The sequence below is a fragment of the Rana temporaria genome, chromosome 7 (assembly GCF_905171775.1).
Source record: "Rana temporaria chromosome 7, aRanTem1.1, whole genome shotgun sequence".
In the NCBI taxonomy this organism is placed as follows: Eukaryota; Metazoa; Chordata; class Amphibia; order Anura; family Ranidae; genus Rana; species Rana temporaria.
In genome coordinates this window covers 60,031,991-60,176,169 of record NC_053495.1, presented here as the reverse complement: position 1 = coordinate 60,176,169, position 144,179 = coordinate 60,031,991, and the positions used below count along the sequence as shown (strand labels likewise).

The 144,179-nt window shown below is 44.4% G+C and overlaps 2 protein-coding genes across 2 annotated transcripts; both read left to right on the top strand.

Annotated features, from left to right (window-relative positions):
- The first annotated feature begins 34,379 nt into the window (after nt 1-34,379).
- On the top strand, nt 34,380-99,841 carry RFT1 (RFT1 homolog). Its single transcript, XM_040359452.1, has 13 exons — nt 34,380-34,749; nt 36,734-36,819; nt 47,075-47,191; nt 53,701-53,890; nt 58,338-58,439; nt 66,227-66,361; nt 68,691-68,769; nt 77,771-77,821; nt 90,321-90,451; nt 92,564-92,708; nt 93,809-93,914; nt 95,049-95,298; nt 99,457-99,841. The coding sequence occupies exons 1-13, from the start codon at nt 34,684-34,686 to the stop codon at nt 99,619-99,621; spliced, it is 1,623 nt and encodes a 540-aa protein (XP_040215386.1). The 5' UTR covers nt 34,380-34,683; the 3' UTR covers nt 99,622-99,841.
- A 9,662-nt stretch (nt 99,842-109,503) lies between these two features.
- LOC120946187 lies at nt 109,504-112,626 on the top strand (the record flags this gene model as incomplete). Its single annotated transcript, XM_040361007.1, is given in 2 exon segments — nt 109,504-110,140; nt 110,142-112,626. Coding segments are annotated over 2 exon segments (3,084 nt in total), but the record flags the coding sequence as incomplete, so codon positions are not given.
- Nucleotides 112,627-144,179: the final 31,553 nt, after the last annotated feature.

Genomic DNA, 144,179 nt, shown 5'->3' with positions numbered 1-144,179 from the left:
CCGATTTAAAAAAAAGTACAGTAGTCAGAATCACAGTTTTTTGGTGAACTGAATACTTTGAAGTGCAAAGGAGGGATTTGGAGTCTTTTAGACCCCCCTATCCCACCTTAAAGAGTATCTATTACCACCTAATACTGTCATAGGGGATGTTTACATGCCTTGCGACAGCAATAAAAGTGATCATATTTTATTTTTATTTTCCTAAAGTAACAATGTAAAGGATAAAATAAATAAATAAAAGAAATAAGAAAAAAAATATTTAAAGCGCCCCCGTCCCTGGGAGCTCACGCAAAAAAGAAAACGCATACGCACATCGCGCCTGCATATGCAAACAGTGTTCAAATCACACATGTGAGGTATCGCCACGATCGTTAGAGGGAGAGCAATAATTCGAGCAAAAAACCTCCTCTGTAACTCTAACCTGGTAACCATTAAATTGTTTTAAAACGTCGCCTATGGAGATTTTTAGGTACCGTAGTTTGTCGCCATTCAAACGCCAAATAGTGCGTTTGAATGACCACTCCATTTTATTACCGTGTGACATTAAATATTGCAATGAGCAGCATTTTATTTTCTAGGGTCTCTGCTAAAAAAATATATATCATGTCTGGGGGGGTCTAAGTAATTTTGTAGCAAAAAATACAGATTTGAACTTGCAACAAATGTCAGAAATAGGCTTAGGCGTGAAAGGGATAAATAACAAACATGTTATACTTACTTCCACTGTGCAGTTGGTTTAGCACAGAGCAGCCCAGATCCTCCTCTTCTTGGGTCCCTCTTTGCTGCTCCTAGCCCCTCCCTCCTTTGAGTGTCCCTCAGCCAGCAGCTTGCTACAGGGGGCACCCAAGCCGAGTCAGAGCTACGTGTATCCTTTCAGATACGGAGCCCAAACCTGGCCCCACCCCTCTCTCCCCTGATTGGCTGACTGACTTTGACAGCTGCGGGAGCCAATGATGCCACTGCTCTGTCTCAGCCAATCAGGAGGAGTGTACTGGATGGCTATGGGAATCGTGAGCATCGCTGGAGAGAGCAGGGGTTCAGGTAGGTAATTAGGGGTGCTGGGAAGGCTGCCTTCTGTCATTTGTTGCTTACAAGTTAAAATCTGTATTTTTTGCTACAAAATTACATAGAATGCATTAAGATAAAAAAAAACTTCTGCCTTTACGACCCTTTTAAACCAGGTGGAAAACACGGATACAATCACGATACAAATCTCAGTGCACCAGTATGAACATGGCCATATATTTACTGTGGCAGGTCTGCTCATAAAGGCACAATCACATACCTGTACATAATCGCTGCAGCACAAGCCGATCAGTAGGTCCTGTCTAATGATTTGGGACCCGCTGATCAGTTCAGTGAATGACAGACAAGAGTCCTGTGTTGGCAAACAACACAGGGCTCTCTTCATATCGTACGCTATGTGTTTTTTTTTCCCTCCTTGCAAAGCAGGGAGTAAAAACCGACACATTATTTAGCAAAACACACTAAGCATTGCTAGGCACAAATTTAATCTCTTGATTGCCCTAGATTTTACCAGTGTCAGCCAGTGTCATTAGTACAGTGACAGTGTATAGTTTTATTACTAATCACTGTATTAGCGCTGTCAGCGGCAGTTAGTCAGTCCCCTCCCCCCCAGTGTCAGATTACCCATGTGCACTATTGCAGTCCTACTATAAGTCGCTGAACACCGCCATTACTAGTATAAGAAAATAAAAATTCCAGTATCTATACTATAGTTTGTAGATGCTATAACTCTTAAGCCCTGTACACACGATCGGTTTGTCTGATGAAAATGGACCAATGGACAAACCAATCGTGTGTGCGCCCCATCGGTTTGTATTCCATCGGTGAAAAAAAATAGAACATGTTTTAAATTTTTTCCTATGGATAAAAAAACGATCCTATATTTTCCTATAGAAAAAAACGATCGTCTGTGTGGAAGTCTATCGGTCAAAAATCCACGCATGCTCAGAATCAATTCGACACATGCTCGGAAGCATTGAACTTAATTTTTCTCAGCACATCGTTGTGTTTTACGTCACCGCGTTTGGACACGGTCGGATTTTTGACCGATGGTGTGTGGGCAAGACTGATGAAAGTTAGCTTTATCGGATATTCCGACAAAAAAATCCATCGGATTAGATTCCATCCGTGTGTACAGGGATTCACAGAAACAAATCAATATACACTTACTGTGATTTTTTTTTTTTTAACCAAAGACATGTAGCAAAGCATAGCAATGACCACGCAATCGGCAGTTAAAGTAGCACAGTGCTGAACTGCAAAAAATGGCCTGGTCATGAAGGGGGTAAAATCTTTCAGAGCTCAAATGGTTAATGCTCACAAAACACTTGCATTGACACGTATTGGTTTGCATTCTTACAGCAGCAAATTGTAATTTTTTTTTACACATTGCAGCCATGTGTCCAGCTGGAGAAATATCCTACTCTTATTCTTATTTTGTATGACACCTGTCTAATTTACAGGAAGTTAAAGGAAATCTTCCAAACAGCGCCCGCGGACCCGATCGCCGCCGAAGTCCCACGATCGGTCACAGGAGCTGAAGAACGGGGAGAGGTGTATGTAAACATACCTTCCCTGTTCTTCACAGTGGCAGTGTCACTGATCGTCTGTTCCCTGATTTAGGGAAAGACGATCATTGACGTCACAAGTCCAGCCCCGCCCCCCTACAGTTAGAAACACACATGAGGTCACACTTAACCCCTACAGCGCCCCCTAGTGGTTAACTCCTAAAATGCAATTGTCATTTTCACAGTAATCAATGCATTTTTATAGCACTTTTTGCTGTGAAAATTACAATGGTCCCAAAAATGTGTCAAAATTGTCCGATGTGTCCGCCATAATGTCGCAGTCATGAAAAAAAATGCTGATCGCCGCCATTAGTAGTAAAAAAAAAATTATTAATAAAAATGCCATAAAACTATCCCCTATTTTGTAAACGCTATAACTTTTGCGCAAACCAATCATTAAACGCTTATTGCGATTTTTTTTACTAAAAATAGGTAGAAGAATACAAATCGACCTAAACTGAGGAAAAATATTGTTTTTTATCTTTTTTGGGGGATATTTATTTTAGCAAAAAGTTAAAAATATTGCATTTTTTTCAAAAATGTCGCTCTATTTTTGTTTATAGTGCAAAAAAATCAAACCGCAGAGGTGATCAAATACCACCGAAAGAAAGCTCTATTTGTGGGGAAAAAAAGGACGCAAATTTTATTTGGGAGCCACGTCGCACGATCGCGGAATTGTCAGTTAAAGCGACGCAGTGCCTAATCGCAAAAAGGGGCCTGGTCCTTTACCTGCATATTGGTCCGGGTCTTAAGTGGTTAAACGCAGTCAGATTAGCTGCATTTGGAGAAAATAGAATCCAGTGTGTTTTGTTTCCGATTAGAAACTACAAACGTGGCTAAAGTAAGAACATCTAATGCCTCGTACACACGATCGTAATTTCCGATGGAAAAGTCCGATTGGCTTTTTCCATTGGAAATTCGGACCGTATGTATGCCCATCAGAGTTTTTCCATCGGATATTTTGAGGAATTCCGTCGGAGTTTACATAGAGAACATGTTTTTTTCCTCCGATGGAATTCCTTCGGACTTACGATGTGAGTTTGGTCAGGCTAAAGCCTGATCGTGTGTACAGGGCATAATTGTATACTTTCCAGATAACATAGAAAAGCTAAACACATGAGTGCCAGTGAGAATGAGGCCTCAACTAAAATAGAAGCAACCTCATAAAACCCTGCATGAGTGTTCAGGTTCCATTTTGTGTTCACACGATGCAGCTATTAAAAGTATCCAATAATAATTTTTCTCTTTTGGTACTATAGTTCTCGTTTCCTCTGATACTGTGTCCTCAGTGTGCTCTCTCAGGCCCCGTACACACGGCCGAGGAACTCGACGTGCCAAACACATCGAGTTCCTCGGCCAGTTCAGTCCTGGAGCCGCCGAGGACCTCGGCGGGCCGAGTTCTCCCATAGAACAACGAGGAAATAGAGAACATGTTCTCTATTTCCTCGCCGAGGTCCTCGTCGGCTTCCTCGGCCGAAAGTGTACACACGGCCGGGTTTCTCGGCAGAATTCAGCCAGAAACTCGGTCGGAAGCTGAATTCTGCCGAGGAAACTGGTCGTGTGTACGGGGCCTTACACTTCCACCCACAATAATTCAGATATTGATTCAGCCTTTCTCAGTCCATGATTATCTGAATCATCTGAAGGATAAATAGACTGGCCCGGATTCAGATAGATTCATCTATCTATCTGCGGGCGTAACGTATCTCAGATACGTTACGCCGCTGTAACTTTGGGCGCAAGTTCCGTATGCAGAAAGAACTTGCGCCCTTAGTTACGGCGGCGTAACGTATATGTGGCGGCGTAAGCCCGCCCAATTCAAATGGGGATGTTGTGGGCGTGTTTTACCAAAATTTTAGATGACCCCGCGTATTTTACGGTTTTTGTAAACGGCGCATTCGCCATTCGTGAAATATCCCAGTGTGCATTGCTCCAAAGTATGCCGCAAAGACGTATTGGATTCGACGTGAATGTAAATGACGTCCAGGCCTATTCGCTAACGACTTACGCAAACGACGTAAAATTTTCAAAACTCGGCGCGGGAACGACGTCCATACTTAACATTAGCTACGCCTCATATAGCAGGGGTAACTATACGCCGAAAAAAGCCTAACGTAAATGACGTAAAAAAATGCGCCGGCGGGAGGTACGTTTCTGAATCTGCGTAAATACCTAATCAGCATATTCCTTGCGTAACTATACGGAAGCGCCACCTAGCGGCCAGCGTAAATATGCAGCCTAAAATACGACGGTGTAAGAGACTTATGCCGGTCAGATCTTAGGAAAATCTATGCGTAACTGATTCTCTGAATCAGGCGCATAGATACGACGGCCCGCACTCAGAGATACGACGGCGTATCTGGAGATACGCCGTCGTATCTCGTATCTGAATCCGGCCCACTGTGTTTAAGTAAATTTGTGTAAAATTTTTCTTCCTTTGTAATATTTTTGTACAAACTTGATTTGCATATGTTAGAAGAGTCAATTCAGAAGAATTTGTGAAATAATAAATATTAATCACATTGTTCACTGCTTAGTGTTAATGCAGGAAGTACAAGCTCTCCTCTGCAGTAAAGGAACTGGCAAGTGTGAAAATTCTTATCAGTACTGATCCTTGTGTGGAGGTGGAGGCTCTGTGGGAGGAGAGTTAGACTCTCGCCCTATAAAACCAAACGCTTGCTATTATAGTTGCATGACTTAACCAGGACAGGAATTTCCAGTAAGTCTCAGAAGGTATTTGGAAGGTGACAGGAGATGAAGCACACTACAGTGAGAAATTATTATAAACCTTGTACTGGGCTGCTGGGCATTCCCTTCTTTGCTCATGCTGGATATCTGAAACGAAAGAAAACATGTTCATTGCTAATCAGTTAAGAAAACTGTGAGCAAAAAAATAATGTACATTCTCTGTATTTACAATGGTTTCTTGTAGCTGACCCGGTATGGAGGCACTATCCCAGAATGACCTTTTCAGACATGGATGATCTTATAGGGGCAGATCCACATAGATCTGCACCCGCGCAGCGTATCTGAGATACGCTACGCCGCCGTAACTTTCCCGGCTTTGGTTCGAATCCTGAAAGAATTTGCGCTGTAAGTTACGGAGGCGTAGTCTATCTCTCGCGGCGTAACGGCGCGTAATTCAAATTGGCGATTAGGGGGCGTGTTTCATTTAACCACTTGGGATCCGCCTGCCGTCAATTGACGGCTACAGTGCGGATCCCAATTTCCAAACTGCCGTCAATTGACGCCAGAGCGCGCTGCGGGGAAAATCTGTGTTGGCCGTGTCCCTCGGACACAGCCAATTACAGATCGCCGCGAACGGCCAACGGCGAGGCGATCTGTGCGGCCAATGAGAGAGGATCTCATATGTAAACATATGAGATCATCTCTCATTGCCGTTTTACACAGAGACAGCGGTGCTGTCTCTGGAGAGGAGACCGATCTGTGTCTCTTGTACATAGAGACACAGATCGGTCACCCCCCCCCTCCACCTACAGTTAGAACACTAAGCAGGGATACATTTAACCCCTTCCTCACCCCCTAGTGTTAACCCCTTCAATGCCAGTCACATTTATACTGTAATTAGTGCATATTTATAGCACTGATCGCAGTATAAATGTGAATGGCGCCAAAAATGTGTCCGATGTGTCCGCCATAACGTCGCAGTCCCATTAAAAATCGCAGATCGCCGCCATTTCTAGTAAAAAAAAATAATTAAAAAAAAATAATTCTGTCCCCTATTTTGTAAGCGCTATAACTTTTGCGCAAACCAGTCGCTTATTGCGATTTTTTTTTTTTTTTTACTAAAAATATGTAGAAGAATACGTATCGGCCTAAACTGAGAAAAAAAAATGTTTTTTTTTTTTTAAATTGGGATATTTATTATAGCAAGAAGTAAAAAATATTGTATTTTTTTCAAAATTGTCTCACTTCTTTGTTTATAGCGCAAAAAATAAAAACCGCACAGGCGATCAAATACCACCAAAAGAAAGCTCTACTTGTGGGGAAAAAAGGACGTCAATTTTGTTTGGGAGCCACGTCGCACGACCGCGCAATTGTTAGTTAAAGCGATGCAGTGCCGAAAGCTGAAATTTCACCTGGGCAGGAGGGGGGTATATGTGCCCAGTAAGCAAGTGGTTAAATAAAGCGCGTCCCCGCGCCGAACGAACTGCACATGCGCCGTCCCTAAATTTCCTGCCGTGCATTGCGCTAAATGACGTCGCAAGGACGTCATTTTTTTTAACATAGACGTGAATTACGTCCATCCCGATTCACGGACATCTTACGTAAACCAAAAAAAATAATTCAAATTAAACGCGGGAACGACGGCCATACTTAACATAGCAGGTTTAACTATACGCCACGAAATACCAGCTTTAACTATACGCCGAAAAAAGCCGACTAGAGACGACGTTAAAAAATGCGACGGCCGCTCGTACGTTCGTGGATCGTCGGAAATAGCAAATTTGCATACTCGACGCGGAAAACGACGGGAACGCCACCCAGCGGACGCCGAAGAATTGCATCTTAGATCCGAAGGCGTACGAAGACGTACGCCTTTCGGATCTAACCCAGATGCCGTCGTATCTTGTTTTGAGGATTCAAAACAGAGATACGACGCGGGTAATTTGAAAGTACGCCGGCATATCAGTAGATACGCCGGCGTACTCGCTCTGTGGATCTACCCCAAAGTTTGAAATATCCAATAAATTTCGTTCCACTTCATGATTGTGTCCCACTTGTTGTTGATTCTTCAAAAAAAATTACAGTTTTATATCTTTATGTTTGAAGCCTGAAATGTGGCAAAAGGTCGCAAAGTTCAAGGGGGCCGAATACTTTTGCAAGGCACTGTATTAAATTTTTTTTTTTTTTTTATAAAAAATAAATAAAAAAAAGGGGGGTTGCCACCTGGGGCCCTGGAGGCCTCTGTGCCCCTGGGGACCACCGGACCCCTAAAAAAAACTGCCTGTACCCCCCTGATGGCAGCCCTGCTTATAGGCCAGACTGGGTGTCTTTGGAGGCCCAAGCTTGCTTCTTCCTGCCTATAGAACTGGTGCTTTGGCTCCCTTCCAGACATCGCAAAGCTCTTTTGAGCCCAACCATTTCCCCTTGAATTGGCTTATGGGTCTCTTTCTGTAGCAAGTGGCCCCTTCACTCCCCTCATATGCTGGTCCGGTCCCTCTTTAATAACCCCTTGTTTCCACCAGACCTGCAATCCCAACAGTTTTGATGGTGGATGGACAAGGGATTTTTTTAATAAAACTTAAAATAAAGAACTTTTTGAGGATCTGAAAAAAAGAATTGTTGCTCTACATAAAGATGGTCTAGGCGAGGTGTGCCCAACCAGTGGCCTGCGGAGCCCTCTGATGTGGCCCGCGACTTCCTGCTGTGGGATGATAGGTTGGCAAGCCCAGATTGTGGCTTGCCGACCCACCATCCCAGAGCTTCAGTGTTGTGAATAGAGCCGGCAGTAGAGGAAGCAAGTGACTGTAGAGCAGAGCCACATAAGCTGATGCTTTCTGTATAGCACCGGCTCCTTTCATAGGCAGAGTGATACCACATTCACTCTGCCTGGGGCAGCAACAGTAGCGATACTTGAATGGAAGACTGTGATTAAAGGTAAGTTTATTACTAAAATCACAGTGTATATATAGGCATATCTGTTCTGCAGTTGTTACTGGGCTGCTTTCAAACTGATCCGCAGGGTTAGCTGCATTGTGCTATTGACTTCTGTTATTACCTCTGGGTTTAGTGCATTTTCAGAAAGTGCGCCATACCTGCAGCATATAATAGAAGTCTATGGCAAAGTGCAGCTAACCCGCAGAAAAGCCACAGAAGCGATGCACCCACGGTGTGGGTAACCTGCAGTGCATCAGTGTGAAAACAACCTTAGGCCCCATTCACACGATCGGTCTGACTCAATTGGACCCTCCATTAACCTCTATGGAATGGAAATGTAAACAGACTTGTCTCCATTTACACCTGCCTTCCTCCAATCCGATCTGCTAAAAAGAAAGCAGGTCTGTCCTCTTTTGTCTGGGCAGATCAGATTAGAGGGCCCATAGAGTAGAGTGGGTTGTGTTTGTGTCTGTTCTGCATATGCAGGGTGGACACAGACCAGTCATCCGCCCGCTCCGCTCATTGTGGCCCACAGCCACTTGCCAAGTCGCTTAAGTGGCTCTTGCTCTTCAAAAGGTTGAGCCCCCCTGCTTTATGGGATGCATGAACTTTCCAGCCATGGAAATCTTTGCTTGTGGCACTATTTGATTCTTCCAATATCTTGGACTCTTCATTTACAACCAGCCCAGGGTTCAGGCTGGATTATGCATTATAAGCTGGTGGCAATTTAGGCATATAATGTAAGGAGTGGTACTGGATAGGGGAAGGTGTATATGGACCATTCAAGAACTGTAGACTACTGACAGAACTATACATGCTATGGAACACTTTGCCAACCTCCATTCGTTTGGAGGAGAACCACTTGGCCTTTAGGAGAAAGATCAAAACCCACCTCTTCTGAGCTCAAGGGAGAAGTGCTCAAACAAGCGCCCAGAGGCGATTCAGTTCGCATGTGTAGCGCTATATACATTTTTCACTCACTCACTCACATGCTACAGTCAATAGCATTTTATGGGGCTTGAGAATGTTCATCCAATTCCTCCATTCCCTTTCTCAGAATCCATACTTTCTGGAGAATGTACAGCATATGCATACAAGATATTTTTTTATATATATATATATATATATATAAAACTTTGGAAACCTTGTGGAGGAAGTTAATTTGTGAAAAATACATTTCATGACTAATTCTTTATAGTCATGGCTCTATTGATACATCCCATAATTCTGGAGTACCAAGATACTTTGATGTTCCCAAGGTGTTAATGGGATTAATGTATATATAAAAGGCACTTTCTTTACTCAAGTTGAAGGAGGACTATACACACATATCACGTGCCTCTATAGTGCAATTGCATATCATGGTTTAGTGCCTTAATTTTCCATCTTTGCATACACCCATATGAGAAGTGAGATTCAACCTGAATTTGTATTCAGTATATTGGCCAATTGTGTTTGTTATGTTTGTGTTTTTGTGTCATGTGTTCTTCTTTTTTGTAATAGAGGTGGTAATGTTTTATACAGTACAGTACTGGATTGTTTCCAGAGCTCAATATATGCAGAATTGTTCTGTAAGATACATTGAGCAGTACAGTTTCAGCCAGGTTTTTATCTTTTGTCCTAATTGAATTGCATCAGTGACTCTTTCTCATTTGAAGTCTACATATAAAAAATACAAATTAGATAATACATTGCATTCACATAGGTGGACCTGGGGGACTTTTTATTTATTTTGGACTATAAATGGAATTACCATTAAAAAGAACATATAACCTAGTACACAAAACCCACAGATGCTTAAAGCCCAAATCCAGGGCATTTTCCTGATAAAATGGGCCACCTGCCAGTGTACGTAATAAAAAATAAGCTTGGGCTGGTTAAAAGATTCTTTGCATGAGGATCAGGGAGGGTTAGTATGGGGGGGGGGGGGGGGGTGACTTAATTGAGGGCAACATTTTCTGTACTGCAAACTCTGCAGCAAAAATTACAAACATCCCTTTCTTGAATTATACATTACAGTACTTTCCTGACTCTTTGAACATCATACAATAAGGGTGCTTGGCTCTAATAAATCACTAGCTGTCATTACATATTCTCCCGAACATATGCTTGCTGAAGCTCAGACAGAATTTCTGCGTGTTTCATCACAAATAATCCCTATATAGACTGGAAGCTTTTTATTGTCTTCATTTTATTCTATAAATGTACTATAAAATGTAGTTATATTTTATAAGCTAGAGCTTTGTTAGTTACTATTTATCAGAGCTATATTTATGTCACCAGACAAGCCCAGAAATCTGATGTTTGTAAGCATGCTTTTTTTCTGACTATATATAGGTTGCAATTACCAGAAATTCTTTCTTCCAGATATATTAATTCCCACTTTAAATTTTCTATTGTTATTTATGCATGGCTGCAATCTGCCCATGTAATATGACCGAAACCCCAAACATACATTCTGTACTATATTTTGGAACATGGCTAAATAACTTGTAACTGCTGACTTCTACTATGACTCATACTATGATAAAGCACTGTACTGTAACTGAATCAATTAATTACATTAACCACCTTGTGCATATAGGAAAACAGCTTATCTTAAAAGCTCACATGTTATTAAGCACAATCATACTAATACACACTACTAATATGCAGCATAATCATTACCAGACAATCTTCTGTCGGCTTAGTGTTTGCAGCCTAAAGTAAAACTAAAGGCAAAACTTTTATAATTTTGGATTGAGCAAAGGAAGGTTCAACTTCTAACCCCTGTTAGTTTTTTGTCATGGGTGGATTTCCATTTACCCTCATAACCGTAGAATGACTGTTTTAAACATAATAAAAGTATAACCACACCTACTGAAGTCCAACCCTGGGATAAGCTCCTGCTTCCCAATATGACCTGGCTATGAGGCCAGCCTAATGTCATATGACCCCCTCAAAGAACATAATAATGACTACAAAAAAAGCAATCTGCTTTATATTAGTGGATCACTGTTGAAGTTGGCAATCTTTTAATAAATAAATATGTTATGTAACAGCATCAGCCAAATGATCAGACAAACAGTGATATCCAACTTTGTGTTTACTGAATGAATGCAGGGTAACTTGACCATGCAAATAGAATAGTAAAATAGTATGTAATCAGTACTAAACAGAGAATAACAGTCAATAAAACCATTACAGGAACTGTGATGCTAGGCGTAGTTCAGGTAGTTGGCTGCAAAGATCCCTAGGCAGGCTCTACAAGGATGCGCCTGGAGGAGCCTTTGATCTGGAGGGTCATGTGACTGAAGGCAAAGCCATCCCACTGGAAGGGCAGTACTCAAAAGTCTGCCGAAACATTGTCCACTACAATTACTGTATACATGGAAGGAGCGGCAGACCAAAAGATAAAAGATACATATTAATTTATTGGTATTGTGTTAAAAAACAGCCAACACATTCCCCCTTCATCAGCAGGGCTCAAGTCCTGCGGGAACGTTTGGGAACGGAGTTCCTGCACTTTTTTCACAGCAGGTCTTTAGACATTCTCCTCTCAATATACTTGGTTGTACTTTTCTGACTTTGAGTCCATTCAAGTTTTTTTTTAATTGAAGGTATACATAAGCCACTTTCATGTTTTACCTATGCATACCTCCCAACTTTTGAACTTTGAAATAACAACTTTGACACTTGAGGAAGGAAGTAATTTGCGGTGTGTGGCAAAATGTGTGTGTGGCCAAACTCGTAATAGTGGGAGGGGCTTACGTAGTCTAGTGGACAGGAATGGTACAAGGGTCTGCAGGGCAGTGTACAGAGGTCAGCAGGACAGAGAAAAGGCATTACAAGGGCAGAGGATACTGGATAGATGTTCAGTAGGGCAGTGTAAAGGAGTCAGCAGGATGGAAGACAGAGGGGCAGTAAGGCAGGGTACTGGGGTCAGCAGGACGACAGACAGTGAGTGAGTAGGATGGAAGACAGGGGAAGTCAGTTGGGCAAGGTACAAAAGTCAGCAGGACAGAAGACAGGGGGACAGTAGAGCAAGGTACAGGGTCAGTAGGACAAAAGAAAGAGGGTCAGTAGGGCAGGGTACAGGGGTCAGCAGGACAGAAAAAAGGGAGTTAGTAGGGCAGGTTACAGGGGTCAGCAGGACAGAGGAAAGGGGGGTCAGGAGGACAGGGTAAAGGGGTCAGCAGGACAGAGGACAGTGATTCAGTAGGGAAAAAGATGGGGCAGAGTACAGGGGTCAGCAGGACAGAAGACAGGGAGTCAGTAGAGAAGGGTACAGGGAATCAGTAGGGCGAAAGGCAGGGGGTCAGTAGGGCAGGGTAAAGGGGTCAGCAGGACAGAAGGCAGGGAGTCAGTATGGTGAAAGACAAAGGTCAGTAGGGCAGGGTACAGGGGTCAGCAGGACAGAAGACAGGGGGTTAGTAGCGCATGGTACAGAAGTCAGCAGGACGCTGACCGGGGGTCGATAGAACAGGGTACGGGGTGAGCAGGACAGAGGACCAGGGGTCAGTAGAGCAGGGTACAGGGGTCAGGACAAAGGACCAGGGGTCAGTAGAGCAAGGTACATAGTTCAGCAGGACGGAGGACCGGGGTCAATAGGGCAGGGTATAGGGGGTCCGCCAATTTTTTTTAAGTCAGAAGCTACAAATACTGCAGCCGCTGACTTTTAAAATATGGACACTTACCTATCCAGGGCGCCCGCAATGTCAGCATCTGAAGCCAATCTGTCCCTTGGGTCTCGGGTGGAGGCGCGCCATCTTCGGTAAGGGAATCAGGAAGTGAAGCCTCCCAGAAGACAACGTGGGGTACGGAGGAGGCGCCGGACCTGGCGTAGATATCTGCGGATACTGTGGCTATCTAAAAGTGGGAGCAAAATATCTGTAGTAGACAGGTATCTGTTCCCCCCTCCCCCTAAAAGGTGCCAAATGTGACAGGGAGGATTCCGAAAAGTGGAAGTTTCATTTTTGGGTGGAACTCCCCATTAACCATAATCCCCCCACCGCCTCCTAGCACATATCCCCGCCCCAGTCTATCCCCCTTTACTCTTACCCCCCCCCCCCCCAATCTTTCCTACCTTTACTCTCTACACTCCCCAGTGACTGCCCCCATCTCCCCGCTCACATGGGACCCCTATAAAAGTACCTTTAGACTGACAGCAGGCTGACTGTCCTCTTGAGCCCAGCGATCGGTGTACTGTAAGCTTTCCCTCCTCCTTTGCAGACTTGCACAGATCTTAGATCACCGTTCTGGCAGAGTGGAGTGCATGCTCCTCCTCCTCTGTAAGGGAAAACAAAACATCACAGCAGGAGGAAAAGGGGGAGGGTTCAGTGTGCTCCACTCTGCACTGTGTGTGTGTGTCAGATGTAGCCAGACCGGTACAGAGAGATACCAGCTGGCGGCTGCCATACACAGTGTTGGAACCAAGGCATGCATCTCAACCCTGATTCCGGGACAGGACCAATTGGGAGGTATGCTTATGTTCCAAATCACTGTTTTTGATATGTCTCTGAGAGTCTTCAAAAATAAGTAACAGCTTTCTTCTCCCTGAGCTTGTAGCATGGTCTTGTCCATGTATAGTTTCTATGGGCATTACCTGGGCATAACCTTCAGAAGCATTTTTTGGTAGGGCTTCCATATGCAGCATTATTATTATATAAATGTACCGTATTTATCGGCGTATACCGCGCACTTTTTTGCCCTGAAAATCAGGGCAAAATCGTGGGTGCGCGGTATACGCCGATACCCGCTTTCCCGCGCCGAGTTTGAATACTGCGCCGACATATACCGAGTGCAGTACACTTGTGTATTGTCGGCCAGTCTCGGCTCCTCTCGCGCTGACGTCCTGGACGTACAGGACGTCAGCGCGAGAGTAGCTGAGCCTGCCCGACAATACACAAGTGTACTGCGCTCTGTATATGTCGGTGCAGTATTCAAACTCGGCGGCAGGAAACGAGCGGGGAGGACGTGAGGACGCCGCAGAAGGACGCCGGACCCGACGAAGAGGACACCCGAAGCCGCAGACGGACGCCGGACCCGACGAGGCCGCCGATGGACGCCGCGCAAGACACCAAAACTGTAAGTACAAAAAACTTTTTTCCACAGAAATTCGGGGGAACTTTAGGGGTGCGTGCTATACGCGGGAGTGCGCTATACCCCAATAAATACAGTAATTTTTTAAGCGTCTATTTTTTTCACTTTAGACACTATATATATATATATATATATATATATATATATATATATATATATATATTTATTTATTTATTTATATTTATCTTAGACATCTGTTCACTAATGATGAATTTAATTTATAAGAAATAGTTTGTTTTCATGTGAATTATTTCAGTTATAAGTATAATGGTTGTTGGAAGGCAACATGAGTTAATATAATATTTCTGGAGTTTCTACATATCTGTTTCCTATTCCCAATATCAGCCAGGCTGATGCAGTTCCATGGTTTTAAAGGAAGACGGGCCAGGGCTCCTGGAGATGATATGGGCAATACTGCCCCCAGAGACCAATTATGGCAGGACGTTCAGTAATATAATCTGTTGAGGAAGACTGCCCTGTGAACACTCTGATTCATCCAAAATGAAGTGGGGCTGGCAATGGGGGGGGGACATTGGATGAGGTGTGACTGAAGTTTGTGAAAAGGGCTGTTGCAACAAAAGTGCTCTCTCTCTCTCTCTTCAGTTGGTGGCCTTTGCCTGAGCCTGTTGGCTCTGCCATCTTGAGACATTGCTTTGTTGGCTGGCTTGGGCATAAGCCATGCAGCACAGAGAGCTCTCTCTTTTAACATCTGGAGACCAGCCAACAAGTCTATTCTAAAGGATGTGATAAGTATCTTTGATGATTGTTGTTGTATGTTGTAGATATCTGCTGTTTAGTATATTCCTATTTTCTTGGGAAATAAATATAACATTGTTTACTAAGCAGATGTGTTTGTTATATCATTGTGCTTATCCGACTCTTATAGACTAACTAATTATAGGGATATACAAATGAATACATGTATGCAATAGTTATATAGGTTATATTAGATTGTATATTATTGCATAGTTTTACTTCAATGGTGTAATGGCATCTACTAACAATGTAGAATCTGATATTATTTCCAAAAATTAACCCATTACACATTATCACTTACTATCTGATATGTCTTTGCATATATACATGTAGGTGTAGATGGGGTATACACATATGTATATGTATGATATTCATGCTTGTAATTGTTAGCAGGGCAGCACACACTTTTATTCTAACACCCTTACAACATCATATATGAAAATGAACAGTGTATTATAAGTCATCAGTGCTTTCAAGGTTTAACAGTAGGAAATTATAGTTTGCCCAAAAAGACATCCCAATCCAGCAGCTGTACGCTCACAGCCCCCTTACACTTTTACGCTTGCAGCCCCCTCACACCTGTACACTCGCACCCTCCCCTCACACTTGTACACTCACAGCCTCCCTCACACCTGTATGCTCAGTTCCCCTCACACCTGTACACTCTCAGCCCCCCTCAAACCTGTACGCTCACAGCCCCCTCACACTTGTATGCTCGCAGCCCCCCTCACACTTGTATGCTCGCAGCCCCCTCACACTTGTATGCTCGCAGACCCCTCACACTTGTACGCTCACAGCCCCCTCACACTTGTACGCTCACAGCCCCCTCACACTTGTACGCTCGCAGCCCCCCTCACACATGTATGCTCGCAACCCCCTTCACACTTGTACAATCGCAGCTCCCTCACACCTGTACGCTCGCAGCTCCCCCTCACACTTGTATGCTCGTAGCTCCCAGAACACTTGCACGCTCGCGGCCCCCCTCACACTTGTACAATCGCAGCCCCCTCACATCTGTACGCTCTGAGCCCCCTCAAACCTGTACGCTTGCAGTCTTACACTTCTACGTTTGCAGCCCACACACACACACATACACAGACACACAGATGTACACAGGCACACACACACAGGCACACACATGTACACAGGCACACACACGTACACAAGCACACGTACACAGACACACACACATACACATGTAAACAGGCACACACATGTACACCAACACACACACACATGTACACAGACACACACATGTACACAGACACACACACATGTACACAGACACACACACACACGTTCACAGGCACACACACATGTACACAGACACTCACACACACGTGCATAGGCACACACATGTACACAAACACATACGTGTACACCGACACACACATGTACACAGGCACACACACGTACACAGGCACGCAAACACACACATGTATACAGACATACACACATACACAGGCACACACATGTACATAGGCGCACACACGTACATAGGCACACACACATGTACACAGACACGTACACAGACACAAACACAGACACATACATGTACACAGGCACACACTCATGTACACAGACATACACACATGTACACACACACACACACGTACCCAGGCACACATATGTACACAGGCTAACACACATGTACACCGACACACACATGTACACAGGCACACACAAGTACACAGCCACACACACATATATGTACACAGACACACAGGTACACACCCCCCACCCCTTCACTTGTACAACTGCCCTTACTTGTAAGGTGATGTTCCTGGTCCTGCAGCACATACGAGGAGTGCACATGCAGGAATTTGTCACAGGTGGCAACAAAGAGCCCAATGTTAGCTCAATGACACAGAGCAACAGCTGCCGACTCACACTCATTCTGAAAGCCAACACAGCCACAGAGCTTACCTGCACACACCCCTGCCTTCTCCCATCCCCGCCAGGCTCATGGAAATGCTTGCGCCCCTTACAAGTGTATGGGCTGTATCTCGATGGCGGCCCTGATGGTTAGGTTCATGATTTTATCAGTCATAATTGTATTTACATTATATTATGTTTTGTTGTAGCCCTGATGAAGGGGGAGTCCCTTTGACCCCCGAAAACACATTGGCACTGTACTAACAAATTAAATTGAAATATTTTATCTTTTTTTTTTTTCTGGCAATACTTCCATGTATGCATGTTTTTTTCTTGTTTGCTGCTGGGGTAACCAATGGTGGGTATCCTTGTCTGTTGTGAACAGCCTACCCTGTGTCAGTGGGCTTTAAGGGTTCACATATGCTGCGGCCGTGGCTCACAGCAGGGGGTCCGATATGTCCTTGTTCACCAATTCAGGTGCGAATCGGGTCCACATTTTTCCCTGAATTTGCACCTGAATCGGAAACAAAGACGCACGGGACCCTTTCCAGATTCGGATCGTGGCCGCCCCAGAGGTGTAAAGCGGCTCCATTGCGAGCTGGGCACACTATCCTGTCATGTTAATTGAGTGCAGGGAAACCCATCTTATCACTCCCCAATTGAGACAAAGACACAAAAAAATTTGACCAAGGCTCTAACCCTTCCTCAATTCAAAATAATATAAGACATGATGGGCCAGATTCACATAGGTTAGCGGATCTTTAGATCCGCGTAACCTATGTGATTTAAGATCCGCCGTCGCAAGTTTTTGAGGCAAGTGGGTAATTCACAAAACACTTACCTCAAAACTTGCGGCGGCGTATCGTAAATCCCCCGGCGGAATTCAAATTCCGTGGCTAGGGGGAGTGTACTATTCAAATCAGGCGACGTTTACGTAAATTCCGTCCATCTATATTCGCGATCGACTTACGCAAACGACGTAAAGAATTCAAATTTCGTCACGGGGACCACGGCCATACTTAACATTGGCTGCGCCTCATAGAAGCAGGGGTAACTACGCGCCGGGAAAACCCTTACGTAAACTGCGTAAAGTGACTGTGTCGGGCCCGCGTACGTTCGTGAATTGGCGTATCTCGCTGATTTACATATTCTCTGCGTAAATCAGCGAGAACGCCCCCAGCGGCCATTTTAAAATTGCAGTTAAGATCCGACGGTGTAACACAGTTACACCTGTCGGATCTTAGGCATATCTATGTGTAACTGATTCTATGAATCAGTCGCATAGATACGACCGACGCAACTCTGAGATACGACTGTGTATCAGGAGATACACCGTCGTATCTCTATGTGAATCTAGCCCGATGGCTTTAACTTTCGCCTGAACAATAATGTGTACCTATAGCAATTGTAGACACAACAGAAAGTGAGATGAATCTTTCTAAAGTGAGGGAAATTCCCTCTTAGACAGTTTTCTCTGGAACAAGTGTTCCCAATGGATGATTTCCCTTTTTCCTGTCCTGCTTAGAGTTGAGCGGACACCTGGATGTTCGGGTTCGGGTCCGAACCCGAACTTAAAAAAAAAAGTTCGGGTTCGGGCACCCGAACCCGAACTCCGAACCCCATTGTAGTCAATGGGACACGGACTTTTAGAAAAAAAAATGCGCGGAGGTCCCCGCAAACTCAATAACCAGACCCTTTAGGTCTGGTATGGATATTAAGGGGAACGTCAATTTAAAAAAAAAAAATGACGTGCGGTTCCTCCTAAATATCCATAACCAGACCCGTTATCCGAGCGCGTTGACCTGGCCGGCCGCAGAAAAGAGGGGGGACAGAGTGCGGCCCCACCCTCTCCTGAACCACACCAGGCCACATGCCCTCAACATGGGGAGGATGTCCCCATGTTGATGGGGACAAGGGTCTCATCCCCACAACCCTTGCCCGGTGGTTGTGGGGGTATGCGGGCGGGAGGCTTATCAGAATCTGGAAGACCCCTTTAACAAAGGGGACCCCCAGATCCTGACCCCCCCCTGTGTGAAATGGTAATGGGGTACACTGTACCCCTACCATTTCACAAAGGAAGTGTAAAGTCTTGTAAAAAAAACACACACACACACACACACACCGTAGAATAAAGTCCTTTATTAATAAAAAAAAAAAAAACTCCAGCGGTGATAATCCACCCGTTCCCGTCTTCCTGCTCCCACGTTGTCCTGATCCTGCGACGGCTGCGGGTGATCTCCAGCGATGAGAAGATCCTGCGACGGGTGATCTCCGCTCCAGCGATGAGAAGATCCATTCATCCGGAGCGCAGCATCCCCGACCTCCTCTCACCGCTGGACACAGCCCAGCGAATGACGCGCTGAAGCTGTGACATTACTTATATAGAGGAGGCAGGGCCACCTGTCACGTGAGCCCGCACCCTCTGACGTACCCTCTGCTACGTCACTGGGTAAGCCCCGGCTTCCCTCTTCCTGGGCTTCCCCAGTGACGTAGCAGAGGGTACGTCAGAGGGTGCGGGGTCACGTGACGGGTGGCCCTGCCTCCTCTATATAAGTAATGTCACATCTTTAGCGCGTCATTCGCTGGGCTGTGTCCAGCGGTGAGAGGAGGTCGGGGATGCTGCGCTCCGGATGAATGGATCTTCTCATCGCTGGAGCGGAGATCACCTGTCGCAGGATCTTCTCATCGCTGGAGATCACCCGCAGCCGTCGCAGGATCAGGACAACGTTGAAGCAGGAAGCCGGGAACGAGTGGATTATCACCGCTGGAGTTTTTTTTATTTTTTTATTTTTATTAATAAAGGACTTTATTCTACGGTGTGTGTGTGTGTTTTTTTTTTACAAGACTTTACACTTCCTTTGTGAAATGGTAGGGGTACAGTGTACCACATTACCATTTCACACAGGGGGGGGTCAGGATCTGGGGGTCCCCTTTGTTAAAGGGGTCTTCCAGATTCTGATAAGCCTCCCGCCCGCATACCCCCACAACCACCGGGCAAGGGTTTTGGGGATGAGACCCTTGTCCCCATCAACATGGGGACATCCTCCCCATGTTAAGGGCATGTGGCCTGGTGCGGTTCAGGAGAGGGGGGGGGGCGAACTCTGTCCCCCCCTCTTTTCTGCGGCCGGCCAGGTCAACGTGCTCGGATAACGGGTCTGGTTATGGATATTTAGGGGGAACCGCACGTCATTTTTGTTTTAAATTGACGGCGGGGTTCCCCTTAATATCCATACCAGACCTGAAGGGTCTGGTTATGGATATTTAGGGGGAACTGCACGTCATTTTTTTTTTTAATTGACGGCGGGGTTCCCGTTAATATCCATACCAGACCTAAAGGGTCTGGTTATTGAATTTGCGGGGACCTCCGCGCATTTTTTTTCCCGAACTCCGATCCCGGACCCAAACTTTTTCCAATTATTCAGGTTCGGGTCCGGGTTCGGGAAAAACCCAAAGTCCGTACCGAACCCGAACTTTACAGTTCGGGTTCGCTCAACCCTAGTCCTGATGACAACCTAAAATTTTCAACCCAGATGACAATGGGCATCAGGACAAATGGAGTGAAAAAAGGCAGGAATAAAACCTTTAAGAAGGAAACATATAAAAAAATAAAACGATTTCACTTTAGATACAATTTTAATCCTCAGCCTAATACTAAGGGACCAATAAATACCAGTGTATGTGGTAACCATAAAATATTTTACTTGTTCCAGCGTTAGAAAAAGGATTATACTATAAGATGAGCAGTGTGGTAGTTTCATAGGTAGTTCTCTTACCCAGTAGTAGTAGGGTGTTCTCAGGCCACTATCTGCATGAATAGTGTATGTTCCTACAGCGTTTGCAGAGATTTCGTCCAAATGCTCTGGTTTTCTCCCATAATCAAAAAATTGTAGCCCTAACCTGAATTTCCTTTTCCACTACAGCTGGTCCCTAGACCTGTTGGGAAAAATGGGTTGCCAAATTAGCAAAATCTTTTCTGTTGAAATTGATAACCACAACAAAAATAGAAATAAAATTGCCTTGTGGAGTAGAAAGGGCATAAGTCCTTGTGGGCAATTTAGATATAAATAGTGTTTGGTTTGGTTTTCTTTTAACGTAGAACGCTAGTACAAACTTTCTTTCAGTTTTATACTGGGAAAACTTAAAACCTTATAGGTTGAACTAGATGGACTTGTGTCTTTTTTTCAACCTAACTACTGTATGTAGCTATGTAACTATGTAACCTCTGGCATATTTTTTACTGGTAAATGTATGTATTTCTATAAGGATATTTACCCTTTTAAACAACAGAAAGTGAATTAAAATATTTCTATAGTGAGAAGAAATCGACAGTTGACACTAAAACAAGTATCCCTATTTAGTCTGGCGTCCACTTTTCAACTTTGGATCTACCCATCTTTATAGAGGATCCAACCCATTAATTCCAAATATAGATAACAGGGTTTTGGCTGGATTTTTATAGGTTAATCAAAATGGGTCAGTTACAAATTTTCTTACCAAAATGAACTTTGTTCTTGCAGAAACTTGAGATAGAATTAGATGGAATACACCTTAAGGGTTACTTAGAAACTGTTTTTACTCATATACACCCTGCGGCAACACGCCTGAACCAGAAAGCCCACATTCCACAACACCATGTGGCCTCAGCTACTGTGCTATTTCATTCTCTGTCATCCGGAGACTCACAGCATAAACTAAATGGTTCTTTAATGTGCACTTTATTTTTTAAATTTAGCAATCCAGGAGCTAATTCTGCCCAGTAATTAACTTTGCTATCAAGGAATCAGGACAAATCAATTAAGACTCAAACAATTGAGCAGCTCCTCCGGTTGTAGTGCTACATTCCATTAAAGTTCCTACTTTAAAGTACTTTAAAATACCTGTTGATCTGCAAAAATGCACACAGTCATTAAGGTGTATGTAAACACTATCAATGAATTTATCTTCTTTGCTTCCTTTTGGTTTGATTAATATGCTATTGAAAACGTTGTGCTACATCTGTTTGAAATGTTAAAAAAAAAACCTTCTGATCTTATCTGCTTTTTAGAGCTGTTCTGTGTTCTCTAAGGCCCCGTACACACGGTCGGTTTGGTCCGATGAGAATGAACCGAAGTTCATTTTCATCGGACCAAACCGACCGTGTGTATAGGCTATCGGTCTGTTTTCCTTCAGTCCAAAATTTTAAAACATGCTTCAAAACTGAACCGATGGACCGCTGCCTGATCAGACCAAACCGATGGTTAGTACAGAAAAGCATTGGTTCAAAACCCGCGCATGCTCAGAATCAAGTCGACGCATGCTTGGAAGCATTGAACTTCGTTTTATTCAGCAAGTCGTGTGTTTGACGTCACTGCGTTCTGACCCGATCGGATTTTGGACTGACGGTGTGTACACATATCAGGCCGTACGGCCACTTCAGAGGTGAACCGATGAAAACGGTCCGTCGGACCATTCTCAACGGTTTTGTCCGACCGTGTGTACGGGGCCTTACATTTAGGGCCAGTTCCTACTGCTGCAATGTCAGAGATCACATGTGATTCGCACTGCACTGCTGTGCAAATCACATGCGATGTCTGTGCGATGCAAATTCAGCCATACACATTGTATGACTGAATTTGCATCGCATTCAGACCAAACTCATGCAGGACCCTTTTTTTGTCCGCACCAGAATAAGATCGCATGGGTGTGAACACCCAAGCAATTTGATTCCTGTTCGAATTGACAGTCCGCACTGCCATATGCGAACTGATCTTGGGGTGTCATTAACTTTGTATTGACACTCCCAGTGGTTCGCATAGGGAAGTGTGATGGGAGACATGCGATGTGGGATCTCGTACTGGATACGCAGGGTTCCTGCATTGCTGCAGTGTGAACCAAGCCTTACTGTGTTATTTCAAAGAGCCCTCCTGGTTATTATATTGGAATACAAAATTATTAGGCTTTATTTTATGGACACCTGAGAGGGGGAATGATTGAGTAGTGTAGCAAATTACTTGGGGTAGGGCTGACAACACTCAGTCCACAAAAAAGCTGTGTGTTGTCAGCTCACAACAGGACTTATGCCGCGTACACACGATAATTTTTCAGCATGAAAAAAAAACAACGTTTTTCGGCATGTAGAAAAACCAAAGTTTTTCCAACTTCATCATTAAAACAACGTTGCCCACACACCATCGTTTTAAAAAAATGCTGTAGCAAAGCGCGGTGACGTACAACGTGTACGTCGGCACTATAAAGGGGAAGTTCCATGCGGATGACGCCACCCTTGGGGCTGCTTTAGCTGATTCGGTGTTAGAAAAAGACGTTTTGCGCTTTTCTCTCTGTTACAGCATGATGAATGTGCTTACTCCATTATGAATGGTAGTTTTACCAGAACGAGCGCTCCCGTCTCATAACTTGCTTCTGAGCATGCACGGGTTTTTAACATCGTTTTAGCCCACACACGATCATTTTTTACAACCCGAAAAACGACATAATTTAAAACGTCGTTAAAAAATGCAGCATGTTCGAATTTTTTTTTGTCGTTTTTCAGAACCCCGAAAAATGATGTGAAGCCCACACATGATCATTTTAAATTACATTTTTTAAAAACAATGTTTTTTTCATGCCGAAAAATGATCGTGTGTACGCGGCATTAGTCCCGGTTTACACTGATGCAGTGCAAATTCACTCTTCTGTGCGGATTCCTCAGCACATCCAAATCGCACACCAAACCGTTCATGCGAATCACTGCAAGTGTGTATGTTAACCACTTGACCTCTGGAAGGTTTCACCCCCTTCCTGACCAGAGCATTTTTTTGCAATTTGGCATTGCGCTTTTTTAACTGGTAATTGCATGTTGTATCCAAACAAATGTCATGCAATGCTGTACCACAATTTATGTCCTTTTTTCCCCACAAATAAAGCTTTCTTTTGGTGGTATTTGATCACCACTGGGATTTTTTTTTTTAAATATAAAATATATATATATATATATTTTCTACTTTTTGTAATAAAAAATATCCAATAAACTCAATTGGATTGTATTCAACGGTCCATTACCAGGACCTTTGGGTCTGGTATGAATATTAAGGGGAACCCCCAAACCAAAATAAAAAAGAAATGCGTGGGGGTCCCCCCAAATTCCAAACCAGGCCCTTCAGGTCTGGTATGGATATTAAGGGGAACCCTGCGCCAACTTTTTTTTTTAAATGTCGTAGGGGTCCCCCTTTAAAATCCATACCAGACACTTCAGGTCTGGTATGGAACTTAAGGGGAACCCTGCGCTAATTTATTTAAAAAAAATGGCATGGGGTTTTCCCCAAAAAATCCATACCAGACCCTTATTCGAGCACGCAACCTGGCAGGCCGCAGGAAAAGAGTGTGGACAAGAGAGTGCCCCTACTCCTAAACCATACCAGGCAGGCCACATGCCCTTAACATGGGGAGGATATTCTCATGTTGATGGGGACAAGGGCCTCATCCCCACAACACTTGCCCGGTGGTTGTGGGAGTCTATGGGCGGTGGGCTTATCGGACTCTGGAAGCCTCCTTTAACAAAGGGGACCCCCAGATCCCGGCCCCCCTATGTGAATTGGTAACAGGGTACATTGTACCCCTACCATTTCACAAAAAAAGAGTCAAAATTGTAACAAACACACAAACGCAGCTTGGGACAAGTCCATTTTTTAAAATTGTCGCAGGGTTCTCCTTAACTGCTTATCGGCCAGCCGCCGCAGTTATACGGCGGCAGGTCGGCTCTTCTGGGCGAGATCACGTAGCTATACATCATCTCGTTGAGCAGCCCCTGACGCCAACGCGCATGCCCGGCGGGCACGATCACCGCCTGGGCACCCGCGATTGCTCCTTACAGAGTGAGAACCCGGGAGCTGTGAGTGTAAGAAAAAGTATGTGAACCTTTTTGGAATGATATGGATTTCTGCACAAATTGGTCATAAAATGTGATCTGATCTTCATCTAAGTCACAACAATAGACAATCACAGTCTGCTTAAACTAATAATACACACAAAATTAAATGTCACCATGTTTTTATTGAACAGGCCATGTAAACATTCACAGTGCATGTGGAAAAAGTATGTGAACCCCTAGACTAATGACATCTCCAAGAGCTAATTGGAGAGAGGTGTCAGCCAACTGGAGTCCAATCAATGAGATGAGATTGGAGGTGTTGGTTACAGCTGCCCTGCCCTATAAAAAACTCACACCTGCGTTTGCTTTTCACAAGAAGCATTGCCTGATGTGAATGATGCCTCGCACAAAAGAGCTCTCAGAAGACCTACAATTAAGAATTTTGACTTGCATAAAGCTGGAAAGGGTTATAAAAGTATCTCAAAAAGCATTGCTGTTCATCAGTCCACGGTAAGACAAATTGTCTATAAATGGAGAAAGTTCAGCACTGCTGCTACTCTTCCTAGGAGTGGCCGTCCTGTAAAGATGACTGCAAGAGCACAGCGCAGACTGCTCAATGAGGTGAAGAAGAATACTAGAGTGTCAGCTAAAGACTTACAAAAGTCTCTGGCATATGCTAAAATCCCTGTTAACGAATCTACGATACGTAAAACACTAAAGAAGAATGGATTTCATGGGAGGATACCAAAGAGGAAGCCACTGCTGTCCAAAAAGAATTGCTGCACGTTTACAGTTTGCACAAGAGAACCTGGATGTTCTGGCTGCTTTGCTGCGTCAGGGCCTGGACGGATTGCTATCATCGAAGGAAAAATGAATTCCTAAGTTTATCAAGACATTTTGCAGAAGAACTTAAGGCCATCTGTCCACCAGCTGAAGCTCAACAGAAGATGGGTGTTGCAACAGGACAATGACCCAAAGCATAGAAGTAAATCAACAACAGAATGGCTTAAACAGAAGAAAAGTCCTGACCTCAACCCGATTGAGATGCTGTGGCATGACCTCAAGAAAGCGATTCACACCAGACATCCCAAGAATATTGCTGAACTGAAACAGTTCTGGAAAGATGAATGGTCAAGAATTACTCCTGACCGTTGTGCAAGTCTGATCTGCAACTACAGGAAACGTTTGGTTGAAGTTATTGCTGCCAAAGGAGGTTCAACCAGTTATTAAATCCAAGGGTTCACATACTTTTTCTACCTGCACTGTGAATGTTTACATGGTGTGTTCAATAAAAACATGGTAACATTTAATTCTTTGTGTATTATTAGTTTAAGCAGACTGTGATTTTCTATTGTTGTGACTTAGATGAAGATCAGATCACATTTTATGACCAATTTGTGCAGAAATCCATATCATTCCAAAAGGGTTCACATACTTTTTCTTGCAAATGTAGATGAGCTCTTGCTGGAAAAAATATTTTAAGCACCAGACAGCATGGATTCATGAAAGACAGACATCAAACAAACCTGATTTCTTTTTATGATGAGGTAAGTAAAACCTTGGATAGAGGGGTGGCTGGGGACATGGTATCCCTGGATTTTGCAAAAGCGTTTAACACAGTTTCCCACACATGTGAAAGGTAAAGTCTACTGGTTTGGAAAGATCAATTTGTAAATGGATAGAAAACGGACTAAAAGACAGAATTCAGAGAGTAGCGGCTAATCACTCTTACTCTGAATGGTCTAAGGTTATCAGTGGTGTACCCCAAGGTTCAGTGCTGGGACCCTTACTTTTTAATATCTTTATGATATAGGGTCTGGGATTAAAAGTAAAATTTCTGTCTTTGCAGATGGCACCAAGCTATGCAGTGGATAAACGTCCTTACAGGATGTCTCCAATTTACTAGCCAACCTCAATGCACTGACTAATTGGGCAACTAAGTGGCAAATGAGGTTTAATGTTGATAAATGTAAAGCTATGCCCTTGGGGGCTCAGAATATGCATGCATCATACATACTAGGGGGGAGTATAACTGGGGGGAATATATGGTAGAGATGGATTTGGGGGTTTTGGTACAGTGGGTGACCGCGATATTGTGTCAATCTCGCTCCCTTTCTCGGCGAGATTGACCACCTACGAGCCCCATCGCGGGAGCCAGCGCCGAGCTGGCCAGCCGCGATGGAGACAAAGCCATCATAGAAGCGACGGGAGATCCGACTTGGATTCCCGCCAATTCTAGCGTTGGCATTTGGTATGCATTCCTGAGAGGGAGAACTCCACGCCAGTTTTTAAATAAAAAACCGGCATGGGTCTCCCCCCCCCCCCAGGAGCATACCAGGCCCTTAGGTCTGGTATGGGTTGTAGGGAGACCCCCCTACGCCGAAAAACCGACGTAGGGGGTCCCCCTACAATCCATACCAGACCCGTATCCAAAGCACGCTACCCGGTCGGCCAGGAAGGGAGTGGGGACGAGCAAGCGCCCCCCCCTCCTGAGCCGTACCAGGCTGCATGCCCTCAACATGGGGGGGTCTGGGGGTTTTGGGGCAGGGGGCTTGGCTTGCATCCGACTTATATAGGCCTCAAAGTCCCATCATCGGTACCTACCCACGTGGTACCTACCCACGTGGGTAGGTACCGGAGCATGATGGGACTGTGAGGCCTATATAAGTCGGATGCAAGCCGCGCACCCGTCATTGCAGCGAGAAGAGGCGTCGGGTCAACATCTGGAGAAGGCAGAAGAAGAGAAGTGAAGAAGATGACGTCACAGAAGAGCGGACTGGCCGCCGCTAGTATAGCGGCGGCCAGCCCTGAAGGAGAAGGCACCGGACAGCGGGAGGAAGAACCGGGGTGTGCAGAGCCAACAGCGGAGAGCGGTGAAAATAGAAGAAGACTCCTGGAGAGCGGAGAAGACCCCCGGAGAGCAGAAGGAGAGCGGAGGAGACCCCCCGGACAGCGGAAGAAGAAGCCCCCCCGGAGAGCGGAAAAGAACCAGACGGCGGTGAAGAAGAAGCCCCCCTGCTAAAAGAGCTAAAGAAGACAGGGGGGGCCTCCGGAGCAGACTAATAAATTATTTTAAAAACCCTGTGTCGTGTTTTTATTTTTATTAACTTTAACACTTTGCCTCCAGGTGAATGGGTAGGGGTACGATGTACCCCATATCCATTCACTTAGGGGAGGGGGCTCCCAGATTCCGATAAGCCCCCCGCCCGCAGACCCCGACAACCAACGGCCAGGGTTGTCGGGAAGAGGCCCTGTCCTTATCAACATGGGGACAGGGTGCTCTGGGGTGGGGGGCCCCGCAGTGCGCCCCCTGCCCCAGAGCACCTGACCCCCCCATGTTGAGGGCATGCAGCCTGGTACGGCTCAGGGGGGGGGCGCTCGCTCGTCCCCACTCCCTTCCTGGCCGACCGGGTAGCGTGCTTTGGATACGGGTCTGGTATGGATTGTAGGGGGACCTGGGGGGGGGGGGGACCCATGACGTTTTTTTATTTAAAAATTGGCGTGTAGTTCTCCCTCTCAGGAATGCATACCAAATGCCGACGCTAGAATTGAATCCAAGTCGGATCTCCCGTCGCTTCTATGACGCGCTCGCTGGAATGTGCTTTGTCTATTCCAGCGAGTGCGAGATGTCGGCACCATGTCGCCGAGAATCAGCGCGATGCTGTTGTGCTAAAAACACAATATCGCAGTCACCCACTGTAGATCATAAGCTCAATAATAGCATGCAATGACAAGCTGCAATTTCCAAAGCGAGCAAAGTCCTTTCTTGTATTAAGAGAGGTGTGGACTCCAGAGAGAGAGATATAATTTTGCCCCTTTACAAATCATTAGTAAGACCTCATGTGGAATATGCAGTTCAGTTTTGGGCACCAGTTCTCAAAAAAGGATATCGGGGAACTGGAGAAAGTGCAGAGAAGGGCAACCAAACTGATAAGAGGCATGGAGGAGCTCAGCTATGAGGAAATATTAGAGGAACTGAATCTATTCCTTCTTGAGAAGAGGAGATGCAGGGGGGATATGATCAACACAAATACATAAGTGGTCCATATAGTGAATTTGGTGTTGAGTTATTTACTTTAAGGTCATCACAGAGGACAAGGGGGCACTCTTTACATCTAGAGGAAAAAAGATTTAATCTCCAAATACGGAGAGGTTTCTTCACAGTAAGAGCTGTGAAAATGTGGAATAGACTCCCTCCAGTGGTGGTTCTAGCAAGCTCAGTCAATTGCTTTAAAAAAGGTCAGAATTCTTTCCTAAATGTACATAATATAACTGAGTACTAACATTTATAGGTAAAGTTGATCCAAGGAAAATCCGATTGCCTCTCGGAGGATCAAGAAGGATTTTTCCCCTGCTGTAGCAAATTGGATCATGCTTTGCTGTTTGTTTGTTTTTTGCTTTCCTCTGGATCAACTGTGGGTGAAGGATTGTGTATAGGGGATTGTATTTTAATTTATTTTGGTTGAACTAGATGGACTTGTGTCTTTTTTCAACCTAATGCCCCGTACACACCATCACTTTATGTGATGAAAAAAAAACGACACTTTCTGTGAAGTAAAAAACGACGTTTTTGAAACTTCAATTTTCAAAGACGAAGTTGCCTACACACCATCGTTTTCTCACAATGATCTTGCAAAGTGAGGTTACGTTCCACCACGTTTTACCATTGAAGCTTGCTTCTGGGCATGCGTGGATGAAAAAACGTCTTAGAAAACGACGTTTTTTGCTACACACGGTCAATTTCTGTGAAGTAAAAAGTGCACTTTTGAAAAACGACACATTAAATTGAAGCATGCTTCAATTTTTTTTGGTCGTTTTTTACAAGACATAAAACAACGTTTTCCCCCACACACGGTCAATTAAAGTGACGTTTTTAAAAACGTCATTTTTTTTCATCACATAAAGTGATGGTGTGTACGCGGCATTACTGTCTAACTTTTTCAAACTAGAAAATATTTTAGAGGAATATCAATAAAATCAATCTTTTTGCAGAAAAAAACGATGCATGAAAGTATAACTGTGAACCAATGCAAATGTGTGTGTGTAAAAAAAACAAAACATATACTGTAAATAGCTTTATAAAACATTATTATAAAAGCCAACATGCCACTATAAAATCATTTTATGATGTATTACTATTATTAAAAAAATATGATTAATGTTTTCTGACTTGGGGAAGGGATTTCTTTCCTTTGTTTTGTTGTTTAGTGATTTTTACAATCACTAAAACGTTTACACGTAGGTAATGGTGTTGTTAATTGGATATGTGAAAAGATACTGTTATTACTCTGTGCTACAAAATAGTACTGATTTCAGTTTCTTAATTTAATTTCTATTTGGAACAGTCTGAAAAAGCATTATTTTTCTGTTAGGTTCATAGGGAGGGCCTCAATGCTAAATAAAGTAAACCCTTTCATATCTTTGTGATGGGTTAAGTGTTTAGGTACACTGTGATCCAGGCTACCCTGTTCTAAAAACTGTCGGTGTTCTTTAAATCTGGTGCACATTGCCCTAATTGTGCACCCTACCTACAATAAATCCCATGGGCATATCAGGCCATATCTAACAATATGTGCAGAGATTAATAAACTTCTGGACTTGATAACATTTACCTTCTTGGTCATTAAAACTCTTTTTCCCTATAAAGAAATAAAATAGCATACTAGGCAGTGGGCACCTATTATTCTTACAGCAGTTAGGTACCTTGAATGTTCAAAAAGTTGGTATGCCTTTAATTGATGTTTTAGGCTCAGGTAATTTAGTGGTGTTAATAACGTTTTTAATACTTCTTGCGTGCCTAAAAACTGTTTAGGTTTTTGAGAAAGACTTTCTCTAGGCTGGGATCCTGTAGTAGGATGAGACAGTGTTCATTATTTTATTAAAGTGGAGTAAAATGACACTTTCAGGGAAGGGGTTAACACTAGGGGGTGATCAAGGGGTTAAGTGTGTTCCCTGAGTGTGTTCTAACTGTAGGGGGGGGCTGGCAGGGACATGACAGAGATCACTGTTCCCGTTCACTGGGAACAAAAGAGCTCTGACATGTCATTAGGCAGAACGGAGAATCGCCTTGTTTACATAGGCAGTTCCCCATTTTGCCTCTGTACACAGTGATTGAGGGTCGACGGTGGACATGGAGTCTGCGGGACCTGTGGGTATGCCCCTGCGGTGTGCCACGGGTGCGTGTGCCCACTATCCTCCTTGCACAGGTACATCGGTTCATGCAGGAAAGCCAACCTACCGCAGTATGTATATCTGCGTGAGCTGGTCAGCAAGTGGTTAAACATGTATTATGTTACATAAAAAATTCTGGAGGATTTTTTTTTTTATTATTATCATTACATTGATTTGGGATGGCAGCAGGTTGGCGGTGAAATTGGTGTAAAAGGTATTCTTTGACTTAGAGATAGACCATAAATATGTAGCTTTTGGTGTGCATAACCCTAATGCTTCGTACAGACGAGCAAACATGTACGATGAAAACGGTCCGCCGGACCGTTTTCAGCGTACATGTCTGCCCGGAGATTTTTGTATGATGGCTGTACTCACCATCATACAGAAATCCGCGCGTACTGGATACGCGGCGACGAGGCCGTGCCATCGCCGCGACGATGACGCGGCGACGTGCGCGGCCCTGGCAGTTCAATGCTTCCACGCATGCGTCAAAGTCATTCGACGCATGCGAGGGATGGAGGCCGCTTGGACATGTACGGTAGTTCTGTACAGACGACCGAACATGTCCGACGGACAGGATTCCAGCGGGCATGTTTCTAAACATGTTTAGAAATATTTGCCCGCTCGAAAAAGGCCCGGCGGGCAAATGTACGGTGGAATCCTGTCCGCTCGGCTGTACAGACGACCGAACATGTCTGCTGAAACTGGTCCGCGGACCAGTTTCAGCAGACATGTTCGGTCGTCTGTATGGGGCCTTATAGTGTTCCTTCCACGCTAAAGAAGATACAAAGGTTGCAAACGTAGCTGCTTGTGAGATTGTCAACTCTTCTCTGCATAGGAATGAGGTTCCAGAGAAAGATATTTATTTTATCAAAAATAACTTTTGTATCTGATGTTTCAAACCAGGCGAGTGTTGTGCATAAGGCTCCTTAAAGGAGAAGTCATCTTCTTGTTGGTGATTCAATTGTAAAAATGTAATTGTACCTTTTTTTTTTTTTAGGAAGCAAGCATTTCCGTGTTCTGCCGAGTACAGGACACTGATCACAGCTCCCTGTGATCGGGAGCGGTGATCAGTGTCGTGTCACACATAGCCCTGCCCAGACACAGTTAGAACACATCTCTAGGTCACACTTAACCCCTTGATCACCCCCATAGGGGATCTGCTTTATCTGACCTGCTGGTAAAACAGGGATCATATCTAAAGGGAAGTGTCTAGAGCACAATGGTGGAGGAAAGCACCTGCACCTTTTGATTCTTCATTCACAGTTTCGGGTGAAGATTTCACTTTGGAAGAAATTTAAGACACTTTTTTTCATTACTGGATATTATCACTATTTTTAGGATCACAAACTAAGATTTTTTGATGTTGAACATTATTATTATTATTGTACTATTGGTAGCGCAGCACTGTGTTGGAAATTATTTTGGATCCATGTGAAGTGAACACGTTTTTCAGTGTCAGCAGCAACCAGGTGGAGGTGCACTTCTTTGCATTTTTGCACATACTTTGTACTTTTGCACGTTTTGTATTTTTATAGGTTGAACTTTATTTGTTCATTAGTGAATTGTACTGATAGATTTATTGGAACAATTCATAGTAGGTTTACAAACTTGGAACAGGGAAACGTAGGATCGGCAACACACCCACACAGGAAGTATAGTAGAAAGTCTTTATTGAAGCATAAATATAGTAAAAGCAATGGATGGGTACAGGCAGGGGATATGCAGGTAGGTCGACGCATTTCACACTATACAAGTGCTTTGTCAAAACCACAAAATTGCAAAAGCCACAGTCTCTCTTATAACGCATAAGTCACATGACAACACAGGTGCAAATCATCAGATTGAACTCAGCTATTGCAAATGAAAACCATTGCATGAATATACGTCATTGTTGCCGGCCGCTGGTCTATTTAGATAACCGGACTGTGAGCGCCGGCCACCTGAATAACGGCAGCTGGTTGGCTGTGCGGAAGTGCCTATCAGAGCCAAGGGACTACGGGGGGTGCGTTCCTTGGATAAGACTGACAGGCATCTCAGCCAATCAGGTTTACCGGTTCTGGTTACCGGTAATCTGATTGGCTGAAGCGTCATCGAGGGTGGGAGAAGACATCGAGGGACGTGGAAGGAGGATGGTCGACGCCAGAAAGGTAAGTGCCGGGCGGGGGGGGGCATTTTATAGGGCACAGCGGCATCAATTGGCACAGTGGCGACAATGGGGACAGTGGCATCAATTGACACAGTGGCGACAATGGGGACAGTGGCATAAATTGGCACAGTGGCGACAATGGGCACAGTGGCATCAATGGGCACAGTGGCATCAATTGGCACAGTGGTGACAATAAAAGGGCACAGTGGTGACAATTAAAGGGCACAGTGGCGACAATTGGCACAGTGGTAACAATTGATGGGTACAGTAGCTGCGTTTGATGGCATAGTACAGTGGCTGCGTTTGATGGCATGGCACAGTGGTGACAATTAATGGCACAGTGGCTGTGTTTAATGGCATGGCACAGTGACTGCGTTTGATGGCATGGCACAGTGGTGACAATTGATGGCACAGTGGCTGTGTTTGATGGCATGGCACAGTGGCTGCGTTTGATGGCATGACACAGTGGTGACAATTGATGGCACAGTGGCTGCGTTTGATGGCATGCCACAGTGGTGACAATTAATGGCACAGTGGCTGCGTTTAATGGCATGGCACAGTGACTGCGTTTGATGGCATGGCACAGTGGTGACAATTGATGGCACAGTGGCTGTGTTTGATGGCATGGCACAGTGGCTGCTTTTGATGGCATGGCACACTGGTGACAATTGATGGCACAGTGGCTGTGTTTGATGGCATGGCACAGTGGCTGCTTTTGATGGCATGGCACACTGGTGACAATTGATGGCACAGTGGCTGTGTTTGATGGCATGGCACAGTGACTGCGTTTGATGGCATGGCACAGTGGTGACAATTGATGGCACAGTGGCTGCATTTGATGGGCACAGTGAGGCTGCAATTGTTTTTTTTTTTTTTTTTTTCGTTTACGCCCCCCCAAAAATTTTGAGCACCAGCCGCCACTGTTCATTAGTGAATTGAGCTGATAGATTTATTGGAACAATTCATACAGTGTAGTTTACAAACTTGTTTAGATATAGGAATGGGACAGAAGTTAATTGAAATACAATGTGGAAATGAAAATAGGATTTAACATTTTCACCATACATATACTTAAGCTAATACACAGCTGGAAGTTTCTGAGTACACAAAAGAGTCTAAAAGAAGGTTATACGAGAAACACTGCTGTAATAAATTGCAAAGATTTTATTTATTTTTTTCAGCAAAAACAGTTCAAACAAATCAGCTGCCATAAAGCAATATTCTCTCCCGCCAGTAGGTGGCAGCAGCAATGCTGAAGAAGTGTGTTACAGGGAGATCACATGACCAGCCCCTTGATCAGTGACAGCTAAGACTTCCGCCAGTATTTCCTGAGGGCTTTCGGTTTGCTTCGCTGCAGAGTTGTCGTTGAGTGACGATTGTATATACCTAAGAAAAAGAAAAAAAAGTGCTGGTAGTATTTATCGATAAAATTGGTCGGTCGATATGCGACGTATGTATATGAATGAAGCTCTACCCATAACAAAGATGGTGGCGCCAGCCTCATCCAGGAGACTGTAATGTTTCGTAGAACTATTAGAACATAGAAGTACTACCTGCTGAATACCTGTTCGCTGCAACTCACCTGAACAATGGGGTCTCCGGAAGATGTGCTCACAGACACCACAAAGCTGGCATCTTACACTATGCTTCTGCAGGTACTGTGCCAATACAGAGACTGAATATATATATGACCCATTACATGGAATCTGCTGGAAATCAGTGCTATTCTATTTATCTTCCCATATTTCATTGTGTATGCTTACAAAGTCCAGAAGCCTTTTGGTTTAAAATAGTTCCTTGATAAGGAGGTTGAATTTCTCTTTGAGGGCTCATTCAGACGCTGGGCACTGAGTCCTGTCCTACATACAGAGCTGCCTATTGCTGTATCTCCACCTTAGCATTGTGTGCTGACAGCCTGTAGATGTGGATGCAGACGCAGTGGTGTGCACGGTGTCTGCGTTTGGATCCAAACACCCGCTCCCAGCCACATGTGGAAATCTAGACATGCGACAGTGTCTGTGCAGCTGCTGCATGTACATCAACTTCTATAGGCTGCCTGCATTAAACGCCTAGATGGAGGAAAACGCAGCAGACGGCCTCTCTGCATGGGGGATAGGACTCCGCGCCTGTCAGAATGAGCCCCAAAGCTCATTTCATATAGCAGCAGTGTTTATGCCCCCCCCAAACCATCTGCAGTGGATTGCTTTTCAAAGGAGGGGAGGTTTGCAGCTGCTTCGGGAGGTGATACTGCCTTCTACTGATGCCAGTTTTTTTTTTCTTTTGAACAGCAATTTTGCCAATCACATTCGGCTTACAGTTCTGGCGCAGTCCCATATACTTACATGGGAGAGTTTGACAGGTGGTGTCATCTCTCAAACTGGGCATGCTGCATTAAAATCACTGCATCATGCAGATGCAAAATATTTCAACCACAGCAATGTGTAATAATCTGAGTGGCACCATGTCTTGTAGGTGGTCAGGGTTTGGTAAAAACGCAATTCAACTGTTTGTTTTTTTATTCCCGCCCATGTGAAAGGAGTTTTAGTTAAAGTGGAGCTCCACCCAAAAGGGCAAGTTCCACTTTAAGCATTCCCCCTACCCTGCCACATTTGGCATGTTTTTTTTTTTGAGGGGGAGATCGGATACCTAGTTTTAAGGTTCTCCTCTCCCACTCCCTTCCTGCAGTCTCCTGGGACACGTCACAGGTCCCAGAAGACTGGCGGACCATTCAGCAGGTGCAGCTCGACTCGCACCTGGCTGTGAAGCCGCAAGCTGTCACAGGTGGGTGCCCACAGATGACATGCCGGGGAGAGAAGCGAAGTTTCGGGCGACCTCATCGCTGGATCCTGGGATAGGTGAGCGTGTTTATCAAAAGTCAGCAGCTACAATTTTTGTAGCTGCTGACTTTTAATTAACACAAAAATGACTGGAGCTCGTTTTTTAAAAGGTGAAACTGTTATTCCATTTTTAAACAGGGAGCCCATCATTTAGACCCAACTTGGCTTCTTCCTAAACAAAAAATACATGTTGTGCATTAGAGATGAGCTTTGGCGTGTGCGCCGCGCCACAGCCACATGTTTACAAGGGATGTGTATACGTGCAGCTGCGGGGAATGCCTCTGCCACTTATGATTGGCACAGCACAATGACCGCTTTCTGCCAGGGTCACTCGGGTAAGTTCAGACTAGGATCCGACCACATCTGAGCTCATTGCTATTCCTGACCTTTCATCTACGAGGCTGGAGGAAGTATCGATGGACTACAAGTGAGATGACTTCACAGCCCATGTGCTCCATTGAGAATACAGTCCCTCTGATGTGGTGACAGGTAGGACCTGTAGTGGTGTTTTTTTTTTCTTCTTACTCACAGCTGTCAATTTAAATTTGACAGGAGCTGACGGGACTGTGACCATCTTTCGTGTTACACTCGATATGGTCAGAAAGGTGGAGTTGGCTTTTAAGGGTTAGGATGACAGTCGGACATCTAGCATTATTTTTAATCGAAGTTGAGCAGAGGCAGTTTTTATATTTCTCCCACAGTCTTCCACCTAACTTGGGTTATGATGTAATAGACTGAGAAAAGTTGTGGTTGTAAATGAGCATAGTATATGAGTATTAAGATGATCTCCTTCTCTCCACAGGTTCTCTTTCGTCTCCTTACTTTTGCTTTAAATGCATTTACTCTGCGGTATGTTTCAAAGGAAATCATTGGCATTGTAAACGTGCGGTAAGTACTATAAGTTTATTTGTAGATTTTGTGAACTTGTAGTTTGATTTGCTAAGAAACAATGATAAGGCCTAATGCACACTGGACAGCTGCTCTTTTTGGCTTCAGGCCTTTATTTCTGCGGCCAATAAACTCCCCAGCATGTTATCCTATGTGTCCATGCACACATAGGCTGTTATCATCATTTTTGCCAGGGCATTTTCTATCTGGAAAACCCCCACAGAACAGTGGGGTTGTTTAGCTCTAAAAACGCTCTAACTTTGATAAAAGCTTAAAAATGCAGCATTTATTATTATTATTATTATTATTATTATTAAGGTACTTATATAGCGCCGTCAATTTTCGCAGCGCTTTACATATACATTGTACATTCACATCGGTCCCTACCCTCAAGGAGCTTACAATCCAAGGTCCCTAACTCGCATTCATATACTAGGGACAATTTTAGACGGAAGCCAATTAACCTATCAGAATGTCTTTGGAGTGTGGAAGGAAACCGGAGTACCTGGAGGAAACCCACGCAGGCACGGGGAGAACATGCAAACTCCAGGCAGGTAGTGTCATGGTCGGCATTCAAACCAGTGACCCTTTTTACTGCTAGGCAAGAGTACTACACTCTACACCACTGTGCCGCCCTATCAGCGTTTTAAAAAAAATATATTTCTCCTACGCCTTCCAGGACGGCACACCAGAGAGATAAGGGCTCCTCCCACAGGAAACACAATCAATTGACAAGTTTGTTATAAGTTCCCACCCCTCCCCTTGCTCCTCAGTATTTTGATTGTGTTTCTCCCGAACACAGCGGCACGTTTGTTGTTTTATATTACCTGGAGACGGTGAAGTCGAAGGGTACCCCTGTTGAGGCAGGTTCAGGGAGGCCGGGGAGAGCTGAACTGACCTGTTGGCTTCGGTCGCTCACAGGTCGCCACAAAGACAGGCATGGATGCTCTGAGCTGTGGTGAAAAAGCCATCGTCCCTCTGCACAAAAATCCGCCACGCTGCTAACTCTTCTTCCTGGGGGGGTTTGCAGAGGAGCATTGCGCTCCAGACCTCGTTCGGAGGTACAGGAAGCGCGTCACCGGAGAGTGGGCGTTCCCTACACGGCAACCCGGAAGTGACGCCTCGGCGTGGAGAGCAGCGTGGAGCGGTGGGGTCGGCGGCGGATAAACCCTGCGAACAGGTACCGGCAAGCCAAGGACCCAGTCAACCTCCTCATGATGGAAGAGGAAGGGAAGACTAGCGCTGCGGCTACCAAATCCAGATCGGGGGTCGGTGAGTACTGTCCCTCCTGGAAAGGGAGAAAAGGGGAGAGTGAGAGTTCCTGAGTCGCAGGATGCAGCTGGTAACGGCTGCCTTCCTCGTTCTCTCTCTCTTTTCTCCCTAGTACAGCCTGCAGCTCTGAAGTGGGAAGAAATAACATGGTTGTTTTTATTATGTCCCCTCTCTAACAGAATCTCCCGGTGAAACCCAGGGGGCCTCTGCTCAATCCTCAGCATCTGCTAGTGGTAGTTCCTCTAAAAAATGTGGAAACTGTAAAGATAAACTCCCAAAATCCTATACCAAACCCTTCTGCCACAAATGTATTAACCAGTTGGCTGGGAAGGAAGCAGCTGCCATGATGAAAGATTTTCTCTTGTCAATGCAGTCTGAAATGTTGGCCACGGTTAGAGCTCTCAGGGAGACAGCCACACAAGCAGCCACAGGCCCTAGCACAGAGGAACCGGCCCCTAGAGAGACTTCAAGTTCTCAGGGAAGGCTAGTTGCAGGACCCAGTACCCCTTTCTTATCCTCCCAGGTCTTTTCTCATGATCTGGAGGAAGAGGAAAGTGAGGTCATGAGCCAGGTCACTAGACATAGCTCAGAGGGTGAGGAGGATAGAGACTCAGTCATGTCTCAGGAAGAAGGAAAATTGAAAAGATTCCTCTTCTCAGCAGAGGACGTGGACAGTCTCCTTCAGGCAATCTATGCCACTGAAGAAATTCCAGAGGTTCCTAAAACGACCTCTGCACAGGATAAGGTGTATAGGGGACTCAGTGAAACACAGGATAGAGTCTTCCCTCTCCACCAATCTCTAAAAGAAATAATCCTACAAGAATGGAAATATCCAGAAAGGAGACTAACCACTCAGAAAACCTGGAAACGGAAATACCCGTTCACCCAATCAGTTGGGGAAGCTTTCTTTAAACTTCCAAAACTGGATGCGGCCCTGTCTCAGGTCACTAAACAGTCAGACCTCTCATTTGAAGATGCTGGCAGTATTAAAGATCTAATGGATCGTAGGACCGAATCACTCCTAAGAAAAGCATGGGAGGCTAACACAGCTTCTATGGCCCCAGCATTAGCTGCGACCTGTGTAGCCAGGAATGCAGACCTATGGGTAGAGAAACTGGCAGAACACCTCGGCCAGTTTACAGAGTCAGAGGAAATCTTGGGGTCTCTATCTTTGATAGGAAAAGCTGTCGCATACTTGGCAGATGCCGCTTTGGAAACTACCAAAGCTTCAGCCAAAACAGCGGCCTTGATTAACTCGTCCAGGCGAGCTATCTGGGTTAAAGCCTGGGATGGGGATGTCACATCAAAGGGAAAACTATGTGGACTCCCTTTCCAGGGTTCACTTCTGTTTGGCCAAGGATTGGATGATGTCCTAGCTAGGTCTTCAGAAAAGGGAAAGAAATTCCCTGTGAAACCTAAGAAAGATGGGTTTAAGAAGACTTTTCGAGGCCCCCAGGGGCAGAACAAGCAGAAATATAAAAGAGAACCCAATAGGCGCTGGTTTTATGGCAAAGGGAACAAAAAGAATAACTTACTCTTTCCCTCCGCCAAGGCTGAGGCTAAACAGGCCAAGTGACGCCAAGGTCAAGGTAGGGGGGAGGCTGTCCCAGTTTATACAACAGTGGGAAAATATTTCAGACAGTCCCTACATACACAAGCTTATAAGGGATGGGTTCCGCCTGGAATTTGTCACCTTTCCCCCCCCTATGATCACCCTCACGCAGCTCCCCAAGGATACCCTAAAAAGAAGGGCCCTCTTGGAGGGGGTTCAGGAATTGGCAGAGCAACTAGTAATAACACCAGTGCCAGTAGAACAGCAATACCGGGGGTTCTATTCCCACGTGTTTTTGGTTCAGAAACCATCAGGAAAATTCCGCCTGATAGTAAACCTAAAAAAACTAAACGGATTTTTAGAACAAAAGAAATTCTCCATGGAGAGTATTTACTCAGTAAGAAAGAACCTCATGAAGGAAACCTACATGACGACCATAGACCTGAAGGACGCCTATTTGCACGTGCCAATTCACGTGGACCATCAGGCCTTTTTGAGGTTTGCGGTGGTGGTAGGGGAGGAAATCTTTCATTGGCAGTTCAGGGCACTACCCTTCGGCCTAACCTCCAGCCCCAGAATCTTTACAAAGATACTGGCAGAGGCAGTAGCATTCCTACATCTTCAAGGAATATGCCTTATACCATACCTGGACGATCTACTGATCTCCGGTCAGACAGAGTCACAGGTTCAGAGGGATACCAACAGGGTGATGGAGTTTTTAGAAAGCCTAGGCTGGATTATCAATTTAGAGAAATCCTCCCTCATACCAGAACAGGTAAAAAATTTCCTGGGCTACACTATAGACTCCAGGCTTCAGACGCTCTTCCTGCCAGAGGAAAAAATAAGAAAATTAGTGTCAGGAGCAGAGAATCTGGTGAGATTCCCCAGACTTCCCAGGAGGTCAGTTATGAGAGTGCTAGGCTTAATGTCGGCATCCATACCAGCAGTAGTCTGGTCCCAATTACATGCAAGGATGCTCCATTTTTTCTTTCTGTCTTCTTGGGACAAGAAGAAGGAATCCCTGGATCAGGAGATTGTACTCACCCCTCAGGTCCTGTCATCCCTAGAGTGGTGGACCAGTCACCAAAACCTAAGGGAAGGTCGACCTTGGGCACAATGGGATCCGGTAAAATTGACTACGGATGCCAGCACATGGGGGTGGGGTGCCCACTTGGGAAAGAAAAAGGCCCAAGGAAGATGGTGCCACCTCCTGGCTCATCAATCTTCCAATACCAGGGAGCTCAGAGCAGTGGGAGAAGCTCTGAAGGCCTTCCAGCAAGATGTCACAGACAGGGAGGTCCAGGTGAGCTCAGACAACGCTACAGTAGTAGCCTACCTGAATCACCAAGGCGGTACCAGATCCGGTCCCCTATTGGAACTAACCATGAAAATCCTGGGTTGGGCAGAGAAGAATGTCACCTCCATCTCAGCCATACATATAAAGGGGACAGACAACATAGAAGCGGACTTCCTCAGTCGCCAACAATTAAGACAGGGGGAATGGGAATTGAGTCCCGAGGTCTTTCAGGCCTTAGTTCTTCAGTTTGGCGAACCAGACATAGATCTGTTCGCGAACCGGAAGAACAGGAAAGTGAACAGGTACTTCTCAGCCTCGGTAGAACGGGATTCCGAGGGCCTGGATGCGCTGTCCCAGAACTGGCACTTCAGAATGGCCTACGCTTTCCCACCCCTGGCGCTAATTCCGCGGGTACTTCAGAAAGTCAGCAAGTCCCCAGGTCAGGTCCTCCTTATTGCCCCATGGTGGCCAAGGAGGACATGGTTTGCGAACCTGAGGTTCATGTCAGTAGCAGAGCCTCTGAGACTCCCAGCCAGGACAGATCTTCTCAGACAAGGTCCAGTGTTTCACTCGAGACCAGAGTTCTTTCAGCTAACAGCCTGGTTAGTGAGCGCCAGATTCTGAAACAAAAAGGTTGTTCAGAAAGGGTGATTGATACTCTCCTTACAAGTAGAAAACCGGTCACCAGACAGATCTACTCAAAGATATGGAGAACTTTCCAGACCTGGAGTAGAAAAAGACAAAAGTCTTCCCAGTCGGTTCCGGTTATCCTGGATTTTCTCCAGGATGGAGCAGACGCCGGGCTTAAGGTTAGCACCCTGCGAGTACAGGTAGCGGCCCTCTCGGTGTACCTGGATAAAAGATTAGCGAAGGACGACCTAGTTAAGAGGTTCTTACTAGCTAGGGAAAGAATGTCCCCCGTCCTTAAAAGCTTCTGTCCACCATGGGACCTTACTAGGGTATTAGAGTCATTATCTATGCCCCCTTTTGAACCTTTAGAGAAAGTTTCCCTTAGGTTCCTTACGTTAAAATTAACTTTTTTGTTGGCTATTACTACAGCCAGGAGGGTAGGAGATCTGCAAGCTCTGTCTATGAAAGAGCCTTTTCTTAGGGTGCAACCAGACAGGGTCACTCTTAGGGCAGATCCCTTATACCTACCTAAAGTAGCATCCTTACTCAACAGGACGCAAGAAATGATATTGCCGTCCTTTTGTTCAGAACCAAAGAACGAGAAGGAGTTTAAGTTCCACTGTTTGGACGTAAGAAGATGTCTTCTTATATATTTAGATAGAACCAAAAGTTTCCTGAAAACTGACCATCTCCTAATCCTCTATGGTGGGGTCAGGAAGGGGTTACAGGCCTCAAGGCCATCAGTCTCCAAATGGATTAGAGAAGCTATTACAGAGGCTTATCAGTGTGCAGGAGAACCAGCTCCACTTAATATCAAAGCTCATTCAACCAGATCTCTGGCGACATCTTGGGCGGAGAGAGCAGGTGCCTCCTGGGACCAGATCCGTACTGCGGCTACCTGGTCAAGTCATCACACCTTCCTGAAACACTACCGTGTAGAATTGTTGTCACAGCAAGACCTGGCTTTCGGTCGGAAGGTCCTCCAAGCTGTGGTCCCACCCTGAGGTAGGCCTGAGGTCCTTTTATATCCTCTCTGGTGTGCCGTCCTGGAAGGCGTAGGAGAAAACCTACGTTAGATCTACCGGTAACGGTATTTCTACGAGCCTTCCAGGACGGCAGGCCTACTACCCACCCTATGTGAAGAAAGGTAAGCTATATGCTAAAGGGTAAGTACCGATGGGGTGCCCCTTGTGAACCAGTTCAAGATTACTTTTTTTAAATACTGAGGAGCAAGGGGAGGGGTGGGAACTTATAACAAACTTGTCAATTGATTGTGTTTCCTGTGGGAGGAGCCCTTATCTCTCTGGTGTGCCGTCCTGGAAGGCTCGTAGAAATACCGTTACCGGTAGATCTAACGTAGGTTTTTTGTGGGAGTATAGTTTTGCTAAAAACCACTATAGCTAATAAAAAAACGCTACTGCAAAAAATGTCCAGTTTGCATGAGGCCTAAAGTTTGTCTTTTAAAGAGAAGTAAAGTTATTTTTTTTTGGGGGGGGGGGGTTACATAGGTGGATGCAGCATCGGTCCAGTGCTGCATCTGTCCCCCGGCGTCTCTGCACTGAGAACCGAGCGATCGAACATCGCCGATGGGTGTCAATCTCCACAGCTCCTCCTCGCTCACTGGAGCGCTGAACCATGGAGGGGCAGGAAGTGGCCGTCTCAGGCTCTCAGCGGCTCGCTGAGAAGCTGAGACGTGTGTCAGTCCAGGCACCTGGTGGATCCAGACTTCCATTGTTGTGATGAGGCGGTGCCTTTGACTGATTTCTGTGACGTCAGCAGAAAGCGGACTTCAGTCAAAACAAATTGCACTCCATTGGAGAAGTCCAGCCAACAAGCTTTGGCTGGACTTCTCCTTTAAGTGCTGCTGAATAATGAGGTGACTCTTATGGTCTAAGACCTTTCTCTACACCACATCCCTTATATATTCTTCTGAATGGGTGTTTCCCAAATCTTTTTATATATAAGCTAGGTCCTTATCTATCAGTAGGAATCCTTACTTCTAACTAGCGTTTTGGCTATTGACATTTTTGTCTTTAGATTCCAAGGTGGCACTTAATCAGCCATAGAAGGGGCAATATGGCCCTGGCCCTGTTAATGCTGTATAACAATGTAAATTGCCCAAGAAGGGGAGAGGGGGGAGGCACCAGACTTGCCCAATACACGACAAACATGGCGACACCATTAGGATAACCTTCACACAATGTATGCTGCTTTATTGCAAGATAGACCACCTGTAGTTTTTCGTGTGTTGGGCAAGTCTGGCGCCTCCCTCTTCTCCCCTCCTTGGGCAATTGACATTGTTGTACAGCATTACCAGGACACTAGTATGGGCCCAAATCCTTCATGGCTGATGTGACACCTGACGACTTGTACTTGGCTCTTTATCCAGGTGAACTGTGCTGCTGGTGGTTGTCTTCTGCTGTTCGAGTTCCACCCCACTGCTCTCTTCTGTCATACTCAGAATCTGAAAGGCCTCCTTGCTTTTGTAATTTTTTTTGGACATGGCATATAGGTGACACTGTACTTGGTGTGACAGTGATCAGGTACACAGTTGCTGGTGTGAACTAGTCTGATGCTGGTACAAATACTACTGGCTACATTCGTAACACATACTTGTGTGATGGTAACACTGGTTTAGATGTTTTATGGCTTCACTGATGACGCTGGTACAGGTGTTGCTGAGAGCACTGGAAACACTGGAACAGGTTTTGCCGGCAGCATTAAAAATGTATTTAAAAAGAGGGGTGTTAGTAGCATATATTTGCATTCATATGGAAGCCAACCTGCCCTGTTAACATTAAACATGTTAGGGACTAGGGGTCAGCCGATTATCAGGGGCCGATTTTCAAATTTTTCTAATTATCGGTATTGGTCAAACGTACCAATATTGCCTATATTGGTCAGACCTCTTCCCCCTATCCCTGTGCGGCGCTCTCTGACAATCTCTGTTAGCGGTGCGGCGGTCAGTAGAGAGATGACATCATCTCTCACTGCCTGCCTGGCATCGCCGCTGTTCTGCCCCTACACGAAGGCTACTCTTGTCAGAGCTGCAGCCAAGGGCGAGCAGAGAGATAGTTACGTCATCTCTCACCGCCTGCCCACCCACATGTGGAAGTTTACCCGCTCGGACGCTGCTGGACAGAGGCTGCCAGAAGCAGTGTAAATAGTGACAGGCTGCATATGGGTGACAGGTGACATTCTGCATCTAGGTGGCAGGTTATGGTGACGAGCTGCATATGGGTGTCAGATGACAGTGGAAGGGATAATGCTGCATCTGGGTGGCAGGTGACAGTGGCAAGTATCATGATGCATCTGTGTGACAGTGGCAAGTGACATGCTGCATCTGGCTGGCAGGTGACGGTGACAAGTGACAAGCTGCATATAGGTGGCAGATGACAGGGGCAAGTATCATGCTGCATCTGGGTGGCAGGTGAAAGTGGCAAGTGACATGCTGCATCTGGTGGCAGATGACAGGGGCAAGTATCATGCTGCATCTGGGTGGCAGGTGACAGTGGCATGTGACATACTGCATCTGGTGGCAGGTGACGGTGATGTACAGAATATCGGCACTTGATATCCGCCCTGAAAAACTATATTAATTGACCCCTATTAGGGACCAGAGGGACTCGTCTGGTCCCTTAGATATATCTTAATGTTTCAAGTCAATTTTGTATTTTTTTTATTTATTTTTATTATTGGTGTAGTACATGCATTGAACTGGGAGCACAGTACAGTCTAAAGAAATGTTAAATATATGCAACTGTTCAGGGATGATATAGTATTGACATATGTGTCAACACCTTAGCATATTTGGGGTCTCTGTATTCAGGCTAAGGCCCCATTCACACTGGTGAAGTCCACCAACAGATTGGACTGCTCAGCAGGGGATCTCTCTGCTGATCCCCCTGCTGAGCAGGTGGATGACAGGTCAGTGTCTGCTGTCCTCTATGGGTGTTGGATGAAAAAGGGACTGCCTGTCTGTTTCCCTCTAAATGTCATCCAATTGAATCGGATGTTGGTGGGTGACAGCTGACATCTGCCGCTTCATAGAGTGACATAGATGGTCCGATCGGGTTCACCTGTCAATCTAACAGGTAGGCCCAATCAGTCCATCATTGTGAAAGGGACCTAAATAGAAAAAAAAAAAAGATTCTTACTGTAAATATTTAGAATAGTAAAAAGAATACAAAACACATTATACGTTGGGTGTTGGTTCACACTGGAATTGCACAGGAAAACGGAGCGTATCGGTGCAGTCACTGTGTTTTTCAGCCCATTTATTCAAACTGGATTGCACCTATACTATTACTAGCACTACTTTTTAAAAATGTACTGCAACCGGATTGCGGTACCAGGCAATCTGGTGCAGGCAAACGTAGTGGGTTTGCGATCTATGTTTGGGGTCACACCCAGTGTTTTTGGAACACTGTGCAAGCCCTAAATGAGAATTGCAGTTTTGTCAATTTTTCTGCTTAATGTAGCAAAAAAATTATTTGGGTTATTTTTAAAAACAAATGAGCAAATTTAAACCCCATGGGAGAGATTTACTAAGACTAGAGCACTCGAAATCTGCTTTAGCTGTGCATGGTAGCTAATCGGCTTGTTCAGTTAAGGAGAAGGGCCCTCTGATTCCTACTGTATTGTATTTGTACTGTCTACACTCAAGTTGTAAAGCGATGCGTAAACTGTTGGTGCTACATAAATCCTGTATTATAATAATAATAATAATAATTAAGCTTTGACAAAAAAACCTGGAAGCTGATTGGTTTCTATGCAGAGCTGCACCAGATTTTGCACTTGCCAGTTTTAGTAAATATCCCCCATGTGTTCTAAAACAAATGCATATTAAAAGAGAAAGTTTTAGATTAAATTATAATAAACATTTATACTCCCCTAGGTGGATGCAGCAAAGATTTTGATGCTGCATTTGTCCCCTGCCACCTCTACACCAAGAACTGAGCAATCAAACACCCCTGATCGCTCAGTTCTCACATTTCAGTAAATGGAGAGCTGGTGACGGTCAGTCACTGCTTTCTGTTTGTTCTGTCCCTCCAGCTCTCACTGGAATGCTGGGCTGTAGAGGGGGAAGGAGCAGCTGGCTCAGTCAGTCCAGGCATGTGGGTAAATCCTGACATTAAAGTCGGGATCTCTCCAGAGTCTGAACCGGCTGAGTGATATCAGCCAACAGTGAGCTTTTAGGAGTGCAGAAAAGAGTATCCCCAGGAGAAGTAGGGCCAAAAGAGTTTAAAAGAGTTTTGGCCCTACTTCTCCCTTCAAAATTTGGTCTGGTCACAAAAGTTTTTTGATAACCTCCAGACATGGAAGGGTTAAAGTGGAACTCCAGCCAACCTTCTTTTTTTCAAAACAAGAAAAAAAAGTGGGGAAGAATGTGAACCTCTTTCAGGTTATTATTGCTGTTCCACATTAGGTATTGAAATAAAATACAGTAGTTGTTACAGTATTTGTTTTTTATTGATCATTCTCATTTTTTTTAATTTTTTTAGGCTGACCCTATTATATACCACAGTAGTGTTCCTTGCCCGAGAAGCCTTTCGAAGAGCTTGCCTGAGCCACTCCACCAGGCAGAGCTGGACACAGACTATACACCTGACCTGGCTTGCGTGAGTATCACCACTGAAATGTCTCCAGGCTGTGCTATCAGATTCCATTACTGAAAATGCAAGCATATCCTTGTCATTCAAGTCAAGTTATTGTATTCTGTTGACTTTTGTTAACTGACCTAGCTATCTACTGTATTTAGATCAAGGTCATGTTGACTGACAGAATATATTACTCTGGGGCTTTTCATGAACTACGTCCTTATTTTCCAAGTATATTCTATTGCCACAGCCTTTTCTGTCAGTGCTTGTTCTTGACAGTTGCCTCCTTGGTGCGCTCTATAGAACCATTGCTCTTTTCCATTGACCCTATTTTGAGAGACAATTTAATTTCATAATGGGACACAAAATTACCTAGTACACTATAATGCATAAATACAAAGGATTTTATTAGGCAAATAATTAAAATCTTCACAACAAAAGTGAGGTACACTTTCCCTCTGGGGTATACACTCACCAGATGACTGAATAAACTGAGCCTTGTATACAAATTCCTCATGTTTAGACCTCCAACATCACTCCAGAAGCAGCAAGGGTTAATTTCCACTCACGGTCCATATAAAACACAAAGGCACTGACATAGTGTAATTCTGCTTTAATAAAAATAAAACCTGTGTCCCAACAACCCGCTTCCTATCTAACGTACAATGTATCAACTTGCAAAGAACATAAGAGTAGTCACCGCTCTCCTCCGAACACAAGTGCCGCACTTGTGCTGAGTGCACAGTGCTGGAGATACCTTTCCTGGTTACGATGAGCCAGCGGTGGAACGCACTCCTCTCACTTCCTGGTTACGCCGTCATGAATTAATTTCTCGAGACGTTTACTCATCCCTTTTTGAGTTCCGTTTGCTCCCCCTTCTTTTTCCTCTTCCATTTATTCACTTATATTTATATACTTATTTATACATTTAGATACAAAGGTTTATGTACCTTTTTTATATGTATTCCAAACATGTGTTTGCCTTAAGGTTTAATATGCACACAGTCATTCCATTCAGTATACGAATAATAGGGGTACTCAGTAATGATAAGCGGTTTATTCTGCTAATCTTAGATTTATACCCTAATTGCTGATGTTTTTTTTAAATGTGTGTATATATATTGTGAACTTTGGGGGTTCTTTAGCTCAGCGAGATAAGTGCTTAATCCGTAGTAGTGAACAAAAAGGGGTTTTTATTTGCAAACCAAACAAAACAAAACAACGCTTTCTTCAGCATAGGGAAAATCGTCAAAACAAAAGTCCTGCTTGTCTTCAGCACAAATGAAAAAAATCGTATTTTCCGGCGTATAAGACGACTGGGCGTATAAGACGACCCCCTAATTTTCCAGGAAAAATGTTGATTTTGGGATATACTCACTGTATAAGACTACCCCCTTCTTACTAGTCTTTCTGGAAGCTGAGGGGTAGCCAGAACCGCTGACAGAAACAGGCTTTTTCAAATCTCACTGTGCCATTACATTACATGCCCCGACTGTGCCATCACTTGCCCCTCACTGTACCATCACTTGCCCCTCACTGTGTCATCACTTGCCCCTCTCTGTGCCATCACTTGCCCATGTTTAGGAGAAGGAATGCCCCCGCTGACAAGGGTACTTTGTAGAATAACCTAGTTAGTTACGTTGGTGGATAATGGGATAACCATATTACATTGGTGGATAGTGGGATAACCATATTACATTGGTGGTAAGTGCTGGGAAGGTGCTTTACATGAGCGATCTGTATGATAATCAAGTTACATTGGTGGTAAGAAGAAGTAATACCCCATCACTTGCCCCCACTGTGCCTGACCGCAAACACTCACTTTTTTTTCCAGCGGTGACAGTCTCCCGTGCTGCGAGCGCGAGCATCAATGATTTGAAAGCCGCGCCTTCTCTTCAGAGTGTTCTGTGATAGGAGGAACACAAATTTTCCCAGCAGCGCCTCTGTTCTGTTTTCCGCCTATCACGGACGTCTTCTCATCTCGTCCGAGGATGAGAAGGGATCTGTGATAGGAGGAACACAGAACAGAGGCGCTGCTGGGAAGATTTGTGTTCCTCCTATCACAGAACACTCTGAAGAGAAGGAGCGGCTTTGAAATCATTCACGCTCGCGCTCGCAGCACGGGAGACTGTCACCGCTGGAAAAAAAAAGTGAGTACTGAGACCGTACCCGGCGTATAAGACGACCCCCGACTTTGGATGCATGTTTTTGCATCCAGAAAGTCGTCTTATACGCCGGAAAATACGGTATGTTTTTCCTTCAGCACAGCAAACAAAACAAAACATAGGCACATACGGTTTGGTAAGTATTCCAGTCCTTCTCAGCAGCATACAACTTCTGCAGACACCTTCACTTTCACACTCCTCCACCCTCTGTCAGCACTTCCTCTCCTTTTAGCTGACTTCCTGGAAGTTGTTAACTCCCTCAGAGGTCAACTCGGTTTTGAGACCTGACACAGGACCATTATTATTAGAACTAAGATTCTCTGCAACGTCATTATCACCAGCAGGTATCTCCACATTAGAGGGGTGTGTTGTGTAGCTAGGTCAAGATGCGTGGCACACGATCTTTGCACATAAAAAGAGCTTCTTCGGGCAATCTCGCACTCCATAGGCCCCTTTCTGAAGCGGACACTGTGCCCGGGTATGCCCCCAGGACCGACATCGCCAACACTGTATGTCCCCCATCTTTGGCACAGGAACCGACCTCCGTGGTTCTATGGCAGACTGTGTAAACCTGCGGACGCCAACGTCTGGCAAGGCTTCTCTCCTCGGGGTGGTGGCTGGTCTGGGTGTCCTTAGCGTGGGTTCCCGACGCTTGGCAGGCCCAAGCAGGTCCTCCACCACGGTGTACCGTTTGACCAGCTCGACCAGCTGGTCAGCGTTAGTAGGGTTTCCGTGGCTTACCCAGCGCTGTAGGTCATCTGGTAGGGACCGTAGGTACCAGTCCATCACCCCTCGTTCCACCATTTGTGGACCTGACAACTTTTCTGGCTGCAGCCATTTTTTAACTAACTGAATTAGTTCATGCATTTGGGACCTGGGTGGTTGGTCAGGTTTGTACCGCCAGCAATGCACCCTTTGAGCCCAGACGGCTGTGGTCACTCCCAGGCGGGCCAGGATCTCGGCTTTTAGACGCTCATAGTCCCTGATGTGCTCGGCTGGGAGGTCAAAATAGGCCTTTTGCGGGTCACCGGTGAGAAAAGGGGAGATAATGCCGGCCCATTGGTGCCGGGGCCACCCCTCTCTCTCTGCTATCCTTTCAAAGGTGGTGAGAAAGGCTTCCACGTCATCGCTGGGCGTTAGTTTTTGTAAGAAATGGCTGGCCCTCACAGACACTGGGTTGCTAGCGGCAACGACCGCTTGCTCTTGTCCCTGAGCCAGCTGCTGTACTGCTTTCTGCAAGGCAGCCACCTGTGCTTGAGTGGACTCCTACTGGGCTGTAAACTGAGCGGCTAGCAGCTGTGTGTTTTCTTGCTGCTGAGCCATCGCTTCCTCATGGCGACGGTTTGCCTCTGCTAACGCTTGCTGCTGGGTCACGGTGGCTTGCTGCTGGGTCACGGTGGCTTGTGCCAAAGCCTTAATGACCTCCTCCATGCCTTTGCCTGCTGTTTGTAATGCCTGGGCTGACTTCACCCAAGACATGCCATAAGTACACTGTCTCTTTAAATGTCAGTTTTTAGTTTTAAACGTTTTTTTGCGCCTGCAAATGCACTTTGCCCACATTCTCCGCCAGTTGTGAACTTTGGGGGTTCTTTAGCTCAGCGAGATAAGTGCTTAAACCGTAGTAGTGAACAAAAAGGGGTTTTTATTTGAAAACCAAACCAAACAAAACAACGCTTTCTTCAGCATAGGGAAAATCGTCAAAACAAAAGTCCTGCTTGTCTTCAGCACAAATGAAAAAAAGTCTGTTTTTCCTTCAGCACAGCAAACAAAACATAACACAGGCACATATGGTTTGGTAAGTATTCCAGTCCTTCTCAGCAGCATACAACTTCTGCAGACACCTTCACTTCCACACTCCTTCACCCTCTGTCAGTTCCTCTCCTTTTAGCGGACTTCCTGGAAGTTGGTAACCCCCTGTGTGCCTGAAAACCAGGGGTCAGAAGGGGAGGCTCTTTTCCCTCCCGAATGTCGCTTTAGAGCCTCCGAAATTTCAGGCCCCCAAATAACATTAAGAAAGACAGAGGACTGTAAGCCCATCCTCTCTGGATCCACTTTTAACTTCCCGGAATCTCTCACCCCCTCTGGGTGACCTCCTGAACCAGTGTTTTAAATGGACTAGACTCTGAAAATTGGAGCTATGTAGCATCCATCCAGGACCCAACCCTGGCATCCTGTTCTCTATATATATATATATATATATATATATATATTTTTTTTTTTTTCCTAACTCCGGCAGATACTGAATACAATGTTTTTACAGCTAGACAGTTCCTTGTAAAGAAGGTTCTTTTCCATATAATGTTATCGGTTAGCATGACTTAATTATGCAAACGTGACGAATTATGATATGTAATTGCTGTTTAAATATATTATGTGCAGTTTCTAAAATGACTATTTTGAATCATCACGGTGACTTGACACGACTGACGTCCTGCCTGTCTTCCGCTCTCTAATGCACCAATGGGAGCGGGCGGGCGGGCAGTGTCGTCTGATCCAATGGCCGTGGAGGAGGGATGATAGTTTCCAATGATGCAGAGTAGCCACGCCCTCTGTTGAAGTCGGAAGTGACGAAACGCTTCAGGGCGTGGCTACGACGGCGTAACCAGGAAGTGAGAGGAGTGCGTTCCACCGCTGGCTCATCGTAACCAGGAAAGGTATCTGCAACACTGTGCATTCAGGACAAGCGCGGCCCCTGTGTTCGGAGGAGAGCGGTGACTACTCTTATGTTCTTTGCAAGTTGATACATTGTACGTTAGATAGGAAGCGGGTTGTTGGGACACGGGTTTTATTTTATTAAAGCAGAATTACACTATGTCAGTGCCTTTGTGTTTTATATGGACCGTGAGTGGAAATTAACCCTTGCTGCTTCTGGAGTGATGTTGGAGGTCTAAACATGAGGAATTTGTATACAAGGCTCAGTTTATTCAGTCATCTGGTGAGTGTGAACCCCAGAGGGGAAGTGTACCTCACTTTTGTGGTGAAGATTGGGAGCTGGTGTAGGGTGCACTACTATTCCAACCCTAGAAGCACTTGCCACTTTCTGAACTGTGTTCTGCCAAACCACTTTGGGACTTTCATCATTCATTTATTTATTATCTACTTATGTGATTTTGGACTTCATCCATCCTTATCGCTGTTTTATCATTTTATGATCCAGTTTTGGGTCTATGTGTTTGATACAATTTTATATTTTTTGATAGATGAGTTTTCATTAACTTTAAACAGCTGCTGCAACGTTTATCATATCATACTGATTGGTATTTGATATTGATTTATTTATTTATTATATGATTATTTTTATATTCCTCTAGTGGAACCTCATTAACAGATAAATTATTTTCTTTGGCGCCGGGAAGTGCACTTTGGGCCCCCTTGTTTTAGTGTGCACCTTCTTTATAAATAATTAAAATCGCTGCATCTAAAAAAATAAGATTATACAGCTCAAAGCAGGATTTATCATTAGGCATACAGTGTTTCCCCAAAAATAAGACCTACTTTTATTTTCCAGGAGGGCTGCTATATAAGCCCTACCCCGAAAAATAAGCCCTAGTTTAAAATGCTTGTAAAATCCTATACTCCACTCTATTACAGTAGTATATAATGTACAATGTGTGGGTTTCTGTAATATAATTGTGACCTCCCGCTGATCTCCTCCTCTTCTCCCATATCTTGCAGAGATGGGAGCAGAGATGGGAGCAGGGAAAAGCGATCCGGCGTGGGAAGCGCTGTAACAAAGGTATTTCACACAATTTATATTACAGAAACACACACACACATTGTACATTATATACTACTGTAATAGAGTGGATTGTAGGATTTTACAAGCATTTTAACTTGGCTCACACTGGGGATTCCTGACAGGGAGGGAGAGGGGGAGAGAAGACATGACATTACATGGTAAGACCTACCCTGAAAATAAGCCCTACTGTGTCTTTTGTTGCCAAAATTTATTATTTTTGGGGAAACATGGTAGTTAACCTCTGCTGATATGCAGAAGAGACAAAGGCATCCCCCATTATTGTTACAAATAATCATCTTGTTTAAGGTTATTTAAATGTTGTATTTATGTAGTGAGCTACATTAGGAGAAATAAAATAAGAAAATGTACTTATAAAATAGTTATAGTAGATCTGCATTTCACATTGTTGCGTCCAAATATTTAATGTTTATGAGATTTCTGCTACAATGGTCAAAGTATGTATCCTAATTCTTCTGTGAATTGTTAGCAATTGGTTATTATATGCACTATAATGCCAACTTTCTTGCAATGATTTAAGAAAAGAGCATGCGTTTCCCATCTGACCATTTAAAAAATAATCATAGATCATCTATAGTCTGACATACTGTGTTGTGCAATGGTTTTAGTGTTCCATTAGGAATCGGCTGGTCGTTCATTCTAGGGTGGATATGGCTTAGAGTCTTGGAAGTCCCGGACCCTGAAATCATCCCACATTATGGCATCAGCGTTTTGGCTTTTGGAGTGTCTGCTGTGGTGGAACTTATAGCAGAACCATTTTGGGTACTTGCACAAGCTCATCTTTTCGTAAGGCTAAAGGTATGTAAGTATATAAACAGATATTTTATATAGATAAATTCAGTGCCTTGCAAAAGTATTCATACAGTCATGTTACAACCAAAAACGTAAGTGTAGTTTATGTGATAGACCAACACAAAGTGGCACAGAATTGTGAAGTGGAAGGAAAATGATAAATGGGTTTAAATTTTTTTTTTTTTTTTTTTTTTTTTTTTACAAATATCTAAAAAATGTGTGGCGTGCATTTGTATTCAGCCCCCTTTACTCTGATACTGCTAACTAAAATCTAGTGCAACCAATTGCCTTCTGAAGGCACCTAACTAGTAAATATAGTCTACCTGTGTGTAATTTAATCTCAGTATAAATACAGATGTTCATTAAAGCCCTGAGAGGTTTGTTGTGAGAACCTTAGTGAACAAACGGCATCATGAAGGCCAAGGAACACACCAGACAGGACAGGGATAAAGTTGTGGAGAAGTTTAAAGCATGGCTAGGTTATATAAAAAAAAAATATTCCAAGCTTTGAACATCTCTCGGAGCACTGTTCAATCCATCATCCGAAAATGGAAAGAGTATGGCACAACTGCAAACTTACCAAGACATGGCCGTCCACCTAAAATGACAGGCCGGACAAGGAGAGCATTAATCAGAGAGGCAGCCAGAAGATCCATGGTATCTATGGAGGAGCTGCAGAGATCCACAGCTCAGGTAGGAGAATCTGTCCACAGGACAACTATTAGTCGTGCACTCCACAAATCTGGCCTTTATGGAAGAGTGGCAGAAGAAAGACATTGTTGAATGAAAGCCATAAGTCCTGTTTGTAGTTTGCGAGAAGCCATGTAGGGGACACAGGAAACATGTGGAAGAAGGTGCTCTGGTTAGATGAGACCAAAATTGAACTCTTTGGCCTAAAAGCAAAATGCTATGTGTGGCGGAAAACCAACACTGCACATCACCCTGAACACACCACCCCCCCCGTAAAACATGGCAGTGGCAGCATCATGTTGTGGGGATGCTTTTCCTTAGCAGGGACAGGGAAGTTGGTCATAGTTGATTGGAAGATGGATGGAGCCCAATACAGGGCAATCTTGGAAGAAAACATGTTAGAGTCTGCAAAAGACTTGAGACTGGGGCAGAGGTTCACCTTCCAGCAGGAATACGACCCTAAACATACAGCCAAAGCTACAACAGAATGGTTTAGATCAGAGCATGTGTTAGAATGGCCCAGTCAAAGTCCAGACATAAATTCAATTGAGAATCTGGGGCAAGACTTGAAAATTGCTGTTCACCGACGCTCTCCATCCAATCTGAGCTATTTTGAAGAAGAATGGGCAAAAATGTCACTCTCTAGATGTGCAAAGCTGGTAGAGACATCCCCAAAAAGATTTGCAGCTGTAATTGCAGCAAAAGGTGGTTCTACAAAGTATTGACTTCAAGCCATTTATCATTTTCCTTCCACTTCACAATTATGTGCCACTTTGTGTTGGTCTATCTCATAAATTCCCAATAAAATACATTTACGTTTTTTGGTTGTAACATGACAAAATGTGGAAAATTTCAAGGGGTGGGAATACTTTTTTCAAGGCACTGTGTGTGTGTGTGTGTGTGTGTGTGTGTGTGTGTGTGTGTGTATATGAAACAGTACAACATTGGTTGATTGTACCATGGGAAACACTTTATTACTTGCCATAACCCTTCCCCCATTTTCATCCTCCATTAATTATCATGTATTAGAATCTAGAGCAGTGTTCCTGAATCTTTGTCCAATCAGGGTGCCCTTCAAATGTATTTTCAGTCTTGAGGCACCTCAGTCTGAGGCTTGGTCCACATTACTGTATGTCAGGGAATATTCAATGCAGCCTAACACAACGCTCTTTAGCAGACAGACAGAGGTTGTGTTAATTCTTAATGTTACCCAGACTCATTGGCAAATGTAGTGCTGCGGTACCCCAGGTGAAAGAGGCTGATCAAGAGCATCATAAATATCCTTTCCTGGGGGCACAATCCATGTTGTAACACAGAACCAAACTAATATAAACATAAGGACTTTCAGTGCGCTGCCAGGGAGACATAAGGCATTATACAAATATCAAAAGATGCTACCAATAAAATGTTTTTTATTGTACAAATGGCATAAAAAAAGGCATAAAAAAATTTAAGTTCGAGATTGTAAATGTGTTAAAGATATTAAATGACCTATAATACAGTTCTAGCTTATATGGATGTAGCATCCAATGGAGTATCAATACTTTTCGCCTCATCAGATATTCTTTGATCCATACAAGTTTGATCCAACTATTAAGAAACAGAAATATTATAGTATAATGTATGTGACCCAACGTTTTTACTCCATAAGTACAGTAAAACCTTGGAATGCAAGCATAATTCGTTCTGGAAGCATGCTTGTAATCCAAAGCACTTGTATATTAAAGCAAATTTTGCCATAACAAATAATGGAAACTCAAATGATTCGTTCCACAACCATTTATTCATAAATCCTTCTTCAGTTTTTAGTCCATATAAAAAGATTATAGTAATGTCAGGGCTCAAAATTTCAAGTCCTGAGCTACTAGCCAGGCCTCAAGAGTTACTCGCCACCAGTTGCCTCACCTAATTCATACTGCCCTGCGCCTAATTGCTCCCGTAAACACGCCCTCGTAGATTATCTCATGGAATGACAATGTTTTATGCAGAATCAAGTTACAAAATTAAATATTACCAACAACAACTTTAACAAAATGGGACAGGCCACTGGGGGCAGACCAGAAGGACAGGCCACTGGGGGAAGACCAGAAGGACAGGCCACTGGGGGCAGACCAGAGGGACAGGGCACTGGGGGCAGACCAGAGGGACAGGGCACTAGAACTGGGTCTCTTCCCCATTCTCTTGCTGTCTCCTCTGCAACTCCCATCCATCCTCTCTCTCTCTCTCCCATTCATCTCATCAGGAGCCTGTGTGTGCGGCTCCACGCTTGCATGTCCCCACTTCCCCCTTTTATTCAGGCTGGCAGAGAGGAGAGGAGCTGCAGCACAGCGGGAGGGAATACAATCCAGCGCTGAGATCCACACAACTGCACAGCCATTGACACCATAGCACAGCGCACACTGACAGCGCACAGCACACATTGAGACCAGTCTGTTCACAGTGGTCAGGCTAAACTGTTGGACACTTACATAGAGCACAAGGAGAAGAAAACTGCACAAACTAGAAGGCTGCCGCTCTCATGTCGGGGCAACTTTCAGTGAGCGATGCACCGGAGTGGTAATTTTTGCAATCCTCCACCTCACTCATTACTTTCTGCTCTCCAGCTACATTGGTCGGGGGCCCGGGGGAGGGGGGCAGGCTCAGAGAGGTCATACTGTTAGGTCCCATGGCTTAATGAGAATTGTAAGGAGAGCACCTGTGTACTGCTCTGCCTGTGCGCAGCTCACCAGACTACTTTTCCCGAGCATGCAACTTTCCTCTTCGGCCGCCAATCTCATCGGGACTCTAAGTGTAGGCACAGATTGGAGGGAGATTGGTCATGCAGCCCTGTCATCACTCGCCCCCAGCTTAAATCCACTCGCCAAATGCTAGTAGGCGAGTGGAAATTTTGAGGGCTGGTAATGTGATTGTGTAACCATAACATGTCCATCCACAAATGGATGCCTCTACAAGGGGACTAGAAGCCAAATCTAACAGGAGCTACAGAGTGTAAAAAAGAAGGGAGGCGTCTCTAAGTGTAGCAACATGGTTACATTTAATAAAGGTACAACATTTAGCATCTCACATGGTTGATGATTAAAAGAGGCACATCTAAGTATTCAGGGATCTGGGATAAAGCGATCCACATAGACCCATCCTCCTCACCGCCGGCTCTCACCGCTATCAGTCTGCAATCATGACCGGGAAGAATACCCTGCAGTAGAGCGATCTGAAAGCGAGGCTTGAACCGCTCATGGAAAGTGACGACATCAATAGCGGTGCAGAGGATGGTCTTTGTGGACAGCTTTACATCTGATGCCTGCATACTTAGATGTGCCTGTTTTAGTCATCAACCATGTGAGTTTCTAAATGTTGTACTTTCATTAAATGTAACCATATTGCTACACTTGGAGGCACCTCTCTTCTATTTTATACTCCAGTTGTGACATGACGTTACTCTTGTATCAAGACATCGCTTGTATATCAAGTCAAATTTTTTTTCAACATTTTGCTTGTCTTGCAAAACGCTCTCAAACCATGCATTACTTGCAAACATTTTATTCTGTGTCACCTCAACAACAATTTACAGTACTGTGTGTCTGTCCTACATCCATATAAGCTATAACTGATGATCGGTCCCTGAGGCAATCTGTCTGCTTCCAGGGCTGGTCATCTATTCCTAGGCACAGGCTGAGCGGCCACAGTTGTTTGCATTCATGTGTTTCTAGCGGTAGGAATTTGTTTGACGGCCTTACTGGTAGTTTCAATTTGTTTTTTTTGCCAGGTGGTTGCTGAGAGTCTTGCAATTATTATACGTTGTTCAGTCACCGTAATTCTGGTGCTTCTCTTTCCTCAATGGGGACTTCTCATATTTTCATTCACTCAGGTAAGGCATATGTCTATAATCAAAAGAAACCCACAATGCTTTTAAAAAAATCTGGAAATAATCATATAATTTGTTTGTAACTTTCTTTCTAATCAGAAATTTTGTAAATGTAATTTTTTAATCCTGCATCCCAGGATACAGAGGAGTTCATATTCATGACTACTTTGGTTTGGTTAGGATAATCGCCTTCAGCTGAATTGACATTGGAATCCAGTGAATTCACTCTGGAATCCAGCAGGGCTGTGGAGTCGGAGTCGAGGAGTCGGGGGAAATTTTGGGTTCCTGGAGTCGGAGTCGGCAAACAATGCACCGACTCCGACTCCTACTAAATTTAGATTGGAATTAAAAAAAAAAAAAAAGCAAGTTTAAATGTCCCAATTCACAAAAAGTTATAATTAATGAATTCTCTACTGTAAGAATAAAGACCAATGCATGCAGTGCCTCACGTAACCCCAAAACGAACACGTTAAGTGACCGTGAAGAAGCATGCTTTTCATGTGCTTCACTATATGGCACGCAACGCACAATTAGGAGCTGCAATACTTATACTTTCCATAGTGTTGTGTTCTGCTTTTACAGGGAACGCAGCGTCCATATGTAACCTAGCCTCTCACTGATAAGGGATTAAATAAATATGTTTTTTGCAGGACTAGAGAGTGAGACACTTGTATAAGTGAAGGGAATGGAGGGCCAATAGTTCAATACTGAAGCTGTAAACCATTGGAAAAACTGCTGTCATTTAGCTAAGGCTATAAAAACTTGTAAACTCCGATTGTTAGCTTAAACTTTAAACATGACTATGGGATTCTCCTAGGAAAATCATGTTTTGGAATAAAAAACGTTGTTTTCATTGTGTTTGTCTTTTGCTTAAACTGTGCAATACAGTAGACTGTTGGCTTCCCAGCCAGTAGTCCTGTGGTAGGTTGCGTTTCTTTCCCTCAAGGAATGTATAAAATACATTTGCATATTAATACAGAGGAGTCAGAGTCGGGGAGTCGGAGTCGGAAGTACATAAAACTGAGGAGTCGGAGTCGGAACATTTATCTACCGACTCCACAGCCCTGGAATCCAGGCATAACCCCTTACAGCTCCACCAAGTCTGTTTTGTGCTAGTGACTGTATGGGTAGATTTTCGTGTGTCTCTCTGACAATCTGACAAAGAGGTAGGACTGTCCAAATGGACTGCTGCAGATAATGGACCAAGATAGTTTTACCCAGAATGGGCAGGGGAGTCCATGTTGACGCAGGGTGATTTTTCCGGTTAGCGTGAAACAGGAGAAGTTCTGTTTTTGAACCGTTGAGTTTAAGATAACTGTTTGTCATCCAGTTATCTATTAGAGTAAGGCATTTCTCTAGTCCAAGAGAATGATCCTTTTTGTTGCAGATGCGGAAATACAGTTGTGTGTCGTCTGCATAGGAGTGGTAAAGTAACTTCTGGTTACTGATGATTTCAAAGAGAGGGCGAAGATAGATATTAAACAATAAGGGAGATACCGTACGTTACTGATGATTTCAAAGAGAGGGCGAAGATAGATATTAAACAATACGGGCGATAAGCATGATACCGTACGTTTTTCAGAAGTGAAAGAGCCCAGTTTCACTATTTGTGATCGGTTTTCCAAGAAGGAGGAGAACCAGGGTAAAACACCTTCAGCGACTCCGGCTACTTCAGCTAGCCTAGCCAGTAGTAGTCTGTGGTCTACAGTGTCAAAAGCCGCGCTTAGGTCCAGCAGTATCAGGAGACAAGATTCTCCTTCGTCTGCGGCCTCTAGAGCGTCATCCCATATTTTGAGCAGCGCCGTTTCTGTTCCGTGACCCGGACGGAAGCCTGATTGAAACGGGTCGAGTAATTTATGGGTGTCTAAATGCAGTTGCAGCTGTTGTACAACTACTTTCTCCATTACCTTGGAGAAAACATTTAGACCTGTTATGGGCCTCCGGTTGTTTGGGTCTTTGGGGTCGAGGGTAGTTTTTTTTAGAATTGGTTTTATTGTACCTTGTTTCAGCAAGGTGGGCACCATGCCCTCCTTGAATGATTGGTTTATGAGCTGCGTGATAGCTGGTGCCAGTATATCGGCACTTTCTTTCAGCAGTTTAGTGGGGATGATATCATTGGGTGCTGTGCTATTACGCAGAGTCCCGATGATATTTTTAGTGGCATCGATGGAAATGGGTTTTAGAGTGAATTTTGGTGATTGCGGCTGATTTATGTGGGTATTAGGTTTGTGATTTGGGGGGGAGTTGGTGACGGTTCCATTTTGCTGAATACTTTCACAGATTTTTTCAATTTTATTAATGAAATAATCCGATAATTCGTTGCAAAATTCTTGTGAATCAGAATTGGGGGCCTCTAAACAAGCAGGATTCATAGTCTGAGTGACCAGCTTGAAGAGTTCTCGGGGGCGGTTAATTGCATTTGCGACGATGTTGGAGAAATTTTTTTTTTTGGACTAACTGTTTTACTGCTGCTGGAATCCTCTTCCTCTAAGTCTCGGGTTTTCAGTACTGGCAACCACCAAATTTACCAAGTCTTTTTCCAGTGCACCATCACAGGAACTGATGTATGCCGATTGGATCAACTCACAGAAGGGGTTTTTACCGCCAAATTGTGCTCACAGTGATCTGTGGAGGAGGAATTCTACCAAATTTGGGGTTCTCTGACTGTTGACGCGACTATTTCAGGGCCGATCCTTTGCCGGGCACCCGGGCGCCCAGAGGGGGGGGCGCTGAAGTGTCAGAGTGCTTCCCTCCTCCTCTCCTTGACCTGTGCCAAAGCGTTGTTATTGCGAGCCAAAACACGAGCACAGTAGCACGCTTACATTTTTCTCTTGTGGCTTAATTCCAATCGAGCCGCTTTACTCTAAGGAAGTCGCGGACTACAACTCCCAGAAGCCACGGCGGCAGCCGTCACGTCACTGAAGTCAGCTAGCTAGATACTGTAGATATGAAAGCAGCAGGAGGGGAGGATCGTTGAGTGGATGGAGCTGACAGGCAGGGGGGGAGGAGGACAGAGGGAGACACAGGAGAGCAGAGAGGAGAGTTGCCAATGACGGAGGCGCATAAACTGACCAGTGTCAGGACTCAGCAGCTATTATATACCTTGGAAAGTTTACAGTAGGTAGGGCAGAACCAGGCAGGATCAGCCAGGTATTTTAGGTGGTAGAAGGGGCTAAATTACACAGCACAAGCACTGTGTTATTCATGCTTTAAGAGAACAGGATCCATTTTTATTTTGGATAACAAACACTTTAAATAGGACGGTCCAGATGGATGAGGACCTGGTCTTTAAAGATGCCACAAGTAAGAAGCCCCTCTTTAAAGCATCCTCTCTGGTAGGAGCAGTTCTGCAGGCTGCCAAGGGAAATTTGCCAAGTCCAGGAGAAGCGTATTCTCCATTCCAGGGAATCGGACCTGGAAGATCCTGCCAATTGGCAGCTCCTTTAAGACTTTCCAAGAGGCTAGAGTTTCTCGTGGATGCCTTGGAAGACTCTGTAAGGCCTAGTACACACGAGAGGATCGATCCGCGGAAACGGTCTGGAGGTCCGTTTCCGCGGATAAATCCTCTGGCGGATTTTGATCTCATGGTTGTACTAACCATGAGATCAAAATCCGCGCGGAATTCCCTCCGCGGTGACGTGTCGCGCCGTCGCCGCGATGATGACGCGGCGACGTGCGCGACGCTGTGATATAAGGACTTCCACGCATGCGTCGAATCATTACGACGCATGCGAGGGATGGATTCGGACGGATTGATCCGGTGAGTCTGTACAGACCAGCGGATCAATCCGTTGGACTGGATTCCAGCGGATCGATTTCTTAGCATGTTAAGAAATTTTGATCCGCTGGAAATCCATCGGCCCGAAAAATATCCGCAGGGGATCTATCCGCTGAAAACGGTCCGCGGATAAATTCCAGCGGATAGATCCTCTCGTGTGTACGGGGCCTAAGGCAGCTTTCATGGGTGGGCTGTGGAATGGTGGATATCCACGCTGATGCTGGATAGCAGAAAATACTTCCTTCTGATGAATTGGAAGGTCATGACGACAGATGAAGGCATGTCAGGCCAGGGAGGTGTAGAGGAGAGCCTCTTGGTTCAGGGAATGTGGTTGTCTGAGGAGCGGAAGTTGACAATCAACATCCTGGAAATTCAAGCAATCCAGCTGACTCTTCTAGATTGGTCTGTCTACCTTGAGGGTCTTCCCATCAGAGTGAGTTGGAAAGTGGTATGACTGTGGGATACATCAACCATTAGGAAGGGTTAAGAAGTCGTGCTGCTCAGGAAGAAGCAGATCTGATCTTGTCTTGGGCAGAACTTCACATTCCATCCATCTCTGCCATGCATATTCCCAGGCATTGAAAACTGACATGTGGATTTTCTCAACCATCAGCTGAATCCAGGAGAATGACTCATTCACCCAGAAGTGTTCATAGAGATTTGCCTGCGGTAGGGAACGCTAGATCCCAAGTCCTTTTTTGTGTCCAGATCGAATAGCAAACTAGATAGATTTGTGTTCCACACCAAGGATTTTCAGGCATTTGCAATAGATGCCTTGGTAGCTCCTTGGGATCAGTTTTCCCTGATTTTATGCCCTGCATACACTACAGCTGTTTCCTTGCCAGTTTTGGCCTGTTGCGCAGAATAAAGGTGGAGGGCATCCTTGTGTGATTTCGATAGTACCTGTCTGGCAAAGAAAACCATGGTATACGCACATCATGAATTTCTAGGCATACAAGCCGTGGGCTCTTCCAGATAGACCAGATTTGCTACTGCAGTGTCCGATCTACCATCCTGCTTTACAGTCACTAGCATTAACGGCATGATTGTTAAAGCCTAAGTCCAGAGAGAGAGGGGTGTTTCACACTCTGTAATCCCTAGCCTCCGCAGGGCAAAAAATCAACCTCTAGGAAGTTATACCGACATACATGGAGGGCTTTACTTCACCTGGTATGAGTTTCGTAAGTTTTATTCCTGACCGTATGCTGTGGGACGTATTTTGGCCTTTCTCCCATGTGGTGTGGAAATGTTTCTTGCCTTAAGTACCATTAATGGACAGACCTTGGCTGTTCTATTTTAAAAACCTACTGCATATCTTTCCTTGGTTAAAGCCCTTGTGCAGTTTGTCACAAGGATGGTTGTGCCTGTGTGGCCACCCTTGGGACCTTAACTTGGCCTTGTGTGTTTTGCAGCCATCTCCCTTTGAACCTCCCTGAGAGACTCCCTTGGCACTCCATATGCAAAAGGTGGTATTTTTGGTTGCCATTTCCACAGCTTGCAGAGTCTTGTAGTTCGCTGCACTTTCCTGCAAGGAACCCTTCCTGGTTCTTAATAAGTATAAGGTGGTGTTAAGGCCTTTTTTACTTTGTTCATTCCACATGAATCAGGACATTGTGTTTCCATCTTGTTGTCCTAGTCCTAAACAGCAACCTAAGAAGAAGGTGCTTCACTCTGGATATCGTTAGAGCTGGTTTGAGTTTATCTGAAGACTGTAGTTTGGTTTCCATTATCTTATTCTCCATGTGTTCCGCAAGGGTCAGGCTGCTTTTAGATCCACTATTTCCAGGTGGACTCGTACAGCATATTTCTTAGGCCTATGGTGTCAGGGACAAGGTTCATTCTTACCCAGGCAAGGCCCATTCCACCAGGAGTGTCAGTGCTTCCTGGGCTATTTAGCATCAAGCTTCTGTTTTTCATGTTTGTAAGGCTGCTACCTGGTCTTTTCTTTACGTTCCTCATTGCCTGCTACAAAATTTAGGCTTAGTGGAACTGAGAGAGGTTAAGCTTGGGTGGGGAGTCGCACCTTTTTTGACCAGTGTCCTTTCACCTGAAAATAGCAAGATAACTTAGGTATTCATGAAATATGAACTGCTCTTGTGATTTTATCCAAGGAATTTTACAGATAAACCAATATAAAATATATATATATATATATATATATATAAAAATAGTGTCTAGATTGATTTAATCTGTTGATGCATTCATTGAAACGAGCCAACACATTTCAGTGGTTCCAAGGGGGCTTCTTTCGTCAGAGCTTTCAAATACACATTCAAACAATAAATCAACAATTAAAATGTGCAAAAATAGATAAGATGCTTTCAGCAGATATTACAGTAAGTTGTAAAACTAGTGCTGGATGGTGTTCTTGCTATGATATCATTGACAATTATATAATGTGTCCTTTTTTTTTTTTTTATCCAACAAAATTTTATTCAGTTTTCAGAGGTACACGGCATACATATTCCCCCTAACAGAAGACAAAAAGCAAAAACCAACGGTATGCACAAACAGGTCTAATCAAATCCAGAATCAGGGCCAACCCTCGCCCCACCCATCCCCATATTCTCCCACACAGTAGATCATAAACCCCATTTTTTTTACCCATCATTTAATGCCCAACAGTCTATCAGCCACTAAGTCTACTGGGGCCAACCCCGGCACATCCAGCCACCTTGCCCATATCTTCTCGAACTTGTGAGCACTACCCCTATGTTGGTATATCGGTTTCTCCATTCTCAATACTGTCCCAATGTTGGCAATCCATTCTGTCAAGGTCAGGGGAGCCTCCCTGATATCCTCCTCCCATTCCTTCTCCAGAGCACCCAAGAGACAAGCCCTCGGGTCCTGTGGGAGAGACACACCACGTTAACCGTAGTCACCACACCCGCCCAGTACGTGTGGAGCTTGGGACATCTCCACAACATATGGACCAGATCCCCATGATCCATTTTGCACCGCGTACATGTAGGGTCGAGCTGTGAGTTCATCCGATGTAGTCTGTGAGGGGTGTAGTAAGTCCGCAACAATATATACAGCTGGGTGAGCCTTTGGGAAACATTCAATGAGCACCTACCCACTGCCTGGAAAATCTCTTCCCACTGTTCTCTATCCAATTGGCCAACGTCCGCCTCCCACTTCTCCCTTATCTTCAGGGGATGCTGTTTCATCACAGACTGTAACAGAATGGCATAGCACTGGGAGATAAAGCCTTTGGTCGACCCAGCATCCCCCAATGGATCAAACACAGGGGTAGGCGACAGATGCCACTCCGAGGAGCGAACCTGCGCCGCCACAGCATGAAGCAATTGTTAGTAAGAGAAGTACATCGATTGCGGAAGGCCAAACCCCTCCCTCAAGTCAAGAAACAAGCGTAGTACTCCATGGTGGAATATGTGTTTAAGATGTGTAATTCCATACTTCCTCCATCTAGCCCCAGACTGTAACTTGGCCAACTCCGTATACGTGCCGTTTTGCCATATAGGACTATATTCTGTATATTCATCTGCATTCTGAATATATTTAACTTTGTTCCATACCTTCTGAATTGGGCACATTTGTGCGTCAGGCAGAGTGCCTTAAACGTGATTTGATCTTTTACGGGCAGCCAGTGAAGGGACCTGAGGGAGGGCGAGATTGATTCCCATGTTTTTTTTCCTGTTACAAGTCGTGCTGCCGTGTTCTGGACGAAGTCGTCTTCTTCACCACGTCTAGATGCCTAAATGCATAGAGTTGCTGCCATGTGATTGGCTGATTAGCAATTTGTGTTACCAAGCAATTGAACAGGTGTACCTAATAAAGTGGCCGGTGAGTGTACTTTAAAAATGAGTGATGCCACGTGATTATGACGACAGGCAGGGAACTAGTATTTTCAGAAGACTTTTTAGCTATGGCAGCTCACATAATTTCTCACTACTGGTTTAATTTCATGTGTAATAATTGTTTGCTAGTTTACAAATCTTCATTTGTTGGTTTTGGACCTGCTTTTTCTGAAAAGTACTTTGTGTTGTAGATTCTGTACACCAGTCTGCTGGCTTTGTGTTACATATTGTACTTTGCAAAGTTCCTGGGCTCTAAGGAGGCAGAGAAAAAGCAATTCCCATTGCAAAGTATGAAGGAATTCTTGCCTAGATACTCTGCAAGTCAGGTAAGTGTTAACTGAATGTGCCACAGTTAGTACTGTTGAGTTCTACGTTTGTTTCCATATGTAGCAAAAAAAGTGGAAAACCCACACGATTGTGGTATGATGTTGAATTGTGAAAAGGCAACTGAAGCTGTTTTTTGTTTGTGCCTTTCCAGAGTGATCCAGAGACAGTATTAAAGCCTAGTTTAGTCAAATAAAAAATCGGCACAAAGGATGATACCTACATACAATGCAAAGCGTCCCTTGTGCTTCTGGCTGGTCTGTTAGTTGAAGTACTAAGTCCCTTGCCCACTCACATACCTCCACAGCTGTATACTTCTGGCGCCGCAGGGATTATTCTAAGTGCTGGACCTGTGACAGGCACTTGTCATAGGTCCCGAGTATGCCTGCCTTTTTACGCCCACCCTCCCCACTTTTTACATTCCTGGAAATTGTACTATAGCTTACACCAATTAAATGCAATCTATTAATGAAGGATAGACAGATGATTGAAAGGTCCTCTTCCACTGTTCACAGAACTTTTCATTCATGGACGCTGTAGTACCACTCCTGTGAATGGAGGAAGGGTGAGGGCATAGTCGGCACTCTTGATTAACCCCTACAGTACCATAAAAATGGCTGCTGTGCAATGCCAAATTAGACAGTTATTATGCACTATAACCCTTTCATGACTAAGCCTATTTCTGACATTTGTTGCTTGCAAGTTAACATCTGTATTTTTTGCTAGAAAATTAGCTTGGCAGAGAATTTAGAGAATAAAATGGCGATCGTTGCAATATTTTATGTCACACTGTATTTGTGCAGCAGTCTTTCAAATGCAATATTTTAGCAAAAAACACACTTTCATGAATTTAAAAAAACTAGACAGTAAAGTGAGCCCAATTTTTTTGTATAATGTGAAAGATGATGTTACACCAAGTAAATAGGTACCCAAAATACAGTACCTAAAAATCTCCATAGGCGGCACTTTAAAAAAAAAAATCACGGTTTTCAGGTTAGAGTTGCAGAGGAGGTCTAGTGCTAGAATTATTGCTCTCGCTCTGATGATCATGGTGATACCTACATGTGTGATTAGAACACTGTTTACTTATGCTGGCCTAAAAGACCCCAGATCCCTCCTTTTGCACTTTAAAGTATTCAGATCACCAAAATTGGTGATTCTGAATACTGTCACTTTTTTAAAAACCAGCGCCATTGGCAGCCAAGTAAACCGGATGTGAGGTTGTGACGTCGCTTTCGGGTTTACAGAAAGAAGACTGGAACTATGCCGTTTCTGGCTTTGTGCCTGTTTCTCGCTAGCCGGCGGAAGTGCCAGATCGCGGACCGGGTCTCCCGGTGGGACAGGAGGCCCGGTAAGAGTGACAGAAGGCGGCGGGATAACAACCGATCAGCTTTTAGCCACATCGATTGCTATGCCTGAAGAGCCGACTGCCCGCTCTAAAAAACGGTACTGGGATGATGCCTGCAGTGGCAGGCATCATCCCGGTATAACCCCCAAACCCGAGGCCGCATATCTGCATTTGCTCGGGAAGAAGGAGATATGTACAATACTAAATATGACCTCTTACACTAGGAGAGGCTGCCTTTGTGTTAAAACAATTAACTGTCCCCTTGCCATCCCTTTTTTGTTCTCTTCCAAATACCTCCTGGGTCCACCATCCACAGGCAGCTTATCTCTTCAATAATGGACACAGAAGTTGAATCCAACGCAATTTTTCTTTAGCCAATTGTACAGAGGATGTTTTCTAGTCTTTTAAAGTGTAAGAAGACAATGACTTGCCTAAGCCATGTCTCTGTGAATAGCTAACACTGACCAAGGAAACATGGAAAATGTAGGGAGGGTTTAGCTAGGACTAAACTAAGAAAAATTACATGAAAGCTCAGTAGTAGAGTAGTCTTCTACTGCATTAGTCATCAATTAACCTGGAAAGTTTAGAGTTTAAATTATACCCTTTTATTGTCTAACCTAAGTTACTGAAAATGCTTGTTTTTGGACTAGTTAGGTTCCTCACTTAAGCGTTCTACATCTATCCTGGAAGATTCCATCTTTAATAGGTTAGCCAATATAGAGCATCACTCAAACTACAAACTGTCTATATCTAAATAACAAAATAAATATTCTTCTAAAGGAAAACCCTTAAGAAGAGAGACCAGAGGGAAGATAAAGGATAAAGTGGCTATATCATACAGCTGAGATGATGGGAACATAAAGCTGGGACTTGAGTACCGGCAGAAACACTTGTAGACCCCTCTATAAACTTGGCCACACAGGGATGGAAGCAAGCAAAGATGTTACCGATGTTCATTTAACTTATTTATATTTACTAAACAGGACTTCATAGACTGGAAACAGGCCTGGCTATCCTGGAGTTTCTTCAAGCAATCATTTTTAAAGCAGATTTTAACAGAAGGTAAGTCCCTTAGACACTGTGTCATGATCATGTTGGTGATTTTTGTCAGATGTGAACAAGGTCCTGAACTTTCACAGATGATTAAAGTGAACCTTTTAAAGCTACAGTTTGAAGCTTTAAAATTTTAAGTGCAGCTTAACCGCTTGCCGACCATGTAACTTATATATACGGAGACAGAGCGGCCTCCCTGCGATAGAGTACATACTCGGTATGTGATTTGTATACTCAGGCAGAGAACACACATGTAAGCCCGGCTGTGCTGTGATTTGTCACAGCACATGCCAATAACGGGTCCTGGTCAACGATTGACCACTGGCAATGTATATCAGCTTACCAGATGGCAAGCCTTTGGTGCAGTTGGCTATAACCCAGCCACAGCCTTTAAATCCCCTGGGCTAGGATACTCCAAGATTCCCAGTCAAATGACAGCCTTGGTATGGAAAGTGATGAGTGTTTGCGGTTTGGGACGCAAACACAACCCGTCAGCAAAACAGCAATCATAAACCAGTCCAATTCGCATGCAGCGGGAAAACAGAAAGGGACGCAATAGCGTGATACCGTAGGTATAACAAATTTATTTAAAACAGTAGTGTACTTACACTTAAGAAGTTTAAAAACAGCATGTATTAGGTAAAAAGCCGGCCGGCTTGAGGAGCCCTCCTCCTAGGCGTGGTGACGTCACTGACGCTGCCTCCAGACGCGTTTCGTCCTATTGGACGTTCTCAATGGGGGTAGGGCTAGCAACAGTGAGGCACCATATATAGCGGCCACTCAATGCAAAGGGTGGTCCATAGAAACAGACCCGCCATCTTTATTGAGGGAAAACTTGCCCATACAACCGCGCGTGACTAGCGCGGCCAGGGATAAGAATACACAGCATCCACCATCGTTTTTATAGCGAGGATGGAGCTCCGTACTCTACGGGTTGGTAACAAAAATATGAATCAGTGTGATACTTGTATATGAAATCCTAAAACAAACAGGAGAACCAAGGAAAAATCTATATATCCGGCACAGGACAGAAATCCCCTTGACTCAGTGTGGCCATCTTGTGGATTATGTTAAAACCTCTTTTTATAAGAGGTAAAGTCATTCTTAATATTACAAGGCTGGGGGGAATTAAAGCCTCCAACCTAACAGAAGGATTTTTATACATGAGATTTATCCAGTATATCCAAAAAAAGGGTGCTAAATCCCTATGTGCTATTTATTAAAGTGCTAATCAATTAATTAATTATTTAATCTTATTAACCAAGTAATATAAGGCTTTATGTTATACTAAAAGCCAATAAAGGAAAAACAGATCGCGGGGTCCATTATAGTACACACCATATGATTGGTGTGATCAATGGATCCCTAATGACCCAAAAATATAAATATAAATTATTCTTTTTCAGTGTATATTCTATTTAATTTTATTATATAGAAGTCAATAATTGTGCTCGGTGTGAAAAATAATCTTATAAATATATATATTTTTTTTATTTTTTTATTAATCCACCTCCGGGTTTATCAAAAAACCCCAAGGGTTAAGGGCCAAAAAGGCCAAAAAAAGTGCTCAATATAATTAAATTCATTTTATGTGAAATATTTTGAAGCTATAGTTCATTCTTCATAAAAAGTTCTTTAAAAAAATCCTATAAGGAAAAAACTTTATTTAAATTGTTTGTATATAAATTTTGGACAAAATCCCAAATGTAGGTACACTTTAAAATTTAAAAAACTTAAAAAAACTGAAAAACTTGAAAACCGCGTCTGTTTCCATAGGACCCTTTGCAGAGGTTCACATCAGGCGTTGTTAATAAAGGCATTCACGTCAGTTTCAATGTTAAGGCCATGGGGGCTGTATGATTTCAAACGATGGATCCACCCCATTTCCATTTTGGAAATTTCCCTAACCAAATTGCTTCCCCTCCAATGCACCTTATACTTGTCGATCCCAAGGAATAGGGTATTGGAGGGGTCCTTATGATGTTTAAGCCTGTAATGATTGGACACGGAGTGGTTCCTAAAGCCTGCCAGGATATTTGTAATATGTTCATTTACCCTTATTTGCAATGACCTCTTGGTCCGGCCTACGTATTGCAGCCCACAAGGGCATTGGACCAAATATACCACCCCCGTGGATGCACAGGTGATACATGGCACAATCTTAAACTCTTTCAAGGTGACTGTAGAAATAAATGTTGTAACACATCTTTGATGGTTACTACTAAGGGCACATACTCGGCACTTTTTGCATTTGTAGTAGCCTCTAAGCTGATCGAAAAAAACAATACCTCTAAGGGGAGGATCAATTACATTAATGGAAATTTTGTTTCTAAGGGACTGTACCCCTTTGAAGATCACCTTGGGTTTTGGTGGTAGAATTTCCCTCAACACCGGATCACTCCTGGCAATGTGCCAATGCTTTTGAATTAAATGTGAAATAGAACGGTGTTGGATGGAATAGGAGGTAATGAAAGGCACACCATCCAGAAATTGACTACCTTCGGCACGCTCTCTTTCCTGTAATAGTTCACCTCTATCTATAGTTGTAATCTGGTCTAGGGTTTCTTTTAAAGATCGCTCATTGTACCCTTTCTCCAAAAACCTCTCCGTAAGGACCCCAGCTTGATCTAAAAACTCTTGATGGTCTGAACAATTACGCCTTAGCCTGAGGTATTGGCTCTTGGGAACTCCTTTCAGCCAAGGGGCATGATGACAGCTATCAGTGGGGATAAAGGCGTTGCGGTCAGTGTCCTTAAAGTAAGTGGAGGTGACAAAAGCACCATTCCTGACACTTTTAACATCATTTTACAGTTGTTTCAGATATGTGGATGGTAACTATTGACGTGAAGTCATTGTATACCATCATACCCCATGCCTTGGGCATGGAGGCAGTTTTGTACTTTCTCTCTAAGGAGTCGGGTTTAAATAACAAGCAGATAGAATTCATTATGGCTCTGCTTAAGTATGCTGCCGGATCAAACTATTTTTGGTTTGACAATGAGTTCTACAAGCAGGACACGGGGGTGGCTATGGGGGCCAAATATGCCCCAAGCCTGGCCAATTTATTTATGGCCAAATGGGAGGAGGATGTCATCTATTCAAACAATGTACCCCATGTGGCCCTTTGGGCAAGGTACATTGATGACATCCTCCTCCTATGGGCCGGAGAATACGATGATCTAACTCATTTTATCTCTAATCTCAACTCTAATACTAGGGGGATCGAATTAAAATATGAGGCCAGTCAAGTAAGTGTCCATTATTTAGATTTGAAGATCAGTGTCAGGAATGGTGCTTTTGTCACCTCCACTTACTTTAAGGACACTGACTGCAACGCCTTTATCTCCACTGATAGCTGTCATCATGCCCCTTGGCTGAAAGGAGTTCCCAAGAGCCAATACCTCAGGCTAAGGCGTAATTGTTCAGACCATCAAGAGTTTTTAGATCAAGCTGGGGTCCTTACGGAGAGGTTTTTGGAGAAAGGGTACAATGAGCGATCTTTAAAAGAAACCCTAGACCAGATTACAACTATAGATAGAGGTGAACTATTACAGGAAAGAGAGCGTGCCGAAGGTAGTCAATTTCTGGATGGTGTGCCTTTCATTACCTCCTATTCCATCCAACACCGTTCTATTTCACATTTAATTCAAAAGCATTGGCACATTGCCAGGAGTGATCCGGTGTTGAGGGAAATTCTACCACCAAAACCCAAGGTGATCTTCAAAGGGGTACAGTGCCTTAGAAACAAAATTTCCATTAATGTAATTGATCCTCCCCTTAGAGGTATTGTTTTTTTTCGATCAGCTTAGAGGCTACTACAAATGCAAAAAGTGCCGAGTATGTGCCCTTAGTAGTAACCATCAAAGATGTGTTACAACATTTATTTCTACAGTCACCTTGAAAGAGTTTAAGATTGTGCCATGTATCACCTGTGCATCCACGGGGGTGGTATATTTGGTCCAATGCCCTTGCGGGCTGCAATACGTAGGCCGGACCAAGAGGTCATTGCAAATAAGGGTAAATGAACATATTACAAATATCCTGGCAGGCTTTAGGAACCACTCCGTGTCCAATCATTACAGGCTTAAACATAAGGACCCCTCCAATACCCTATTCCTTGGGATCGACAAGTATAAGGTGCATTGGAGGGGAAGCAATTTGGTTAGGGAAATTTCCAAAATGGAAATGGGGTGGATCCATCGTTTGAAATCATACAGCCCCCATGGCCTTAACATTGAAACTGACGTGAATGCCTTTATTAACAACGCCTGATGTGAACCTCTGCAAAGGGTCCTATGGAAACAGACGCGGTTTTCAAGTTTTTCAGTTTTTTTAAATTTTAAAGTGTACCTACATTTGGGATTTTGTCCAAAATTTATATACAAACAATTTAAATAAAGTTTTTTCCTTATAGGATTTTTTTAAAGAACTTTTTATGAAGAATGAACTATAGCTTCAAAATATTTCACATAAAATTAATTTAATTATATTGAGCACTTTTTTTGGCCTTTTTGGCCCTTACCCCTTGGGGTTTTTTGATAAACCCGGAGGTGGATTAATAAAAAAATAAAAAAATATATATATTTATAAGATTATTTTTCACACCGAGCACAATTATTGACTTCTATATAATAAAATTAAATAGAATATACACTGAAAAATAATAATTTATATTTATATTTATATTTATATTTTTGGGTCATTAGGGATCCATTGATCACACCAATCATATGGTGTGTACTATAATGGACCCCGCGATCTGTTTTTCCTTTATTGGCTTTTAGTATAACATAAAGCCTTATATTACTTAGTTAATAAGATTAAATAATTAATTAATTGATTAGCACTTTAATAAATAGCACATAGGGATTTAGCACCCTTTTTTTGGATATACTGGATAAATCTCATGTATAAAAATCCTTCTGTTAGGTTGGAGGCTTTAATTCCCCCCAGCCTTGTAATATTAAGAATGGCTTTACCTCTTATAAAAAGAGGTTTTAACATAATCCACAAGATGGCCACACTGAGTCAAGGGGATTTCTGTCCTGTGCCGGATATATAGATTTTTCCTTGGTTCTCCTGTTTGTTTTAGGATTTCATATACAAGTATCACACTGATTCATATTTTTGTTACCAACCCGTAGAGTACGGAGCTCCATCCTCGCTATAAAAACGATGGTGGATGCTGTGTATTCTTATCCCTGGCCGCGCTAGTCACGCGCGGTTGTATGGGCAAGTTTTCCCTCAATAAAGATGGCGGGTCTGTTTCTATGGACCACCCTTTGCATTGAGTGGCCGCTATATATGGTGCCTCACTGTTGCTAGCCCTACCCCCATTGAGAACGTCCAATAGGACGAAACGCTTCTGGAGGCAGCGTCAGTGACGTCACCACGCCTAGGAGGAGGGCTCCTCAAGCCGGCCGGCTTTTTACCTAATACATGCTGTTTTTAAACTTCTTAAGTGTAAGTACACTACTGTTTTAAATAAATTTGTTATACCTACGGTATCACGCTATTGCGTCCCTTTCTGTTTTCCCGCTGCATGCGAATTGGACTGGTTTATGATTGCTGTTTTGCTGACGGGTTGTGTTTGCGTCCCAAACCGCAAACACTCATCACTTTCCATACCAAGGCTGTCATTTGACTGGGAATCTTGGAGTATCCTAGCCCAGGGGATTTAAAGGCCGTGGCTGGGTTATAGCCAACTGCACCAAAGGCTTGCCATCTGGTAAGCTGATATACATTTCTGGTGGTGGGATTACACAGATTGTATGCATGTCACCAGGTGCATTGAAAATCTGACAAGCTAATGTTTCTTCATGCAAATCAGCCTCTGATCAATATACTGATTCTTTTTTGCTGGATGATTGGTTGATAATCCACTACCACTTATATTATCTATGGACTGTCTATTGTTACATAGTTATTTGTTTTGATATTTGGCGCGGCTTTTTTATATTGTTTTATTCTTCTGTTATCACACGCTAGCCGCTGCCTAAAAAACTGTGTTGTGGCAGCGCGGTTTTTTTGTTTTATAGATTGACCACTGGCACCTGGTGTTCTGCTCGAGCTTCACTTAACACAGCTATGTGAATGGAAACGACACAGAGCTGTGTTAAGTGACAGGGGATCTCGTTTGTTCATTCCCTGCTAAGCAAGGAATTAAAACAACTTGATCCCCAGTAAAAGGAACACACGGTACACACAAACACTTTTCAGGCACATAATAAACCCCTTGATCACCCTAGATGTTAACTACTTACTGCCCATTGTCATTAGTATAGGGACTCTGCATATTATTAGCACTGATCACTGTAATAACGTCACTGGTAATGTCGGTGTCAGTCAGTTCCATCCAGTGTTGGTTAGTGTCAGATTGGCCTCTGCACTATTGCAGTCCCGTTATAAGTTGCTGATCACCACCATTGCTAGTATAGGAAAACAAAATAATAATATTCCAATGTATATCCCATAGTTTGTAGACGCTATAACTTTTGCAGAAATCAATTAACTTACACGTATTGGGATTGTTTTACCACAGATATGAAGCAGAATACATATTGGCCAAAATTTAGATTTATAGATGTGATTATTTTTTATTTATGGAATATGTTTTATAGCAGAAAGTAAAAAAAAAAACCTTCATTTGACAGTCTTTTTTTCAATAATATAAAAACAAACTAAAGACCCAGAGGTTATTAAAATAGCTCTATTTGTGTGAAAAATAAATATATAAATTTAGTTTGAGTATAGCATTGTATGACTGCGCTATTGTCAGTTAATGTAGCGCAGTGCCCCATAGCAAAACATGGCCTGGTCATGAAGAGAGTGATTTGCGCGCTTCTGGAGCTGACAAAATGCCAACTTGTAATAGCTCCTTGGTGCCCTCTTTTGATTTTAGTTTCTTTTTGTTACTGGGACCTGACTTTTCCAGACTTTATGGCTAAGTTCACCCCTGCTTCAGTGAGGATGCTGTTATTGCCGCAGGCAATTTGTTCGGTAAAATTGTAATTGACAGAATTTAGCTCTGAAGTCTGGGAAAGTCATATCCCAAGAACAAACAAACTAAATTTAAAAGGAGCTAATGAAGGTATTTGCAGCTAGTCAAGACATGTTCTTTTAAGGTGTAAAATGGAATGTTGAATTTAGTTTATCATGTGTTCAAGTAAAACATTTTTTTTTTTTTAAATGATTTTATTATTTATTTTCCAATGTTTTTTTTTTATAATTTTTCAAATGTAAAGTACAAAACAAGAGAGCCCATGCAAATACTGTTGAGCCGTACACCAGGATGGGCAACAAACATATTTCAGATTGTGTGATTTGAAAATGAAAACCAGTACGCTTGTAAAAAAAAAAAAACATTTAAGACCGTACAAAAAATATTGAACCCAAGTAGCTACAAAAGCTGGAACCTATTTGTCTCTCTTTGCCCATGCATTCTTCTCAATAAGCTAAGATCATACTGGGCCATAGGAGGCCATTCCATCCAATAATATAGGCTATGACTCTATAAAGATCTATTTTAGTCTATCGTAGCATAATGTAGAGTCTGAACTAGTCCAGTCAAACCAACCCCCCTCTGGGGAAAGGTTTCCCTTTTGCTTGTGCCCCTCCTAGGAAGCCCAACGTGATGGTCTGTGGGTAGGGGCGCAGGAGCTAAGAGTTGCTCTTTTAAGAAGAGAAGGATAGAAAAGAGTAAATAAAAACTGAAAGAAAAAAACACAAGGAAAACAGACAACCGTCCCATCCTCTCCACTGGTGAATAGAAGACCTCATATAGGAGCATTAGGTCCTCCCGAAATGTACTACTCAAATATTTTAATTTTTATCTTTCAAGATTGCACAGATCTTCTCATTAATCATGATAACTTAGCTTTGAGTAAATCAAACAAAATGGTAGGGGATTTCCATAACCTATTGTTTTTTATCAGGGCTACTACAAGGATTTATGTTATTTGATTGTCTTGTGTGTTTCTGGGCTCCCCTGACTGGTTGGCCCAATTGGGCATGCCGAGGAGATGTCTTAAGATTCGTCCCAGTCAAAGAATACATGAAATTCTAATGCATAAATCCCAATGCACCCATTCCTGTAAAAATGGCTGTGCAAATAAGTGGGTGCAGAAGCGACCACTGGCTGGAACCGCATCAAGGCCGTGGCGCCTCATGCCTGATAAATGGTCCTGCATGGCTCTGAAACTTTGCAATCCGCTGTAACGATGTGATCGCTGATTAAAGCTTTGGACCCACTCTGGAGATCATTGGTATGCTGGTGACATTCTTTTGCTCCTACATAAAATTATAGACGCGTATCCAAGATCTACAAACTTTTGGGCAAGCCCACAGATATGATTAAACATGCCTTCTTGGCCACAACCTGGAATGTAACCAGAATGTTTAGCAATTGGTGATATTTGCGAAGGAATTGCAAAGAGGGAAGATTTCCTCCTTTTGCACACAATCATCGATGCATAAAAGCCCTTTATTGGTCCACCAAAGGAACACAGATGGTGTGAGGCCCGTGATGAACTGGAGGTTGTGAAACAGGGGAGCCAGGGGACTGGATGGAGATTTAAGGCTATAAGATGCACACAGCCTGTCCCATAGGCTAAGTTAGAATGATAACCTGCGATACAAAATTGGGGGTCTTTCCTTAGCACTTAACCACATTAAATGACTGATAGGTCTTGGGCAGGAGGGCATAAATTCCATAGACATCCAGGGTAGAAATGTTGTCAAGTATGATACCAAGCTGACTCTGCTAATTTAGCAGCCTTGTAACTTTTAGTGAGATCAGGGGCCCCAATCATTTTATTTGTAGTAGATTTTGCTAACAAGTGTTTTCACCAAATTGACACACAAAAAATATATATGTTTGGACATGATGATGTTAAGAGAAAACTAAACATAGTTGTAAATGATTACATAGGGGGAAATGCCTAAAATTTCCTTTCATGGGAACACATAAAAACTAAACGTTTAATTTTGTCCTTTACTTCCTTCCATTCAGGTGAACGCTATGTAATGACCTTTCTGAATGTATTATCATTTGGTGATCAGGGTAAGTTTACATTCCACATCTTCCTTTTTTTGCTTCAGATCTATGTTTTTAAAGTGGGCCTTGAATGAAAAATTATTTTATCAGCATAAGTAGCACTGACTGCTCAGCTTGATAAAGCAAGTAAAGTGGGAAATCCTTATATTTTATAATTGTAGTACACAGTCTGGCCCTGCTAATTCCATTCTGCAGTTTACTTTACATTTCTGAGCTTATAAAATGGGCTCACATTCTACAGCTTTCTCGACATATTATATGTGATTCAATATCTGTTATTCCCATCCTTGGCTACTGTAGAAAATGGCGAAACTAGACATGGGCAGATCTAAGGATGCTAAAGCCATGCAGGTGGTGGGTGGGGGTAGAAGCCAATCACTTTGGTCCTGTCCCTGGAATGCAAGAGGAGCTGAGGCTCCCAACGCTTCCCCCCCCCCCAACACTGGGCCCAGGGCAAGTACTCCTTTGGCCCCCACCCCCCTCCTTGTCCAGGGCCTGGCTTTATGGGTATTTAGTACTCGTAGCTCTTTTTTAGAGCAATGGTTACAAATATACAGGTGATACTCAAAAAATGTGTATATCGTGCAAAAGTTCATTTATTTCACTAATACAACTTAAAAGGTGAAACTAAGGCCCCATACTCACGACCAAACATGTTTGCTGAAACTGGCCCGCGGACCATTTTCAGCAGACATGTTTGGTCGTGTGTAGTTACGAGCGTACAGAATTTCACCGTACATTTGCCCGCCGGGCCGTTTTTCAGCAGACATTTATTTCCAAACTTGTTTTAAAACCGTCCGCTGAAATCCTGTCCGAACGGACATGTTTGGTGGTGAGTACACAAAACCAACGTACAAAAACCCAGCGCATGCTCAGACTAAATGAGGCCACGGGACCGCTCGTTCAGGTAAAACTCACGTTTGTTTGGGATATGGCACATTCGTCAATAGAAAGATTAATTCTAGCAATAGAACACTGAAGCAAACCACACAATAAACAACGCTTGATGCCGTCGTTTTATTCATTCTTCTCTTGCTATAAATAATCAGTTATTTAGCTCATGTTATTTCAACTGAGTTGTTCCATACTGAAAAGTGACATTTGTTAGCTGTGATGTAGTAAGATTTGTGCAAACTTTTATTGGCCCGACGTATCATATTTTTAGTGGTCCTCCACATGTCAAATTTTTTGCTTTAAATGTTTAATGGTTATCTTTCCCACTTTATTTAGGTGTTTATAGTTATGTCACCATTTAGAATATTTTAATCGGAAATATTTTTGATTTTGCTTTTGTTTGTATATTTAACTGGATTATTTAGAAGGTTGTTTAAATTGTCTACCATGTTGGCACACCAAATGCCCCCCCCCCCCATGAGTTAGTGAATATTTTAGATTAAACATTTTATTTGTTTGTAATGTTTGATGCCTAAAATAATACCCACAGTATTACAAACAATAGGCACGTTTTTCAAATCAACAAAAAGGCTTTTATTTGAGCAAATTATAAAAAGGAACAAAAACAGAATGGCAGCACTTGAACAGCTAGCAAAATACATGCAAACTTGCATTTCAAACATGGTGAAGGATAAACTAGCCAACCTCAGGAAGCACACAAAATAAAATCTGAAGCAGCAGCACATAACCAAAGGAACCCAAGCTGTGGTAGTCCAAACAAGATGCCATTTGTGGGGGATCAAATGGAAGGCAGGGCATCAACGTCTCCTCTTCCTTGCAACCTTCCTTCCAGGCTGCCTTCCAGCGGGTCTTCCCTGGGCCCTTGCAGGTGGGGATGATGTGGCAGCAGGAGTATGATGTTCAGCAAGCCGGGCCGGGTCACATAGCCCAGTGTCTGGGGTCAGCAGCTCCCTCTGCATCCACCAAAGGGCCTGGTTGATCACGCCCTTTGCCAGTTGCTTCTGCTCCTCCGTGCCTTTATTGAGATCATGTGCCACGGAGGCACTGTAGGCCTCAGTGGGGTTGAGGGGGGCCCTCATGATGGCACTCGCCTCCTGAATCATTTTGAGGCTGGCTTCCTCCACTGCCCCCAATTTCTTCTTACGGCCTGGTGGCCTAATATAAAGGGGAGGAGCCTGGCTGGTGGTGCTTGTCCTGGGGAGCTGCTGAACGCCACTGGGCCCGGCCTCCTCCTGGCTGCCACTGACCCCTTCGTCCTGGCTGACAGTGAGGAGAGGATCTGCCACCTCCTGGCTGGTCTCGTCTTCCTGTGTAAAAAAAAGGGACATGTTTTAATATATTTAGGAATATACTCACTCACATTTTCATGTTTGAATCTTATTTTTTGCCTTGAATTAAAACTTGAAAACAGACTCACCCTCTGACCCCTGCAGTTGTCATCCCTGACACCTATTTGTTTGCCCACGATTTTAGATTTTTACTTCCCAGCTTGTATTTTATTAACCAATATCAAGTCAAGAATCAAACAATAATTAATATTATTACATAAATAGTTATGAAACTACTATACCTCATCATCGTAGAGGCGCAGATCTGCCTCTCTGTCAGCCAGGCCCTCTTCATCTGACTCTGCAGGGCTGTGGTGATCTGGGGAAGTCCCGCTGGGAGGTAGCGTGGAGGAAAGGTTGGGATTCAGACTTGACATTGATGGCCTGCCTTCCAGTTGATCCCGCAAAAATGACATCTGGTTGTAATACCACAGCTTGGGTTCCTTTGGTCGTCTTGCTGCTGCTCCAGATCTTAGCTGCTTTTGGTGAGCTTTGTACGCTCACCTATATGTGCCCCTGAGGTTGGCAAGTTTATCCTTCACCATGTTGGCACTGCATTCTGGCACCCATGTCCTCATGTATGCTGCTAGCTGTTCAAGTGCTGCCGCTCGTACGTCCTTGTTGTGGTAGGTGGGCTGCTTTGAATCCCACAGGATGGGCATTTCACTAAATTTATCCAGCAAGTGCTGGATAATCTCTTGGGTCTGCAGGAGATCCATTGGGAAATGATGATTTACTCTTTTTTATTCTAGATTGAAAAAATCAAAAGAAACCAAAAACACAATTAAAAAAAGCCTCAGCATTTACATTGATAGAATATGTTGTTGAAAAAGTAGTACCTATATAGAAAAACAAACACAGTGTCTCTTGTTTAGAAAATGCTGGCCAGCTCTGCCCCATTGGTTGGTTTTAGCTCAAATTTTTTTTATACATGCCGCCCCTTTGGTTACATTGCAGGAAATAATAGAAATGTACAACCATACACAATTATTACAAATGACAGCATTCATCAAGGCACTATTGCATGTGTAGATATCCTGCCCCTCAGCATTGATTACATGAAAGAAACTTCCTAATGACCTCTGTCCAACCAACACAGAACAATACTTGGCCTGATCTGAATACACCCTACATAATTACTAATGAGTCACAGCATTTTTGACCTCTCTATTTTGTGATGTCTACAAAAGCATTTGGGTACGAAAATCACATTCTGGTATCCAAGAGACATAATAGCTTAATAAAACTGTGCAACCAACAGACCAAACCCCCATCCCATGGCTCTACATTTTAGAGCCCACTGCTGATCCCATGTTTAAATTTCTTACCTGCCTCTCTCAAAATCCTCGTTTGTTACGCTCGCTGAATTAACACGTAACCTACGTAATCACGTCAAGCGCCTTTTATCCACTCCGCGTATGTATGAAACGCCGCCCTCGTCACCTTTGCCATGCCCCTAATCAATTTAAAAAGTAAATATGGCGTTAACTGTGTAGGTTCTGGAATCGCGCGAATATTCTCCGCGTAACCTACGTCAATACGTTGTTGGCATTCGCGACACTCCGCATATGCAAGAATCCCCGCCCTCATCTCCGCCCCTGACGGGACATTTCCTCGTTTCCACGCCCCTAATCTCTGTGGGAAGGAAAGATGGCGATGTCACACGAGCGGGCACGGAGCTCTCATGGCGCAAGTGAAGGGACAGAGGCAGGACCGTCCCGATCCAGGCCTAAAAGATATAAAGCCACTAATATGGCGTTCGAAGAAATGGTGGAGTTGGTTTACATCATGAGGAGGAAGGATTATGATGGTGAATGTGGGCCCTACAAAACACCGAACCGTAGAAAGTCACACATAATGGACAAGGTGGCAAGGAGAATGAGGAGAATGTTTGGTGTCACCAGGTCAAAGGAGCAACTCCGGAAGCGTTGGTCCGATTTAAAATTGAGGGAGCCACATCACATGAAGAAGATACTCAAAATTCTTCGTAAAAGTAAGTCCATATTATTTAAGGGGGGGGGGGGGGGGAATGTCTGCAATAATGTGTTGACATGTATTTTTTCACATCTGCCTCCTTGGCCTGCTTGTACTTTTGAACACGTGTAGATACTGTATTGTGTTTATGTCAAATAACAACCCTTACCAAATTTCGTGAAATAGTAAACACGCGTAATATGACATTGTTTAGCAAAAATGTGACGTTACTCCATGAACAACACACCTGGACATGGCTGACTGGCCCCAAACTTGGTTTTCAAACATTTTTGCATAGCAAAATCACAGAAATTAAATTGAGTGCATGTGACAGGCAAACAAGATTCATTCTCCAAAATGCTAATAAAGATGATGTTTTAACATCTTGAAATGCAAAGCACCTGTGTCTCAAAAATCAAAGTATATTTATTTGGAGGGTCGACGAGAATTAATGTTTTGGGGGGACATCCATGTGTGTCACTTCTTTGCAAAAAAGGGGCAGGATCAGAGCTTGGCCTAGAACTACGCCAAAAATGGAGGATTGCTGAAAGAATAAACAACCAAAAATCATCATAAATGTATCGTCTATGCAATGTGTGCGATTTATGATATACAATATCTGTGTGCTGATGAGTATACCTTTTGTTTTTGATTATTTCTTATAGGGGAAAGAAGACGCCAGCAATTGGAGGAGGCAGAGAGGGCCAGACACCCGCAAAATCAAACACCTCCACATGTTGAGCAGGAGGAGGCTGGGGAAGGAAGAGAGGAGGATGTGGAAGGAGAAGAGGATGTGGAAGGAGAAGAGGATGTGGAAGGAGAAGAGGATGTGGAAGGAGAAGAGGAAGGAAGAAAGGAGGAAGGAAGAGAGGAGGAAGAAGTAATTTTGGACTTAGAATTTATAGCAGATGAAGGGCAAGTGGCGGAAGAACAATTTGGCGAATTGAAAGAAGGTGGATTGATGGATGAAGGAGGAGTCGAAGATGATGGGGAGGTGGTGGAAGAAGGAGGAGTGATAGAAGATGATGGGGAGGTGGTGGAAGAAGGAGGAGTGATAGAAGATGAAGAAATTGGGGATGTGGAAATTATCAGGCCATCAGGTCAGTGTCACCCCTATATTAATAGGGCCAAACATATGCAGATAGGCTGTAAACTATTTACATATTTTGAATGCCAATTTGTTTCTTTTTAGGGGATGAAGATGGTGTATCACATTTTTCACGTGCAAGTGCTTCTATAATTGTACAGCAAGTAATGGAGTGCAGCACGGAAATGGACATTATGCGGGAAAGGATGCTAGTCATGGAGCAGAATGTGCGAAATGTCATTTCAGAGTGTAGCACGGAAATGGAGAACATGCGACAAAGGATGCTAGTCATCGAACAAAATTACAAAAATATCATTGACATGATGGGCCGTGTCAAAGACTGAACCACAGAAGCCCATCCCCCGCCCATCCCCCGCCCACAAAACCCTTTTTAATTTTTGTACTTTATAATACGCCAAAATTTCTAAATGCACACACAGTGTGCCAATATGTGCTATCTGCCATCACAGACTATCTATTGTCTGTGCTTTGTGGGTACAAACCCCTCCTCGATCCTCAAGTAGTTGAGAGGAAGGGTTTGCTCCCACAAAACACAGACATTGATCACCCATGAGGTCAGATAGCACATGTGGCCATTTGTCTGTTTAACCAATGACATTTGGCGAGTTTTCAATGAATGTGTGCATTTAGAAATTTTGGCGTGTTCCAGTGTGAAAGCACACCATCCATATGACTGACTGCTGTTCTTTTTTTAAATTTTTGTTTGGTGTTGTTTTTTTTTTGTTTGTAAATGTTTATAGTTTCAGATCACAAAACGAACAAGAAATCTCACCTAAAGAAAGAAGTTAACTAATTTCAAGATAAATTAGTCTGGGTTATTGAAAACCAAACTAAATAAGAACTTTAATTTTGAACCAAAGTCTAAAAAAATTATGTTTAGAAGTGTGTATATATATATATATATATATATATATATATATATATATATATATATATATCTATATATATCTCTATATATCTCTAGAGATATATATATAGGAGACAAGCCCAAAAATTCTGGCGTATAGTTTCAGTGAAATTATTCTTCCATTGTGTTTCGATCAGTATTATTGCTAATCACTGTCAATAAAGACAACAAAATAAATAATAAAAATCCAATATTTTGATACAAAAATTTGCAGGAAATGTTTTCTGCCTAAAAATACAAATTTCTGATTAAAAAATGACTAAAATAAAAAAATAAAATTGTGACATCAAAAGCAGAAAAATGAGTGGCTTCTTATTTCTATACTGAATACCCAGTTAGTAGATGAGTGAATAATGTGCAAATGTGGTTAGTTAATACATCTGAGTAAGTAAATCTGGCACTAGAAGTGCACTATTTTTGGAGAGAACCTGGAAGACAGAAAAATAGAGAAAAAGCATTAATGACAAACAACTGTATAAAGTCCAATGGTCTAATTATTTATTAGTTGTGAGAATATTCCTTTCTTTGGGGGCCGAATTAGAAAGAAATATGATCTGGCATAGCAATGGCCCCCCGACCCATGAAGTACTCAACATATTTGTCGCGTACCTCACGAGCAGATTGGGGGGCCAAGCCAGCGCGACCAGTGTCCAGGCCAGGAATGTTCTCTGAGGGTAGTCCTGCCTCAGAGCCCATGGAGGCTAGGTACGTCTGGGAGTGCCTGCGTAGAAAATTGTGCAAAATGCAGCAGGCAAATATAATGGTGTTCAATTTATATTCCGCCAGATGTATCGATGTCAGGAACAGGCGGAACCGGTTGGAGAGGATCCCAAAGGCATTCTCGACTACCCTCCGAGCCCTGGACAACCGAAAATTGAACACACTCCTCTCTGAGGTGAGGGTCCTCTGGGGAAAAGGCCGCATTAGGTGAGGTCCAAGGCCGAAAGCCTCGTCCGCTAGGAACACAAACGGAAGTCCTTCCACATTATCTTCATCTGGTGGCAATGCCAGACCACCAGTTTGGAGACGATCATAGAAATCAGTCCGTGCGAACACTCCCCCATCTGACATCCGGCCGTTCTTCCCCACGTCCACATATAGAAACTCATACTGTGCCGACACCACCGCCATCAACACAATACTATGATAACCCTTGTAATTATAATAGTAGGACCCCGAGTGGGGTGGGGGCACAATGCGGACGTGTTTCCCATCTATTGCTCCACCGCAGTTAGGAAAATCCCACCGCTCGGCAAATTGGGAAGCCACAGACTGCCATTCCTGTGGTGTGGAGGGTAGCTGTGGGGACAAACAAAAAAAGAGATTTAGTACTTTGGAACATAAACATTGCAAACAGAATACTACAAGCATCCTTGTGCAACTTTACATTTTTAAAATAGCATTTGCAAATTATGAAGGGATAATTTCGGGGCACAAAGATATAGGCCCACTTAATTAATAACAGACTCCACAGCCCTCTGATGGGGACAAAAACACTTTGAAATGGTTAAACTGTTTTTAGAAAACAAAAAAAAAGAAATAAAGTGGCATGGTGGGGGTTGGCCCGAAGCTAGCATGCTGGACAGGTTAATATTGGGTAAGATCAAAATATGCAGGTAGGCCAAAATAAAAATAACATGTAAAAGCTGATATCAACATGCATAGGGAGAAAAGGGAACGTTAGTTAAACACACAGCATATCTGGGAAATAAAATCAAAAGTTAGTTTGCCACATTATTAAAGACACATTGTGAGGTTAAAATGAGGAAACTTACCTTCATATACTCCTCGTGCATAACTTTAATGATGGCAGCACACGTGTCCGGTATGATGACCCCAAGCGCCTGCGGAGAGATGCCTGTCGAGAACTTGAGGTCCTGCAGGCTCCTCCCAGTCGCCAGGTACCGCAACGTGGCAATAAGCCTCTGCTCGGCCGTGATGGCTTGGCGCATCACAGTGTCCTGCCTCGTGATATAGGGGGACAGAAGATCCAGCAGACTGTTGAATACGGGGTCCGTCATGCGGAGAAAATTCCTATAGTCATTAGGATTATTCTCCTGGATTTCCCTAAGCAGAGGCATATGTGAGAACTGGTCACGCTGGCGCAACCAATTCTTGGTCCAGAAACGCCTCCGCCCCCTGTTTCTGGCCAAAGTACTGGAATAATGAACATATCCAGCAGCCATCCCATAAACAGCACCAACTCGCGAAAATTGACGCTGCTGCTCCATCATGGCTTCAAACCGGCCGGCTGGTCAGTCAAGAACACACTCCAACAGAAAGCACAATCAAATCCAGCGGTACCTGCAAAGAACGCACGACACACAGATACGAACGCACAGTACGAATCTGCTAAGCAGAACGAACTGCACGCCTGTACCCGAATGCCAACTCCGTACCCACAAGCACACGCACTGAACGAGAAAATACTACCTGCTAAAGCCTGGAGACCGAGAAGCGCGAATCAGCTCTAACCAAACCCTCACTAACACGAGCAAAGCCGTAACTAGCAAAAGCGGAACAGAGGGCGTCGCCATTGACTTTGGCCTTTCCCTTTATAGTGACGTCAAACGTGGATTACGTGCACGCGTTCAGGTCCGCAGGGAAATATCGTCCGCTGGTGTGTACAAGCCAGCGGGCCAAATGAAAAAACAGCCTTGTACGCCGGAAACAGCCCGTCGGACATTTCGAGCGAACATGTTTGGTCGTGAGTACCCGGCCTAATATATGAGATAGACTCATTACATGCAAAGCAAGATAGTTCAAACTGTGATTTGTCAGAATTGTGATGATTATGGATTACAGCTCATGAAAACCCCAAATCCACAATCTCAGAAAATGTTAATATTGTGAAAAGGTGCAATATTCTAGGCTCAGTGTCCCACTCTAATCCGCTAATTAAAGGAGTTGTAAAGGAAAAAAAAAAATTGCCTAAAATTTATGTCTACAAGGTAGACAGACAGAATAGTGTAATGATTCTGTTAAAAAAACGAGTAAATACCTATTAAATTCCTTCATCTATATTACCTCCGGCGTTCTAGTTTTCTGTTCTCTCATTCACTTCCTGGTTTGAAACTACATTTCCCAGTATGCATTGCGGCACACCCAGTAATTCACACCTCCTTGAAGTCTCTAACACATGGAGAGCGTCCTGCCGCACAGATGTAGTTCCCAGGAGGGGGCGAGCACGTCACTGACCACTGCAGTAAAGCCTCCATTCACGGCGGTGAGTATCAATCAGACAAGCAGGAAGTGAACAGAACAGAGAAGACATAGAGCAACTTCTGAGCAAAAACGAACAATGAGGAATTGAAAAGAGGAAAACGGCGCCCAGAGGCGATTCAGTTCGCATGTGTTGCGCTTTACAAGTTTTTCACTCACTCACTCAGGAATGTCTGCAGGTAAAGGATGCTTATTAAAAAAAAAAAAAAATCCTTTACAACACCTTTAAACCATAACACCTGCAAAGGGTTCCTAAACATTTAAATGGTCTCTCAGTCAGGTTCAGTGGGAATCGCAATCATGAGAAAGACTGCTGACCTGACAGTTGTGCAGAAAACCATAATTGACACTCTCTATGAGGAGGAAAAGCCTCAAAAGGTAATTGCAAAAGAAGTTGGATGTTCCCAAAGTGCTGTATCAAAGCACATTAATAGAAAGTTATGTGGAAGAAAAAGGTGCACAAGCAGCAGGGATGACCGCAGCCTGGAGAGGATTGTCAGGAAAAGGCCATTCAAAAGTGTTGGACTTTCACAAGGAGTGGACTGAGGCTGGAGTCAGTGCATCAAGAGCCACCACACACACAGACGCATCCTGGACATGGGCTTCAAATGTCATATTCCTCTTGTCAACCCACTCCTGAACAACAAACAACGTCAGAAGCGTCTTACCTGGGCTAAAGAAAAACAGACCTGGTCTGTTGCTCAGTGGTCCAAAGTCCTCTTTTTCTGATGAGAGCAAATTTTGCATCTCATTTGGAAACACAGAGTATGGAGGAAGAATGGAGAGGCACACACTGCAAGATGCTTGAAGTCCAGTGTGAAGTTTCCAGTCTGTGTTAATTCGGAGCCATGACATCTGCTGGTGTTGGTCCACTGTGCTTCATTAAGTCCGGGGTCAACACAGATTTTGGAACACTTCATGCATCCTTCCACAGACGAGCTCTATGGGGATGCTGACTTCATTTTCCAGCAGGACTTGGCACCTGCACACACTGCCAAAAGCACCAAAACCTGGTTCAATGGCCGTGGGATTACTGTGCTCGATTGGCCAGCAAACTCGCCTGACCTGAACCCCATAGAGCAGTGGTCCCCAACCTTTTTGGCACCGGGGACCGGCATTGTGGATGAAAATTGTGCCAAGGCCCGCATCATGATGCGGGCCGACGATGCGGTTTTTCGCGGCCAATTTGTCAGGAAATGGCTGGTGTTGGCACTTCAATCACCACAACACCATGGTTAATATGGTGTCAGGATGATTGAAGCGCATTACTTTTATTATATTGTAATATAAAATGAAATAGTTAAACTCATAATGCAGATTGCCACATGCCACAGTCATGCCTCCAGATGCAGATTGCCACATGCCACAGTCACATGCAGATTGCCACAGTCGCATGCTACAGTCACATGCCACCAGATGCAGTGCTCTGACACCAGCACCCAGATACAGAGCACTGACACCAGCACCCAGATACAGAGCACTGACACCAGCACCCAGATACAGAGCACTGACACCAGCACCCAGATACAGAGCACTGACACCGGCACCCAGATACAGAGCACTGACACCGGCACCCAGATACAGAGCACTATCTGGGTGCTGGTGTCAGTGTTTTATCGTGGTGCTGGTGCCAGTAAAGGAGGTAGCCAATCAGCAGGCAGTGCCAGCATAGGATGCAGAGCGCCCCCGGCCCACCACAACCGAGCATCAGCACAGGACTGGGTTGGGACCTCCCGACCCCTGCAGTGGTGCCCTGCATAGGTGGGGGTAAGTGCAGGGTGGAGGGGTCAGGGGCTGTCAAGCACAGGTTGACACACTGGCACAGAACTGTGCTGCCCTGAGTGTGGCACTGAGGATCAGGAGGAAGGGAGTAGGGGGATGGAGCGGAGGTGGCTATAAAGACCAATGGCTGACGGATGCTGGAGGAGCAGGGGTGGGGGCTGACTCTCTCCGATGATGGTAGCTGGCTGCAGAAGGGGGTTGTGGCATGACACCTCTTCTTTCCTGCCTCACATCGGCTTCATACAGCCCTGGTTAGGCTTCCTCCCCCGCGGGGCCCTCCTCACCTCAGCTTAACAGGTGCCGTACGCCTCCTCCGGGTGTGCGGGGATTGCTCAGCGCAGCACTCCAGTGGCACATTGGGGGGGGGGGGGGGCGATCTGCGTCCCCAGAGTAGCAGGAACCATTGACTTTTTGCTGCTTGGAATGTGTCTCCTCCGGACAACATAGTGCTGGCCCCGCCTCCTCCCCAGGACACCTACAGAGTCACGGCTCCGTCCTCTCTCTCCAGTCTCCACTGCCTGGCTGTAGAGCTCAGGCTGCTGCAGTGTGTAGGCGGAAGTGCCGTGATCCGGACGGGCGTTGAGAGATATCATCTCTCTGATTGCCGGCCGCCGCACCTCACACAGTGCAGCCTTCTCGGCCCGGCTGCAAATAGGCTACGGCCCAGCAGTGGGCCGCAGACAGGGGGTTGGGGAATCCTGCCATAGAGAATCTATGGGGCATTGCCAAGAGAAAGATGAGACCGAACAATGCAGAAGAGCTGAAGGCCGCTATTGAAGCATCCTGGTCTTCCATAACTCCTAAGCAGTGCCACAGGCTGATAGCTTCCATGCCACGCCGCATTGAGGCAGTAATTGCTGCAAAAGAGGCCCAAACCAAGTACTGAGTACCTATGCATGCTTATACTTTTCAGAGGTCCGACATCGTTCTATGTATAATCCTTGTTTTATTGATTGCATGTAATATTCAAATTTTCTGAGATTGTAGATTTGGGGTTTTCATGATCTGTAAGCCATAATCATCACAATTATGACAAATCACAGCTTGAACTATTCTGCTTTGCATGTAATAAGTCTATCCCATATATTAGTTTCACCTTTTATGTTGCATTAGTGAAATAAATGAACTTTCGCACGATATTCACATTTTTCGAGTTTCACCTGTATGTATGAGCGATACAGTTTGCAGTAGCACATAGCATTTTTAAACATCACAACCTTTGTATAAGCCAGATGGACTAATAGCTCTTATGTTTTGTCTTCTCTTTAGGAGTGTATGACATAGTGAACAATTTGGGCTCTCTTGTAGCACGATTTATTTTCTTGCCTATAGAGGAGAGCTTCTATGTGTATTTCTCAAAGGTACTGGAAAGAGGAAAAGATGTTACGAGTCAGAAGAAGGTGAGTCAGTGTCCTTTGGGAATTTCAGTAACAAGGGCATGTAGAACGGTTATGCCCTTCTGTAATTACATTGTATGCTGTCAGGAATTAAAGTGCCAAAACGGAGACAAAACTTCAGGGGGTAATGACTATTTTGGGTACTTGGTATTGCTTGATGTAACGTAAAGCGTTATTAAAGCCAAAATGAAAAATGTAATATTTTGCTGCTTACTGATCGTTAGATGTGGTGATTGCATCAGTTTTTTTTTTTTAGTTTTCCCTCTGTTTTCACCTGGTGATCTTGCCAGTAACACACCTCCCTGTTAAAGAGTGCCTAAAATCTGGTTGGAGTACAGGTGACACATTTGGACAGCAGTATTGTCAGTCTGGGGGGAGGGGAGAAGTGTTGGATGCACTAGCAGATTTAAATAAGTAGAAGTATAACCAAAGCTGTTTTTGCTATACTTCTCCTATGAATCAGAGGCGGTCCAGGCTCTGAAAAGATCTCACCATATGGTTGGGATTCACCCAGATGCCTGGACCAGCAGCTGGATCAGCCCCTCGGTAAGCCGCTAAGAGCCTAAACCAGCTGCTCTTGCCCCCTGCACAGCCCAGTGCTCCAGTGAGCACTGGGGGGGGGGGGGGGGTGTGCAGTGCAGAGAGCCGGTGAATGACAGCCACCAGCTCTTAGCAGGCTGAAGACTGAGAACTTATCTTTTGGGATAAAGGTTTTGCATAAAAAAAAAATGACCATTGTAAGCACCCCTGTCAGCGGGAAATGCTTTGTCCCATCTCTGTAACTGATACATTATACAATGTAATATTGACATATAATCAAACACATGGGTTGGACTTGATGGACTTGGGTCTTTTTTCAACCTCGCCTACTATGTAAGAGAGCTTGTTCTTTTGGAAAACAGACTTTCAGACAAATTTAACAGGTGAAAATAGAAAAAAGAGCCTAAATAAGAAAACTAATGCAGCCATAACCTCTAAGAATTGGTAAGCTACAATATAATAAATGTTTGCTTTTGGGATTAAATTGGTTGTAAAGATTGAAGGTTTTATTTTTCCTTGATGCATGTATCAAGGTAAAAAACCTTCAGTATAAAGCTCCCCCTGCAGACCCCACCCCTAATACTTACCCAATCCCAATTTAGCAATGTGCACCACAGTGGCTGGTCTCTTAGGTCTCTGCCTCCTTATGACACAACCCATCAATCACAGAAAGGAGAAAGCGGGGGGTGGGGCTAATCCCCATTCTGTGTATCTTATGGACACACAGAGCAGGGCGCGAGAGTGAGCATGCACGAGTGCCCCCATAGCCAGAAGCTTGCTATGGGGCACTTGAAGACGAGGAGAAGCCAAGAGTGCCAGCAGGGGACCTGAGAGGAGGAGGATTGGGATTGCTCTGTCCAAATCCTTTGCACAGAGTAGGTAAGTATAACTTTGTTATTTTTTTTATTTAACCTTTAATATCCCATTAATACTGATTCCGCCTCGGACAGGGAGAATTCTAAATTGGAGGTAATGTGTGGGCTAAAATATTTTACTCTCTGCTTCCCAAGTGCTGTAGCTAAACGTCTGCCAGGTATATTGCCAAATTCATATTGTGGTGTTCTGCATCTGGCAAGGGTGGCTTTGGCTTGTGTAACAAGAGAAAATCAATATATTCCCTAAGCCTGAATGGCTTAATTTTTTTTTTTTTGTCCCATGGCCTTGGATAATTTTGTACATGGCTTCCAGCGTATAGATAAATGAAAGAAGCAAGTCTGTTTTTGTCTTGGTCTTTTTTACCTTTTTTTTTTTTTAGCCGGGACCCATGTTTGATGAACAGGCTCCTAATGAAGCGTTTATGACCTTCCAATGTTAATAGTGGTTAGAAGGGGTTTTAATCTGACAAAGGGAGCTGCAAATCAAGTATTTTGCTCTTTTCTTTCTTTACCTAATGGGTAATCTTTTTTTATCTTTTTTCTTTTCATGTATTAAATGTTTATTTGTAAAAATAGTATATTAGTATGGATGTTTGTTTTCCCAGGACCAGCATCTGAAACAACATTGCATGCCATAATCTAAGACTTTTTGTTATGTAGTAGGTATTTTATTCTAATGGTTTACTTCTTCTTTTTCTAGGAAGACATTTCTGCAGCATCTGCAGTCCTGGAGTCCCTTCTTAAACTAGTAACTCTGATTGGCCTTATTATCGTTGCATTTGGATATGCCTATTCCCAGCTCGCTCTTGATCTTTATGGAGGATCTATGCTGAGTGGAGGCTCTGGTATGTCAAATTGAAGCTAAGCTAATGTCAAATAGAGGAAAGAAGCCATACCATCGGAGTTCCATACAGACTAACAGAATTTCCGACAGAAATTCTTTCCGTCAGAAAAAAAGAGAACATGTTGTCTTTCTAAGTCCGTCGGAATTTCCGAAGGAAAAACTCAGATTGGCCACAACATGGTCGGAATATCCGATGGAAAAAAATTCCGTCTGACATTTTTAATCGGAAATTCCGGTCATGTATACGAGGCATTAGACATCAGTAAAAAAAAACTGATGGAGTCTCTAAACTCTTCTACTCTAACTAAAATGATAGTGAGTTTTTTAGAGTTTTTATAGTTTGATAGTGGACATATGGCCAAGCTATGGACATTCAATTATTTACATATTCCTACCAAGCAGTAAGTGAGATTTAAACAATTCTGTAGCTGCAGGCAATGGGGCAATTTTTCCTCGAAGTTCGAGCACAAACTTTGGAGTTGTCAAATTTGTGTTCTCAGGCAGCTCAGCTCATTGTGTTCCCTTCCTGTTTACAGTAGTCATTATAAGGATCGAGGGGGCGCAGAATGAGCTTAGCTGCTAAGAGAATCTGTTAGATGCCTTTGGTGATTCTGCTGTGTATTTTGTGGGTGAAGTGATCCACAGTACCTTCAGCTACATTCACTGTTTGTTAGGATTATGTAAATACTTGAATGTCCATACCCAGGCCACAGGTTCACTTTAATCTTAAAGGAAAGATGTGATGATGGTGAGCTGCCAAGTTGAAAGCTCCAACGCCTTCAACCTATTCCTTGCTTCACTATTCTAACAGGTGCAGCATTCACCTCTCATCACTATTTCTACTTCTCTCTCTTCCACTTCCTTAGCTGTCCTCTTACTACCCTGCTGTAGCTCATGAAGAGCCCATCACTTGAATAATAACAGAGTGAGATATATACTTTTTGGCCAGTACAACAGATCTATTACAAATAAGCAGTGCCATAGACGTAGACTGTGTTCTAAATGGGCTGCTGCAATGTTTGTAAAAATTCAGTTCAAATGCAGATATTCTGAAAATATTAATAAGATACTGCCAATTGATTCTGTGTGTATTTTTTCCAGGTCCTGTTCTTTTGCGCTGCTTCTGTTTGTATGTTCTCCTGCTGGCTATTAATGGCGTTACTGAATGCTTTACCTTTGCTTCAATGAGTAAGGAGGAAGTAGACAGGTGAGTGTTTCCTTTTACAGTATCATATGGATCAGCATGTTTTAAAGAGAAATTTGGGATTAGAAAAAAAATTCATACTTGCCTAGGTGGATGCAGCATTGGTAAGATGCTGCATCTATCCCCCGCCACCTCTAAGGCCCCATACACACGATAGAATTTATCCGCGAATACGGTCCAGCGGACCGTTTCCGCGGATAAATCCTCTCGTGGATTTCTGCGAATTTTCATGCGATGGTGTGTACACACCATCCCATTGAAATCCGCGCCGAAATCCTCTGGCGATGACGTGTCGCGCCGTCGCCGCGATTATGACGCGGCGACGTGCGCGATGCTGTCATATAAGGAATTCCACGCATGCGTCAAATCATTACGATGCATGCGGGGGATCCCTTCGGACGGATGGATTCGGTGAGCCTGTACAGACCAGCAGATCCATCCGTTGGGATGGACTCCAGCAGATGGATATGTTCTGCATGTCAGCAAATATCCGATCTGCTGGAATCCATCCCAGGGGAGATTTATCCGCGGAAAAAGATCCGCTGGCGTGTACACACCATAGGATCTATCCGCTGAAACCCATTTGCTGGGATTTATCTGCGGATGGATTCTATGGTGTGTACGGGGCCTAAGACTGAGAACTAAGCGATCAAAGACCACTGATTGCTCAGTTCTCCATCATCACTGAGCAGAGAGCTGGAGGCTGTCAGTCGCAAGCTCTGTGCTCTGCCCCTAACAGCACTCTAAGCCCATTATGGTTCTATTACTTCAAATAATGTGGCCAAAGGGGATGACCTTTTGAATTGAGCTGCTTCTCCTTGTGTTGGGTCTTGGACTTTGTTGCCTTGTTCATTTTGTAACTTGGTCTGCAGGGTGGTCTAGAACTGGACAGTACTGTCTGTTTGCAGTGTCCGCATTGCAAGACTATCTGAATAGATATTTAGACGGGTAAAATCATTTACTTATATGTATTTTAAGTGTGTGTTTTTCTTTTTTCTTTTTTATCCCTCTTGAGTTAATGCTAATTTGTTTCCTACTTTGCAGCAATGTAACACCTAAAATTTGAACAATGTGTTTCATCCTACAGTGTTGTATTTGTGTTTTACTATTTTGATTTTCTGCCTTCTATTTTTCCAGGTACAATTATGTCATGCTGGGCCTTTCCCTCAGTTTCCTCTGCCTCTCCTACTACATGACTCTTTGGTTAGGAAGTGTGGGATTTATCTTTGCAAACTGTTTTAACATGGGCTTACGGATCACTCACAGCTTACTCTACATTAGGAGATATTTCAGGGAGAGCCCCTACCAGCCCCTAGCCGGGCTTCGTCCATCCGCTGCTGTCGTTGGTGTTCTTTGTCTCTGTGCTGCAGTAACCGGATATTCAGAGGTAACCCGTGTTCACTTTTTCCATTCACGTTTAAAAATGTATGTAAAAAGGCAAAATAAGAGAATGACAATCCATACAACAACCAGTCAGCATAGTATTCTTTATAAAAATAAATACGACCCCCTCACTATACCAATAAATTACCATAAATAAAATTACTTGAAAAACATACTGATTTAATATGAAAAAAAAAATGCTGCTAAACACCAATATGTGGAATCACTTCACATAGATCATAAAATGAACCAGAGAGTATGGTGCAACGCTCCCTTTAAACAATATATAGCAACTTTATAATTAAACCGAACATAATGTAAATAATACTGTATTGTGAATTTCAAAACTATATACAGCTAGTGATAAGTGAATCTGTATAACCTTTTCAATATTTAAACAAAAAGTACCATTCATTCAAAAAACAGTCCTTCAAAGCAAAAAATAAGTATAAAAGATAAATACACTGTCTTTTAAGAGTTATCCACCATGCCTTCTATAATCTTCATATGCTTGTGAAACACCGCCACCATGCCACAACAGATCTGCTCTCACCTTTTGAGATGGACTCCACTACTTGTATAAATAGGAGGTCAAACTGTGCTTTTTGATAAAGGTCATTCAGCCTTCGGACAGTCTGCAGGCTCTTCAGCAATCCATTAAACAAGAGTTGCAATGGCTCCCACCATCTCTATACATGACTTCAATGCTGGCCATTCCATATGTAATAAGAAAACTCCATAGTGTACAACAAAAAAATATTCAACAAGTTCAAATGCACTTGCTTTTTGTGATAGGAGATCAAGGGCATTTAATAACACAGATTTCTGAACAAACAGGATGGTGCCATCTTGTTTGTTCAGGAGTCTGTGTTATTAAATGAGTAGTGGGTCCAAAGGTATAAAATTATTTCTACAAAGATCTATTTACCGTATTCTATAATACAGAAATTGCCTTTCTAAAGCAAATTAACTGCTTGGATATACTGCGGCACAAGGGCTCGGCTGCGCAAAATCCCGTACATGTACGGGGCACGCTCTCGCCGCCAGCCGCCGCATTCGCGACCATCTGATTCGGTTCAGAACCGATCAATCATCAAGTCCAGGCCAATGACTTATGGCCAGGATCTGCTGATCTGTTCTGGCCAATGAAAACTTCCCCTGCCTGTGTAAGTGATGTCATCTCTCCTCGTTCAACATGCCTCTCTGCAATTTCCTTGGGGTGTCTTCTTTCCAAAATGGGGTCGTTGTACTGCCCTGCCATTTTATCACCTCAAGAAATGAGATAGGCATTCGAAAACTAAAAGTTTCGTAAATTCCAGAAAATGTACCCCAGTTTGTAGACAGTATAACTTTAGCGAAAAACCAATAAATCTGATTGACATTTTTTTAACCAAAGACGTGGCTGAATACATTTTAGCCTAAATGTATGACTATGTATGAGTTCATTGTATTTTTAATTTTTTCTATAACAAAAAGGTAAAAATATAGGCCCGGATTCCCAAAGCACTTGCGCCGACGTATCTCGAGATACGCCGCGTAAGTGCAAATATGCGTCGTCGTATCTGTGCGCCGTGCCCACAAACTAAGATACGCCTAAAAACAGGCTTCAGCCGACCGACGTAAATTGCCTACGCCGGTGAAGAGTGTGCGCTTATTTACGCTGGACGTATCTGGCGCTCCCATTGATTTTCTATTCACATATGCAAATGAGGGAGATACGCCGATTCACGAACGTACATCTGTCCGACGCAGTGCACGTAAAGTCATACGTCCGGCGTAAAGTTATGCCCCATAAAGGAGGTGTAACTCAGCAGCATCCATGCAAAGGGCTGCACCAGGGAACTCAAGCCGACGTATTTTACGTAGTTTACGTAGGACGTGATAATGACTAGGCGTAGGTTACGTTCACGCCGTAGGCAGTGATCCGACGTATCTTAGGCAGTTGTTCCGACGTGATTGTGAGCATGCGCACTGAGATGCGCCCACGGGACGGCGCATGCGCTGTTGGCGATACCTATCTGTCTGGCGCTCGGCCCATCATTTGCATGGGGTCACGCCTCATTAGCATGGCTCACGCCCACTTCCACTTACGCCGACTTACGCCTTGGAAACCCAGCGCAGATTTGGAAGCACAGGGTTTGTAAATTCAGTGCTTGCCTCTCTGCGCTGCGTCGGCGTAGTGTAAAGGAGATACGCTGCGGCGGCATAAATATGCGCCAGTGTCTGTGAATCCGGGCCATAATTTTATTTTTTTTTATTTTTATTTTTTTATCGCAAAAAATAAAAATCACATGAGGCAATCAATACCATCAAAATAAATCTCTATTTGTGGGAAAGAAAGGACATCAATTTTGTTTGTGTACAACATTGCATGACCGCGCAATTACCAGTTAAAGCAGCGCAGTGCCAAATTGTAAAAAGTGCTCTGGTCATTCAGCAGCCTTATCCTCCGGGGCTGAAGAGGTTAACAAATCCCAGGTGCCACGTACTGTAGATAATGCCCCTAGGACTGGTTCACAGGTTTCTGATTCAAAATGCAACTCTCCAGAGGGATTACCTCCTGTATTTAAAAATGCATGTAGCGTACATGTTAGATGTGCCCTTTGTAAATTCTTTCGGTAGTAGTTACATTCTATGGCAAATATGTGTTTTTGGCACAATGCTAATGTCTAAAAAAAATATAAAAAATCAGCTGGATAAAGGTGCAGAGAAGAGAAGAGTGCCACTGACTATAATGGCACACATTGTGTTCTGCATCTTCTGTGTAGTTTCACATACACCTCACTGCAGCAAGATGGCACAAACGAGGACAGGGCCTTAAGCAGTGTCAGCCTGCGCCTTTTTTGTTGGCCTTTACTGGTAATAGAAATAAATGTCCCTTGACCCCTTAAAGGAGGAAGCGTATAGATGGGCGCTGCTGACCTTTTGAAACAGCTTGGCCATCATACTGACTCAATATTTTGGGTCACCAACCCTGAATGGGCATGTTAAGTATTTCTGTTTTTCCTGCGGGTAAGTAAACCAGAAGCATTGAATCCAGAGGGTCCCCATAATGACCAGACCACTATAATTATTAGAAGGTCAGCAGTTTCAAATTTAATTTTTTTCAAAAAGAATTGTTCCAGGCAAAGCAGAAAAGAGATGAGTTTGTCTAAATTTGTTTTTTTTACATCTTCCCTTCATTGAAAACAGTCATGGATGGAACCACTTGTTTAGTGCACACAATTTTGGAAGCATTGTGCTTTAATTGAATCAATTCTTATATCAAACAATTATATTGTCATATGTGTTTGGCCTGCAGCAGGTTGGACTCACTGGCCCCGGATTCAGAGAGAATTTACGCCGGCGTATCCATAGCTACGCCGCGTAAATTCAAATCTGTGCCGGCGTATCTTCTTTCTGTATTCAGAAAGCAAGATACGCCGACATTAGCCTAAGATACGACTGGCATAAGTCTCTTACGCCGTCGTATATTAGGGTGCATTCTCACCCTGGCCGCTAGGTGACGCTCCTGTTGTTTTCAGCGTAGAGTATGCAAATTACCTAGTTACGCCGATTCACAAACGTACGTGTGCCCGGCGGTAGTCTTTTACGTCGTTTGCGTAAGTCGTTTTCGTCGTAACGTTGCTCCTGCTATTAGGTGGCGCAGCCAATGTCAAGTATGGACGTCGTTCCCGCTTCGAAATTTGAATTGTTTGCGTCGTTTGCGTAAGTCGTTCGCGAATACAGCTGGACGTAATTTACGTTTACGTCGAAACCAATACGTCGTTGCGGCGTACTTGAGAGCAATGCACACTGGGATATGTACGCGGACGGCGCATGCGCCGTTCGTAAAACACGTCAATCACGTCAGGTCATAACACATTAGCATAAAACACGCCCCCCCTCCCACATTTGAATTGCGCGGGCTTACGCCGGCCCCATTTACGCTATGCCGCCGCAACTTACGAAGCAAGTGCTTTGTGAATACTGCACTTGCTCCTGTAAGTTGCGTCGGCGTAGCGTAAATACAATACGCTGCGCCGCCGTAACTTAAAGCGCAGCTACCTGAATCTACCCCACTGGCTACTGAAATGGTGAGAGTATGTGAAAATGTAGGATTACATTGGAAGATTATTTTAATTCCTGCATCCATTGGTTTATTCTTTTTCTTCTTTGACAGATGAATCTGTGCTGTGACATGGGCTGGCCGTATCGTCTTGCACACATCTTCATTGGATCTCTATGTCTGGCTGCGACATTGGCTGCTCTTCTCCTTTCAGAAAGCAAACTGATTCATTTCATACGTAGCCATTTTCTGTCAAAAAAGCCAAAGAAGAAGGTTTAGCAAATGTTCCGAACTGGATGGTTGGTTATCTGGAAATTAGTGTAAACCTTAGGATGTTATGCAATTCCCTCTTATTTGTGGATATTACAATCTATGGACTGTAACTATATTGATGAGACCAAGAAGGTGAAGGGGAGAGACAAAAGGATAAATAAAATATAATGGACCAATACAGAGGGAAAAGGGCATCGTGGTTCATGAATTATTCCAAAGACAACAAGAAGTATTTATTTTTTTAACCTGGATATCTTGTAATCATGCAGTTAGCAGTTTATTTTGCATGGAAATTGAGATTACGATATATGTACAGTAGGTTTATTTTTAATGTCCCACGTTTCTCATGAATGATTGAACAACATTTGTGTGAATTTTAAAATTACCAAAATTATAAGGCAACTTCACAGTATAAAAACAATCTGGTTTGTTTCCAGCTTTAGAAAAAGAACAATTGTATGCATGACAACCAATTATAAACTATCTTTCAGCTACCTAAAGTGGGCAGACTAATGCAAGGTAAAGTGTAATTGGCTTCTTCAGGTCAAGCACGCCATTGATGTTTGCATCTCTCTGGGCAAACCACTAAATATACAGTTCAAATGCATAAACATTTGTATATCTGTCAAAAACTATGTAGTATTGACTGGATAGTATTGTAGTATTGATTGGACACAAATTGAATGCAAGGCAATAAATAAGTAATGCCTAGTACACACACGACCAGTTTACCCATCAGGAAAACTGCCATGACAGCTTTTGGCTGGGAAAACTGGCAGTGTGTATGCTCCATGGCAGTTTTCCCGACAGGAAAACCGTCGGGAATCACGGCAGGAAAAATGAGAACATCTTATTCTCTTTTTTTCCTGCTGCGATTCCCGGCTGTCTTTTTCCTGGCAGTTACCCTATGGCTGGAGCATACACACGGCCGGGATTCCTGCCCAAAGCTCTCACCGCAGTTTTCCCGAAAGGAAAACCTCTGGTGAGTACATGGGGAAAGTGACCAAGCAGGTTCTCGGTTTTCCCCCCGGGATTCCCGGCGGAGTTTTTACCCCTGGGAATCCCGATCGTGTGTACGGGGCATTACTGGTAAATCTAAAGGAGACTAAAATCATATGTTAATGTATGGCTAGCTGTAGAACAACAAGCTCCACCACTCGGTTTGTCTAACATATATATTAACTGCCTTTATTGACTTCTATGTACTGATTCAGCACTGTGATGATTGGTGGTCAAATACTGCCATTACCGGTACCAGGGGAAGTGGCAGAATTGTGAAAGACTTGGCAAAAGGAATTTTGGTGGCCTGGTCATGTCAAATGGTGGGAGTGGCTTAAAGGGATTACAGAACACACTTCAGGATGGAGAGAACTCTCCTTATGACAACATTTATTAGACATATCGTTCAGATCACAGAAAAGCATTGCATTATTGGATATGTTTTATAACAAAGTATAAAATATTGTTTTTTACAAACGTGTGGGTCTTTTTTCATTTATATAATAATAAAAACCCAGTGGTCATCAAATGCCACCAAAAGAAAGCTCTATTTGTGTGAAAAAAAATGATATAAACGTGATTTGCATGCAGTGTTGCATGACCGCTCAATTGCCAGTTAAAGTAGCGCAGTGCCAAATGGCAAACAATGGCCTAATCACAAAGGGGGTAAAATCTTCCGGAGCTTAAGTGGTTAATATGTCTACAATTTCCTTTCTGAAGAATATGCCAAGAATGCAAAAGAGCTGTCTTCAGTGCAGAATTTGGGGGCCATCCGGTATCGCTGTGCATACAAGAAAAGCCAATTCAATTCCTCCATTGTTTCACACCAAACTGGTAAAATGCAATTTTTGCACGAATAATATTGATGATGTGATACTGGCAACACACATGGCATTTTTTGGGCAACGTTAATCGCTTTCATGCAACTTGCAATCACAAATTCAAAACAAAAAGTTCAGGGCAACTTATAACCGTTTTAGTAGAAACTGTTTTGGTAGATTGCATAATAGAATCAAAGTAAAACAGATTGTCCTATCCCAGAAGCCTGGTGGCATAAGAAATGCCATTAACAATATTGTATATAATGTACTTTTTAGGTTTAACTTCAAAGAAATTAGTCCATTGACACGTGTGATTTTTTTTTTCTGTGTTTCCTAGACTACTTTTATTAATCCAAAAGAATAAAACTATGTAAGGTTTTCCCATCCAGGGGGTACATGCAACATAATTCAAATTGAAGTGCCCCCCCTAAGGTCTGGGCTCTGCTCAAACAGGCACTTCCACTTGATTTTCAAACCAGGCAAAATCCTAGTTGGGGCTAGGGAGTCCACTCAGCTAAAACACTAAGATCACTGACAAGTAAAGTAAATAACATTGAAGTATGATCCTTACCCGCTCGCCATCTGCCCGGCACTTACCCTGTCTTGGTGGGGCAGCGGATGATAGCGACAAGCGGGGTTCTGTCACCGTCCTCATCTCCCGTTCTCTCCTCCCATCAGGCATCCAATAGCGGCACCTATCGTTTCAGCCAATCGGTTGACAGGTAACAGACGCAAGCACCTGATTGCCGGAGAGGCTGTTTAGTGTTAGGAAAGCGAATATTCATTTGCTTTTCTAACACAGCTGAGTGAACTGCGAGCGGCAAGCATGGCGCTCGCTGTTCACCTATTTTGAAGCCTATGGCTCTAATCGGGTTCTTAAAAAACACCCCCAGCTGCTGTAATTCAGGCGCCCAAAAAGGGGCCAGGTACCTGAATAGGGGTGTTAGCGGCAGCCATAGATGGATTCATTCATTGCATGAATATATCTATTTGTGATAGAGGGGGTGACGCCTGTGTGCCCTTATGGATGCACCGCCACTGGCAGCCGCTATTTTGCCACCCTACTCTTCTGTATATTTCATCTAGCCTGCTAGAGACAACTGGGTTGATTTTAAGGATTTAGCACCAAAGGAATGTATCCGTAAGTTTAACTATAATTGTTTACACTGCATATTGTTTTACTTTCATGGCTTCTGTTCCTATGAATATTTTATTCAGTGACTGAATAAATAAGTTTTGCTAAACAAAGTGTTCCTAAAATGAATAACCTAGTGTTTGTTCAGCAAAGTTCACAGCTATTGAGCTGTTGGGAAAACTCACTTTTGTTTCAGTCACCTATAGTATACTATATATAATAGCAGTGATGGCCAACCCATAGATATAGAGGACCTCCACTGCGGCCTTGACTTCCCCAGGGGACATCATATAATATTCTACTGTAAATAATGCTACAGGCGATGGTCAGAGCCTGTGAACATACTTTTTGAGATGGTCAGAGACCAAGCACATTGTGGTGGTATGGTTGGAGACATGTTAGTGGCGACTGCTATAACTTACTACCATTAAGACCCCTTCACATGCTCACACTATTGGCTGTTACATCCAAAAGGGTGCACAATAAAGCACCAGAGGACAACAGGTTAGGCATCTAGAACCTATAACTCCTAGAGCGGGGATATGCAATTAGCGGACCTCCAGATGTTGCAGAACTACAAATCCCATGAGGCATAGCAAGACTCTGACAGCCACAAGCATAACACTCAGAGGCAGAAGCATGATGGGACTTGTAGTTTTGCAACAGCTGGAGGTCCGCTAATTGCATATCCCTGTCCTAGAGGATAAGTGCACTTATCCCTCCACCTTTCCTGACATAAAGTCAGTTCCTTTTTTCCCTCTCCAAATATGTAGGGCCTTCCATCCTTTGATCTACCAAGTGGTCCAAGTGGCTTGCTATGTGGAAACTCGGGTGGGGAGGAGCCAGGAGCGTCAGTGGGAGACCCCAGAAATGGAGAATCAGGCTGCTCTGTGGAAAACCAAGGGGGAAAAAGGTCTGCTTTAAGTTGGAATTGGTGCAATGTAATCTTTTACAAGTGATTTACAATTTTATTTTATTATAATATAGCCTGCTCATCCTTCTGATATTGTTCCCAGATGAAGATCCGGTTATGCCGAGATGTACTACTGGACAAATAAGAGCTGTCAAAGGTACTTGCTATCACATACAAAGATGTTCCCATTTTAGTTGTTTTACATTTACAAAGAGTTCGGGATAGAGGGTCAGCAGAAACGCCAGGCATCTAGTATTTTTTAGAGGGATAACTGCAGCCCACAGTGAACAGAATACAAACATGTTACTTCTGATGGCTGCATTTATTTTATTTTTTAGGCTTTCTTTCTTCTATTTTCATTGGGTGATCCAGCCACTGAGTCTGCTGTTTTTCTAAAAAGATGAGATAAACCATTTACAACTAGCAGGGGAGCTTACAATGATTCGTTTTTATTTATTGAATGTATGTAAAACATTATTCCAAAAGAAAAAAAAAATTGTTTGCTGTAACTGCTAATTAGTTGGAGTTTGGCTTCAGTTTATTAGTGTATCGAAATCTGCTAGTCCATCTGAGGCCTCGTACACACGACCGAACATGTCCGCTGAAACTGGTCCGCGGATCAGTTTCCGCGGACATGTCCTACCGTGTGTACGGCCTAGCGGACAGGTTTCCAGCGGACAAAAGTTTCTTAGCATGCTAAGAAACTTGTCCGCTGGAAACCTGTCCGTCGGACATGTCCGATGGTTAGTACGACTCATCGGACATGTCCGCTGGTTATGACGTATAACCAGTGGCCCGAAATCCCGCGCATGCGTCGAATTGATTCGACGCATGCGTGGAAGCATTTAACTTCTGTGTTTTGAGAACGTCGGTGTCTTCTACGTCACCGCGTTCTCTGTCCGCGGGGATTTTGGTCTGATGGTGTGTACACACATCAGACCAAAAGCTCCCAGCAGACATGTCCAATGAAAACGGTCCGCTTTAATAAAGACTACTTCTTCAAGTTCCTTTGGAGTGCGGCTGTCCATCCATTTCCACTTTTCCATGGTTATTTTACAGGGTGTTCATTTACAATCACTTTAAATGTGTGGCGGTTCAAAAATGGTTGAAGAAAGCAAATGTAAAGGCCCATACACTTAATTGGACTTTTTGGCAACATACTTCAAAATGACCAGGTTTTTCAGAAAATACGCTCCATCGGACAAACTTTTTCGGTTTTCATCAGACAATGGTTCGCTCTACAAACAGACAAACTTTCCAGCAACAAAAGTCCGATGGAGCAAAGTCCGATCGTGTGTACAGAAGTCCATCGTACAAACACGTATGCTAAGAACTAATGCAAAAGATCAACCAGCAATAGCAGAAGTTGCCCAAAGGATGGCAGTAAAGAGCAGAAAAACCACATAGTTCGTCAATTACCTCACTACGTTGGCTGAAAAAGTCCTGCCGCGTGTATGCATACCAAGTTCACAGGCAACGCCCTTCGGACAAAAATCCACGGAAAGGTTTGTTTGAAGTCCGATCATGTGTATGAGGCTTAAGGGAGACAAATATAAATGGCCTGCGAAATGAATGCCCTAACCGTAACAATTTATCATACAAGTTAGTTCCTGCAAATCCAAAGGTGTCAAGTTATGTCACATTTCAAGAATTCTTTGGGTTTTTTTCCACGAAAAACGACTAACATGTAAGCTGAATTCTAGAGATTGTTGATATAATGACAAGTAATGTATTTATACTCTCAAATGTGTTTTGAGGAATGGATTCTAGGATGTTGATTGTTAAATTACAATTACAAATGCATTATGCATTCCGTAAACTATCATAATCCATTATCGCACTATAATAAAAAAAACTCTGGAAGATTAGTATTTTTATTTTGCAATAACTGCAGATTTTTTCAAAAAGCTAAAACATTCCACCTTCTTCCTTAACCACTTCAGCCCCATCGCTTTAACTGACAATTGTGCGGTCCTGCAACGTGGTACCCAAACAAAATTGACATCCTTTTTTTTCCCCACAAATAGAGCTTTCTTTTGGTGGTATTTTTTTTATAGCGCACAAAAAAAATCGTACATTTTGAAAAAAAAGCAATATTTGTAACTTTTTGCAATCATAAATATCCCCCAAAAATGTATAAAAAAAAAGAATTTCTTTCTGTTTAGGCTGATTATGTATTGTTCTACATATTTTTGGTAAAATAAATCTCTAAGCGTATATATTGATTGGTTTGCGCAAAAGTTATAGCGTCTACAAAATAGGGGATAGTTTTATGGCATTTTTATTAATATTTGTTTTTTACTAGTAATGGCGGTGATCAGCGATTTTTATCGTGACTGCGACATTATGGCAGACACATCGGACACTTTTGGCGCTATTTTGGGACCATTCACATTTATACAGTGATCAGTGCTATAAAAATGCACTGATTACTGTGTAAATGTGACTGGCAGTGAAGGGGTTAACTCGTAGGGGCGCTGAAGGGGTTAAGTGTGTCCTAGGGATGTGTTCTAACTGTAGGGGGGCTGGGCTACGTGTGTCATGACACTGATCACTGCTCCCGATCACAGGGAAATGCTTGTTTACATCAACATTTCCCTGTTCTTTCTCTCCATGAGAAGGTCGCGGGACATCGAGTCCGCGGGACCCGCGTTCTCACTCATGGAGCTCGCGGCGGGAGTGCGCATGCCCACAATGCCACTTCTTAAAGGGGATGTACAGGTACATCCATATGCCCAGCTGTGCCCTTCTGCTGACATATATAGCCGTGCAGCGGTCGGCAAGTGGTTAAGTACCAGTAGGACCACTAGGTTTGGTTTTGGTAGTAACAAACTTAGAAAATTGTAGCATATTCAGCATGCATTAAAAGGATGATCGTTGGTGAAATCTACAACTCCTATACCACACCACCACCTAGTGGCAACATAGGCTACTATGCTTATGACACTCAATTTAGAGTTCTTTCTATATATGCAAATATAATTAGCTGATTTTTTTTTTTTCTAAATAATATTGTAGGTTCTTTAAAGTACATTTTTGTAACTAGTTATTATGAATTATTCATTTTCTTTCTGTTTTTAATTTATATATGAAAAAATATATATTTAAACAGATAATTATATTTTAATTTTACATTAATTCAAGTGTAGTATGCTGGAACATGTCATCAGTTTTACATAAACAGGAACATTTGATATGTTGCATACTGTGACTTGTAGTTCTACCAAAGAAGCATATCTGTGGGGCCAGCTTGCAGTTTAGAGACATAGCAGATGTGAAAGGCACAAGCTGTAAACATGTGTTTGCTGTGCTGGGTGAACAGTGTACTCTATTTTGTGTATGGCATTGTACTGTACTCCTTACTATTCTAATGCCGCCTACACACAGTCAGAAAATCCTACCGTGTGTATGCTCCATCGGACATTTGCTGTCAGAATTTCCGACAACAAATGTTTGAGAGCTGGTTCTCAATTTTTCCGACAACAAAAGTTCTTGTCGGAAATTCCAATGGTCTGTATACTATTCCGACGCACAAAAATCCTACGCATGCTCGGTATCATTGAACTTAATTTTTCTCGACTTGCGTAGTGTTGTACGTGACCACGTTCTTGGCGATCGGAATTTCCGACAACATTTGTGTGACCGTGTGTTTGAGCCAACATTCCGTCGGAAAAAAATCCAAGGTTTTGTTGTTGGAATGTCCGATCGTGTGTGTGTGCGCGGCATAACCGTTAAAGCGGGGGTTCTCCCTAAAAAAAATTTTTCTAGCATCTCATTCAGCATAGTAGCGTGAGCTACAGTATGCCTTTATATATTTTTTTGGCGCCGTACTCACTGTGTAATCGCGTAGTAAAGTTTCCAGGGAATGGGCGTTCCTATGCAGAGCGCTCGTGATTGAGGGCCGGCTATGGCGCGTCACGCTTCACGGAAATAGACGAAATAGGTGTTTGCTGTTCACGGCGCCTGCGCAGTCAGCTCCGATGTCTGTGCGCAGGCACCGTATAGCGACGGGAAGAGCCGAGACCTACTCCGGCTATTTTCGTGAAACGTGACGCGCCATAGCCGGCCATCAATCACGATCCCTCTGAATAGGAACGCCCATTCCCCGGGGGGAGTCTGAAATTTTACTACGCGATTACACAGTGAGTATGGCGCCAAAAAAATATATAAAGGCATACTGTAGCTCGCGCTACTGTGAAGGACTTTTTACCTATATGCTTCAGGTTAATCCTCCCTGCTTGTTTAAGGCTGTTAATGGTATTTACCCTTCTGCAGCCAGTCCTGTTTCAAATGTTAATTGTTCTAGCCCTGTGTTTACTGGTTACTGTGATTAGATAAGTGGCTCATGTTAATTATGCTGATTGCTTCATTGTGGTAATTATCTCTCTATATGCGGAGCCGAACCGGCTAGATACTGATTAGTTCAAAGAAATATCTTTATTTCAAGGGAGCTGTATTGAAGACCCCCCCACTGTGTAAGGGGGGGCGGAGATTTGTCATTGTAACAGTTGTAACCACATATAAGCTCTGTTTTTTACTATTAAAAGTCTGTGTTGTTCCAGCCTTAAGCCTTGCCTCATGTATGGATGCTTCTGTGATTTCTTTTATGGGAAGAAGGGACGGTTTGACGGGGATATCATACCAATACCGTCACAAATTGGTTGGCAGCAGCGGGATTTTCCCTTCTACTCTCCCTTACACCAGGATTCCAAGCAGACACTGGGAACAGTGAATGGAAGGCTGCTACACCCTGCTTAAAAGAAATACACTGAAAGAACTACTGGAAGTTCGTGGAAGGATTGCTAGCAACAAAACCAAGCGGGTCATCATAGCAGAATTAATGGAGCTAGACCAGGAGAACGTGATTGCAGCAACGCCGTCAGTACAAGAGATGGAGACACCAGTGATTCAGGAGGAGTCACCAACCAACAAGCTAATGAGAGAGAAGCTAGCGTGGTTCGGCCCGAACCCAACGCCGGATGTGGTGCTGAAAGTGATGGACCTGTTAGCGAAGGAGGCTAAACAAATAAGAGACGCGGAACTACAGAAGGATAAACAAATAAGAGACGCAGAGCTACAGGAGGCTAAACAAATAAGAGACGCAGAGCTACAGTTAAAACTGGCAGCAGTCCAACAAGCAGCCGCACCTTCTCCGAACAGTGAGTACAGCACAGCAGACGCAAGGAAGATCCCGTTTAGCGCTTTTAAAGCTTTTGATGAAAAGGACTGTGAGATTGATAACTACCTGGCAGACTTTGAGCGACAATGTAACCTGCACCGAATAGCTAGAGGAGAGTGGGTTTCAATATTGTCAGGCAAACTGTCAGGCAAAGCTTCTGATGCTTTCCGGACCGTGCCAGATCAGGATATCCATAGCTACGCCAGGGTTAAAGAAGCGCTCCTGGCTCGTTATGCAGTAACCCCAGAGTCCCACCGACAGAAGTTCAGGGACTCACGCAAAACCACGAAAGACTCTTATGCGGAATGGGCATGCCAGTTGTCCCTGTCGGCCTCTAACTGGGTTAACAGCAGCCAGGCCACCACCGCAGAGGACATTTTGCAACTAATGCTCCTGGAGCAATTTTACAATCACATCCAGACGGATGTCAAAGACTGGGTGAGAGATCGCAGGCCCATGACTCTACCAGAGGCCGCGAAGTTGGCGGATGAATATGCGGATACTCGCAAGACAAACCAGGTCACACCACGGGTACAACCTCCACGACCAACGGCGCCCTCACACCCACCAGCCGCTAGATACCAACCTCCTAACAGACCGATGACATCTAGCCCTCGCTATCCACGCCAGGAGGACAACGAACAACGCTGCTTCTGGTGCAAACAGCTGGGTCACTTCAAGCAAAATTGCCCCATGAACGACAACACCAGGTCAAATTGGTCTCAACCTGTGTACCGCCCACCAGCAGCAGCCCATTGTGTAGACTCGGCTTGGGATTCCCAGGAGCTGGGTCAGGAAGAACCATTGGGCCCCCTTTACGAAGCCCTCACGGTACAATCTGTTATTACGGACAACCGGAAACACCATTGTCAGCTGGTCATGGTTAACGGAAAAACCGCTCGAGGATTAAGAGACAGTGGGGCGACCATCACGTTGGTACAAAGACACCTTATTACTGCATCAGAGAAACCGGGGAAATCAATTGCTGTGAAAGTGGCAGGGGGGGCAGTATACCGTATTCCTACTGCACAGGTACACCTGGACTGGGGTGCGGGAGCTGGCGATGTTCATGTGGGCGTCATGAAAGACTTACCTTCTGAAGTCATCTTGGGCAACGACATTGGGCCCCTGACTTCGGCGTTCGCCTCTACCACCGCTCAGGAGGCCCACGCAGTAACCACCAGAGCACAAAGTCGCGCTGCCGAGAGCCATCCGCTTCCTACTGAGACCCAGGTAAGCCAACCCAACCTACCCTTGACTGTGGAACCCCTACCCTGGGACACCCCAGAGGACTTTGGGCGGGAGGTGACCGGAGACCCTTCCCTCAGAAAGTATCGAGAGAAAGCCAGGAGGGGCCAAGGGGGGTTAGAGAAGGAGCAATTTATCTGGGAGGAAGGCCGCTTGTACAGGCTCACCGAGACCCGGGGTAATGCCCCAGGGCCTAAGCAAAAACGCCAGCTGGTAGTTCCCCGGAACTATAACGGAGTTATTGAGGATTGGGCACGACGTACCCTTGGCAGGCCATTTGGGAATACGCAAGACAGGGTATCGGATAACCCAGAACTTTTTCTGGCCTGGGGTATCCGACGACGTCAGGGCGTATTGTCAAACGTGCGAGGTATGCCAACGTATAGGTAAAAAGGGAGACCACCCAAAGGCTAAACTAGTTTCCATGCCCATTATTGAAGAACCGTTCACAAGGGTAGCCGTGGACATTATAGGGCCCCTGGCCCAACCTAGCCGTTCCGGCAAGCGGTATATACTCACCGTAGTAGACTACGCCACCCGTTACCCCGAAGCGGTAGCTCTCTCTAACATACAGGCTGAGACTGTAGCAGAGGCCCTAGTTAAAGTATTTTCCCGAGTAGGCTTTCCCAAGGAGGTTCTGTCCGACCAAGGTACCCAATTCACGGCCGAGGTAACCCAGCAGATATGGAAAACCTGTGGAGTTAAATCCCTGACCAGCTCCCCATACCACCCCCAGACTAACGGCCTGTGCGAGCGCTTCAATGGAACGCTAAAGCAAATGTTGAAATCGTTCACAGGGGCGTACAAGGATTGGGAGCGATTCCTGCCGCACCTTCTCTTTGCCTACCGAGAGGTACCGCAGGAATCGACCGGATTCTCACCCTTCGAACTTCTCTATGGGAGGCGGGTGAGGGGGCCCTTAGATCTCATCAAGGATCACTGGGAGGGGCAAACAGAAATTGAGGGGACCCCGGTTGTACCTTATGTCCTGGAGCTGAGGGACCGCATGGAGGAATTAGCCCAGACAGTGCGAGAGAACCTCCAGGCGGCCCAACAGCGCCAGAAGGTATGGTATGACCGACGGGCTAGGCACCGGAGCTTTCAGGTAGGCCAAAAGGTCATGGTATTAAGGCCGGTCCGAACAGACAACCTCCAGGCTGCCTGGCAGGGCCCCTATAAAGTTATAGGACAGATATGCAACACTACCTACACGATAGCCAGCTGCGAGGATGAAGATGTGAAACGAACCTTTCACATCAACATGCTCAAGGCCTATCGGGAACGGGCAGAGGAGGTAGCCGCTATCTGTGCACCAGCAGGAGAAGACACAGAGACCCTACCCCTTCCCGACCTATTGGGCAGTAGCGAAGGGACGACCCAGATAGAGAAAGTCCAGCTAGGTGAACAGCTGGAGCCGCAAGAGCGGGCTCAAGCTGGCCGCTTACTAGAAGAAAAACAGGCCACATTCTCTCAGGAGCCTGGATACACACGCCTAGCCGTACACAAAGTGGAGACTCCAGGACAGACACCCCTGAGACAGCCTCCTTACCGTATCCCCGAAGCAGTCCGGGAAGGAATGCGGAAGGAGATAGATGAGATGCTTCGGCTAGGCGTAATCGAACCCTCAGAAAGTCCTTGGGCCTTGCCGGTAGTCTTAGTGCCAAAGAAGGATGGGACAACCCGCTTCTGTGTAGATTACCGGCGCCTCAACGACAAGACAGTTACGGACGCCTATCCGATGCCACGGATGGACGAGCTGCTTGACCGTATCTCTGCAGGGAAGTATCTGACCACAATAGACCTATGCAAGGGATATTGGCAGATTCCTCTAGCAGAAGATGCCAGACTCAAGTCGGCCTTCATCACCCCGTTCGGCCTATACCAATTCCGGGTTATGCCATTCGGGATGAAGAACGCCCCGGCCACCTTCCAACGGATGGTGGATCAGTTACTTGGGGGTCTCCAGAGCTTTGCATGCGCTTATCTGGATGACATCGCCATCTACAGCGATACATGGGAAGCGCACCTAGAGCACGTAGGGGTAGTATTGGATAGGATCAAGGGGGCCGGGCTGACCCTGAAACCCGACAAATGTCATTTGGGTATGGCAGAGGTACAATATTTGGGCCACCGAGTAGGATGTGGTAAGCAACGGCCAGAGCCGGCCAAGATCGAGGCCGTTGCCAATTGGCCCACTCCCCACACCAAGACACAAGTCATGGCTTTCTTGGGCACAGCCGGCTATTACAGACGCTTTGTACCCGACTATAGCGCCCTGGCCAAACCCCTGACCGACTTGACCAAAAAGAAGCTACCCCGACAAGTCCTGTGGTCCCCGGAATGCGAGGTGGCTTTCCAAACCCTAAAGACTGCTCTGGTTAATGCTCCGGTGTTGGTTACCCCAGATCCTAACAAAAGATTTATTGTCCACACAGATGCTTCAATTTTTGGACTGGGGGCAGTACTAAGCCAGATCGGGGAGGATGGAAGAGAGCACCCGGTGGCATACCTGAGTCGGAAGCTGTTGCCAAGGGAGGTCAGTTACGCCACCATTGAAAAAGAGTGTTTGGCCTTGGTATGGGCACTCAAAAAGCTCACACCTTACCTTTATGGCCGGGATTTCACTCTCATCACCGATCACAACCCCTTGGTGTGGCTTAACCGGGTTTCAGGGGACAACGCCCGTTTGCTACGCTGGAGCTTGGCCTTACAGCCCTATGACTTTACGATTCATTATCGCCCAGGCAAGCAAAACGGGAATGCTGATGGATTGTCACGCCAAACGGAGTTAACCTCGGACTAAAAGCTCTGAACCCGGCAACCCTACTGGACCAGGGAAGGTCCAACCGGGTTTGCCGGAGCAGGGAGAAAAAGGGGGGCCATTGTAAAGGACTTTTTACCTATATGCTTCAGGTTAATCCTCCCTGCTTGTTTAAGGCTGTTAATGGTATTTACCCTTCTGCAGCCAGTCCTGTTTCAAATGTTAATTGTTCTAGCCCTGTGTTTACTGGTTACTGTGATTAGATAAGTGGCTCATGTTAATTATGCTGATTGCTTCATTGTGGTAATTATCTCTCTATATGCGGAGCCGAACCGGCTAGATACTGATTAGTTCAAAGAAATATCTTTATTTCAAGGGAGCTGTATTGAAGACCCCCCCACTGTGTAAGGGGGGGCGGAGATTTGTCATTGTAACAGTTGTAACCACATATAAGCTCTGTTTTTTACTATTAAAAGTCTGTGTTGTTCCAGCCTTAAGCCTTGCCTCATGTATGGATGCTTCTGTGATTTCTTTTATGGGAAGAAGGGACGGTTTGACGGGGATATCATACCAATACCGTCACAGCTACTATGCTGAATGAGATGCTATAAAGTTGTTTTTTAGGGTGAAACACCGCTTTAAGAACTTCTAACGCAATTAAGGGTTAAACCCCTTCTCGTCCAACTTCATTGTGTGACCACATGTCCTCATGACCGACCTCAGACTGAACAATTTTCTCTTTTATGATATATCCTTTCCTGATTTTGCAAAGGCAATCGGATTTTCCCTGAATCAACTTTACCTCTAAATGTTAGTACCCAGTTATATTCTGTTCATTTAGGAAAGAATCCAGGCTTTTTTTAAAGCAATCTACTGAGCTGGCCCAAACCACCTCTGGAGGGAGTCTGTTCCACATTTTCACAGCTCTTACAGTGAAGAAACCTTTCCGTATTTGGAGATTAAATCTCTTTTCCTCTAGACATAAAAAGCGCCCCATTGTCCCCTGTAAAGACCTTAAAGTGAATAACTTGACACTAAATTCACCATATGGACCCCGTGGGCCGGATTCAGATACAATGGTGTATCTGTCCGGCCGGCGTAACGTATCTTAGATACGTTACGCCGCTCTAACTTTGGGCGCAAGTTCCGTATTCAGAAAGAACTTGCGCCCTAAGTTACCGCAGCGTAACGTATGTGGGCCGGAGTAATCCCGCCTAATTCAAATGGGGATGTTGGGGGCTTGTTTTATTTAAATTTGGCTTGACCCCGCGTATTTTACTTTTTTTTTTAACGGCGCATGCGCCGTTCGTGAAAACATCCCAGTGCGCATGCTCGAAAATCCGCCGCAAAACGTCATTGCTTTCGACGTGAACTTAAATTACGTCCAGCCGTATTCGCGAATGACTTACGCAACCAACGTAAAAATTTGAAAACTCGGCGCGGGAACGACGGCCATACTTCACATACGATACACCTCACATACCCCTCATATAGCAGGGGTTATCTTTATGTCGGAAAAAGCCGAACGCAAACGACGTAAAAAAAAAGCGTCTGGCGGTCGTTCGTTTCTGAATCAACGTAAATAGTAATTTGTATATTCCTTGCGTAAACAAACGGAAGCGCCACCTAGCGGCCAGCCAGAAAATGCAGCCTAATATACGACGGTGTAAAACACTTACACCTGTCGGATCTTAGGGATATCTATGCGTAACTGATTCTCTGAATCAGGCGCATAGATACGACCGACCGCACTCAGAGATACGACGGCGTGATATGCATGCTAATTTTTTTTTTATGCATGCTAATCATCATTTTTTGTGTCATAAAAAATCACTGTGTGTAGCTAAAACTACGTTTTTAAACCCGCGCATGCTCAGAAGCAAGTTATGAAGCAAGCTTGCATGGAACAGAGTGCCGTCATACGTGCTGAACATAACTGATTTATTCACCAAGACCCTACGGGGTTAAATGACCACACCAGCCAAGCAGACACTGGCTGGAAAAAGCGCCTAGAGGCGATTCAGTTTGCATATGAGCGCTATACAAGTCATTCATTCATTAACCACTTAAGACCCGGACCAAAACAGGTAAAGGACCAGGCCCCTTTTTGCGATTCGGCACTGCGTTGCTTTAACTGACAATTGCGCGGTCGTGCAACGTGGCTCCCAAACAAAATTGGCGTCCTTTTTTTTCCCACAAATAGAGCTTTCTTTTGGTGGTATTTGATCACCTCTGCGGTTTTTATTTTTTGCGCTATAAACAAAAATAGAGAGACAATTTTGAAAAAAATGCAATATTTTTTACTTTTTGCTATAATAAATATCCCCCAAAAACATATAAAAAAAATGTTTTCCTCAGTTTAGGCCGATACGTATTCTTCTACCTATTTTTGGTAAAAAAAATCGCAATAAGCGTTTATCTATTGGTTTACGCAAAATTTATAGTGTTTACAAAATAGGGGATAGTTTTATTGCATTTTTATTATTTATTTTTTTTTCACTACTAATGGCGGCGATTTTTTTTGTGACTGCGACATTATGGCGGACACTTCGGACAATTTTGACCGGGACTGCAGGACTCGCGGACATGATCACCGCTGGAGTCCCGCGATCGGTCCCCGGAGCTGAAGAATGAGGGTAGCCGTGTGTAAACACGGCTTCCCCGTTCTTCACTGTGGCGCCGTCATCGATTGTGCGTCCCTATATTAGGGAACACACAATCAATGACATCAGACCTACAGCCACACCCCCCAAAAGTTGTAAACACACAGTAGGTGAAACATAACCCCTTCAGCGCCCCCTGTGGTTAACTCCCAAACTGCAATTGTCATTTTTTACAGTAAAACAGGTACGTGATTGTGCCCAGCGGTGCCATTCTGCCGACGTAAATGTGCAGGAGGCGGTCCTTAAGTGGTTAAGGTGGTTGTGACCTTTCAAGCCCCTTTCACTGGCAGCCCATCTGTTTTATCCAGGGATAATGCACTGTATAAGTGTTTTTTTTATAAATTGTGCCTCCAAATACCTTTTGCTCTACTACTCCGATTCTGGGCTACAGTGGGAGGGGCCGAGATCTCCCTCCGATGTCAGCTGGGGAGGCCATATGCCACTCGGCCCCTCCCACTGTAGCCCAGGATCGGAGTAACAGAGTGACTGGGAGTCACGTGACCGGCCTGAATGTATCTGCAAAAATGGTATTTAGAGGCTTTGTTTATAAAAAAAAAAAAAACACTTATATAGTGCATTATCCCTGAATAAACAGAGGGGCTGCCAGTGACCGTTATTAAACTTTTTTTTTTCTACTGATAGCAGCAGGAGGGGGCGAGACACAGACATAGACGGACAGGCAGGGAGGGGTGAGGAGGACAGGAGGGCTGCGGCTGATGGAGGCATGCAAATTGACCACAGTAGTCAGGCCTCAGCAGCCATGATTATCATGGTCAGTACACAGAGGGGGACACAGGAACTGGCAGGTTTAGCCATGTTTTTTACAGCTTAGAGAGAAACAGGTTAGACAGCACAAGCACTGTGCTGTTTAACCTGCTATAAGGGAACAGGTGATCAATTTTTTTTTAGTTAAACACTTTCCAGTCTTTTAGGAACAGGTTACAAACACCTTTCGGTCTTTTAGGAACAGTAGCTTCCATTGGCCATAAGGGTACACTCCTTGCTGTGTTGCTCACACTATTGTCTTGACTATTATACCCCTCCTTTTCCAAAGTGAATAATGAGGAAAAGAATGTGGTTATTTCATTTGCCTTCTCCCTGTCACTTGAAACCAATGTCCCCTGACTATTCTTTGTGAGACCTTTATGCTCTTATTTTTGCCTTTTTACTATTTATATATATATTTTTTAATTGGGATTCTTTTTACTTTCCTCCTCTATGTGTCTTTTGTGGTCTATTTTTGCAGACCTAACCCCGCTCTTAAATTTTGTATTGCATTCTTTGTAGTGCTGGAATGCTGACGATGTCCCCTCAACCTTGTATTTTCTAAAGGATGTTTTTTTCTCTTTAATGTGTCTATTTACACTCAGGTTTAACCCTAGGAATACACTGCCTAATGCCATGAATTGGGATGTTCTTTAAGCACTTCCACTTTTCCTCTGTGTTTTTTGCTTATGGAATATCTTCTCATTTTTTTTTTTTTTTTTCAATTCCAATCATTTTTATTGAATATAAAGGACATACAGAGGTGTAAGAAAACAATATAGAACAGAGAAATCGAAGATGCCCCGAGCAAAAGCTCTACAGTATTAACAAAACACAAATTAAGAGTACTGTAAATAAACAAACAATGCAATGTAAAAGAAAACATCCTGAAAATCTGGACGAACACAAGAAAAATAAAAAAAAAACATTGAAGTGTTGTTTAGCACTAAATCTGAAAAAGGAAGCAAACAGCGACAGAAAAGAATCGACTGCACATCAGCTTTTATAAACCGAGCTATACCACTCGTTCCACTTGGACCATTTAAGTTTCAATATCTTCTCATTTAATCTCTTGAAGTATGGAGGGCAATTTGGCAAGGATTCCACCCCTTTCACTGCCCTGTTAAGAATGTCATCCCTTGTGTTTACCATCAAATCTCTCTTGACGTACATGCACACCCCTCCCCCTCTTCTACACACCCTGTCCCTTCGATACAGAGAGTCCCCATGGAAAGTCACAAGCCAGTCACGTGAGCTGTCAAACCAGGTCTCTGTTACTCCCACAAAGTTGTAATCCTCCTCATGCATCAATAGTTCCAGTTCCTCCATTTTGTTCATCAGACTACTGGCATTAGGGAACATGTATATTAGTTTTTTTATATCCACATATTGTTTTATCCCTGCTAGTTCTGAGGCTTCAGTAGGATTGTGCCAGCCCACTTGTGTTAGTCTTAGGTACTCCGGTTAAACTGACCACAGTCACACTTTCCGCTATTCATTCACTAGCTGGAAAAAAATCCTCTGATCTCTCCCCCCATCACCTAGCTTAAAAGTTCCTCTAACTTTTTGGCCATCCTTTCCCCTAACAGAGCTGCACCCTCTCCATTTAGGTGTAGTCGATCCCTACTACAGGGCTGGTAACCGACTGAAAAGTCAGCCCAGGTCTCCAGTAACCCAAAACCCTCCGTCCTGCACCAGTTCCTCAGCCACTTGTTATGCTCCCTAAGCTCCTGCTGCCTCTCTGGTGTGGCTCCAGTTACAGGCATTATTTCTAAAAAATACCACCTTGAAGGTGCTTTTCTTCAATATAGCTCCTAAGGGCCAGATTCACGTAGGGCAGCGGCGGCGTAACGTATCGTAGATACGTTACACCGCAGCAATTTTTCATCGCAAGTGCCTGATTCACCAAGCACTTGCGATGAAAACCTACGCCGGCGGCCCCCGGCGCAAGGCGGGCCAATTTAAATGGGCGTGTGCCATTTAAATTAGGCGCGCTCCCGCGCCGGACCTACCGCGCATGCTCCGTTTCCGAACTCCCGCGCGCATTGCGCGCCGTGACGTAATTTTTTCGAGCGGCGATGCGCGTAGCGTAATTCCGTATTCCCGGACGGCTTACGCAAACGACGTTATTTTTTAAATTTCAACGCGGGAACGACGGCCATACTTTATACAGCAATACGATTGCTGTGTAAAATTAAGGCACCAAAAAAAACGACTAACTTTGCGACGGGAAACTAGACTAGCAGCGACGTAGCGAACACGAAAAAACGCCGGGAATTGCCGTAACTCCTAATTTGCATACCCGACGCTGGTTTACGACGCAAACTCCCCCCAGCGGCGGTCGCGGTATTGCATCTTAAGATCCGACAGTGTAAAACAATTACACCTGTCGGATCTTATGGCTATCTATGCGTAACTGATTCTATGAATCAGTCGCATAGATAGAAACAGAGATACGACAGCGTATCAGCAGATACGCCGTCGTATCTCCACTGTGAATCTGGCCCTAAGTTCCTAAGAACGCTCCTCCTACCTCTACCTTTGTCATTGGTTGAAATATGTACCATGATAGTTGGGTCCTCCCCAGCCCCACCCAACAATCCATCCACCCGATCCACAATGTTACAAACATTATTAGAAAGACTAGGAATGAAAACCTGTCATTAGGGTACAGGTATGGGTGCAAGCATCACATTACAGCCAATCAATACAACTTGGTAATTCTTTTGGCTTCAAAGAAATGGCCAAAAATATATTTCTGATCATCACTTGACCAATCTTATGATGTCAGTTGCATCCCCGATATTCCGACATACATGTACAGGAGGTGGACTTTATAAAGACTTATCACTAGCAGTGGCGACTGGTGCTCAAAGATTTGGGGGGGGGGGGGCGCGCAAACAAACTGAAAAAAAAAAACATCAAATGCAGCCACTGTGCCCATCAAACACAGTCATTGTGCCCATCAAACCCAGCCACTGTGCCATCAATGCAGCCAATGTGCTCATCAATGCAGCCACTGTGCCCATCGAGCAGTCACTGTACTCATGAATTGCCGCCACTGTGCCATCTAATACAGCTACTGCTGCCAGTGTGCCCATCAATTGCCACTACTGTGCCCATCAAGCGCAGCCACTGTGCCCATCAAGCGCAGCCACTGTGTCCATCAAGAGCAGCCACTGTGCCGCAAAACGCAGCTAATGTACCCATCAATTGCTACCAGTGTGCCCATCAATTGCCGCTACTGTTGCCCATCAATTGCTGCCATTGTGCCCCATCAATTGCTGCCATTGTACCCCATCAATTGCTGCCACTGTGCCCCATCAATTGCCGCTCCTGTGCCCCATTAACCACTTAACGCCCGCCGCACGCCTATTTACGTCCACAGAATGGCACGTACAGGCAGATGGGCGTATATATACGTCCTTGCCTTCTAGCGGGTCGGGGGTCCGATCGGGACCCCCTCCGCTGCGTGCGGCGTGGGGCGGCTTACCTCGGGGAGCGATCCGGGACGACGGCGCGGCTATTCGTTTATAGCCGCTCCGTCGCGATCGCTCCCCCGAGCTGAAGAACGGGGAGAGCTGTATGTAAACACGGCTTCCCCGTGCTTCACTGTGGCGGCGTATCGATCGAGTGATCCCTTTTATAGGGAGACTCGACCGATGACGTCAGTCCTACAGCCACACCCCCCTACAGTTGTAAACACACACTAGGTGAACCCTAACTCCTACAGCGCCCCCTGTGGTTAACTCCCAAACTGCAACTGTAATTTTCACAATAAACAATGCAATTTAAATGCATTTTTTGCTGTGAAAATGACAATGGTCCCAAAAATGTGTCAAAATTGTCCGAAGTGTCCGACATAATGTCGCAGTCCCGAAAAAAATCGCTGATCGCCGCCAATAGTAGTAAAAATTTTTTTTTATAAGAATGCAATAAAACTATCCCTTATTTTGTAAACGCTATAAATTGTGCGCAAACCAATCGATAAACACTTATTGCGATTTTTTTTACCAAAAATAGGTAGAAGAATACGTATCGGCCTAAACTGAGGAAAAAATGTTATTTATGTTTTTGGGGGATATTTATTATAGCAAAAAGTAAAAAATATTGCATTTTTTTCAAAATTGTCGCTCTATTTTTGTTTATAGCGCAAAAAATAAAAACCGCAGAGGTGATCAAATACCACCAAAAGAAAGCTCTATTTGTGGGGAAAAAAGGACACCAATTTTGTTTGGGAGCCACGTTGCACGACCGCGCAATAGATTGAGGTGCTCGGTGCCTTTCATAATGAAAATAACTGCAATGCACTATAAAGTGTAGGTTTGTTGCCACATGTCACAGTATGGGCTCATGCACACTGGGCTTATTACACTTTTACAGACTTTGCCGCCTTTTTTTCTGCCTGGTAAATGCTTCTCTACGTTAGACTGTGTCCATGCACACAAAGGTGTTTACATGCTTAAAAGAAGAGGAGTGTTTACAGACAGTTAAAAAAATTTTTTAAATCACCAGCGTATTCAGGAGAGATGCTTTAAGGGCAGAAAAAATGCTTGACCTGCTTAACCACTTAAAGCGGGGGTTCACCCAAAAAAAAAATGTTTAACATTACATTCAGCCGAGTTGTGATAATGACATTAGGCTGTTTTTTTTTAAATCCTTGCTGTTTTATCTACATTTTCACCGCGGCTTCTGGGTATGTAATCTGCGGGACTGGGCGTTCCTAATTGATTGACATGCTTCCAACCGGCGCATACAGCGCGTCACGAGTTGCCGAAAGAAGCCGGACTGCGAGTCGGCTCTATACGGCGCCTGCGCACCGACGTTCGGCTTCTTTCGGCAACTCGTGACGCGCTGTATGCGCCGGTCGGAAGCATGTCAATCAATTAGGAACGCCCAGTCCCGCAGATTATACCCGGAAGCCGCGGTGAAAATGTAGATAAAATGGTATGTACGGCAAGGATTAAAAAAAAACAGCCTAATGTCATTATCACAACTTAGCTGAATGTAATGTTAAAAAATTTTTTTTGGGTGAACCCCCGCTTTAACCCCCGGACCATATTGCTGGTCAAAGACCAGAGCACTTTTTGCGATTCGCCACTGCATCGCTTTAACCGACAATTGCGCGGTCATGCAAAGTGGCTCACAAACAAAATTTACGTCCTTTTTTCCCCCACAAATAGAGCTTTCTTTTGGTGGTATTTGATCACCTGCGGTTTTTAGTTTTTGCGCTATAAACAAAAATAGATAGAAATTAGGCTTCTCCCAACCGACGTAACTTTCCTCCGCCGGCGTATCGTAGGCGCATTTTTACGCTGGGCGCATCCTGCGCTCCCATTGATTTCATATGCAAATATGCAAATGAGGGAGATACAGCGATTCCCAAACATACGCATGTCTGGCGCAGGCTACGCGCGGTGCGCGTAAGTTGTGCGCCCAGCGTAAACTTGCTCCTCATAAAAGCAGGGGCAACTTAGCTCAGGTCAGCTGGAGAGCAGCTACAGCAGCACCATTACGGACGAGCTGAGCACCCACACTTGCAGGACAACACATCTGTGTGCCAACATGCCAGGGGCAGCCATGGTCCTAGTTATACTACTGTGTCAACCGAATCGTAGGAGGGCACGGTAGAGGATACCCTGCATGATGACATCACCAGCAAGACACAACATGCACATGCAGTGCAGCCACTGGTAAAGGTACTGGCAACACTGCATTTCCTTGCAAGTGGATCATTCCAGCGTACAAGTGGAGTAGTGGCTGGGATGTCACAATCTTCCATGAGCAGATGTGTGCACCAGGTTGTCCCCGCAATCCTCAGACGCATGTCCCACCACATCATCAAACCCACCCAGGAGCATCTGCGGAATAAGGCAATGGCGGATTTCTATCAAATTGCAGGATTCCCACGCACCGTGGGGGCCATTGATTGCACCCATGTGGCACTATGGCCCCCTCGTGACACAGAGCACATATACCGCAATCATAAGCACTGGCATTCCATCAACGTACAGGTGATAGTCGATGCCCAATGCCTCATATGGCACGTCCGTGCCAAAAACCCCGGGTCCAGCCACGACAGCTACATATACCGTCAAAGCCACATCTCCACAGAATTTGAACAAAACGTGTATGGGGACAGCTGGCTGGTTGGTGAGTGACATGGGTGTCAGGCATGACTGTCCCACCCCATGATGCAGACATCACGAGGGGCACATGCACGACTAACATCCTTCTGTCTTTTCCCTTCCAGGTGACGCGGCATATGCACTTGGACCCCATCTCATGACTCCATTCCGGAATCCCCAAACCACAGGAGAGCAAAACTACAATGATGCACACACACGTACCCGTGGAGTGGTGGAATGCACATTTGGCCTCCTGAAGTCCCGTTTCCGATGCCTGGATACGTCCGGGGGGGCCCTGTTGTATTCCCCAAACTTCGTGTGCCAGATCATTGGTGCATGTTGCATTCTGCACAACTACGCCATGAGAAAGGGCCTGGAGATTGACCTACGTGATGACCTGACCCCCAACCCACAGTCCCCCCCAAACCAAAGCTACCCGGTCTGCTGAGGGAAGAGCAGTCAGGAGTTGCCTCGTGGAACGTATCTTTGCACGTTAAACACACACATTCATCATGGTACAAGGAGAATGCACGCATGCACACCACTGTGGTCCCTAGCACACACCCCACATCCACATCACATTGGATTAGCCCAAGTCCACCAAGCAGGACTTGGGAGCAGCAACGCCACGGCAAGGCTCCAATTATGTTACTGTACATTCATACCACATTCACACGGCCGAGGGTGACACCCCTTTGCCGGCAGGAGTGTCACCCCCCCCCCCACATTCACACACCAGTCACACTGTAGTTTACACTCCTCACCGTGTGTAGGAACTACAACTTAAAAAATAAAGCTCAAACTCTGAACAGGATGCAAATAATAATAAAGCTCATACTCTGAGCAAAATAGAAAAAATAATAAAGCTCATACTCTAAACAGAATAGAAAAAATACATGAGCACTCATCTGCTCTGACGTGGGCCAAGGCTGGTGCCACGGCTCTGGCTCCTCAGTTGGCGGGAGGGAGCTTGGGGTGGGGGGGGGAGCATCATCCCCTGCTCGGTCACTCCTGGCAGGTGGTGACTGCCTGCCCTCCATAGCGATGGCGAGGCGGGTGAGCACTGAGTTTGTCTGTGCGAGCATCCTCAGCTGGCGCGTCGTATTGTGGTGCTGGTGCCGCCGGGTTTGCCTCCCCTCCGCATGCACAACAGCAGTGTTGGCCTCTACTGCACCTGCCAACCTGCTCACCTCCGCTGTGAGGACTGCTGTTGCGGCCTGCTGCTCCACCATGCATGTCACCATCGCCACACTGTTAGAGCTCACATCCTGCAGGCTCTCTGTCATTTTGCTGCCCTGATCAGCATGCAGGGTGAGGGACTGCTGCAATGTCGCTGCGCATGCAGCATGGGACTTCTCAAGAGAGAGGCTTCTGTTTGCTACCACATCTGTATCTTCTGATCTTTCCGCTGCATACAGCGATTACTGGGATATGTTCTGTAAGAAAGCAGCCGAAGTGCTTCCTCCCCACAGGTCTTTTGACTGTGCTATTGACCTTGTCCCTGGAGCACCGTCTGTCCATCCCAGCGACCCAGGCCATGTCAGAGTATGTCACTGAGAATCTAGAGAGAGGTTTCATCCGGAAAACCTCATTGCCTGCAGGCGCAGGGTTATTTTTCGTTGCCAAAAAGACTGGTACCTTGAGACCCTGCATCGACTATCGAGGTTTAAACGCAGTGGCTATCAAGAATCGATACCCCTTACTCTTAATATCTGAGGTATTCAACAGGTTAAAGAGTGCCTCTATTTTCACCAAGTTGGATCTCAGAGGTACATACAATCTGATTCAGATACGGGAAGGGGAGGAACGGAAAACCGCATTTAACTGGTTATGCCTTTTGGTTTGTGTAATGCCCCAGCTGTGTTCCAAAGCTTTGTCAATGAAATCTTCAGGGATCTGCTGTACCAGTTTGTTGTCATCTATCTGGATTACATTCTCATCTTTTCAGAAAATCTGCTTGTCCACAGAAACCATGTCCGCACTGTACTTCAGTGCCTTAGAGAGAATAATCTGTATGCTAAGCTGGAGAAATGTTCCTTTGAATGTTCTGAGGTCCTGTTTCTGGGCTGCTTTGTCTCAAGTTTGGGTCTTCGTATGGGTCCTGGAAAGGTCTTGGCCATTACCAACTGGCCTCTTCCTGCTAGTCTTAAGTCCACACAGTGCTTTCTTGGCTTCACAAATTATTATAGGCAGTTCATAAAGAATTACTCTTCCATTACTGCATCTATTATCGCTTTGACCAAGAAGGGTGCGAATGCCAAGGACTGGCCTCCTGAAGCGCTCTCTGCATCTCACGACCTGAAACAGGCCTTTGTTTCTGGACCTCTCTTGAGGAGACCAAATCCTGGGGACCCAATTTTTTATGAAGTGGACGCTTCTTCAATGGGGGTGGGAGCTATGCTTCTTCAATCCTTTGAGAAGAGACATCTACCATGTTCGTTCTCCTCCAAAATAAATTCTCAGGCAGAGAGAAATTATGCCATCAGTGATCGGGAACTTCTCGCAATTAAATTAGCGTTAGAGGATAGGCGTCATCGCTTGGAGGGTTCCCCTCACTCCATAACAATTTTTACTGATCACAAGAATCTACAGTGCCTACAGAATGCTAAACAACTGAATCCCAGACAGGCCAGGTGGAGTCTTTTCTTTTCCTGTTTTAATTTCCGATTACGTACAAACCTGGTTCTTGCAACAGTCGGGCTGATGCTCTCTCTCGGTCATTTGACACTTTGGACGAGGAGTCAACACCTGAACCTGAGCCGATTGTTCTGACCTCATGCATTGTTGTCCATTCTACCACCCTGGAGTCAAAAATTCCTCCTGGCAAGACCATCATCCTCACTGAGCTAAGAGCTAAGATCCTTTGTTGGGGACATGATTCCAAGGTGGCAGGTCATGGTGGGTTCCTCCAATCCTTCCTGCTCATCAGTCGTCACTACTGGTGGCCTAATCTCCGCTCGGATGTTAAAGACTATGTTAAGGCTTGTCATGTCTAAATGCTCTACACAAGCCCCTGCTGGTCTTCTCATGTACTTGCTCATTCCTAAGGAGCCCCGGTCTTACATTGCCATGGATTTTATCACTGATCTCCCACTGTCAGAGAATAATACGGTCATTTGTGTGGTAATTGATCGGTTCTCCAAGATGGCTCATTTTGTTCCTCTTCCTGGTCTTCCTTCTGCTCCTGCCTTGGGTTCCATTTTTGTTCGAGAAATTCTCCGCCTCCATAGCGTTTATTCTCATATTGTTTCCGAAAGGGGCTTCAATTTACGTCTTGTTTTTGGTTAGCCTTTTGCAAATCCCTCAATATTGTCTTGGATTTTTCTTCTTCTTACCATTCTCAATCCAATGGACAGACTGAAAGGGTTAATCAGGAGTTAGGTCTTTCTTCATACCTTAGTCTCTGCTCATCTTGACGATTTGTCCTCTCTACTCCTGTGGGCAGAATTCTCTCAACAATCATGTAAATATTAGTTCGCAGAAGACACCCTTTTTCACAGTTTATGGAAAACACCCTCAACTCCTTCTTCCCATGACCTGTTCTACAGATATTCCAGCTTTGGCTACGGCTCAGGAGTATTTCAATTCGGGGTGATGTTCATGATTCCCTCTGGGCAGCTGCTGACAAATTCAAAGGCTTTGCTGATCGCCACAGGCGTAAACCGCTTTCTCTTTAGCCAGGGGACAAAGTCTGGCTCTCCATCAGGAACATCAAGCTCCGAGTTCCTTCTCTGAAGTTTGCCCCAAGATTCATTGGTCCATATACTATAACCTCTAAACTGAATCCGGTTTGTTTCAAACTCCATATTTCTAAAAACCTCAAAATGGCTAACTCCTTCCATGTTGCCCTTCTAAAGCCTTTAGTCCTTAATAAGTTCTCTCGTCCTCTCCCTACCACGGCCCTGGTCTCTGAGGCTAATCAGGAGTACAGGGTTAGTCAAATTCTGGATTCCCGGCTCTGTAGAGGCATTCTTCAGTACCTCGTGCATTGGAAATTGTTTGGTCTTGAGGAGAGGTCTTGGATCCCTGCATCTGAGGTCTTTGTGCCTCGTCTGTTGAGGAAGTTTCATCTGAAGTTTCCCTCTAAGCCTGGGCCCAGGCGGGGGAAGGGGTGGCCTCATAAGAGGGGGGTACTGTCATGGTTATGCAGTAATGTTTGTCTGCCAGCTTACCTCTCCATGTGTTCAGATTAAGAGGTCAGCCACTCTCACCTGGCTGCTTACGTAATCTCTCCTCAAAGCATGGCTCCACCCCAGCCTCTATCAGGGAACTCTATATTAACCTGTGCAATGCAAGCCAGCTCTGCTGATAAATATTGTGTGTTTTGGCTTCCATGTGCTCATTGTTCTGCGTCCTACATCTGATCCTGTTTACTGACCTTGGCTTGTTCTTGACTGTCCTTGCCTGCTTCATATCCTGACCTTTGGCATGTTCTTTGACTATCCCCATCTGCTTGTTTGCGTTGACCTTTTGGCTTATATTCTGACTATCCTTTTGTTGTTGCAGTCTGCTGCTTCCTGTCTACCTTCCTATACTCTACTGTGAGCGTGAGCTGGGAGACCCTGGGGGCCGCGTCCTGGAGCCAGACTGCAGCGAAGTCCATCCCCACCATCAGAGGCCCTGGTAAACACCTGCTGGCTCTTAGTTTGCGCGCCCTGGGAAATCTCATGCTCTAGCTCCCAATGTGTTCCATGTTGGTGCGCCAGAGTACCTGCTTCCTGAACCACCCAGGGCTCCATCCGCAGCAGTCAGCTATAGGGTCCCCTACCTTGCGGTGCACACCAGACCCCAATGGGGTGCATCTGTCACCTGGACTCAGGTGACCTGACAAACAGGTTTAAAATAGGTGAATTTGATGAAAGAGTGACAAAGATATAGGTAAGTACAGGCTTTGGTCAGACAATAGGTGCAGGAACTCCACCTTTCTAAATAACCCCTTGTCCCCACCCCTACCCACCTCCTGCACCAATCCTTGGTTCCACCCCCTACCCACCTCCCAGTACTGCCCCTTTTAGAGAATACAGAGCATGTAACAATTGCGGTACTAAGCAATTTGTATGGAGTTTGTTAATGATAACAATAAAAGCAGTAAATTAGATCCCATGCAGCCAGCAACAATGTATCCCCCCCCAGCAACAATGGACCACCCGCAACAAAATGCCCCCTCCCCCAGCAACAAAATGCCCCCTCCCCCAGCAACAAAAGATCCCCAACAGCAATTACAGATCTCCTTGCAGCCAGCAACAATAGACCCCCAGCAACAATGAATCGCCCGCAACAAAATCCCCAACCCCAGCAACAGTAGATCCCCCACCAGCAACAATAGACCTCCTTAGCAACAATAGACACCCCCTGCCCTGCAAAAATATATCCTCTCTAGCAACAAGGTTTGACTTGATTGTCTTTTTTAAACCTTGCCTACTATGTAACGATAGTTACATAGCTAGCATCAATAGACCCTGAATCCCTTGCCATTAAGTACATTCAGTGTTGAAGGTGCCGGAACTGCGTTCCCGCTGTAAAAAAAACACGGAGGTACCGTATTTATCTTGCTATAACGCGCCCCGGCGTATAGCGCGCACCCCCGAACTTGAAGGAAAATTCCTGGAAAAAAAAAATACTTAGTTTGGATGCCCTTCGTCGGTGTCTTGCCCGTCGTCCATCGCGTCCTGCCCGTCGTCCATCGGCGGCCTCGTCCGGTCCGGCGTCCTTCTGAGGCCATCGTGGTGTCCTCCCAGCCCGCTCCCCGCTTCCCACGCTGTGTTTGAACCACTTCGCCGACATATATCGAGCGCAGTACACTCGGGTATAGTCGGGCAGGCTCGGCTCCTCTCGCGTAAAGGACGTACAGGACGTGACCGCGAGAGGAGCCGAGCCTGCCCGACTATATCCGAGTGTACTGCGCTCGGTATATGCCGGCGCAGTGGTTCAAACACAGTGCGAGTATCGGCGTATATCGCGCACCCACGATTTTGCCCTGATTTTCAGGGCAAAAAAGTGTGTGGTATACACCGATAAATACTGTAAGTATAATTGTTTATTTCCCCATGCACATTATTGACAGGTTTATAGAGTGGGGAGGCTTGTTCTGAATCAGTGAATCTGACGCACTGCACCCAGATTAAGCCAGGCAACTAGCATTTTCAGAGAAGCCATGCAGTGGTTGTCTGTTGACACATGTACTTTTATTTCACAGATGGAATGCTCCGGTCCTGCAGTGTTAGCTCAGTAATGTAATAAAGATATTTGTAGCAGTTTGGTCTATGCACAGGTCTGTATATACTAGGCCACAAACTTTTACAACTGGTTGTCAGAAGAGATTCCAATCATTCCAGTGCATTTAATTTCTCTCCTGTGTTCATTTGTATTCCGCTCTAAACCGCACTGATCATCATAGGAGGTGTGGTTTAGGCCGCATGACATCACTCCATGGCCTGACTAAGCCTGTATTGGCTAGTAGCCAGTAGTGGTATTGTAAAGCCAGCTATTTTCTTTTATTAAGGGAGCCAAAGAACCTGAGACTTGTCCTAGAAGTCTAAATAACAGGCAGCTTAAACAGAATCATACGGACAGGCTAATCTGTACGGTTCAGGCAAATGCAATACCGAGAAGCACTGTTGTGATTCACAGATGTCTGCTCAGACTGTGTATCTGCTTTTATTATCTGCTGACCTTGGATAAAGGTTGCCTACTAATTCCTTCATCATCTGCATGCTAGTATTTCCATGTACATCTTCCTTTACACCAAGTTAAAGAGTAATAATAAAAAAATAAACATTGTTCATAACAGGTTCTCACCTCCAGCTGGTGGAAAGCATTTCACATACTGTACAGATAAGAACAACTTGACCTAGTTACTACGTTTGCACATACTCCTTAGCCCCGTGCTAGCGGCGTGTGGTGTATGTATTAAATGCACCTCACTTCTGATATACAGACATCAGGTTTGAAAAATCACTTACATTTTTGCCTAAGCATCTTGCTGCTGCCTTATTAAAATATGAGAAAGGGGGGGGGGGGCGTATATATGTTATCAAGAGACAGTTAAAAAGTAAGTCTAACCAAAACTGCTGTGTCAGTTCTTGCTTCTAAACAATCTTTCCTTTCACCCAAACGATAGAATCAGTCTCCCGTTTTTAATATCAAATTGATTCCTTTGGAAAAGTCAGCAAGGGGAAATTTGACATCACTGATGTAAAGCTGAGCAAATATCCATATGTTTGTGTGGAGTTACCCTTTAAAATGTATTTGAGAGCAAATAATAAAAAAAAACATGTTATTGTCTCTTTAAAAAAACACTGCAAGTACTGAAAAAAATACTTGATGATCTGCCAGAAATGCAGTCAGCTTAACTTCTTGTGGTGGGTTGACAACACTACTGAAATCCTAAGCAGCCGTGTTAACAGCTCTGCTATATTCTACCTTGGTATACTATGTCAGCTCATCCCTCACTCTTCATCCTCATGCCTCCTGGTTTACATTCTCAGCACTTACTCCCGTCACATAGCAGCTGCCTACTTCCCCCAACCCCACACCCTGCTGCTATTTTAATGAAGCAGTGGCAGTGTTATCAGCATGCTATATCATACTTCCTAACAGTGGCAGTGCGTCCATAAAGGGCACAGGAGCGCCACCCCCCCTCTATTGTCACTGCTTTAATCACCATAGATGAATCTATCTATGGTCGCTGCTGACACCCCCATTCAGGTGTCCGGCCCCTTTTCGAGCGCCGGATGCCTGAATTACAGCGGCGGGGTGTTTTTTGGAAGCACCTGATTAGAGCCATAGGCTCTAGGCGCCCAAAAATGTGAATAGTGGGCGCAACGCTATGCTTTTGCTATTCACTCAATCAGGTGCTCAGGTCTGTGTTACCTGTCACCTGATTGGCAGAAACGACAGGCAATGTGATTGGATGCCTATCAGGTGTACAATCATAGGAGAGGACGAGAGGAGAAGCGGGCGGGAGAACAGAAGACATCAAGGAAGAAATGAAGAACACCGCTCGCTGACTGCCGCCGTCACCCACTGCCCACCCGAGACAAGGTACCGTATTTATCGGCGTATACCGCGCACTTTTTTGCCCTGAAAATCAGGGGGAAATCGTTGGTGCGCGATATACGCCGATACCCGCTTTCCCGCGCCGAGTTTAAACACTGAGCCGGCATATACCGAGCACAGTACACTCGTGTATAGTCGGGCAGGCTCGGCTCCTCTCGCGCTCACATCCTGGATGTACAGGACGTGAGCGCGAGAGTAGCCGAGCCTGCCCGACTATACACGAGTGTTCTGCGCTCGGTATATGCCGGTGCAGTGTTCAAACTCAGTGCGGGGATCGAGCGGGGAGGACGCCGCAGAAGGACGCCGGACCCGATGAAGAGGACACCCGAAGCCGCAGACGGGCGCCGGACCCGACGAGGCCGCCGATGGAGCGCCGTGCAAGACACCAAAACTGTAAGTACTAAAATGTTTTTTTACAGGAATGTCGGGTCCACTTTAGGGGTGCACGATATACGCCGGAGCGCGCAATACCCCGATAAATACGGTAAGTCCCAGGCAGATGGCGGGCGGGGGGCACATTGGCAGCACTTGGGGCACATTGGCAGCATTTGGGGCACAGTTGCAGCATTTAATGGGCACAGTGGCTGAGTTTGATGGGCACAGTGGCTGCGTTTGATGGGCACAGTGGCTGCGTTTGATGGGCACAGTGAGGCTGAAATTGATGGGGTTTTTTTTCCAGAGTTTGTTTGCTCCCCCCCAAAAATTTTGAGCACCAGCCGCCACTGCTTCCCAACCATCATGGATCCCTCAGGACTGTCCTGGGATTTCACCAAAATTCTGGTATAGAGTACCTTTCTGAGAACAAAGACTGTGTGAGCACCAGTGTCCTCCATGGAAGCATTTTTTTTATGTTTGAGGAGAAGTACCGTAGTTCTAGCACCAACTGTCTATGATAGTGAAATAGGGCAGTGGTTATCAATCTCAGTCCTCAAGTACCCCCAATATTTGGTACTTGAGGACTCACACAATTTCACTCCTGATTCTCAGTCCCGATTTCGGCTGCGATTTCAGAGACATCTGTGCAGGTTTTTGCACAGATGTCAATGTAAATCGCGGCCTAAAATTGCAAAAAGTAGTACAGAAACAATTTTTTTTTAAACGGTGCAGCGCCGCAGATGCGGCGTCACACCGATTAGGGCGGTGCTATTGCCGGCAAATGCTGCCGATTTAACATGTCAAATTGCATGTCAAAACACACCAATGTGAACCATATTGGCGTATAACACTCACTTTTTTACCCTGAAAATGGAGGGTAAACTGTGCCTGCGTGTAATACGCAGGGGGCTGTGGAAAGTTTTTTTTCTAAAACTTCCCTCTTAAAGTTAGGGTGCGTGTTATACGCCGATAAATACGGTAGCTCTTATCAATACCATGCCATTGATATTGATTTAAAGCAGCTGTGCAAAGTACAGGAAAACCTCAAAACATTGGGGGTACTTGAGGACTGAGTTTGAGAATCACTGAAGTAGGGTACTCTGTAAGTTGTGTAGTCTAAATCAGTCATGCTAAAAGCCTGTCATGTCCCTATAGGGCGCGGGTGTGGGTTAGCATGTTGGTGTCCACAGTGATGGACCTAAGTGTCTGTAATATTTTGTCCCTGGTTTGGAACATAGAAATCTCCAGCTGGACTAGATGGAAGACTAAGGTCTAGTACCGAGCAGACTGAATGAGAGAAAAACTGACGGCTCAGGTTGGAGCCACTGTACTAACAATCTGGCGTTAGTACCGTGATCTCTCCTGCTGTTTTAGTGTGTTCTGATAGGGGGACGCCCCCCCACCAGAGGTCAGCGCTTTCAGCCATTGGTTAAGAGTGCTGATCGGGACCTGGTCGGCAGACCTTTTATGGTCATGCCCCTTTGACAGAAGCCAGCGGAAGAGTCGGCTTCTGTCAGACCAGCTGAAGTACACACGGGCCGAATGTCGGACGGTTTATATTAAACCGGCCAATGCCACCCAACAGTAAGGCATGATCCCAGGGGTTGGGTCCCCCCCAGGGATCAGTAGCAAGGTTCTTGAAACTATCTTGGATATCCTTGAACTTAAAGGGGTTGTAAAGGTTCGTCTTTTATTTTCTAAATTGGTTCCTTTAAGCTAGTGCATTGTTGGTTTACTTACCTTTTCCTGTGATTTCCCTTCTAAATATTTTTTTTTTTTGTTTGAATTTCTCACTTCCTGTTTCTCCTCAGTAAGCTTTCCGCCATCATCCGAGAGGTGGAAACTCATTAGAACAGCTTACTGAACACCTTACTGAGGAGGAACAGGAAGTGAGAAATTCAGACAAAGAAAACAAAGAAAAAAAACATTTAGAAGGGAAATTGAAGGAAAAGGTAAGTGAACCAACAATGCACTAGCTTAAAGCAACCTATTTAGAAAATAAAAGACGAACCTTTACAACCCCTTTAAGTTCAAGGATATCCAAGATAGTTTCAAGAACCTTGCTACTGATCCCTGGGGGGGACCCAACCCCTGGGATCATGCCTTACTGTTGGGTGGCATTGACCGGTTTAATATAAACCGTCCGACATTCGGCCTGTGTGTACTTCAGCTGGTCTGACAGAAGCCGGCTCTTCCGCTGGCTTCTGTGAAAGGGGCATGACCATAAAAGGTCTGCCGACCAGGTCCCGATCAGCATTCTTAACCAATGGCTGAAAGCGCTGACCGGAGTGCTCTGGTGGGGGGGCATCCCCCTATCAGAACACACTAAAACAGCAGGAGAGATCACTGTACTAACACCGGATTGTTAGTACAGTGGCTCCAACCTGAGCCGTCAGTTTTTCTCTCATTCAGTCTGCTCGTTACTAGACCTTAGTCTTCCATCTAGTCCAGCTGGAGATTTCTATGTTCCAAACCAGAGACAAAATATTACAGACACTTAGGTCCATCACTGTGGACACCAACATTTAAATAATAAACAAACCTTTACAACCCCTTTAAGTACCTTTATGTAGTCGTACTAAATATTATATTTAAAATATCTGGGTATTCAGGTCACCTGCTCCCCGGAAAACATTGTTAAATTCAAATTGGAACCTCTATATGCGACACTCAAGACCAAAACTCAGATATGGTCCCGTCTCACTCTTGGGGTCATGAGAGGCACAAATTTAGTAAAGATGATCTTGCTGCCCAAGCTTTTATACATTTTCTGGCATACCCCTGTATATCTACCACTCCGCTCACACACCCCTTTGGGGCAATTCTTGTTTGCCAGAACTACTTTCTGTGCATGATTTTGAGCTGTGGGTTGCACAAGGGGTCATATACCTTTCCCAATTATTTACTAGCAGTAGAATGGGCTGAAAAAGGGTTCGGTTCACGCCAGAACTTTTCGAACATCGCAAAAGTTAGGAGCCAAACAACTAATCCCATTAAAGTCTATGGGATTCGAACTGGAAAAATTAAAGGTGCACATTTTGAAGGTTTTTATGCAAGTTACTGGGCATACAAAGGGTATGGGGGTCAAGGTACTTCCCTGGGGGACCTACATCAATGCAATTTTTTTAAAAAAAGATTATTTTTAAATAAGCGTGATTTAAAGCGGTTGTAAACCCGCATCAAATTTTTATTTATTTTTTCTCCTGTAAGGCAAAAGTCATAATGAGCTAATATGCACCGCATATTAGCTCATTATGAAATACTTACCTCGGAACAAGGTGTGTAGCACTTACCTGGTCCACGCCGAGCGAGATTTCATCTTGCCTCGGCGTGTCTTCCGGGTATCGCCGCTCCAGCGCTGTGATTGGCTGGAGCGGCGATGACGTCACTCCCGCGCGTACGCGTGGGAGATTTAAAGCTCGGCAAGGTCCGGCGGCTGCCGGTCCTTTCGCCATAGATCCCCCCTGCGCATGCGCCGCGGCGCATTGCGAGGGGAATATCTCCTAAACCGTGCAGGTTTAGGAGATATTCTCCTTACCTACAGGTAAGCCTTGTTATAGGCTTACCTGTAGGTAAAAGTAAAAAAAGTGGGTTTACAACCACTTTAATGATGCCTAAAGTAAATCAATAGAAAAATTCCTTTAAATATAGTGGGACCCCCTTGATCTGCCTGTAAAGTGGTACATCTGTACAATGTATAGAACAGGCGTGCCCAACCAGTGGCCCGGGGGCCACATGTGGCCCGCGGAGCCCTCTGATGTGGCCCGCGACCTCCTTCTCGGGGATGGCGGATTGCCAAGCCCAGATCATGGGTTGCGAACCCGCCATCCCAGAAAATCTGTGTTAATGAAGCCGGCGGTAGAGAAAGCAATCGGCTGTGAAGAAGAGCTGTGTAAGCTGATGCTTCCTGTATAGCACCAGCTCCTATCACAGGCAGTGATATCAAATGGGACAGCAACAGCAGGCGATATCTAAATGGAAGACTGTTATTAAAAGTCAGTTTATTACTAAAATTGCAGTGTATGTATGGGCATCTCTGGGCAGTGGTTACTGAGCTGCTTTCAAACTGCAGGTTTGGTGAGCTTTACATCGCGTCACGACTTCCCGAAAGAAGCTTGGTCGGCTCGGCTCTATTCGGCGCCTGCGCACCGGCGCCGAATAGAGCCGAGCTGACCCAAGCTTCTTTCGGGAAGTCGTGACACGATTTATGCGCCGTCGTTTAGCATGTCAATCAATTGCCATGTGAATTGGAACGCCCACTCCCGCGGGATTCCCTACCCGGAAGCCGCAGTGAATTCTAAGGATAAACGCTATCTACGGCGAAAAAAAAGAAAAGGTCAGTGTAATTTTATTTGCAGAACTGGGGTGAACCCCCGCTTTAAGTCAGAATTTGAACTGCCTAATTCTATGTTCTTCTGTTACCTCCAGCTTTGCCATGCACTACACACACTTGAAGACTCTGTCCCAAAGTTAGTCTCCCTTTACCCATTAGATGTATTTTTGGGTACCGACCCTAAAAAGTTTAATGTTAACTTTATATACCTGTCTTTTCCAACCGGTGACGGCTGACTTAGTTGTCCAACTCGATGGTTGGCGGACGTTGGAGAGCTGGAGGGCGAAGATTGGGAGGATGTCCTGGAATCCTGCAAGTTAGTCTTTTTTAAAACCAAATTACAAACAATGAAAGCTACAGATGTCGCAATGTATTTTAGTTCTATTTACCCTGCTTCAGTCACTGATTGATTACAGTCACTGCTCATGGATTGCTAGATGTTACTGCACATTATTACTGCTCACTGACTGGTTGCTAGATGTTACAGCACATCACTACCGCTCACCCATTGGTGGCTGGGGGATAGAATGTGTGGCAGTACTGGGTAAAATGGAATGAGTGGCAGTGCTGGTCTGGGGATGGAATGAGTGGCAGTGCTGGGGGGAATAGAATCAGTGACAGTGCTGGGGGGATTGGATCAGTGGTTGTACGGGAGTTGGGGGGATGGGATGAGTGACAGTACAGGGGGAGGGTGTGATTAGTGGCAGTGCAGGAAATCCTTGCAATCTTCATAATCCAGCTCCCCACATCCACCACCCATCGAGTTTTTAATTGGTCAGCCGCCGCTGGAGAAGGCGGTTATAAAAAGTGGACGTCAAACTTTTTAGGGTCAGTACCCAAAAATACGTCTAATGGGTAAAGGAAAACTAGGTTTGGGACAGAGTTTTCAAATTGAGTGTGTCGAGTGATTCTATTGTGAGTATAGAGCAGTGGTTCTCAACCTTTCTAGTGCCGTGACCAGTTGATAAAATTTCTCAAGTTGTGGGGACCCCTAACAGTAGAATTTTCGTAGCATGGGTTGTCAGCACCTAAGGCCAGACAGGTAATTTGCGCCCCTAGCCCATGGACATTTAGGGCTCCCTAAGTCCCTTACACTCGTACAGTATTAAAACCCTTTATGGTACATTTTAGGAGTGCTGGCGGGGAGTTCTGATCAGCCAGCTTAGATGCTCTTGATCAAGATCATCTGCTGATCTGAGAACTGTAGTGGGGACTTTAAATGATAACTATAATCACAGGTAGTGTTACTCACTGTGTCTCCAGCTTTGTGGTGTCCTGCAGCAGTGACACCTATGCCGAATCAGGAGATAGGGTCTCCTCCAGCCCCTCCCACTTCACATTTCTCACCAGTCAGCTGACCTCTAGTTTCTGCCCCACAGTCATGCCCTGAACTGAATGGGCTGGCAAGGGCTCCAGGAGCAGCCCAGCTGGGCGGCCACGGGCTCCAGGGACAGCCCTGTTGGATGGCTGCGGTCTTCAGGAACAGCCCAGGATTCAGTGACCCCTGGCAAGTTGTCATTTGACCCCCGAGGGGGTCCCGACCCCCAGGTTGAGAACCACTGGTATAGAGCGTCAGTGTAGTGTGAATATAGTGATAGTGCTGCGTCAGGGTAGTGCGCCTGTGCAATTTTACTGTGTCAGTTTAGTATGTCAGGGCAGTTTTTCTGTAGTGTCTGTGTAGTGTATCCGTGCAGTTTTACTGCAGTATATTCAAATGTGTCAGTGCAGTTTTACTGCAGTATTGTCACGTACCTGATGATAGAGCCTGGTATGCAGGGAGAGTCCGCTTTTGCACCTCGGACTCGGGGACCCCTGATAGAGCAGACAGGAGACTCGGGAGTGCCGAGTGGCACAAGATCCTGGCAGGAACACTGATGCAGGAGTTGATTTGTACTTCCGATGAGACTGTGAAGAGACTTGCAGTGAAGATGATAGCAGGAAAAGCATCATACTGGAAGCAGGACACAGTAGTCAGTGGGGAGGTGTTCTGTAGATCAGAACACAAACAGATATAGGCAAGCCGGGTCATACACTGGCAGACAGATCAGGTACAGGTGCGGTAGCAGAAGCAGTGTCAAGGTACAGGCCGGGTCAGTAACAGGCGGGCAGCAGGCAGACCAAGGAAGAGGCAGGAGCGAAGTCAGGACAAGCTGGGATCAGAGGCAGGCAGAAGGCAGGGGTAGTCAGGAACGAGCCAAAAGTCAACTAGAACAGATATGCAAAACAAGCGGGTAGCAGGGCTCACAGGAAACGCTGGAGACCCGACAGCAAGGAACCTGGGCATCAGTCTCCTTTAAATATCGCATCTAGCGCCAAGAACTGTCACAATGCATGCACGAGCTTCCCCGTGCACGTACACGCACAGTCATTTGTGCAACTGCACATGCGTGTGCACCGTACGGCTCTTCTTGCTGGGAACCTGCACACAGATATTCTTCTGCCATCTTGGTTACTGGTTTGCCCTTCTTGACAAGAATATTGTAGTGTCAGTGCAGTTTTACTGGAGAATATTGTAGTGTGTCAGTGAGGGTTTTACTGCAGTATATTGTAGTGCGTCAGTGCATTATATTATAATTTGTCAGTTAAGTGTGTCTGTGTAGTGCATTGTTTTACACCAGTGTAACAGCTAAGTTAGCCACCGCCAGTTGGGGAAGGCGGTTAGAAAAAGTCGACATCAATTTTTTTTTTTTTTTTTTTTTTATTGTTTATTCGACTTATGAAACTTGTTAGGGTCAGTACCTAAACATACGTCTAATGGGTAAAGGGAGATTAGGTTTGGGACAAAGTCTTTAAATTGAGACACACACGTCCACTGTAAAATCAGGTGAAGGTGGTAACGAGTTTCAGAGCATGTACGGCTTCTTTGTCAGACCTGAAGTCTGAGGTCTGACGAAGGAGACATGCATGCTTCGAAACACGTTCCCGCCCATCACCTTCACCTGATGTTACATCGGCCGCATGCATTCCAGCTTGTTCCCAGAACCCGGCCACCTCATCGCATCTTCAGGGGTGTACTCACTTTTGTTGCCAGCATATTAGACATTAATGGCTGTGTGTTGAGTTATTTTGAGGGGATGGAAAATGTACACTGTTATACAAGCTGTACACTCACTACTTTACATTGTAGCAAAGTGTCATTTCCTCAATGTTGTCACATGAAAATATATAATAAAATATTTACAAAAATTTGAGAGGTGTACTCACTTTTGTGAGATACTGTATATTTACAATATCTATTACATACTGAAAGCATATCTGTCCCCTTGTTGTTATCTCATATGCTAGGTGACACAGTGTGCAATGGTCACTTTGCTGCATGTTAGTAGGTGAACCTGTCTATTGCAATAGAGTTTTTTGCTGCTCCTGTTTTAATAAAAGTGGGGGTTCACCCGAAAAAAATGTTTTAACATTAGATTGAGGCTAATTGTGGGGAGCACAATCGGGTGTTTTTTTTAAATCAATGCAGTGCTTACCGTTTTAGAGATAGATGTTCTCCGCCGCTTCCGGGTATGGTCTTCGGGACTGGGCGTTCCTATTTGATTGACAGCTTTCCGACCGTCGCATACAGCGCGTCACGAGTTGCCGATTGTGCTTCCCACAATTAGCCTCAATCGAATGTAAAAAAATTGTTTTTCGGGTGAACCCCCGCTTTAACCCTATCCCTTCTGGTTTGGGATTCTATAGCTAGTGTTAGTTCATGACTCAGCAACCTGCATAGGCTAGAGCCAGGTTGGGCATCCGATGGCCCATAGATAGCTAGAGGTCCAGTTGCATGGCAGATTCTGAGTTCCAGTGTCACAATATGGCTTCTGCTAGTGAGAAGTTATGTTTCAGGCTGCTTGGACAACAGCTGGAGAATCTCCCCATCATCGCTGGTTCTGTCTTCAGGTCTTTGACACCAAGATGGACACATCATGATTATCCTCAGGGATCCCTGCAACTGGACTTTGCTGCAACATTCATCTGGAGGAATTTTTATTGACGACTATACTGTATATACACAGGTATATGTGAACAATTTCACCATTGCCTTTGTTGATATTCCCTGTTTGTATATTGAATGTACAGTAAAACCTTGGTTTGAGAGTAACTTGGTTTGAGAGCGTTTTGCAAAACCAGCTAAATTTTTTAATAAATTTTACCTTGATATACAAGCGATGTCTTGATATAAGAGTAGCGTCATGTCACAACTGAGTATATAAAAGAAGAGAGGAGCCTCTAAGTGTAGCAATATGGTTACATTTAATGAAGGTACAACATTTAGCAACTTATTGCTACACTTAGAGGTGCCTCTCTTTTCTTTTATACCCTGTAAAAAAAATGCCTTGATATACAATTGCTTTGGATTACAAGCATGTTTCTGGAACGAATTATGCTTGCAAACCAAGGTTTTACTGTATGTACTATTATTTATCTTGTATCATACTGTATAAAACTTGTATTATTTCCATACTGGTGTGCATCTACTATATATACTTAAGATTGTTACTTTCTGGCTGCAGTAGTTCCTCTGCTCCCAATGACTTTGATTAAATTACTGATTAATTTCCCAGGAAGGGAATTCCCTATGTACATAGGTGGAGGCACTGCCAACATTATTATAAAACCCACTCTTCCACTTAGCAAAGGTTCCGGTTCTCTTATTTCCTTATAGGTTTAGCGTAATATCCTGTTTGGGGTGGCCAATTCACATAAACCCCCACGCTACCCCACAAAAGAGGGCTACAGGTACATTTTAAGTCTGCTTTGGCTGTTATGTGCCTGATTTCCCAACCACTGTGCAGCACTGGAAAAAGGTAAATAGTAAGTAATGGGATATCTACTACTGATAAGTATCCTCAGAATTGTGTTATGAAGCATTTGAGTGATCTGTTTACTTTTCACATCACATGCATTGGGTGGATTTTTAGAAATGAACATCTGAAAAGATAAAAACAGTCCACTGTAATTCAGGGCTATATACTGCACATTGGAAAACAGCAGTCATTCGCCTAGTTTCCTGTGCGTCTTTACTTTTAAAGTAAACATACCAGTTTAACCAGCCTTCACAATCAAATGTAACTTTGTTGGTAGACAACAATAGCTAAGTAAAAGTTGCTTTATATTGGCTATATGACAGACAAAGTTGGTGTGTGCATGTATTTAATCAGAAAATCAAGGTACAGTAAACTTGCATTTTATTTATCTGAACATACAGAAAGCCTATCTTTTACAGAAAACACCTTTTTTCTAAAGCTGTACAAAACAATGTTTCTAAAATGAGTTAGAGCCTATAAACAGTGCATCGGGAAAGTATTCACTTTTACCACATTTTGTTATATTATATTATTCCAAAATAGATTAAATTAATTATTTTCCTCAAAATTCTACAAACAATACCCCATAATGACAACAGGAAAGAAGTTTGTTTGAAATCTTTACAAATTTATTTAAAATATAAAACGTAAAAAATCACACGTACATAAGTATTCACAGCCTTTGTCACGACACTCAAAATTTAGCTCAGGTGCATCCTGTTTTCACTGATCATCCTTGAGATGTTTCTTCAACTTGATTAGAGCCCACCTGTGGTAAATTCAGTTGATTGGACATGATTTGGAAAGGCACACAAATATCTATATAAGGTCCCACAGTTAGCAGTGCATGTCAGAGCACATAGGAAGCCATGGAATTGTATTAAGGCACAGACCTTATGTAGGGTACAGAAACATTTCTGCAGCATTGAAGGTCCCAATGAGCACAGTGACCTCTATCATCCATAAATGTAAGGCCCCATACACACGACCGAACATGTCTGCTGAAACTGGTCCGCGGACCAGTTTCAGCAGACATGTTCGGTCGTGTGTACGGCCGACCGGACAGGTTTCCAGCGGACATTTGTCCAGCCGACCGTTTTCCAGCGAACAAATGTTTCTTAGCATGCTAAGAAACATGTCCGCTGGAAGCCTGTCTGTCGGACATGTTCGGTCGTCTGTACAGACTCACCGTACATGTCCGATCGGCCGCCATCCCTCGCATGCGTCAAAGTGATTCGACGCATACGTGGAAGCATTGAACTTCCAGGGCCGCGTATGTCGCCGCGTCATCGTCGCGGCGACGGCGCGGCCACGTCACCGCGTATCGTGTACGCACGGATTTCTGTCTGATGGTGTGTACAACCATCAGACAGAAATCTCCGGGTGGACATTTTTCAGCGGACAGTCCGTCCGTGTGTACGAGGCCTTAGAAGTTTGGAACCACCAGGACTCTTCCTAGAGCGGGCCGCCTGGCCAAACTGAGCGATAAAGGGAGAAGGGTCTTAGTCAGGGAGGTGACCAAGAACATGATGGTCACTCTGACAGAGTTCCAGCATTTCTCTGTGGAGAGAAGAGAACCTTCCAGAAGAACAACTATCTCTGCAGCACTCCACCAATCAGTCCTGTATGGTAGAGTGGCCAGACGGAGGCCACTCCTCAGTAAAAGGCACACGACAGCCCACCTGGTATTTGCCAAAATTCACCTGAGAGACTCTCAGACCAGGAGAAACAAAATTCTCTGGTCTGATGAAACAAAAATGTAACTCTTTGGCTTGAATGGCAAGTGTCATGTCTGGTGGAAACCTGGCACCGCTCATCACCTGAACAATACCATCCATGGTCGTGGCATCATCATGCTGTGGGGATATTTTTCAGTGGCAGGAACTGGGAGACTATTCAGGATCGAAGGAAAGATGAATGCCGTTATGTACAGAGACATCCTTGATGAAAACCTGCTCCAGAGCGCTCTGGACCTCAGACGGGGCAAAGGTTCATCTTGCAACAGGACAATGAACCTAAGCACACAGACAATATAACAGGAGTGGCTACAGGACAACTCTGTGAATATCCTTGAGTGGCCCAGCCAGAGCCCAGACTTGAACCCAATTGAATATCTCTGGAGAGAATGGCTGTGCACCGACACACCCCATCCAACCTGATGGAGCTTGAGAAGTCCTTCAAAAAAGAATGGGAGAAACTGCTCAAAAATATGTGTGCCAAGCTTGTAGCATCATACTCAAAAAGACTTGAGGCTGTAATTGGTGCCAAAGGTGCTTCCACAAAGTATTGAGAAAAGCCTGTGAATACTTAAACATGGGATTTTCTTTCCTTTTTTATTTTTATTAATTTAAAAAGATTTCAAACAAATTTCTTTCACGTTGTCATTACCCATAATGACAACGTGAAAGAAGTTTGTTTGAAATCTTTTCAAATTAATAAAAATAAAAAAGGAAAGAAAATCCCATGTACATAAGTATTCACAGGCTTTTCTCAATACTTTGTGGAAGCACCTTTGGCACCAATTACAGCCTCAAGTCTTTAATTATCCATTACAAAATGGATTAAGTTCATAACGTTTGTCAAAATTCTACAAACAATACCCCAGTAATAAGGCTGTAACATAACAAAATTGGGACAAATTGAAGCGATGTGAATACTTTCTGGAAGCACTGTATCTGATGCCGCGTACACACGATCATTTTTCGGCATGTAGAAAAAACGATGTTTTTCCAACTTCATCATTAAAACGATGTTGCCCACACACCATCGTTTTTAAAAAATGCTGTAGCAAAGCGCGGTGACGTACAACACATAAGACGGCACTATAAAGGGGAAGTTCCATGTGGATGACGCCACCCTTGGGGCTGCTTTAGCTGATTCCGTGTTAGTAAAAGACGATTCGCGCTTTTCTGTCTGTTACAGAAGCGATTCAGTTCGCATGCGCCGCGCTTTATAAGTTTTTCATTCATTCATTCATTCATTACAGCGTGATGAATGTGCTTACTCCATTATGAACAGTAGTTTTACCAGAACGAGCGCTCCCGTCTCATAACTTGCTTCTGAGCATGCGCAGGTTTTTAACGTTGTTTTAGCCCACACACAATCATTTTTTACAACCCGAAAAACGACAAAAGCGCCCGCGACCCACGGCTGGGCACTTAGAGGACCTACAGGTACCTGCTTGTGCCCAGCCATGGGTCGCGGGCGCGCGCCCGTGACCCCATCCGAAGACCCGATCGCTGCTGGAGTCCTGCGATTGGTCCCCAGAGCTGAAGAACGGGGAGAGCTGTGTGTAAACACAGCTTCCCCGTTCTTCACTGTGGCGCTGTCATTGATTGTGTGTTCCCTGATATAGGGAAACACGATCAATGATGTCACACATCCAGCCCAGCCCCCCTACAGTTAGAAACACAGATGAGGTCACACTTAACCCCTTCAGCGCCCCCTAGTGGTTAACTCCCAAACTGCAATTGTCATTTTCACAGTAAACAATGCTTTTTTAATGCATTTTTTTGCTGTGAAAATGACAATGGTCCCAAAAATGTGTCAAAATTGTCCGATGTGTCCGCCATAATGTCGCAGTTATGAAAAAAATCGCTGATTGCCGCCATTAGTAAAAAAATATTTTTTTTTAGAAAAATGCAATAAAACTATCCCCTATTTTGTACACGCTATAAATTTTGCGCAAACCAATCGATAAACGCTTATTGCGATTTTTTACCAAAAATAGGTAGAACAATACGTATCGGCCTAAACTGAGGAATTTTTTTTTTATATATTTTTGGGGGATATTTATTATAGCAAAAAGTAAAAAATATTGATTTTTTTTCAAAATTGACGCTCTATTTTTGTTTATAGCGCAAAAAATAAAAACCGCAGAGGTGATCAAATACCACCAAAAGAAAGCTCTATTTGTGGGAAAAAAAGGACACCAATTTTGTTTGGGAGCCACTTTGTACGACCGCGCAATTGTCAGTTAAAGCGACGCAGTGCCGAATCGCAAAAACTGGCCAGGTCCTTTACTTGCCTAAAGGTCCGGGTCTTAAGTGGTTAAAACGTCGTTAAAAAATGCAGCATGCTCGGAAAAAAATGTTGTCATTTTTCAGAAGCCGAAAAATGATGTGAAGCCCACACACAATCATTTTAAATTACATTTTTTTAAAACAACGTTTTTTTTATGCCGAAAAGTGTGTACGCGACATAACACCCTCTCCCCAGATTAACAATGCTACTGTCCACGGGTGTCTCTATCGCTCCCACATTCACAGTGGAGCCACCCTATAACAGAACGTGTGTTGCTGGTCAGATCATTAGGTGAAAACAAAGGGAAGGAAGCCTAAAGAGAAAGAAAATACATCACCACATTTAGGGATCAATAAACTGCAAGTTT

Bases quoted from the DNA above. Each gene is read 5' to 3' on its own strand.
- RFT1 (XM_040359452.1), top strand. From the start codon at position 34,684: ATGGGGTCTCCGGAAGATGTGCTCACAGACACCACAAAGCTGGCATCT. The intron at 36,820-47,074 runs GTAAGTACTATA...TAATTTTTTTAG, and splicing joins ATTGGCATTGTAAACGTGCG to GCTGACCCTATTATATACCA. The intron at 66,362-68,690 runs GTAAGTGTTAAC...TTTACTAAACAG, and splicing joins CTAGATACTCTGCAAGTCAG to GACTTCATAGACTGGAAACA.